Source organism: Plectropomus leopardus, chromosome 13 (assembly GCF_008729295.1).
Source record: "Plectropomus leopardus isolate mb chromosome 13, YSFRI_Pleo_2.0, whole genome shotgun sequence".
NCBI classification, from domain to species: domain Eukaryota; kingdom Metazoa; phylum Chordata; class Actinopteri; order Perciformes; family Serranidae; genus Plectropomus; species Plectropomus leopardus.
Window position 1 is genome coordinate 13,921,160 of NC_056475.1, and position 121,896 is coordinate 14,043,055.

Sequence of the window (121,896 nt, forward strand, 5' to 3'; positions counted from 1 at the left end):
GGCATGGTCTCTGCTGGAAACTCTACTCCATGCACAAGTGCTACGTCCCCAGAACTTTCTCTCAAGTTGCGAAATTCAGTTACTTTTCACTGTGATTTGGAGAAGCAAAGGTGCCAAACATGCAACTTTTTATTGTTGAAAGCACAAACCTATTACAGGTACAACGTACAAGACTTTCACACTTTAAATCAAAGTATGCCTCACCACTGCATCACAACTCTTTTTAGGGATCTAGTGATGCGTTTAAAAACAAAGAGCACTTCAGGTGACCCTCGAGGATTCTTCTGCTTCTCTCAAAGTCGTTAATCGCCCGCCGTAAATCTAAAAATTACACCTCTAGTTTGAAGTGCTAGGGCCCTGTAGTTAAAGGGTCGGTTTGGGGCTGGTGATACAGCTGAGCACAACACCTGGAACCCCTCAGCAGCGCCAATGAGCTCTGATGAAAAACAAATGTCAGCACCCCCCCTTCGTCCTCCTGCAAGCCCTGCAGCAGGACCGCGCTGTGTTTACCCTGGCTGGGATGAACTATTGGCTACTGCCAGATCCACTGCCAGCACACTGACTCTTGACCCATTTCTGAGGGTCAGGAAAGTTCACGAATACTTTCACCACTACTTTTTCTACGAGCTACTTCTATCATCAGTAATTTTAACAATGATCAATCAAATAACACATACAGTGATAACATAATCGTGATCATAATGCCACTTTTTTTCTGGTGTTTTTTTGTCTCTTAGAAGTCATTTTGTGTCTCTTTGTGTTTGTTTTTGCCTCTAGTGTTATTATTTTATGTCTCTTTGTAGTTGTTTTATGTCTCTTTGTGTGAGGGGTTTTAGGTAATTTTGTGTCTTCTCTTTGTTTTGTGACCCTCGGCATTTGTTTTGTCCACTTTGTAGTTTTTTTGTATCTCCCGAAATCTAATTGGCCACCCCAGGTGCCATCCCATTATGACTGGCTACTGTCCAGCCAGTTTGAACTGCTTGACCAGAAAACTGAATTTTCAATTATAGGTGCAATTCAGTCTTAAACCTGAGAGGCAGTAATGTCCCAGGATAGTGTCACAAATAAACTGATACAACTGTTAAAACATATGTTCATGAAGGCTTATCTATTTTTTTTTTTTGGCACTTTATATTTGCTATTATACAATTTCTTTGAAATATATATGGATGCTTTATTTTTCAACTGTGTGGTATCACTCTGTTGTGTCGTGATTGGCAGGTATATTTTATCTTTTAAGCTAAACTATAAACAGGAATGTAAGACACCATGATGTTAGTAAATTTAAGTAGGTATGGGTAGTGGAGATAAAAATGTTAAATTAAAGCTATTAAAGCTATAGCAGCAGTGCCCCTACATCATGGTGTCTTACATTCCTGTTTATAGTTTAGAGTTGGGCCACCCAGTAAAAAAAAAAAAAAAAAAAAAAAAAAAGTCTGGACATGCCACAGTAAGGGTGAAAGTTTAATTGCAATTGCAGCCAATTGCAATGACTCACTAAATTGTACTAGCAACTTTAGCTACCAGGAATTAGACGGCACCGCCTGTCAGCTTTTAGAGTACAGCTCCTGTTCATACACACAGCTCTGGTTTTAGGGATAACAGTGCTTGGCCACCTCTTTAATTAATGAATTAATTGATTCTGTGTTGCTCAAACTTTCCCGACATCCAGCGAACAGTCATCAGTATTCACGTCCATCACGGTTTCTAATAGAGATACTGCACTTTGCACACGGCTCCTGAATGGACACACACCGAAACAGCTAAGTCTGTACCTACCCTGGAGATGGTGAGCGGTGTGCTGAAGTCCCGTCCTCCCACCAGCCGAAAACCCCAAGGAGAGGGTCCCTTTAGTGTCACAGTCTGGGTCATGTTTGGCAGTTGGACAGCGAGATGAAACAGAATGATGACAGGCGGACAGAGGGGGAAATATCCGCTCTTCCTCGATATACGGGTCACTTAAAAAAAAGGCAAGTAGCAACAGTCCTCTGCCTAGCTGCTAGGCAACGCTGTCCCGTCTGTGAAAACTGTCCTCCTCTTTTGATTCAAGTTTAAATAACGAAGCCGCCTCTGACGTGGGATGACGGCTGTCCCGCCCGCCTCCCCTCAGCCGGTCTGTCCTCAGTGGGAGGGGACCAGTCCGCAGGCTGCTGGGACATGTCAACTGAGAGTCCCAAAACTCAGCTTGTTGTTTCAAGTTTAAATTAGGGTACCGATGTTCAGCAGTGTAAGCCATCGTCAGATGATTAGCTGGGTGGTCCATGTTTCTGACTTGTCATTCATTTAAGTTTCTTTCAGTTACTTTTCTTGCTGAAACACCAGTCAATACACAGGTAAGTTTCATACATCAATGACTTCCTTTGCAAAATCTATATTTCTACGGATTATTTTTACTATAGTCTACATTTAAAGAGATTAGAAAAATATGTTACTATAAATATTAAAATGTCTATCATTTAAAAATTATTAAAGAAGAGTAATATTATGCTTGTTTTCGCAAAAATATGTTTATTTAAATTCAGTTTAAAAAATATAGCCTATTTAAAAAGTATATAAATCAGCATTATTATTTTTCAGATATTAATTTGAAGGCAAGGCAGCTTCTTTCGATATAGCACATTTTATACAACAGGGTGACTGAAAGAGGAATGAAATGTTAAACATATTAAAGGATAAATTTACAGAAAATGAGTAAAGAGAGAAGATATAAAAGGTAAAATAAATTGCTAAATGACTTAAAATCACCATTCAAAGTATAGCAAAAGTGCAGATGAGAGGTGCAAAAGATAATTTAAAATGATTTTAAAATCAAATTTAAAAATTAGTTTGCCAATCAATAACCAATGCAATGAGCTGAAGTTGCCAAACAGCTTGGACAGGTCATAGTCTTGTATTTTTGTATCATTATATTTAGTATCTACATATCTGAAGTTTTTGTATATGTACATATATTTTTTTTCAATAAAGATTGAAAAAGAAAAAATACTATAGGCCTACATTTTAGTCAGCCATCCTGCATATATATTTAATTGAAAAACTATCATTTTAAAGAAAGTTAGCAAGAATAAAGTCTATTTTATAGCCTATGTTAACAGAAGTTATAAGCTGTTGCTGTCCAACCATTAAGCAGCACTAGAAAACTTTGATACACTGTTGTTTGTGTGTTGAAAAGGTCAATCTCATGACTTTGAAACCCTGATGACTAAAGTACACACTGGTCAGTATTTTAACCCTTCAATAAATAAACTACATACCCACGCCTTCATTATTGCATTATGTCTCAACTTTCATAGGGGCAGCCAGATGGGGCCCCTGAAAATCTTGGGGTGGCACACCAACACACAAAAACAATTGTATCAAGAGGGCTGTGGCTCTCCTGGCCACAAACTGATGGTGCTAGCTAGCACCTCTTTGAAGCTGTAACAATATACAAAGTTGTTAGCATGCTAACATTTGTTAGCAATATTGATTAGTACTAATCACAACGTGCAGCTGAGGCTATTTGGATTGTCATTAATTTTTCAGATGCTCGTTAATAAACCAAAGTCCACCCATCCATTTTCATCCACTTATCTGGGGCAGGGTCACAGGGATAGCAGGGTGGGAAAGGTAATCGAGACATCCCTCTCCACAGCAAAGCTTTCCAGCTCCTCGTGTGGGATCCCAAGGCATTCCCAGGCCAGATGAGATATAATCCCTCCAGCGTTTTCTGGTTCTACCCAGGAGCCTCCTAACAGTTGGACGCGCCTGAAAAACCTCTAACACCCAGAGGGCATCCTGATCAGATGCCAGAACAACCTCAACTGGCCCTGTTTCTCTCTCTCAATAACAAAACAAAAACCATAAACTAAATTAAAATTCGACCTCATGATGGAACTAGTTGAAAGGTTGGTATCACCAAAGTTGTTACAATTCATCCTGTGGAGGGCATTAATAATTGTACCAAATTTGGTGGCAATCCATTCTACAGTTGTCGAAACATTTCACTAAAAATCCAATGGACTGACACGGCAACTTTGCCCTCCATAAAGCCACGCTGCTAGCGTGACTAAAGATAAATGAAAACAGAAAAGTTATGGCCTTTAGGGCTTGTATGCTAATCTGGACATTCCCTTTAAACTAAGGCCAGTAACTAACTCACTGATCAGGGGCTTAAGCAAAAAGCTGAAACACCTGAGTATCATCCTGAACAATGAAGATGTTGTGCTGTAATTTGGACGCCTCACTGGCAGAAAAGACCTCTCCCATTTGTCAATGGATATCCTCGTATCCTCTCTGCCCCACTTCTTGATTCTTTCATTTCCCCTGCCAATTACAGAGTGAGTCACTGAGCTTGAGTGTGATTTCTCTTCTGCAGAGGGAATGATCTCATCATAGACATTCCTGGGAATCTGCCGTTCAGACGACTGCAGGCATGTGGAGCTCTGTCTGAAGGTCTGAGTCAGTGTGAGTCAGACACTAACCCATCCCAGTTACCGTGTAAAAACAGTGGCACAGATGTCAAAGTCAACATCAGGTATCATCATCAGCGCATAATGAATGACGCCGTTTTTGAAGTCTTGTATAAACTTAAGCAATGAGCTGCTGGGGTACAACAGAGCACGTAAAGACAGTAATGACGCAAGCTGTATGATCACTTTAATGGTATATGACAGTGGTCAACTAATTAAGAAATAACCCAAGAATTTGCAAGAATTTAGTAAAAAGTACAAGAAAATTAACTGAAAATTTGCCAAAAAAACAACTCCAAAACAAATAAACACAAAAGTAAAAAAAAAAAAAAAAAGAAAGAAAAGAAAAGGAAATGACCTGGAAAAAAAATTACTTAAAAAGTATAATAATTCAGTAAAATAATTTAAAATATATAATTCTTATTTTGGCAAGTTGCTTATTACTTTTTTTCTTCTGTTTCTGAAAAAAATCGAACCAATTCGCTCAGAGTTTAAAAGTTTAAAGACATGTGAAAGGTGTCTGAACGCAGTACAAGAAAAGTGATGTCATTCCAGGTGTCAGAGGGTTACTAGTAAAAAAAAAACACCATGCAAAAAAAACAATAATCATGTTTCAAAAGATGTCACCAAACATTATTTAGAGACTGCTCCTTTACTTGTTTTCCCTGGCACATCAAAGGGTGACTAACCAACAAACAAGAAAGGATGAGAGGGCTGCAGACTGCTCTGGAGATTTATTGAGCAGATGAACAGGATGACATTTCGGATATGCATCTTCTTCAAAGCCTGTTCCCAATAAATCTAAACCTAACTACAGAGAGCTCCCAACCCTCTGTTCTTTTTCCCTGGATGGTCATCATTCGACATACCCTCGGCAGCGCCAAAGAGGCCCTTTTAAATCCCAACAAATCTATTGACTCTCTGATTTTGCCTCTGTATTACGTAGCCAAGAAAAACCTGAGGGGAAGCAGGTAAGACGAGCGGCGTTGTAATCATGAGCTGTCTGCCTCCGTCTGGATTTTCTCTGCTGTCTGGGAAAGTGATGTCATTCGAACTGTTGAGCAATCATCGCTTCCTCACCTTTGTCATTGGGTGTGAACAGAATCTAATAATTGTTAATGTCATCACAGAATACAAAGTAATCAGTACTTCAAAGTCTGAAACTTTGAAGTACAAGTCCTAAATCATAAATGCTTTTTTAAAAATTTGGCACTTGTTTCAACATGTTTGTTGAAGTCCTTATGTCTCCATAATATTAACTCTGAGTCCACGCCTCTGCTAGTAAAGGCCTTGACACACCAAGTCAACAGTTAGCCATCAATTTTGGTCTTCTGGAAAGCCCTAGTCGCTATGGTGTGTCCTTTACATCATTGGCCCTTGTCAGCTTTTCTTCCGCTTATTCAGTATGTTGAATCGTACACGTCTGTGAATGAAACTACTCTGATTGGCAGTCCCTCTCTTACAGAGAAAAGAAACCAGTTAGAAAAGTGAATAAAGGGCGAAAGTCAAGAGGGTCAAAACAAACTTGCTATATAAGGTAAGATTATTTTTCTTTAGCCATTGAGCTCTTTTGCAGAAAAGTTGGTTCCTTATGGTTTGTATTATTGTTCACTAACATACACTAAATATGCTTTGTTTTTTCAAAATTGGATTGTGTTGTTAATGGGCAAACTGGCTAACTTGTGTACTGACGGTCTTCCGATGTCCCTTTTTTGGATGATGATCACAGACTACCGCTGTCTGCTGGTACAGAGTACTTTACTTTCACGCAGAACATACATGTTGGTTGGCTGTCGGTTGTAGTCTTTACAAAGTGTGTATGTGCAACTTTTTGATCAAGACACAGGCGACGTGAGGCAATGTAACAGTCGGCTTTCATTGCTGCTACTTCTTTGATGTCGGTCTGGAGTTTCTAGGCCTTAATATTGGACTTAAATTTTGTCAGCTGGCCAGAAACATGACTCATCATGAATTCTAATGTTGCTAAATGTTTGACAGATACATGTCAATAAAGAAACAACACTTTCACCACAACAAGCTGATAATATGTCAATGTTTTATTTTCAGAATCCCATTAGGAGCAGAGCTCAGAATCACTACCATCATTTTGAGTGGGGTCCAAAAGTCTGCTGCGGCCTAATCTAGAGGCAGATGTAACTCCTGATTAGTAACATCTTTGACGCATTAACAACAAAACAAAACTTCTTTAACGCATTTTTTTCAGCTAACAATACATTTGGTAGCTTTATGTCCCCTGCATTGAAAGTGGTTGGCTGAATGTACTGGCACAGACTGGAAACAATGGTGCCACTTTAAGTGCTGTGCCTGGAGCAACCCACGGGGAAGCAAATAGTTGTAGGGAAGTCATGAAGCTTAATTTATGTGGTTTCAATATTGCTGAGTCAGAGATGAAAAACAGATGATTTCATAGCATAAGACCACCGCAGGCCCTAAGCTATCTCCTAAGAATTCTGCAGACTTACAGACTAACCATCTGCAAGTTGATGTATTATAAATAATTAATAGAGAAGAACAATTGATACCAGGGGAAATACTTATCTTTATCTGAACAGTATGTGTTCGCATCTTTCACAGTTATCTCTGAATCAAAACTTTAGGCCCTAAATGTGCCTGTGAAGCTGCTAAATAGCAACTAGTTTATGGTAATTGTACTGAGCAGCTCCTACAGTAGTGTATGAGTATCCATACAAGCATTGCGTCTCTCTTTCTATATGCTCAGTAAATGTCAGGGTGGAAGCATGATTAATTGCACACAAATGTATACGTTTCAATAACTCCTTAAAAATCAACCTTGACATCTATCAGCAGCCTTGTAATTGAATGGCTACGTTTCCTGGCCACACACAGAGACACACATGCACACTGACCAGATGCTGGCGATGAATATTTAATATAGTGCTGAAGCGTTACTGTTGTTGGAATAACAAACAGATGTGAATTGATCTCCAAGTACTATCCATAAATATAAGATATAATCTAATAAGAATAATGTATTCACTAACTGTTGAGCCAGTGTGCTGACATGCAAGTAGGAGAGACTAAGTGTGTAGCTGGAGAAAATAACCTTGAGCTTTATGTTAAAATACTTTTATTTCATCGTGTTTAATGAAATATTACTATTATTTGATGCCTGAATTTGATTGATTCTTGTATTATTGACTTTGCACAGGCATGCACCCATAGCTTAAAGGGACAATTCACCCCAAACTCAAATATACACATTTTTCTCTTTTTTGTTGTGCTTTTTATTAATCTAGATTTTTCTGGTGTGAGTTGCTGAGTGTTGGAGATGTAAAGATGTCTGCCTTCTCTCCAATATAATCAAACTGGATCAGTGGTTCCCAACTTGTGGGTTATAATCCAAAAGTGGGTCGCGGGTCCATTCTGAGTAGACTGCAAGTGACTTTTAGATTAAGTTTATATAAAACACACTTTATTTTGAAGTACAGTGAATTTCTGGCACAGTGCTGTTTCTGTTTATTCTTGCAACATGTCTTATTTTATTGTGTTCTAAGCCAACAGGTTGTTTACATTTTGTCAAATAAAATTGAATATGCAGTAATTTATCTAATGAGTGGACCTTGATCTAATAACTAAGGAGACACATGGACCTGGTGGCTGAACCAGTTGGGAGGAACTGAACTAGATGGCACTCGGCTTGTGGTTCCCCAAGTGCCAAAAAAACAACAACATTGTCTCTTTCCAGAAATCATGACCTGGTTACTTGAGGTAATCCACAGACCTTGTTGAAAGCAGTTTTATGTAGGAACTGTTTTCCTTCTACTGAACCACACCCCCTAACAGTATCACTGCGCAGAAGAAAGCGTACACCTACTGCCTTATGTTACACCTCTGCAAAAGAGGACACCATCAGTTTACATTTCGCGCCACAAGCACAAGCCTCTCATCCATAAGCAGATGTACACTTCCTTCTGCAAGGTGCAGCTGACAGGTGTAGTTCTGTAGAAAGTACATCGTTCCTACATAAAACAACAAGGTCACAACAAGGTCTGTGGATTATCTTGGGTAAACGGGTCATGATTTCTGGAAAGAGACATTGCTGTTAAGTTTTTCAAATATATTTTTTGGCACCACAAGCCAATCGCCATCTAGTTCCGTTACATAAGGGAGAAGGCAGACATCTCTACAGCCAATATCTTCAACACTCTGCAACTCACACCAAAACAAACTAGACTGCAAATAGCACTACAGGCAAAAGGAAAAAATGTTATTTTGGATTTTGGGGTGAACTGTCCTTTTAACTGTAACAGTGACAGGACTCAGTATCTTACCACTGGCTGAAACACTATGATAATTGCAGCTGGATATCACCTTGGCAAACTGAACACAGCAAAGTCATATTTGAAACTGCAAAACAATCACAGACATTGACTGATCCCTCTCAGGTTTTAGCTGGAAGAACAGGAACCAGATCTGCTCATTAAGTTTGGATAACAGATTTTTCCTATAAAACTGCTTAAGAATAACATTTCCCAGGCATGTGCTTGTCATAAAGAAGCATGAATAGGTACAGAGCTGTAGGTGGTATGTGAGGACATGTGTTCTCAGCATGTTTGCATGTGTCTCAAACGTGCTATTATGTAGTTTTTCCTATGTGTCTCATAGGCTGATGTGAGTAAGAACCTCACAAGGCAGAGTTTACCATTTTTTTGAAAAACTAATGTAATAATCTATTCATACAAACTGTTTTGTTGAATCAGTCTGAGCCAGATACATCACAGTCCATACATAAATGAACATCTACTCAATTTCTTTCTGCATTTGAATTGGCTCTGTATTCGCCCAAATTGTTTTTACAGTGAAACAGTAACTGAGGTTTTGAGTGCTGACTTTCGACCTTAAATGTTTTTGAGATTCTTTGCATCCATATTGGGTGAGCCGTGTTGGCCTATTTGCCCTTTTTGAGACTGTCCTCCAGATTAACAACAAACAGTAAATGCCCCAAAGCAGCTTGTTCACATTCAAGTAATATTTGGCCTTTATTGGCCAAAGGAATTGTAAATCTTGTGAAGGAAGTGGTGTGACATTTCTTACCATAAAAAACAAAAGTTGGACTAAAGCTACTTTCTAACTTGTTTACAACTCATTTCCCTACCTCAACCAAGCGGTTATTACTCATGAGAACGACTGTCCCCCAAAGTAAAAGGGAAAGTTTGCTATTTTTTGTGTGGATGACCAATTTGTGTTGATGGTAAATGTAGTCAGTTAAAGCAATACGTTCCTCAGTGCATGCCATATTGACCGAAAAAGCTGAGTTCACTGCATCAAAGCTTTCCTGCATTCAGCGTCATCATTTGATGTGACAGTGACGTAGTTGAAGACAAGGAGGAACTACAGGCTATTTCCATGTGGGTTTCTAGCTTCTGGGTAGCCAGGGGACATGCTCTAGATGACACTCAAAAACACAACTGCCTTGCTCTCTTAGATTTAGTTGCAAACAAGTCATGTTTCCAACAGTGAAAATGGCATCCTAAAATATGAGCGCAGAGGATGATATGGACGAGGATACATTTTAGCATTTTGGCTGACTCGGATATTCAGCTGTATTTATTCAAGCTATAGCGTATACAGCCACAAAAATGCAGCACAGAGAGGCAAGGCTGCTGCATTAAAGAGGACCCTTAAGAAGGTTAGAAAGCAAAACAAATTTTATCAACTGACCAGCAGGTTAAAGGGGGCAAATCACCACTGAATGTTTCATCACTTGTTTTTTGTAAAGTGGGAATTTTGTGCGCAATGCATCCTGGTACACATAGGCACTGCTGGTACAGCTCTGCAACAGATTGGACATACACTTGAAAGGTGGCGAATTTTCCGTTGAACAAATTATTAATTTTAACCCAAAACATGACTTTTCCCTAAACCTTACCAAGTCACATTTGTGTCCAACCTTAACCGTAATGTTGTCATAAATGGAAATGTATTTTTTTAGCAGTGATTGTGGACTTGTTGCTTTTTAAATAAATGCCTTAACCCTAACCCAACACTTGATTGATGCGCAGTGAGACAGTTTGGTGGTCACATTATGCAACCTAATCCACTTAAAATTCTTGAATGTCACTTGTGATCATATATTACAACTATTTCAATTTGATATTATCTGGGAAAGTGTGACTTTTTCCTTCTTTTCTCACGCTTTTCGTCCCTCCTCTCTATGGCCCTTACACCCACTCTCTCTTTCTAATTCCTTCTCTCACACAGGGTATATAATTAAGCTTACCAGGATGAATCATCAAACTATTTCCACCAAACCATCCATTTAAACCTAAACGAGCTATAGAGAGCTCCTCTCTAGAGTAACAAACAAAAAACCCTAATTGACTTCAAGCCCCCTTATTATGCTAAAAATGAGACAATCTGATGCCGTGACGAAGACTTTAAACTGACTTTCTTGTAAACAATCCAGGTAAAAAGAGCAACAAGAGCATTGGGCAGGCCCACGGCAACAGGAGTGGCACAAGGAATGTATGTGGGCACTACTTTAATTAAATTAAAATAAATATCCAGGGGCTGATTGAACAACTGTAGGTTAGGCTTACGTCATTTTTTGTCTGTGTGGGTGATGTCAGGGCTCGGAACAACACAACCACTACAATTATAGTCACGACTGCAGTTATGATAACATCAAGTTTGCACGAGAACATGGAACGTTTTGGGTTGGACTCCAAATCAGAAGAATGTCTCTTTGCACAAAATGCAAGTTATACTTAAATGAATCCAGAAATGACAGAAACATCCAACTTCTTTTACCAAACCTGCTTTTTGAGCTACATCAGCTCTAACACAGTGAATAAATATTTATTTAGACCAGAGAAAACCATAATAACCTTAAACAGATTCACAACTATGACTCCATCACCACTGTGCCATTTTGGTGAAGACAGATAATTGAAATAAAGACAAACTTCTGCTCCAGGCCTCAAGTTCTGGCTTTGGAATCATCTTGATTCAGCTCTGATTTAATTATTTCTGATTAACCTAATACCCCATGCAGACATTATACCACATCAACACTCTAACAATGCATTCTTTGTCCTGATGTGCTGGATGCTTCTGACCTGGGAAAGACAAACAAATGTTTCCCATGTGTTGACAACTGAGTTCAGCACATTCACTGCTTCGTTTGTGTTTACAGTCGATGTACAACACCACAGAGTGGAGGGCCACCGCTATTCAAGCCAGATGGAGGGCTTACGTCTGTGATTGCCTGCCTGTCTATATTTGGTAAGCTATTGTTGATACATACAGTATACATGAATACGTAACATAAATACAACACGCATAACATTATTTTCTTTTTTTTCTCAAATCAATGCTGCAACTGTGTTTTGCAGTGGTATACCCATATACTAAAGTACTCTTTGTCATGATCTTAGCTTTTTGTGGATTTTGTTTTGGGGGTTTTCTGTTTGTGTGTTTCTTGTTAATTATGTTCTGTTTCCTGTTTTATTTTGCATAGCCACTCCTCATGTGTCAATGTACTCCCTGTCTTTGTGTGTTTTCCCACCCTAGTGTTTTCCTGATTAGTTTCACCTGTCTTCTATTAGTCTGGTTTGTCCTTCCTCGTTAGTCTTCCCTGCACACCTGTTCTGTTTTAGTCTTGTTTGCTGCACCCTTGTGTTTCCTGACACACCGTCAGTATTAGGCAGTCCCTGTGCTTCCCCTCTGTTACCTGTGTTCATCTGTCCCAGCTATGTGTCGTCCCCCTGATCCATGTCCTGTGCATATATACCTGTGTCAGTTTGTCTGTTATCCCTGCTGTGATTCCTGTATTATCCTCCTTGTGTTCTCCTGCGTTTTTCTGCTGCCTTCACCTGAGTTCCTGAGTTTCAGTTTAGCTTTTGATTCGTATTTTATTCGTACATTGTGTTTTGGTCACTTGCTTGTATTTTGGACATTGTAATCAGTATTAAAGCTGTCCTGCTTTTTTTCATTCTACATTTGGATCCTCTTTTAACCTCACCCATGACACTCTACTTTGGGGCCTTGAGATAGAGTAACTGGTTTAACTATCGAATATTGTTTAATTTACATAACTATACGGCACAGTGTTATATACGAATGATTGTTATTGTCATACTGTGCCCTCATACTATTGGAAGTTGATTGAGATTTGATGACGCAAAATTGCAAAATTGAGGAAGAGAGAGAAAATAGCGAGATGCAAAGAGAAGAGACAGGCCAGAGAGTTTCCAAAGTTTACGATCATTTCACGAGAGGTCTGTACAGTGTGTCTATTGTAAAACCAAACTAGACTACCACAGTAGAGCAACGTCAGTGCTTCAGCTTCTCAACAGAAAACATCCAGACGGTGTCCTGTCCATAAAGCAAACCCAACACAAGGAAACATTTATGTTAGCATTGAACATAATATAATTTGTGGATGCCAGGATCTGGCATCCTGTTTCCTCCATGTGAAATATTCTTAAAGCACTGGGGAGTGAAAAAACACTGTTTTATTATGAGACCTGTCTTTTTTTTCCTTTTGTGTATTTGCTATTGTTCTTTAATAGAGCACAAGTACTTTGTATCCAAGTACTCAATTAATTGATGGAATAATCAGTATGATACTTGTTACTGGAATAATTGATAGGCTTGATACTCTCCTAATTACAAAATTTAGGTACCTATATTTTACTTTCAAAGGGAAATATTGCCCTTTGAATTGTTGAACATTTACAATCCGAATTTGTAAGACTGCCAAATACTACATCGATGCCTCCAAATCAGTGCTGCAAATATTCTTACTTTACAGAATTGTTCACACACAAAAAACATTCAAAATGCATTTTTTCCCACAGTTACCTCTTGTGGTATCCAGCCATAGTAATTAACAGGGTAGTTAAGGTTTTATTTCTGCAGTTTTCAGGATGTCAGTTTCTGATTCTTGTGCCTCCACACGAATAAAACGGATAATCTGTTGAGAACAGTTTTTTGTACAGAGATGATTTATTTTACAAAAATAGTTCCAACAAAAAGTATCCACATCTTGGCAATGCTGCGAGCACAAGTGCAGTTCCTTAACCTGCACTGCATTGAGGTGTAGGCGGAAATGCTGAGACATATCTCAAGACCTGGATCTACAGCTAAACCTTGTGACTATAGATATCACAAGAGGTAAGTGAGAAAATGTCTTATTAATTTCTTTTTGATAAGCTGAAGCTTTAAGGATACAGCACTTTTTCTTCCATGTGTTTTGCTCTTTTCACTCGAGCACTTCTTCCACAGCTGCGTACTGTAGCGGTGTCATTGCGTGAGGTATTTAACAGTAGCTGTGTGCTTGTAATCCATGGTAGTAAATGGGCTTTAGGGGATTTAACAAGCGCAATGCTCTGTGTTCCCTCTGTCTGTTAATTGTGGTAAGTAATTGGAAACTTCTTTGTTGGTTATGGGAAAGTTACAAAGCACAATCTGTAGCTTTGTACTGTATACTGGGGATTGTCTGCCTGTAAAGTGGCTGAATTCTAAGTAAGTATACAGTGTTGTGCAGTGTTTACCTCAAAATAAAGAAAAGGAGAAGGGTTTGTTTCTACCGTGAAAAGTGTATTCCCTGCAGTGGTCTTGTTTAAAACCACATCGGTGTTTTCACTTTGACTCACTTCAAAGGGCAATCACAAACCACCAAAAATCACTATCTCTGACTCGGAGGCCTCCCACAAGGAACAGGTGTTGTGAAGCAGAGCTGAGAGTTTACACACATCATAAAGCAAAGGGGAAGTCCCTGATAGCTGAGTCCTTTTCAGTCATACCAGGCAATCACGAACACACAACTGAAGACAGTGCTGAGACAGAGAGTGATTTGAGTAGAAGGAACACAATCTGTGCTGACCAAGGAGCGAGGATTAATATTTTATTGTATGTTTCAATGATCTGGGCCAACACTTTTATTGTATGCCATTGGAGACTAATTGGTTGTTTTTCTTTTCCTTTTCCAAACTACCCTGATGGCAAATGTATCCAAATGCCTTATTGTATGCCATCATGTGTTAGCCTAATCTAATAAATAAAATGAAATAAAAAGAAGAGAATAAGTATATTGTGGATTTATATGCATTAAAACACAGTATAGGTGACCACAATGAGTAGAGGGAGACTGAAGTAGGTTTTTCTCAGTGTTTTAGAAAGACATTGCACGCATAAGCTCAAATTTTAAAGGTGCAAATACACGTGAAAGGCATCTGAAAGTAGCACAAGAAAAGGGATTTTGTTCCAGGTTTAAAAGGGTTAAATAGAAATATTTTATGAGAATGTCATGTTTTAGTAGATTCAAAGTGTGAATCTTCGCTCTAGGTTTCAAAGGGTTAATGCTGACAGCCAAATAAGGGGATAGCTTTGACTTTAACTGTCCAGCCCCTCAACCAGTTCTCCAATCACATCAGACCCCATGTAAAAAAAAAACAACAACAACTTGGGACTCCTGTTCAACATCACCCTGGAATTCGATAGACATGTTATCACATTTGTCAAATCTAAATCAAGATCAAGACTCAGAGGAAGTCATCCATGAATAGATTATTGCAACTCCCTATTTTTGATATCAGCTATGCTTCCTTTCACTGCTTGCAACTGGTATAGAGCATTGCTGCCAGATGAACCTGCTAACAATTCTTGACATGATTTGCATTCTTCATTTATACATCTAAATGTCTGTATGCACGTATGTGTGTACATTTTTCATGTATGGGTGCACTATGTATTTAAGTCCTTTCCCTTCAGTTTGTGATTGTTATAGAACACTTGAGCACCAAATCACTTTTTTTTGTTAAAATGCTCTATGAATAAAGTTGACTTTGACCTTGGCCCTGACCGTATTATTGATCGATTGATTAGCTGCGGGCTGAGCGTGCTAATCTGAGCCAAAGTCTTGGAAATCTGAGAGCGTGACATGAGTCAAACTACCTAAAACCTAAGAGACCTAAAACAAATCATGCATCTTTTCAAGTTATTTGAGCCAAGCTTCCTCTTTTCTTCATACTTCAAAAGCATGAAGTCTGTTGCTAATGTTTTTGATGTTTATAGTTTGGCTGCCCACACAGAAAACTGAGTACTTTCTCCCAATTTAACTGCCAGAAGAGTCTGATTTCAACACCTTACTGGTGCATCTCAACCACTTGTAGACACATGGTCTTCCACAACACACAGGCAATGCACACACATATTTACATGCCTGTACTTCAAATACACATAATACAATGCAACAGCATTGAATAAAATTCATTCCTATGCAGATCCTTTTTTGTCGTCGGTGGTGGTACGTGTGTCCGTGTCGTGGCTTAACCTTTTTTAGGGCTGTAGTAGAAACCAGAATGAAGTACAAGCGTTTCCCTTCAAGACTCGTAAATAACTGAGATTTTAACGTGTGGAGTCACTGGTGCGTTTAGCAGGCAAGTGTCCACATTTTAAGATCCCAGTCTTCCTGCACAGGATCATGGGATGAAATACAGCTACTGGTCAGCAGCTGCTGTTTAACACCAACCTCCCGACACACACACGTACACACACTAACAACAAGACACGCAACAAGCAGACCAATTAAAACGCTGTGGGAGTCCTTGTTTATAAAGAGTGTACTGACGCAGTTAAGATGTCCTCTTAAAACCATCCCGACAGCAACATGTAAAAAGAAAAAAAAAGCATTTGTGAGGATTTTGGAAGACACAAGTTAAAACTAAAAAGGTTAATATAAATATGAATGCATAAACAATTCTATTTTTTTCCTCTGTGTATCCCAGATCCCTCTGTTGCCCTCCCCAGTTTCTCCCTTCATCCTCTCTAACTACTTTGGTCTAGCCCTCTATAGGAATGTCAAACAGCACTTGTGAGAAACAAACATAAAAGGGACTACCAAAGAGTGTACACACACACACAGACATACACAGACACACACAGACACACACAGACACACACACACACACACACACACACACACACAGCTCCACCTACACACAAACCTCTACAGCCACCCACTCACACACTCTCAGGAAATTACCCCGTGTCTGGCTTTTGTTTCATTTCATTTCTTGAAAGCTTGTGTATCTGTTTTCTTCTCTTTGCACCAAAAGCATCAGCTGAACTTAACCAGGCCGCAATGTGCAAAATTAACCCCTCCCATGGTTTCACAAACGATGTGAAAAATGTCATGCATACCTTGTGGTGGAATCATTGGCGTAATATGAGAAAAATACTACTATCACATCATCACATCATCTTAGAGGAGCATGGTGGCACCATGTCATCACTGAAAGTGCCTTAAACAAACAAAAATCTTAAAAACTGCTATTTTAAGGACAGATTTCTCAACTAATGGGCCTTAAAGACAAACCCGTGGCTTAGCTCCATTCCATATATTCAAATGCAAATACACATCCTGCTTCACCTCACTGGGTTCCACTTATAGCACAGCCTCTGGTTGTTTTTTTGTTTTGTTTTGTTGTTTTCCTTTTGTTAAGTCCTATCCTCCCTAAACTCTACACTTGTTTTCTTTGTATTTTTACATGTATACATTTTGTTCTGTAGTAAATGTCGAAAATATTAATTTTTTTGTATTATTATATCTGCAAAATTCAATAAAAAGTTAATCACAAAAAAATAGTGTTCTTTAAAAAGTACCTCATCAAACTATTGTTTCTCTGCTCCATATTGTGTTTGGATAAAATCCATTTTGGAAAATTCACTATCTTGAACCTCCCTTTCATCATGCAGAAAAATCTGTTTTTATGCTGCAGTTATTGTATGATGAGTACAATTAAAGCCATCAGATATAACGAGAAACAGATTGACTTCTTCCCCTTATCTTTTCACTATTTCCAGCTGTCTGTTCACTGATGCACTAAGTGTGTTTGTGTGTGTTGTTTTGGGGCGAGGGGGGGAGCTGAACATTTCTGAGACATCCATGAAGAATGCTTTCAGAGCCTGTTTACAGCCTTCTGGGGGCTTCAGGGACTTCAGTGGCTTTAGGGGGACTAAAGAGGGAGAGTTTAACCTTCTTTGCATGATGACTTCCAGACTATCGCGTGTTGCTTCTCTTTTATGCCCTGTATCCCTGTCAGGGTCCATAATCAAGTTTATCCCTCTGTGAAACTAACTTTTTATGGCATGAATTAAGGGTTTCACTGATTTATATCTCAGACAAAAACAGCATTGGGCCAAAATGAGACATTCATAGAACTTTTATTGGTGATATTTGCATCCATAGCGGAGCAAGAAAACAAAGACGTCGATGAAAATGTGAGGGAGTTTGGGGTTATGTAAGTAAAAACTTAGGACTTATGAGCAAGTGAATACATTGTTGTGAACCCTAACTGACACTCAAATAAAACTGACTGTGACAGAATTTACCAGCTCTGTAGCCCAGAAATTACGTTTAAACACAACTAATTTGAAACCGCATATGTTTGAGGGAAATTTGACGCCGAGCGAATTACGTTTTCTATTAACATAAAGAGGAAATGTTGCTAATTAACTGACAATTTGCAAAATGTTTATACTGAGCATATCAGAAAATTGTTCACTAACAGCTTATTGGTTTTCGTCGAAATATGCAATCTTGCGATTGTCTGTCCACTTGTGACTACAGCATTATTTTATTACCTTTTTTTCATTAAAATGTATCCAAAATCCTGGTCTTTCCCTTAACTCAACTAAAGTGCATTTGTTGTGTAAACCAAAGACATGAGTCTGGACATGAAACCAAAGCATTGGTATCACAGTCCTGCACTTTATGTACCTGCCGTCATCCCCTAAAATCTAACAAACTGATCTGTCTTAAAATAGTCTTGAAATCTTGAAATTCTATTTGAGCTACAGAACTGATCAGACATTGTGCTACCAAATTCTGGATGGATTGTTTCATATTGAAATATATCAGTGGTATGACTCAGGGGTATTTAAATTTCAATATCAAGTATAATGTGCAGGATTTCTTTCCTTTCCACTGAAAAGGTCAGCGTTTTGTCGGGAGCTAAAATGGGTCAGCTGATTTTGGCTTTTGCGGTGGATCCCCACCTGCCAAGAGTAACAATATGTTTTCATTACACCAGCTCCCAGTAGAGACAACATTTCTTAAATTTAGGTCAACTCCACATGAGATTTTTTTTTTTTTTTTTTTACAAACAAGAGTTTTATCACAAACGCTCTTCACCGCAAGAACAAGAACAGAAATAGACCTATTAAAAAAGAAAGCCCACACAGAGTGAAAATATTCAGGAAACCTCTCAGTAGCTGAACTCCAACAATCGGGCCACTGTGGGCCCATTACAGTCACTAACCAGGCTTCTGCTGAGACCTAATCATGTAATTGAATCTCCACTCCCTCTACCTTGAAGACCTAACTCGATTACAGGTGCACTAATGTTTGCCATTTGGGGGAGTTATTTTTTTCGGCTACTTTGGATAGCCCAGCCGAAGTCACTGACATCATGTCTGGTCTGGATATGTTTTAAATATTTTCCTGATAGATGATGGATGTTTTATTTTTACTTTTGTTTTGGAACAGTGCAGATGAACAGAATTAGATTAATAGAAAGTACCTAGAATATAATTACTGCATGCACAACGTCATATCTGATTGGCACAGATCAGAGTTTTTGTTTTTCTTTCTCTTTCCTTATCCGTGTCACTCTCTCGGGAATCGGTCTCACTTCCTTCAACAGGCTGTGGTTTTGAGGTGCATGCGGTTTTTGGCCTGAAGTGAACAAGTGTGATTCAGTATGAAACGGGAAGAAGACAAGGGGGCCTGCACTCTCTCTCTTTCTCTGTCTAAGCTCCCATTTGAAATGTTACCATCCTCCCTCGGCTCCTTGATTGCTTCAGCACATGTCTGAGGGAGTGTTTTTCTATGCCTCCCTGTGCTGTTACCAGTCAACCACCCTCTCCAAATGAGAACAAAGTGCTCTGGATGTCAATGTAATTTGACAGCCAGCAGCAGCACTACAAACCTAAGGTCACGCAAGACTCTCACTGTTTTGTGGATTTGGTGGGCTCATAATTTACACAGCGAAGATGATTTGACCTCCTTCCTGACTGGGAGCCTTCTTATTGCCAAGCTGTGAGTCAGGTTTAGCCCTCAATCACAGTGGTGGTCTCGTAGGACTTTTTAGTTCTCACATTAAGAAAAGATATCCAAAAAATTGAAAGTGAATCAAATATAAACCAAATGCACACATAAATAATGCATGGCAACAAATCCAACTTGGAGCACCATCCATCCCTCACTACCAGGAGAGGGAGGAAGCCAGCTAGCGTCTGCTAATCTGCCTTTCTCATTTGCATCCTTTATTGCTGTGGGAACCACTGAAACAGCAGACAGGACGGACGTTTCCAGTCCTTGTGTGGTATGAAGTTCACCACTGGACCAAGAGTAGCTCTCTCTCTGGAGACGCAGCCTCCAGAGTCCTGTTTGTAAAGGTTTTTGTACTCGCTTGGTCTTTCCACCCGAGTGACAGCTAGTTTGTTTGTGTTACAAACCAACTTGGGGCCAGTTCTTGGAAAAGAGTGTGCGTGTTGGTTTCAGTCTTTGGTTGATTTCAGTGACTTTCAGATCATAAGAGATGATGTATAGGTTGGAGGTGACCTTGTCAGTGATCCTGGACTAAGAACTTTGACTCAAGTACTTCAGATGAAAATACACTCTAAAACCTGAAGTGACAGCCTCATCCATTTTGCTCTTTTCTATTTATGTACTACGAGCTTGGTATTTCAGATTTGATTAATTATTAATTATGAAGGTTGTATAAATTGTTTGGTTTCTAAAAACGTCAGAAAATAGTAAAAAAAAAAAAAAAAAAATGCCCACAATTTCTGATTAGCGTTAAATCCTCCAAAATAAGGCGCTGAAACCAGTGAAATTAATGTTCCTGAGAAAATCGATGACTGTTTCCTTGTTTATTTGTTAGGACCCTCAATAGCTGTGTCCTTGAGCAAAATATCCAAGATATTGCCACTGCTGTCATACATTGGTGCCATCGTCTAGAGCCATCTGCACAGCACCTATCTCCACAGTATCAAGTTCCCGCTGTTCAACCAATACTAGCAGCTCCATTGATTCTGAGTGCTGGGTTGGCCCACACAGCTGTCAATCATCACGTTAAACAACTGATTGGTTATCAAGATAATTATGAATAATTTTAGCTCTATTCTACAGAGCAATATAATATTTATTGTAACCTGCTAAAAAAATAAATCCGTCAAACAATACACCAATTTAAAATTAAAGCTATCATAATTTTTGCTTTTATGCATCTCTAAATCCTATTAGTTTTTACTGTAATAATGGCAGAAAATACATAAATAAAGAGGCCAAAGTAATCTGCTTACATGCAGTAAAAACAAGTCTGTTCTCTCCTGTAAAAAACATAATTTGGCCCAAGTTTCGATTAGTTTAACATTGCGTTCGAAACATTCAGTTCCAATTTTAGGTTAAATTTTAGGTTTCCTTACTGTGTATGCAAAACCTTTGTATAGCATCGCATGCATCGCTAGAGGAGGATATGTTTCTTTCAGACAAATGACCAGCTTGGGCCTGGCAGGTCAGGGACGAGCCTCGTCCTTCCTTCTGTATTTCACAACCATAATAGGCTGCAACCTGTTTGTGCATCTACTCGAGCTGCTCGCTCTTTGACTAGAAAGAGCTGAGTCAATATTGGTGAAGCCGTAACTCACTGATATGCTGAATGCTTAATGCTTCGGTGACAGGAGCCTTTAGTCAAATGAGGGGTGAGCAAACAGATACACTTCCGCACAATCACTCACAAACACATGCTTGTTCGCACTATAAAAGAAGGGAAATGCTGAAATGAAAAAAAGATACAGAAAAAGGAGAAATTCAAGCTTTTTATTATTTAATTACATCAAACTGAAGAAGTTATGGATAAACCTAAAAAGTTGGGAATGACCCCGGAAATGTAAGAATACGTTTTTTCTTGTTATCTATGACTTGTCAAGATTATTCCTAAATCTTAAGCGTTAGCCCTGACTTTTACAGGTGGTTTCGAGGGTTTGCATTATTCACAACATTTTACAGCGGTTCCCAACTTTTGTTGGTTAAGTGCTTTTCTAAATCCATCCAAGGTAGTAAAAAATGACGTTGCCTAACATTCAAACCCCAAACTCGTCATGTCGGAAGAAACAAGTCAGGTCACGTTCAGACTAAGGATACATGACCCCCAGAATTGGCCAAATAAAGTGGCCCAATTCCAGCTGCCATCACACTATTTTACACTTTAAGTTATTTCCAGTTTTTCATTGTCATTACAAAATTTTAGTGATATTTTCCAGACTATACATTTTACTTTACATGTTTGGCTAACATTTCAGCTTTTTCATAGGCCTTTCAGCTTCATGAATTCAACCTGAAAAGCATGGAGGAATTTCTTTTCATTCCTCTGCAATCATTATCATTCTTTAATACATTATTGCAAACATTTAAGGCTGAATTTCGATTATTCTCAGACTGGAAGGCATGGTGACTCAATGGTTAGCACAAATATGCAAACTCCACACAGAAAGGTGAAGTTTAGATGAATTGGGGACTCTAAATTGCCCATGGTGTGAGTGTGAAAGGCTGTCTGTTTATATGTGTCAGCCCTGTGACAGACTGTGATCTGTCCAAGGTGTAACTCTCATCTTAGCGAGGCTCCTGCGACCCTGAACATAATAAGTGGGTAGAGAAAATGGATGGATTAACATGCTGTCAGTAAAGTTGTCAATAACACACCAATCAAGCTGACTTCACAACACATTCCTGTAATTTCTGTAGGTATCGGGTGTTAAACACCACCCATTTGGGAGTCCAACCTCCCTAAAACAAATGTAAAGGATTACTTCTAAATGGTATTTGACATCAGTGCAGTGTGAACAACACTTTGTCTCTTCAGTCCCGAGGGGGCTCATTTCGTCTGTGCTGACAGACAGCTCATGTAACCCAATCCTCCAGTACTGCAGCCAGCCCTGAGACTTTACTACAAAGCTGGAGTCACACAAACACACCCACAGACCACAAGAAAACATGCCATGTGTGCTGCACAAAAATGTTAATGCTTTATTTGAATCCGCAAACGGTTTTAAGGACATGTTAGGTCAGAACAAAAAGCTGCGTCTTTATCTGATTGAACAGAAACATGGGAGTGCTCCCTCTCACACAGCAGACTACAGGATCCCTCCTTTGTGCTTTTAGTGGCTTTTTTTCTGCCTCATTACCTGGTTGGAGTCACTGGACCAGACATACACACACTGAATTGTTTTCTCTGTGTCTTACTGTTTTGTTTAAACTCCCACTAGGGTGGAATAAATGCCACTCAGGCTGGAGTCACAGTAACATCCCGGAGCTCAGTCGATGAGGTTTGATTAAAGCGTCTGAAACCTCAAACCTGCTCCGTGTGTGTTCGCTTTCAATCACACCGGCTCACACACAAGCAAAAGTTCAGATACCCTCTCACACACACATGTACTACACCGTCTCTCCTGTGTGCGTCCTCTCTAAATCTTCTCTGCAAAACAAGGAGAGCATCTTTGACCTTTTGACCCTTTTGACTTACCAGCCTGAGCCGAGCACAGGAAGAGGCTTAACGTGACGACGTACTTTAAACATCTGGAAAACCTTAACCTCCACTAAATGAATGGGTGGAAGTCGATGCTTGGTTTTCTGTCATCATGTGACACTCCACAACCTGATGGCGCTTATTCCAGACGGAGCCAGAAAACATATTTGGTGCACTGACGTCACCTTTACGAGACAATGTCTCCAACACTATACAATAAAGATGGACGACACATTCCTCAACCTTACTTTACTATTTGTTGTTTTCTTGTCTCAGATCGGTTTCTGTGCGTCAGGAAGTGTGGGCACGCCACACCGTTCTCTACAGGTAATTACTAATTCACAGTTTCAGTTTTAGCACAAAGCCTCTGCTCAGGTGTGAAAATTACCTGATGGTTGGCATGTTATTCCTCAACCTTGACAGCATGAAAACAAAATACCTTTGTGTTTATCTAAGAACAGAGACGCCCAGTTGTGTCAACAAAGCCAGATTTATGATAGGATTCATTATTCTGCCTAACTGTGGTATTTGTGGGAAAGGTCGCTTGTTACAACTGCAGATATGCTACAAACAAACAGATGAGCTGTTTCACCTGGATTTTACTGGATTTAATGTATTAAATGTCACAGATAATGTGAGACAATGATTACATTCAAAGCGCTATAAATTATCACAGTTTGAAATGTGCAGTAGGCAAAGAGTGACACCTGGTGAGCAAAGCATAAACTGCTGTAAACCAGGGGTTTTTCAAACTTTTTGGTTCATGACAATACGAATAAGAGCAATAGAACAATTAAGCAATAAAACAATTATCACGTAATTCACAAGAATATGAAAAAAAATAAATAGAGTTTGAAAAAGTAAACTCAAGTTTCTACAACAGAAAAATATTCTGGCTGCTCCAATATTCTGCTTATTATCCTGTGACCCCTTTGACCTCCAGGTTGGAAACTACCATTGTAAGCTGTTAAGCATTAGTGGAGTGTATTAAAAGAGCAGTTTGTGGGTTTTAGTGGCATCTAGTGGGGAGGTTGCAGACTGCAACTGACTGAAAACCCCTGCCATCCTGCCTGTCTTTCCAAGCATGTCAGAGAAACAACAATGGCATTGAGGCAACATAAAAACTTTAAAGGGTCCATCTGGAACCAGTATTTGGTGTGTCCGCTCTTGCCTCCTAAAGAATCATGGCAGTGCTTCATGACATGTTACCTTGAAGAATACATGCTTCCTATATAGATACATAGGGCTCATTTTAAAGAAAACACGATGATTCTTAGGTTTTTGGGATAATACACCAACAGCTAACATAATTAGAAATGTTATATTCCATTTCTGCTAATAGATGCCCCTAAATCTTACACACTGGTACTTTATATAGCACTTGTAATGCTGATATCCATTGTTAGCACACATCAGTCAAGTCAACCTGTCAGTCAGTCAATTCCCATTATAAAAAAAAGCAGGTATACCTGGGAAATATCCCTTGAAGAATGGAGTATTACATGTATCCACGAGCAACACCTGCCTTTTTTTGTTTGAAAAAAAAAAAGGCAGAACAAGGGATTTCTGGGTGACATTGAACATCACAAATCACTGCTTAACTGGTAAATGTAATACCCAGTGAACGCATGGGATTTGTATTTGTCCCCTCTGAATGCTGCTGACACTCAGTGGACATTAGTGAACAGTGCAGCTACAGTGTTTCTCAGCAGCAGTTTAGAAAAGCAGGGTAAAACAATATGTATATGTGAATGTGTGTGTGTGTGTGTGTGTGTGTGTGTGTGTGTGTGTGTACAATGTCATCTTTGCAAAGGAGCACGAGCCGTTAACTACTTTCAAACACTTACATATAGACATGAAAAATCTCCGTTAATTATCTTACCAATCAAACAAGATCAAGTTTGAACTATTTTTTCTCTATCTTTGTTGTTCGTTTGATTAAATGAGTAGCCTATGAGAAAACTATTTCAGTATGTACAGTAGTTTGTTTGTTTAAGACATGACTGGCGCGTTTAGCTGCCGTTGCTCTCCGGTTATCTCTTTTTATCACTGTGTTTCACTGTTTTAAATAATTATCAAATGCCGACCTCCGCTGTGAAATAATCAATTCTTGTCTAACCACACGTAATCTCGAGCATGATTATCTGGACTGTGTGTATGTTTGGATTACCTGTAGGCCTACCTGTGGACACACCTGGCTGCTTCTGCCCTCCTGGATCAATCTCCCACAAAATGTGGATGAATCTCCTGGACTGCCGTACCCCTCATATTGCATCGACCGACGGTAGTAATCCATTACACAGCCGCTGAACTCCAGCAACGTCGTTTTCACCTGTCCGAGCCGCCGCCAGCATTACATCTCTTCCCGGACATCGCTCGGTCGAGGAATAATATCCGCCGTGGATTCCGCGGGAACTTTAACTTCGATGACACCACAACAACTCGATCCTTTTCGTCTTCATCGCGGCCTCCCCGGAAAGTTGACCACAGCGTCTTAGCCAGCTAGGTCGGCTAACACTGACATCAATCCCCGCGACACCAAAGTCAATTTTGGATTATTCAACGTCCGCTCACGTACGAGCAAGGGTCTTCACCTCCAGGATCTCCTGAACGATCGTAAGTTTGACTTTTTGTGTTTTAATGAAACGTGGCAACAACTGAATGACTTTTCACAGCTGAATGAGTCCACTCCACCATGTTTACTTGCATATTTTAACCCCGCGCTTTCGGTCTGGGTGGAGGTATCGCGATAATTTACCGCGAGAAGTGGAAAGTTTCGCCCGTGACTGTACCTGCGCATCTTTCATTCTAATCCACTGTAATGCAGCTGCATGGCCGATTCCCACTATCGTGGCCACTGTTTATTTTAATATCATTCAATATTAGCATTACACTCTCCAACTCAAATCTACCACATCTCATTCCGTAACATTAAGGACAATGATTTAAATACTCTCTCAAATGAAAGAGATAGTACTATCCAAAAAGTTATCCTTTATAAGACCGTTACTTCATTTTAGACCTTATGGAGAAACTGTTATAAATTTAAGTTTTGGGAGGAGTAGTGCTGCTAAACACAGCTACTGTCATTAAAATTCATTAGGCTAACCAACTGTATAAAAAAATGTTTTACATCAACTTTAAAACAGTGTCTTACAGTTTTCCAAATACAAGAAATGCTTTCTTCTTTCTGTAGCTGAAAATCATTCAGAAATAGTCATCAAACAAGGAATATGAGTATCAGTCAGTCAGAGTTAAACATGACTTAGGGTCCCCAGTACCCAGACAGAACATCAGGGTTGGGTTAGCTAAATTCACCATATTTGCACATGTTCAGCATATTAGCACTGTCTGCGCTTTCTCATTAACCACACTTTGCCTCCTCTCCTGATGAGTCATGATGTGGAAGAGAAGCAAGGACATTCAAGCCCTTAAGCAAATAGGGCATGAATTGTAAGAAATGGATTATAATTTAATATATTGACAGCCAAATGTAAGTGTAGAGATATTAAGAACGGGCATTGAAGAGAGATTAAGTTAATGCTTCTCCATATTAGTGATAACTGAGTTAAAATTTGTCATTATCTTGTATTGACCAACAGTGATCCCTGCTGGTCAAACTCCATTACAAGTATTAACAAGAGAAATACAAATCGTTGGATTACATTGCTCATCAGAAATTACACAAACCTCATAGGCCTACAATATATAATGGTATGCTATATGTTTTGTTTTATTTTTGAATGTCAAAATACAATGTAGCCTACAGTGTGTCAAGTTGTGCACTCATCGGTTTATAGTGAAAAAATCTAAAAATAAAAATCTCTTTTAAGAGAGGTATTCAACTGAAATGTTCTTTTCCCCATTATTATCAGCTAAAGTATACTAGTCGTTATAGAGATAATGAAAGTGTATATTGCAATCACATATTGCAATCACGGGGAGTATTTCATCAGAAGTGCCACATGTGTAACAGTATGCTGCTCTAGCAAAGCGAGGCCTTGGATCCCATTACAATGCGTCTAGCTTTAATTGTACTGTGTTCAGTCTTACTAGATGTTAATACAGTCCCATTTCTCCCATTGATCCCAGTTGCACATAAAGCAGGCCTACGAACATCACAGGTAGGCAGAGCACGGGAACAGAAACTTCAAGAACAGGATATAATCAAAAAGCCATGTCCAAATGTTTCTGTTTCCCAGATGGTGCTCAGTAAATCCAAAGAACAAGGCCTGGAAACCCAGGTCCAAACTGTAAACGTGACGGACTGCATGGATTACATTACCGTAAATATCCTAAAGATTGAGTCGTAGAGGCAAACATGCTTTTGAACGTTTTCCATCGATTACCAGTTTTATGCAAGAGGTTGTTATTGATAGTACTATGTAATATTTAGAGACTCGGAATAAAACGCAGGTCTATAAAGTCTTTCATCACTTTCGTTGTGTCAGACCGTTATTGATAGGCTATATACAAATTAATTGGAGCCTGTATGAAGGTAAAACAAACAACAACAACAACAAAAATATACACAAAATATCTTACTTATGCAATTTTAAGTAGTACCCTATATTTCAGGGGGAAATATTTTTCTTTTTAATTTTAACAACTAGCTATTTTGCAGGTTCAGAGTTTACATTAAAAAAATAATAATGTAAAATTTGCATATTTACCAAACAGTCGGTCTTTATGAAACAGGTAAAATTAGCACCGTATAAACCAGGTGAGACATTAAGAAATTCCAATAAAATGAAAAAGACCTATGACCCAGCACTCTAAAAGGGGCAAGTCTGTATAACATACTTTAATTCTAATTTTTTTTACTCAGTTTTTTTGCTTTTAGCTTTATTTTTTATTAATATTATCTCAATGGGTTTTATTTTCCATCTTAAAAATGCGAGTTTATGAAACGCACTTGGGGGCACTAAAATACAACTTGAAGTAGGATGTCGCTGCGCGTCTACTCGCAGTATTAAGGTCAGCCCTCCCGGAGGTTCTGTACGTGGCAGCGTCGAGAACCCCTCGCTGTCCTATTCATAACCCCCGGGGTGCCAAGTGAAATTGCGTCCGCATACCAGAGTGTAACGTTACGCTTAAGGACGTAAGAGAATAAAGGTAAGAAAACACTGAATATTGTATCTAACAAGCCACAAAGCTCGTCTTCACATCACTGGAAGGGGGCTGAATCGTTGAGCTCGCGTGCCTGCCGAACATGTTGGGATGGTTGTCAATAACTGGGTCCAACAGGTTTCTTTGGACGGGAAGCGTTAAACCAGACACTCAAACCTAGTGGCACTGAGAAGGTAAACTAACAACGGCTTGCTTTTTGTGAGGTCTGTCCGACATGTTTGTTACATTATAACAGCCCGCGAGACGGACGGGTTACATTGTTTCGCAGGGGAGAAAGAGGAGAAAGTTTTGAAAGTTTGCGCGAACTTTGTGGCAGAGCATCTCAGAATGTGTTGCATACATGACATTGTTTTAACGCACAGTCTTTAAAGTACATGGTGACAAGAGTTTTTTTGATTTTTGGCCCAGTAAAGATAAATCTGTGGACATACAAAACAGCGCAGGCTGCAAGGACATTAGCTGAACCAGAAAAAGCTGAAGTGTTGGGAATTTCTAGAAACAACTGTGTGACGTCACCGGGACGGCTACTATCCAGCTGGAGATGATGAGCAGACTCTGTCAGGCAAAGCGCAGTGCAAAGTTATTTTTTGACCGGTTTTTGGTGCTGTGGGTTCCCTTATTTGTGGGTTTATTCATATTATCATAAAGAACAATCTGTTTTTATTGGAACGACTTTCCACCAAAGAAATAGTCCTAATAAAAAGTGTGTCAACAGTGATGTCTGGATTATTTAGAGTAATGGGAACTCTGTCTTTGAACAGACATGTTTTTGATAACTTTTATATTTAGTATAGGCTGCTAAGCGTGTAGATAAAGGAAAAACATTGGTTTCATCCACCCTTGGCAAATACCACAAAATATCAGTGCACACATAGTCCCAGATTAAAGGCGTGTGTTGTTTGCACACCACTTGAATGATGCCCTGCAGTGATTTATTTGTAAAACTGAATAATTAGATGTGGCAGCCATTGTCCATAACTTAAAGGCAACGAATGGAGGGATGTCATACATCTGTCAACTTTAATGGGTCTGTAAGGCAAGTGACATGCACTCTCAAGAGGATGATGTCTAGCTAGATAAAGCTGAAACAAGAGATCTGCTTCATTAGGCTACATGAGTCTCTGTCTGATGGTATCCCTGTCAGTGTCTTTCTTTTACTTAATTAACTTGCAGCCAGTGTCCTAGTCTGGTTGTGTCTTTTAATTATTGAAGCAACGCTTATCTAGACGTCTGGGTGATTTGTATTTATTTCAACATTAGTGTATTGAGCCCTCAGTGTTTACATACCAGAAAAAGCTTTTACATGTGGAGAGCGTGATTGTTTACACTAGCAAATGGGGGAAAAAATGTGTATGTGGTGATTATGTAAACTATTGCATGCAATGTTATGCCTGTATGCCTCTAAATGTGAATACACAGCTTAAAATAAGTCACACTCTGTAAATGGTGAGCCAGTGCTCCTCTACCAGGTGGAGATGAACGTGTTTGTATCACAGCAAGATGGTTATAGATTACTACTGCTACCACAGTCTAGTTGCCATGTTGAGTAGTTTAGTCATGTTTAGTCCTTTAGAGATGGTTGTTCCTCAAGGTAAAATAGGTCTAGCCTATTTTTAGTTGCAATGCAGCTGCAGATTATTTTTTTTTTTTTTTTTTACCAGCGCTTAATGCATCTGAAACAAATCTCCTTTAATGTCTACCACATATGGCCAACAGAAATCTTGGTCCTGCACTTGGAAGACTTTTTAACCCTTTGCTACATTACATTCAGAGATTTTTTTAGTGTCCTACCTGTGTTACATTCATTTGGCAATAGCTATCAATTTCTTCACTTGTCCAAAGCAAAGCTAAATGTTGTCTGGTTCACAGGTCAGCGGAACTATGCTGGCAATGCTCACTTCCTTTGTCTCAGAGCAGGGGGTGACTAAAATGCTACTGTAAAAAGTCTCTCTATTGCTCTGCTGGCTGTATGAAGTTGTGAAATTTCTACAAAACTAAAAATGGTGTTCTTTTACCCGTTGTTTAGCAGAAGTGAAAGTCAGAGCAAATTTTTTTTGACTTACTTTGACTTTTCCTTAACAGCGAATGGATTGTACTGACAGGACAACTGCTGAAGGACCCTAAGAAATTCATTTTAATCTCCTCCAGATTCAGTTATATTTTTTTCCTCCATTCCATGTTTTTTCTTTTCATTTTTTCATGAATTTTGTGTATTAAGATTTAAGTACGTTTTGTCATCAGAAAGAGTGTCCAATCACGTAGTGGCTGTATAAAATTTCAGCAATAAAAATATGCAAATTTATAAGGGAAGCAGGTAACATCTTAATTCCTGGGGTTTTCCCACATTTTCATTTATTTGTGGCAGCCCACCATGATAACAACATTTGCTACCTCATATTGATTATATGTTTGTAGAGCTGAAGAGTTTATTAGCATTGTTGGAATAAATCAACCGTTTGGTTGTTCATTGTACTATACTCTCAGAACGCAGAATGCACTGTGGGCACAGACAGAGCAGCAGAAAGTCAGGTGCTGTGAAAGTGAAACTTAATCATTAATTGCTCTGGGCATAAGTTTGTTTTTACTCGCCTCTGTAGCAGCTGCTCCTTTCATCCATCGATCTGATCTGATCAGCTGTGATTGGTTTGACTGATCACTCATCCACCCTGTGACTCAGAGCTGTGCCTGCGCTGATCACTGTTCACAGACAGAAGTAAGGAAAATGGATGCACTCTCTTGGTGCTCTCCAACTTTAGCTGCAGCTTGTTTGATCACGGAGATGAAAGTTTTCGCTACATTGATGCAGAAACATCAGACACTTCCTCTGGACAACCCATAAAGTATGAAGACAGGATTTGATCCAGCCTGACTGACCAAGAAAAATATAGCTGTCAAGCTAGCTGTCATTTGCACAGGCAGAGCAGAGTCCTGGTGACAGCTTACCTGGTGTTCCCCTTGGTGTCTGCGGCCCACACAATGCAGAGGAGGAGCTGAGCCTCTGCCTCTGTGAAACACATATACATACACATATATGTACAACTTGTGTAAATTGAAATGCACACAGCGACAGCAATGACAAGTTTCAAGTTTGAATCTGAAATTGTTTTCTTTGCTAGTGAAGCAAGTGAAATCTCCCTGAGTCTGACAGGCTGGGATTGTCTGAGCATGTCCACAGCCTATGGATACTGTGTGTGTATGCATAAATGTGGAATATGATGCAACATGCATGTGTCACTCTGTACACATACGTTATTGTACCAAGACAATGTGTGCCTGTATTTTGTCTATGCCTGTGCACGAGGCGTACATAGCTGTCTTGCTTACTGATTAACATCAGGCAGAAAAATACCTGTTGAGCATCAGACATTCATCATTTATCACAGCGTGCAACTCCTATTCTTTAGTATATTAAATGACTGCTTTCTTACTAGTCTCCTCAGAATACTAGAATTTGGTCTTTGCTGCTGAAATGTAATGTAGAAAAAAATGTGAACTGCAGTGACACCTCAAGCAAGAAAAAACACCACACAGGGTGTTTCCACACTTGAGTTAGGCCTCACTCCTACTGCACGAAAAACACTGCTAACACCCACTAACGTTCTGCTTTTTAAAGCTGTGGGAATGCATACAGTCAACATTCACACCTGGGTCAAATGAATCTGCAGTAGACTTGGGTATTTATCGCCTCCAGCTCCGAATCGGCATTGATGGGAACACAACAATGAACAGTGAACACCATAATTTCAGCTCCTTAACCAGCAAGATGCAATGATGTGCCGTCACTAATTACCAACTATCTCCTCCTAAGCAGCGCTAAAACATTATTCCAAGTTAGCACCAAGTTTGAAAGAGACACTGAGTTAGTAAGAAAAAAACAAAGAGAAGAAACCATTGTAAAGTCTCCACAGACTGCTGTTACTGCTGTTCCTGTTGTTTGGCCTGTCTATGACATCGCATGGACACACCAGCAAAACAACCCCCCTCCCCACATACATGCACACAAACTGACAGACAGGCAGACTGTTTTGCTGCAGCGCTGTGTTCACAGGTCTGCTACTGGCAATGGGAATGCAGTGTATTGCATATATTTAGCAGGTTTATTCATGTTTGAAAAACTTACGTGCATACAATAATTTTGGTGGGAAAGCAGTATTGGACATCTTTGTTACAACTTCTGCAAAGAGATGCAGGGGTCAGTTTGAAAGTCTACCTTTGTCAGCTTTGTGAGTTCCATATTCTGCTTTGGGAACCACTTTTAGATGCATACGTCAGCATGTCAGCTGTTTTAAAATGAACATTTCACCAAAGTTTGTAGCTCCCTCAACAGCAGACTGCAGTTAGATCTTTCCTGATTCTCTTTGTCCAAATCTTTTTTAATTTATCCATCTTATCCATCCACTTATTACAAATAAATACCCTGTGTAGATATGAATCTGAAAGTTTAGTTTGTAGGACACATTTCACATGATTGTTGACGGATTTGAAAAGTCTGAAATACATCTTTTGCAACAATATTGAACTGTTCACCTCTGTTGTCTTGACAACGTCCTTACTCACATCAGCGTCAGCAATTCTTGGCGCTGCTCTTGTTTGAATTGTTAGGAAATCGAATTTTTAAAAGTTTCCAGGAAAAAAAGAAGAGAAAAGCCAGTTTTGTATTCAATCACTTTTCAGACCTCTTGTTTCAATGTGCTTTCCCACAAAACTGAAAAGGGTTTTTTAATAACTTCCCCCATTGGCACTTGTATGACCCAAGACAGCTGTTGCTTGTACCCGTCATGATTTTCCTTTTTGATTTGTTGTCAAGAGAAAAAAAGAACTATAAAAGAAGAACAGACCAACTAAAGATGTTGAAAATGTCACTGTGTGAGAAACGGTTTGTTCCTAAAACACCCCGGCCCACTGCCAGAGTGTGTGTGTGTTACTGTGGTTTCTTATCTCTCGTCTGGAGCCACACCTCCATGTAGAACAGCAAAATTCTGGAGAAACTCGAACCCACTGACTAGAAAGAAGCTCCTTTGGGTGGTTGTTATTATTATGCACCAAGATTAGAGAGTGGATGAGCAAAATTACCATTCATTTTTGTCCAGCAAGGTTGTGTTATATTATATTTTGAAGATTTTTGCTGAGTTGTTTTATTTCAAGAAAAGACTGGATGGATTATTGTTAAAATACAGATCTGCGTGGAGCACTCATTGGCCTGTGTTCAAAATACAGTTGTCTGGTCCTGTCCTCTTATGACCTGTCATATCATACCCTGCCCTGCCTTCTGTATTATTCCCTTCATTTGCCAGAAATGCCAGGCAAGGGTCAGGAGAAGGCAACGTGGGGTAGTAAATGTAACAGGCCTCTTTCCAGGAATGTGACATGGGTGTTACAGCCTGCAACAACAGGCAAGACTGTTTTGGGCTGAGCAGTTGCTTAGGCTGTGAAATTACAAGGAGAGAGATTGGGGCCTTTCATTTGTAGTTTAGGACTGTGGTAATAGATTTCTGGACTGGCACTTAGTATGTAAACCAAAAGCATTAATTTGTAACTCACTGAAAACTAAATTAGTAACAGTAAGAATAATTTCCCTAAGATTTGAGAGTTGTTAATGAAACTTTACCGTCACTGTCAAGGAGGGGTATAAGTTTTCCTTAAAGAGTGGTTGATACCACTGTTTTACACAACTTAATACACTGAATTCAAATCTTGTTTATCATATCATATTTGCAGCCCATAATTTAGGCAATGCTTTGGCACTGATTTTGGTCTGCTTTCATGGTCCAGCACCATCCATTCGCCATGTGCACCCAAGCCAAATGACCACAAGGATCATGCATGCATAACCAATATGTGTTTAGTCCTTTCAATAATCATGTTAGGTGGTGGGAAGTTATTCAGCATGCATGGCAAAGGAGCAAGTTCAGTTTTGTAGCTGTATTTTTTGAGTTAAATTCAGTGTAATTTGCAAACATTTTGATAAGCAGGCATAGTTTTGTATATAAAACGATTATGTTTGACTGTTAAAAGAAGCTTAAATCCATTCAGTATCTTCAAGGAGGATTGGCATTATTTAAATTGTAGCATTCTTTATTTCTACATCTATGGCATATGTAAGCGTGTTTTTCTTATCGCTCCCCACCTGCTAGCAACTCTCAACAAGTTAGGACAGCTCTGCAGTTCTCCTACATCATGTAGAAGATAGAGTGGCTTTGCTTATTTTGAGAAAAGTGATAAGATACTTCTGCTCCAACCAAGCCAAAAAGTAAGGCCAAATATGTGTTGCTCTGACAGTTTTGGTCCAGTCCTATTCTAAAATGATTTGATATACAGACACTGACCTATATACTTACACCCAATGTGGTACATTCCAGCAAAATTACTATAATTGTAAATGCTAAAATTGGGTGAAAGAAAGTGTAAGAGTCTTGGTAACTTCAAACCCTTTCTTCTCACCAACATTATTTTTTACCAAAGTTTCTTGATCAAAATGTTGTTGAAGTTCTCTTTTTCTATTTCCTCTTAGGATTTATCAGGCAATAATTATCAGCAAAATCTTAGCTCAGGGCTCTCTTATAAGGTCATTTTAGGCATACAGGGCTGAAACATATGTGAAAGCCAAATTAGAATTTACAGTGACTTGTTAAATGTTTTTAAAGCCCTTTCACAGTCCTTCGCTAATAACAACTACTGTTGTTACCACATGCCATGGTTGTCTCGATGTTTGCCTCATTAAGAGGATCTGTTTGTCACAAATAGGCCAAATTCTACTTATCACCATGTTTGTTTCACAAAGGACTTTACAATGGATCCATTGAACACAGATTGTGCCAGCAGCAGGTCTTTTTTTCTTTTTTGAAGTGTGTAAAGTGACATCTTGTCCTGGCTCACTCCTTTGTGAACATGAATCTGGTAACTTATCTCTTGGCGCAAGGCTTAAGCTCTGTTTCTGCTTAATGCATTAACATTGTCATGACTTATTTTTGGCAACAGTAGAAAGTTGACTTGTATTTTGTCAGCAGGTGTCATGAAAGTGAAATGATTTTCTTTTTCACTTGGAGCAGAATTTCCTCTCCAAGTTATAAGGTGCCACTTTGTCTTCTTCAGATGCTCTGACTCTCTAAGCCTTTGATTAGATAGTGGTGAAGACAGAAGTCTGTGTGTGTGTGTGTGTGTGTGTGTGTGTGTGTGTGTGACAGTAAACAGTCATCACTGATAAGTGATGCGGTAAAGTAGACTTAGACAAAATCCAAGATGAGAAAGTGGGGCAGTTTCACTTTTCACCTAAGATCCCCAACAAAGCTGGTGTCAGTGCTGGGCTGTGAACAGAGACTTTGTGCCATTGTTTAGTCCTGCTTTTTCAACTTCAGCTCTGTTGTTGGATCTAAAGTAGCAGAAAGTATACACAGCTCATATTGCTTTTGGCTCTTAGATAAGACTTCTATGTATTTTCAAATGTTACTGAAGGAAATGTGGCAACTTCTGACACAAAAAACATAATAAACCTTGAAACAATGGGCTTTATACAGCTGTTTGAGGTAGAACTGTTCGCTTAGTAACAATCTAACTTAATGTTTAGTGCATGTTTGCCTGGTTACACTACCTGCCAACACCAAACACCAGATGGACGCAGTTTGTGACTGGCTGGTGACCATAGTGGAGCATTTATTAGCTAAATAACTAATTATTTTCATCAGGAGTTGACAGGGACTAAAAACAGAGCTGAAAGATAAGTGAATATTTGACCAGAAATATGACTTCAATTAAATGATGATGTATGTAACTGCTAGATGTGTAAATGAGTAACTGTTTACTTAAGGTTCACCATATCTTTAAAAGTGATAGAGTATTGGTGGGGGTGTTTAATCATTTTAGCACCAAGCAAATCAATCTTTGAATGTCTGTCTAGCATGTGAATGTTATAACCTGTTGTACTAGATCTGAGGATACCACTTTGAACATGAGTTACTTGTGAGTTTATGCAATGCAAGTTCTGACTTATAACCGTATCAAAAAGGATGCTGAGCTTTATTTAATCACGGCCTTAGTCATGAACTTTTTTCAATGGACATCTGGTGGTCATGTTGAACTACAGATGAGAAAATAAAGGCAAATTAATTTACAGACCTTACATGAACCGGATGTTTTGACATTATGCTTTGTGATTTTATAATAAACATTTTGTCTGTGAGGTAAAAATTATATGTTGTGAACTCTGTGTATTTTAGTAGAGATAGAATATTTTATTAGAAAGAAACTCTATCTTTTTCCATGTTGTCCTTCCTTAATGAGAACTGGGCACAGAGGCTATTATGACAGCATGCCTACCACAGAAAAAGTGACTCATTTATAGAAAACATTCTGGAAACTTTGAATATTGTTAGACCATTGTCTAATCTAGCTCGGAAACACATCATCATTGCAAAGCTGTAACAGGGCAATGCTAACTGCACACTTATTTCAATGGGTGGTTCAAGAACAAGAGGGTAATTGTCGGTTTTAGTGGCCAATATGAAAGGAAAGTGGCAGTGGCAATTATGGATGTACGGAATATTAAAAAAGGGACCACTACACAGTTTGTGTTGAATGGTGGTAGAGAATTATAGGACCATGTGCAAAACTTATTCCATATATTTAAACAGAAAGCCAGGATTAAAGTATGCGGTGTGACTCGCAGTTAAAGTGGGAATTGTAATATTTGCGTTTCATTTTTACTGAAAAAAAAAACTATATAAAAATGATTATAATGTGGCGTTTGCTGGGGTCTGTACCAAACAAGCATGTTCCCTTACATGTGGAAAATTATTTGTAGGCGGAAGCATCTTTGTGGCACCACAATGATTCATTTATACTGGTATGTTGTGACACATTTTACCTTTATCAAGAAATTGCAGCTCTTGGGATATGGATTTTGCACTTATAATGATTTTGATTGTATTTTGATTAATTGTGCAGCCATATTTGCTACGCTTGCTATAAAAATGAAAATTAGATTAGACTGTATAAGTGTATTGTGACACGATGTGATTATGTTTGTTTTTGCAGGTTATTGGAAGCGACAGAATGAGGATGTTCCTGTCTTTCGTCCTCTGGGCTCTGCTCTGCTGCTGGACAACACAGGCAGAGATCTTCACCTCCATAAGTAGGTTTGAAGAGCTATGTGAACTTTTTTTCCCTTGCTTTTTTGTTCTATTAAAATTTTATATTAGTCTCCTGCTAGATTTCATTTAGTTCATTGTGATAATTCCCTGACTCACTGTGGGTTCACACTCAATCCAGAAAACTGGCGAATCACCCCGATTTAATGCGAAGAGCTGCCTGTTTATCGCCCATGTTGACCAGTTGACCAGTTGGCCTGTTCACACTATACTCATAATACAAACCTTGCACCTTTGGCGACAATTACTTTAAAAAAATCTTAAGAATGGCAGTATCGCTCTTACTTAAAGGTGCCCCGTGGAATTTTTTTAAGCAAACGGATTTTAGATCCAATCATATTTATAGCCATGTTAAGTAGCTTGCAGTCTTCTCCTTCTCTGCCTCTTTTGGCACATTGCTGAATTCTTGATGCATTACCGCCACCTCTAGGTCAGTAATGTGGAACGAAACCATTGGCAGGACTGTGTATCCGATCAACCACATGATCATTCATCCACCTGCCTGTGCACAGGACAATACTCACATATAAAACTACTCCATAACACTACCACCAGTTACCTAAACTAGGCTTTCTTATATTAATAATGAGGACATTTAAGCTAGTTTGGCTCTCACCCTGTTGAAATTGACATTAATAGAAGGTCAAGGTCAAATTTATTTATATAGCGCATTTAAAAACAACCAAGGTTGACCAAAGTGCTGTACAAAAGTACTGGACAAAATAAATAGTCATTAAAAATGACATAAAATGCTGTATAATATGCACACGTAAAAACAAATACACCAAAACAATTAATCTAATACAAATATGAGGGATGAACGGCTCAATATAAGTCAAAGGCCAGCGAGAAGAAGTGGATATTGAGCAATGACCTAAAAATCTCCAGAGTCTGGGCTGATCTATTATGAAGTGGTAAATTATTCCACAGTTTTGGAGCTGCCACCGTAAAAGCTTGGTCACCTTTAATTTTTAGACGAGATTTTGGCACAATGAGAGGCAGCTCATTTGATGACCTCAGTGATCTAGCTGGTGTATAGACACTGATGAGCTCAACAAGATACTGAGGGGCCAGACCATCAGAAGCATCAGCAGTGTGCAACATGTGGAAGAAAACAGAGTTTTGAGCTCAGGAATGTCTTTTCTTTGCCAAAAAAAAAAGTTTTTTATTGAGGAAGTGGCGAAGAGGCCTGTTAAGTTTATTTTGGAGGCACCCCGAATAACATGTGAAATAATTGTGGTCCACTGATTCCTTAAATAGAATTTGTAAACAAAACTTTTTAAAAAGATTTTGTTTTGAGTGCTCAAACACAGTGAGCATTATTTATGCATGAGAAAATTAGATCAGTTGACCCCCACTTTAAAAAAATACGACAAAAATACCCTGCAAAAACAAACAAAAAACATAAACTTTGCCTTTGTAACTTTTACCTTTCTTTATCTAATATGTGAGAAGAGGATAACTGATTAACCGAAACTGCTTTTAGGACACAGTATGCATCACATCACCCAGCAGGAGTTTTAACAGTCACAGTAAATCACTTTGATTTACTGCACTTGGATGGTTGCTTACGCTGTTTGCATGCAGAAACAATGAAAGTGTTTCAGTTGTTCCTCTTTCCCGGCAACCCCTGTGAATTAATCATGGCGGAGCGTTTCCATGGAGTTGTTGAAGATGCACGCTACACTCCAACTATCCACTCAAAAGCTCATGGATGAATGCCCCGCTGTAGTTTGCTAAGTAAAAGTAATTATATACAATCAATATAATTACTTCACTGATAGTAGCTGAGGATGTATTTGTACCTCAGTCTAAATCCAAGGGGAACTGTGTTACCAGAAATAAATTTTATTGGTCTTTAAGGCAAATGACAACAGCTGTAAATGTTCTGTGTGGGATTGTTAGTACAATAGTAGCAACTCTCTCACAGTACAGGAAATTTTATCAATAAATGAAGAAAATAATGCTTGATGGAGTTTTAAATTAGAATTAGAAAACGGCTGACTAGGAAATACGAAATAAATACATCTTCAGTGACGCCTCACCTTTAGTATCTGTCTCTCTCTGCAGGCCAAATGACAGACCTGATCTACACAGAAAAAGAGTTGGTCCAGTCTCTGAGGGAATACATAAAGGCAGAGGAGTCCAAGCTTGCTGCTGTCAAAAGGTACATTTGAACCCAGTGACTTAATAACATCCAAACTGTGAACTAAACACCTTTACTCAAGTGCTGTACTGGAGTGCAATTTTTCCATTTGTGCTGCTTAATCCTTTAACTACATTCCAGAGATAAATGTTACACTTATTGCTTTGACCGTTACAATAACAAGTCACTTTTCAGATTAATATTTTTTTAACATATTATATATATATAACTAACATATGATAGATATATAACTATTCGCCAATGCAAGGCTTTTTCTTAGAATGCAGTATTTTTTAAATAATATACAGTACTTAAACTTAAGTAAGGGACTGAGAACTTCTTCCACCACTGACCATGATGATGACTTTATTGTCCTTGTTTGTATCTGTCTCTTAGCTGGGCAAACAAACTCGATGCTCTGACCAGAGTGTCCACCTCTGACCCAGAGGGCTACCTGGCCCACCCAGTAAACGCCTACAAACTGATGAAGAGACTCAACACAGAGTGGTCTGAACTGGAGACACTGGTGCTTCAGAACCCCTCTGATGGTAAGAACAGGAAGAAAGAGAGGGAAGGAGGAGTGGAACTGAATGAGATTGGTGTGATTTTGCTTTGCTTGGAGCATTGACGTTGTCTGTGTGAATGCAGTATTACTTCTTCTCATGAGCAAGCTGTTTTCTGATAGGGAAAGAGGAAAAGTTGGTCTTTGTATACTTGTTTTAAATTGACTCCTGGAGTATCCTGGGGTCCGTGTTTCTTGGCCACATGCAGCTTTGTGCCCATTGCCTGGCTGAGAGTAAACAGACACAGGCTGCGAAGAGGCGAACAAGCACAGGCTCTGTATGTGTGTCCAGGCGAGTTTCTGTTACTTCTTTCTCTCTGCATTAATTAGTTAATATATCTGGAACTGGCTGTAAATTTGCTCAAGCTGAAAGAATTTAAACCAGATCTCATATATTTCCAGTTTAGGTTGCCTTGGCTTATTCTGCATCTGTTCATTCTTACCTTTCCTTTGACATTGCATGCATTTCATACCATGTCTAAATATCTCTCACGTTGTATAATGCATCTGAAGGCAGCATTCACCCCTTTTTTTTATGGGTCTTATTTTCAGCACAAGCAGAGAGCAAGCAGCAAATATAAAATCTAGCGTGGATGTGAGCAGAGTGATTTCAGCTACAACTGCAGTGTGGAAATTGTAGCTGAACAGCTTTGCTCATCACTCTGCTTTCCAAATGAACAGAGCCTGTCATGTTTTAGCTCCAGCTGTTCCTCATCCCCTCATGTTTTGGCCATGTTTTCTCTCTCTCTCTGTCTGTTTGTGTGTCTGTGTGTGCGTGCGTGTGTGTGTAGATCTGAAAGTCTGTGCGCGTGTTAGCTAAATGGCAAGAGCAGAGTTGTGTGTCATACAAATAAATCTGTATACGTGGCCATTAGACAAAGAGAGACAGAGTGAGTAGAGAGACTGGGTGTAAACCTTATAAACGTAAGAGGAAGCATTGATTTAGTTTAGTGTTTGAACTTTTCTTCATCTTCACACTAGCACTAGGTGTAGCTTTTTATTTTTTTTGTTATCCAAATGTCTTTACCTCTTTATGCATTGATGACACTCTTGTATTCACATGTTTTAATGTTAATAAAAAACGGATGGAATTTGGATCTTTGCCAACCACACATGAAACACAGTTTAGCCTCATTTATGTAGATTGTAGGTGCCTCTGCTGAATACCACAGAGCATGTGCAAATCTTAAAAAAATATTTAATTAAAATATTCCTTCAGCCCTTGGGACTTTCTTATATGATTTATCAGAGCATGCCAAGCAGCAGATGGTGATATCTGATATGTAGTAATGAAATATGGAAGTCCACATATAATAATATATTTTTAATGCTTAGTACTTGTTTGTGGTCATCATTAGCCACACACAAGACATTGAATTAAATATAACTGATTTGTTAAGGCAGTACGAGAAGCATAATATTGGTCACTCAGAGGCATCTGACAAGGCTCTGATTATTTGCAAAAACTTTTACTGACTTTGGGTTACAAGCCTGAATACATTAATGATACTGGCAATAGCCCCTGTAACCCTTGTTTTATCACTCATTTTTACTTCAAATATATATTTAGAATGGGTGTGAGAGGAAGAAAAAGAGAACTACAAAGACAAAAGTCCTTTGGAAACAGGGGGTTGGTTTGCAGTTTTATTGTTTAATGCACTTAATTTAGATGAATCAATATCAATACTATTTATGTTTCAGTTTGATTATCATTAGTCATCATTATCATTAGTATCATTAACTTGATTTTCAGTAAATAGTTTAAAATAAAACAAACCCAAGGAACTTGATGGTGATGTGCATGTTCTACCTTCATGTTAGTTTCCATGAAGCACAATCAAACCTTCAAAGACACTTTTTTGTGCAAGTATTATATTTAAACATGACAAAACAGAACATTTAACTGGATTTCAAATGACTGTCCTGGGTGATACAAAGTAGCAAAACTGGCTTTTGATCATTTAAGAAGCATGAACATTTGAGGAGAATTTGTATTTAGCTAAAACAGTTGACTTTCCCAGCCTAACTTTTTCTTACTTTCTTTCCAGGGTTCATTTCCAACATGTCCATACACAGACAGTACTTCCCAGATGCAGAGGATGAGACGGGTGCAGCCAAGGCGTTGATGCGTCTTCAGGACACGTATCAACTGGATTCTGAGGCTTTCTCCAAAGGAAAGCTGCCAGGTAACCACATAGTTGACATGAATATATTAGCACAGGTGGAGGAGTGTTTTATTTTTCTTTTTATTAAAAAAGAAAGAGAGGAAGGAAAACTGAAACCACCCATGATGATTTTTAACTGATATGTTTTAGGGTGTTTATATTACTGTTTTTGTAAAAAACAGTTGGAGTTTTGGGCCTCCTGACAGGGTACATTTTTGTGAAATTAGGTCATGTAGACCAGTTCTCACTTCTTCAAGGGTTAGGGCTTGAGCTTAAAGTTAAAGTTACTGTTAGTTTAAGGTTAGAGTAACGTGTGAGGTTATTTTACAGTTAATACTCTGGTTCTGGGTCATGATTGGACTAAGGGTAAATTTTTATATTATTAGAAAGCAAATGACACAATTCTAGTTGCATCATACACAGACAGATGTTGTAAAGTTTAACTTTATTTGTTAATACAGCCCTTCATCACAGTAAAGGCTCAAAGGACTTTACAGATCTGAGGACCCCGATCTAGCAACATGCTGTCTGCACCATAACTGATCATAAATGGCCACCTAGCTGCACTTGGTGCCTAGTTGCTAGGTTTGAACAGCACTCCCATTTTAGTGACATTCCTGACACAATTTGGACACAACACAGGTATGAGAAGGTGTGTATTTGTGCATACTTCTACAGGTATGTGTCTGTGCTTTGTTAATAAGGCACAAGCCTGTTTTTGTATGTGTATGTGCTAGTTGGCTCTGCTTTTCATGCCGAGCAACGGTCCAGTAACTGTAGTTGACAGACTTGGCATATCTCAACCTGCCTCCAAACAATTTACAACCGCCGATATGGTAAATGTTCAAAAAAGACCAAAGTGGATGCCTTCAAAGGTAGAAATAGCTTTACATTTTCACATTTTGAATAATGTTCAGTTCTACAGAAACGTATAAACCTGATGTGAGGGGACACTAATGACACTAGGGAAGCATAATTAGCCACACTACTTTATTTTTACATAAGTTGTGCATAAAAAAACAAAACAAGAACAAGAAGGCTTAAGCTAAGAACAACTTCTAAAAAAACCTATGCAGAGAAAATCAGTTGTCAGCATATGCATAGTATAGTATAGGCAACTCCTGCACACTGTCTTACTTTCAAAAGAAATACATTTATTGTGATGTCTTGTTCACGAGACCGTCATCAGTCAATTAATTTTTTTTATTTTTTTGTGCAAAATAGTGTATGGGAGTTTGTTAGCAAACTGTGCTCTACTCATCCCTCCCCAATGCACCTGTTTCGAAAGAAATGTGCCAATTATTTTTTTGTTTTAAGTATCAGACTAAAATACTCAATATATTATGACCAACCAAATTGTAGCCAGAAACATCTTTTAAAAAATGAGAATATGACGGTACATCGTTAAAAATAAACAAAAAATGGCGTAGGTCTACAAAGTGAATTGAGAACCAAGATATCATCAAAATAAAACAAAGAAAAATTTTGGTCTTCAAACAAAGTCCTTCAGTGATGAATAAATGGTAATAACTGTAAGGAAAGGAATGCAATTTTTGGCTGTTGAACTCAATAAAAGCAGTATTTAAATTGACTGAATTCTGCTCCAGGTATGCACTCGAATGCCATACTAACAGTGGAGGACTGCTTTGACATGGGAAAGACGGCTTACAACGATGCAGACTATTACCATGCTGTGCTGTGGCTGCAGCAGTCCTTGAAGCAGCTGGATGGCGGCGAGGAAACTGAGGTTTCTAAGGCGGACATTTTGGACTACCTCAGCTACTCTGTTTACCAAATGGGGGACCTACCTCGAGCCATTGAGCTGACACGCCGGCTGGTGGCCATCGGTAAGATGCAACACATTGTGTGAAATGATTAAGCACAGAAACACACATTACACAAACTGTCATTCATTTATGTCAGCTGCTCAGTCAGTCTTTCTTACAGCTATAAACGAGGGGTGAATGGGTTCATGGTCTCAATTTTTAGAGCTCTAAAATAGCACTCGTATTTAAGGAGCACGGTTGAATTTTTCAGTAGCCTCCCATAACACATACAGACACCAGTTAGCAGACCAATGCAGCCGCAGTCCTCTGCTGCGGGGTAATTGATGGGTAGTCTTCTTGCTGTTTCACCTATCACTACAGTGCTCACTCACTCTCACTGCAGTGGTGCTGTGTGCTTGCCAGAGCAGCAGGGTGTTGTCCACGCAAAGTAAGAGCCTGTGGTTTGTAACTGTTATTTTAGTCTCTGCATCAAGGGCCTCGATGACAGCTGCAGGCCATCTTTTAAGGTGTTTGGTATGCTTGTTTAGATGTCAAGTGAAATGGATTGAGATAGAGCAGATGTAGGAGGCTTAGACACACTTAATGCCAACAAGTGCTACAAAAGTAACAATGAACATTTAAAATGCACATGTAACAACTCATACACACGTTTTGAAGAAAACTGAAGCATTAAAGGATATAGAAAGGAATGTGTAGTCCAGAATAAGCAAACATCTAAAATTAGGAAAAGAAAGAGCAGAGAGCTAAGCAAGTGATCACTTTAATTCTGTTTTCACGGGGATATGATATACAGTATATTGCATTTGTTTAAAATAGCTACAAAAATAACAATCCAAAAAATAGAAACCAAAAATATACAAAGTCAGAACAAACACATTAATGTAACAGTGTGTTACATAGCAAGTAAGATCATTTATGAATGCAAGAAAAAATAAGAAAAGGAAGAAAACAAGATATTGCTGCTATCTCATCACCCACATGAATATTGTTCCATCAAGTACCAGTTAAATCTTTCAATCAAAGTTCTCAATTGTTTTCTCCAGCAGGTGGACTTTAGTAGGGACGTTTTTACACCGGCTGTCTGACAGGACTGCATTAAATTCAGTGCACTGCAGCATGCATACTCCTTGATGCTGTTTATTGAATCCTAGTCTGAACAGTCGGACTCCCTGTTTAAGTTTGAACTGCCTCCAGCAAACTAATTCTCTTGCATGAAGGAAAAACTTCAGTCAATACTAAGAGTACCAGTTGTTTACTTGTCTGTAATTTTGGTGATTGGTTGCTAATTTTAATTCATCTGCTCAGTAAGTGTTCAATGTTTTACCTTTAAAAATTCACAAGAGGGCGTGCTCCGTCTGCTATCTCTCGCTTCAGTATTTCAAACTCTTACCAAAGGACAAGAGAGACACTTGAAGTAGAGAATAACCCCAAGTAAAAGTACTAAAGTACAAGCAACAAAATGTACTTAAAATAAGCCATTCTGTGTAATGAGTACTTTTACTGTTGATATATTTTAACTGCTTCATATACTGTTGGTTAAATCTATATCAATATGTCATGTAACTAGTAACTATAGCCACTGAATTAATGTTATGGAGTTTAAGCTTCAATATATCCCTCTGGGTCGTAGTTAAGTAGAAGTATTAAGCAGCTTAAAATGGAAATAGTCATGTCCAGGTTTTTCAAAATTGTGCTTATAGTGCATTTCTCAAGTAAATTTATATAGTTACTTTTCACAACCTTGGAGTTTGCTGAAGATTTGTTTTGTCTTGAATTAAACCATACAGTACTCCGTTAAAGTAAATAAATATTCAAAGCTTTTCAAAACTGAAGCTTGAGAGGTACAAGACATCAAGAATCACTGCAAATTTTATTTATTTATTTATTTTCTTAAATTATGCTGAATGGGCTTGTTATTTGCACAGGTGATGTCATCAGCCATTAAAAAGGACAACACTTCTCAAAATGTCAAAGTTTGCTGAACATTTAATGCAGTTTCTCCTTCGTTCTACAGGTTATTAAACTTGTCAGTTGATACTTGATCCATAAACAAACCAATGCTTCTTGTACCGACAGACCCCAGTCACCAGAGGGCAGGAGGAAACCTGCGCTATTTTGAGCGGTTACTGTTCAAGCAGCTCAATGAACTGAAGCAGGAGTATGAGCCTGCCTCTGAGGAGCCCATCCAGCTGGGAACCTACGATAGACCCAAAGACCATCTCCCAGAGAGGGATGTCTATGAGGCTCTCTGCAGAGGAGAGGGGGTCAAAATGGTGAGACATGAGGAGAAAAATAAAGGCATTAAGAAGGCAGTCCTGTCACATAGAGGCAGCCAGAATATTCTTTCTTTGCATACATATCTGAAGTGTTAAGTTTTATTCAGATTAATTTGTTTATTACCTTATAGTCTGATTTTTGCTGTAAATGTCTGTTTACTTAAATATTAAAACACTTTTTGCCTAAATCCATTAAAATTGGGCAGAAAGATCATTTTGAAAATAGATTAGAGACTCAACAGTTAATACAGACGTGTATTTAATACTGATGCCAACACAATAACTACAGCCCCGCGACCCTTACGAGGACAAACGGTTACGGAAAATGAATGAATGAATAACTACAGCCATAAAACACACTTTTATAAAACTGGAATTGTTTTACTTTGGTAAAAGAATAGTCTTACAAACGTATATTTACAGCTATCCTGTATTTTTCTTGTCTATTAAAGCTCTGCAGATCAACTGAGGCGGATTTTTTTTCAGTTATCCCAGCTGATTAGAGCTGTGTTTAGTTTAAAGTCAGAGTTATTTAGGGGAGTTATGCGAGGTTACCCAACTGTATTTAGAAACTTCATAGGTTCAAACTGTCTTAACAGGTACTAGAAAACTATAAAGGACGGATAAATGTCTATACATGCTACTTGATGTAACAACCTGCTTGGGTGCACCATTAGTTTGAAAAAGTTTCCATAGCAACACATCATCTTGTAAAAATAGATAGTAGCAGTGGGGAGCAGTTGAAGCGCTTTATATTCCAGTCCCTCTAATTCAAGACCCTCCAAATATGACAGTAATATCTTGAGATTATCCTGTTTGTTTTATCAGAACGAGGCAAGGCGTAGCCGTTTGTTCTGTCGCTACCAGGATGGTGAGAAGAACCCTCGTCTCCTGCTGAAGCCTATGAAAGAGGAGGATGAGTGGGACAGCCCCCACATCGTACGCTATCTGAACGTCCTGTCAGACATGGAGATAGAGAAGATTAAGGAGTTGGCGAAACCCAGGGTGAGACAAGATGCAATAAGTGAATGATACGATTCTGCTCTTAACACAAGAGAAAGGGACATTTTTTCTAGAAAGAGCCAGTCAATACTGACATACTTTCCCTTCAGTAGGCATTGTCTTTAATCTGTGGTACTGCAACACAGATAGCCTACATACAATAAGTTAAAGTAGTACTTTCTTCTTCCCTTTTCACTGTAAATTGTATTACTGTATTAATTGTATTACTATACTTTTGTATTACTGAGAGATGCATTCTCATCTTGTATATAGGCCAGAAAATTTTAATTTCATTTTGAACCAGGCATGTTTGAACAAATACACGACAGTCCATCATACATAAAACTCTGCCAGCTCTACTGTAGTATTAAGCTGGGCTTTATCATTCCAAACAGTGCTCTAAATATTGAATTTGTCAGTAGATGTACTTGTATCTATGTAAATGTATCTTTTGTAGTTCATTCTCTGAAAAAAGTGTTACTAAAACTTGAAAATATCTACTGGGATTAACACTCAGATTTGCAGCATTGTGCCTGATAATAACCTTATCAAGGGCTGACAGTAAACACACCATAACTCTTTAAAAGACAAAATATTTGTTTTTTCAGTGCCTAAATTAGACCTATACCGAGAAGATTGTTCTCGGTAGCAGTGCTATCTATGAACTTATCATGCCAGGCAGTGGTACAGATAAAGTGCTTCTTTTTTATTATAGACACATTCAAATTTAGTTGTACAGAACAGTAATTCTTACACTCTTACATACTGACTGTTTAAAAGTCGTTCTCTTAGAGAAAAGCCTCTCAATCTGCAAATAAATGATAAAAAGATATTCAGTATGTACATTTCTAGTAAAAGTTCCCTCGGTGTGAGTAATCAAAAATACCTTTTTGGCTCAGTATAGATATGTCTACATATTTGAAGACTGGAAAAAGTGGAAAAACTCAGATGTATATTGTTTATGATGAAAAACACTTATTTCTTTGGGGTTCTTTTGTTTTGGCTTTCTTTTAGCTTGCCAGAGCTACTGTCCGTGACCCCAAAACAGGAGTCCTGACCACAGCCAACTACAGAGTATCAAAAAGGTAACTTGTGCAGAAAAAAGATCTTTGGGTGCCTTCACTTGGATTTCAATCATTAATACATGGTTAAAGCTAATTATTTTCAGGTTTGATTATTATTGATTATTGTCACCATTTGTAGTGTAAACCAAGGCGCTCCAATCACTACTGTATTGCTGTTTTAGATCTTTTCAGTTCTCATTTGGTCCACCTCCACATGTGTCTCCTTGTCCTTGGTATCATCTGCTGATGAATTCACTGGCTTTCACTGCACATCAACTTATGAATTAAACCGTAAATGCTGACATCAGTGGCTTCGATCCTTACTTCCCTGTGACAGTGTGCTGTGTGTGACATCTTTGTATTGTCCCTTAATACATGCAGTTCACGACAGTGACCAGCTCAGCAGCAGAATTTGATACTGGCCACATTTTAAAGAGTAAGCAAGTGAGCAATAAATCAGAATTGAGCACAAAGGCTTGCAGTGTGGACGTAGCCTAAAGTCAAGCAATATAAACAATCTGGCACAAACTTAGCACATAGTCGTTATAACTAGGACTGATTACTGATGAGAAACAGGGGAAGAATGACAGAAACTAAAACATTTAATCCCCAGTGAGCACTTTCAGACTTCAATTAACATAACTTATCCATCCTGTGTTTGCGTCTGCATGCATGTTAGCATTGTACTATGTGTGTATACTGTCATGTGTACACATTTTCTTTATTTTTCAGTGCATGGTTGGAGGGAGAGGATGACCCTGTCATTGCCGGAGTCAATCAGAGAATAGAAGACATCACAGGCCTTACAGTAGACACTGCAGAGTTACTACAGGTAATCTACTGTAGTACATACGACTAAATTACACATATTAATATTTATGGTCATTATAATGACAGTTAGATATACGGCATGTATCTAAAACAATCTGTGTCAAAAACAGTAGTACAGAATAATTAAAAAGAGACAAATACAAATGACAGTGGACAAAACACCACAAACATCTCAGAATAAGAAAAAGGTTTACGTGGTCTCTTGTAAAGCCTTTTAAAGGCTAAAAATGCTTTAGAGAACTACACTCAGTCACGCTCACTCAGGTTGATGGTTTTTTTTGTGTTAAGACCTTCTAGTGGGATCTTCGGTGAGAACATGAGAAAAAACATAAACATATTTTCTCAATCTGCCCCTTAGATTTCACCCCTAAACCAACATAGTGGAGGTTAACCGATTTTTGTGCAATTCATTAGATTTGAAAACTCGCTAGTGTGAAGTATATCATATTTTACAAACCTCACTGGAACTACTTTCTACCAGTGTATTCCCTATTTGAGTCCATATCTGATGCCTATTAAAAACACACTGTAAATTACAGGTTAGATTACAATATATAAATTAACTAATGTGGAGATAACAGCATTTACAGTATCAAAGATGCCATACATGTACATGCATTCTAGTTTGCTGATGAATTTTTGAATTTAATTTCTTTTTAGAAAAAAAAAGAAATCATCTTTCTTATTTTCTGACCAGGTTGCTAACTATGGAGTTGGAGGACAGTATGAGCCACATTATGACTTCTCAAGGGTGAGTTTGTATTGCATGAAAGTGAGCGTGTGTGTGTGGAAATTTATGTGACATGACTTGACATGCTTCAACTGCCTGAAAGACTGAAAATGTTTTGAGAAGTTTATTGTTAAATATGTGGGCCAAACATTGCTGGGAACCTGAATTACGTAAAGGTTTCTACTTTTTTTTCTTAATATCTAATGCCTTTCTTAATTTGATAGGGACAACTGGGTGAAAATAAAGTTAACATAATGATTTGTTTTCAAATGTCCTGTACACATTTTGCACATGTTTGTGCTCTTTGGGCTGTTGCAGCTGTAAAAAACATAAGAAATATAGACAGCTGTGCTGCAGCAATGCTGTCTGCGTGGCCACCACACCCGTGCAACCAGCAGCAGCAGTACACTGAGGTAGCTGTCCTGCACAGTGTAGCCCGAGCATGAGAGACTGAGGATAATGTTGAAGAGGACCCTGATTTTGAGGCATCCTCCTTTAAAAAGAAAGAAACCCCTGAGGGTTGACCCTCTTGTTGTGTCACCACAGGCATGTTACCTCCCAAAAATGCAATGCTATTGTGGTCCCTTTCGCGACTTGTACAACGGAGTAAACTTAGTGCTGCTTATGTGATTAAAACGGTTCCAGGTTCCACTGGATACACTGTCTGCCATGTCCAAGACATTTAAACAACATTTGAGCACCTTACATCACCATCATTTGAAAGGGATATATTTAAGATAACAAAATGGAAAGTGGAGTTGTGTGTTGCGGACTTAGGCATGGATGTGGCAAAGTCTGTTCCTCTAGCTTCATATCTTTGTTAATGAGTCATGTTTAAACTTTCTAAAGTTCTTGTCAGCAAAAGTCACACCTTTCTGTGTTGTGTTTTCCTATTTTAAGTTTAATCCTGTATGACCAAATCCTAACATTAATATTACTGCCACCTCTCTCCTGCTGCCTCTCACTCTTTGCTGCTTATATTCTGTGCTTGATTATATTCCTCATTTTTGTGTTACTGTTACAAAAGAGTGGTTCTTTTTTATTGTGGCTTCTTTTGCAAGTGTATCTTCTCATGTGTTTCCTTTGATTTCAGTATGTGCTGGTATCCATAGAAATGGCACAATTTGTTCCATTATTTAATCTAAATATCTGTTTTACTTGTCGAGCAGCTGTTTTCTCTTGCTTGCATTTCTCCTCTGTAAACTGAAAAATGCCATCCATCCCTGATGTTTACACTTCAGAGGTCTGAGCTGTGTTATTTCTGTGTTTATCTGGCAGCCAAGTATGAATTTTATATGATCTATAGCTGTGTGTACTAAGTGCAGCTGGCTTAAGTTTTGCCATAAAATAAAACATCTTTTCTGACTGCATAACTGACCCGAGGTTAAGAATGTACAAAATGTACACATTATGTAAGTTTATTAATGGTCATTGTGTTCTGTTTATGCTTAAGGAAATAATTGGCTTGATGATTAATATATGCAGGGATTAAGTTCTCTTTGTTATTTCTATATTCTTATGTACATTATCTTATTTGAAGAATATAATTTAAAGCTGTTGAACTCAGGTGAAAAATGTAATTCAGTTGTAAATCAATGTTTCTGACAGATAATGAGGTTTATTTTATTTGATGTGAAGTGTACTTATTTGCTTTAGTGGCGGGTTCATACTGGGAGTGTTTTTGGTGAAGAGTTAAATGTTCTAACCATCTGTTGCAGCGTCCTTTTGACAGCAACTTCAAGGGCAACGGAAATAGACTTGCTACCTTCCTAAACTACGTAAGTACACGTGCGTGAGAGCGAGCAGTGTTTTCATTGATTTCACTCTTGAATTTTATCTTTGTAGAAAGATGAACCTGATGCTTTCAAAAGATTAGGCACTGGAAATCGTGTGGCAACTTTTTTGAACTACGTAAGTACGTGCATCATGTCGCCGTTGATTGAAGGCAGTCCCTGAAATCTACACGCCGTTCTTATGTTTTAGCTTCATGAGCATATGCATAAGCTCTGGTTCAATCTTGGACTTGGATTGATTGACTTTTTCATTTGGGCTGTAGTGTGTCGTACGGTCATACCAGTTAAAAATTTAGAGTTAATTGATCTAATTAGGCAAGAGGCTGTAATATTTCTACAGATTTGGGGGGATATAATACTTGGTGCTGGATAAATGTCTCATCACCTGGATGACTGAAACTTTTATAAGCAAATATCCTAAATATAATTTTTATGTCAATCAGTTCCAGTACATATTGTGGAGAGTTTTGTTGGCCATCCCCCATTAACATGCTGATGTAGCAGCCACTCTTTTTTTTACCCTTGCTAACACGGGGCAGTACAGAATGCAGTTATTCTTTAAGGGAGATAAAAATATGTCTTTGAATGATGAATGCACTTGAATTGCTTTTTTTTATATCCAGGGATTGATTTAAGTTGAGTGTTTGAGTGACTTGGTTGATGTTGAAGTGCTTTAGTACATTATTGCTCTACTGTAAATGAAACTTCTCTTAATAAACAAATTAATCATAAGATGTGGACAAGATAAGACAGTATAGCAGGACCTTTCTGCAGGGTAATTATATCCAGGTACTGTAGCAAATACTACAGAAATAAAAATAAATTGGCTCAAGGTGCTGCACATAACTCTGAAGAGATAGCTAGTCAGTTGTTGGGTCTCATTCTCTGGTCATCAAATACCAATGCTTTTGGTCCGACTACAAACCCAAAGCGATTTTGAAATTTGAAGAACTAGGAATAAGACGCAACAATCAGCTACGTCTCCCCAGAGTTACATAAAGCACCTTTAAATTCTTGTATCAAAACATTGCAAAAAGAATTAGAAACCAGTTTGATTGTAATAACTGTCCAAGAATGATCCCAAGAATATTTTGCATGACACTGAAACGTGTGTATTTATTTTTTATTTAAACAAGGCAGCCATTGAGAGCAAGCTCTCTTTTACAAGGTGGCCCTGATTACATTACACATAAAAACAACAGACACACAACGCGGTATAAACTGACGAAACATGAGGAATATAGCTGATACCAAAGTGCACATCAAAAGCAAAAACACACTGCATACATCAACAAATAGCCCCCAAAACATCAACTCATGGGACAACATCACTTAAAGAAAACACATGTATTCACTGTGCACTACGTTAGTCAAGAAATATTTCAATAGATATAGTAAACTGGGAAAAAACCTCAAAAAAGCACATATTTTAGATAACACACCGTCAAGATCAACAAATATGTTTGACTTGTGGAAAAATATATGTATTATGGAAAACTGCTGATAATCACAGTTATGCAACATGATTTGGAATTTCTTATCAAACAATGTGATAAATTGTGTGTGGAATTTATCACAGTTTGTGTGTGTCAGTTTAAAAGAAGATGGTATCCCCTTTCCCTTTGCTCTGAAAGAAGTATTTCTGTAGTCTTCCTAGTTTTCCCTCACTGTAGTGCACAACTTTCTCATATCTCACTGCTGTGTAACTATTACTTGTCATTTTGTGCACTTTATTTCTTGCAGCTCCCTTACAGGACCTTGTATTTTTTTAATTATATACTACTCATTGGGCAATCATTTTTAAATATTTCTTTCTAATGAAATTACATTTTAACTTTTAATTTGTAAGTTAATCAGCATCCACTTGTATTTCTGGATGTATAAACAGATGCTTTAAGGCTAATATCTGCATTAATATCACATTTGTGTTACTTTGAAGCAAAATATATATTTTCTAGCAACAGTTTATGTTGACATGTTATATGTTGTTTTGAAAAGTAAAACAAATGTATGCAAGATTTTGCAATGCCATAAACGCAGATGTGTTTTTCAAAAAAAAAAAACATCCTTTGAGGATTGTTGAATAGCAGAGTGTGTTTTTTTTTTTTAAGTGATTGTTTGAGTCCGTAGTCCGTGTATTACCTTCAGTAGGTGGCAGTTGATGCACCCCAGCTTGGAGAAGCAGACAGGAGAACAGACGGAGAAGCTAAGTAATGTACGGCTGTGGATGGAGGCAGAAGCAAAACATATTTTAGTGCCACCTAAAAGAAATAAACATCTGTGTAAGTGTACACTTTATTAAGAATATTTTTACCACTTCATGTTGCTGTCAGACCGCGACGTTTGATGGTAAACTGAAGCTGTTATATTGTTCTCATCAAAGCCAGACTCCATTGAGAAAAATAGTAATTTAACATTGCTGAATGCAGGAGCTGCTGGACTTTGTTGCCCTGATCATTTAGTTTGTGTTAATGTGTGACTTTGGCATTTAAAAGGGTTAGCTTGAATTCACCAAAAGCAAACGACAACAAAAGCAAACTAACTGATTGAGACAGCGGTAGACCAGCAGCTCCCATGCTCAGAGGGCTAAAAATATTGTTTATCTCAGTGGATTCTGGTGGTTTTGATGAGAGCATAGATGGGGAACTGGAGCTGAGAATGGCTTGCCCGTCAAAAAGGGCTTTCTGTGGCAAGGTAAAGCGGTGAAAATATTCTGAATATTGCTTACTTTTAAACAGATGTTGACTCTTTTAGATGGACATTTTTTAGGTGGCAAAATACATTTTACTGCTGCCCTCATCCACTGTAGTGCATTGCTACATTGGTACTCCTATCTACTGCTCCAAACTGGAACTGTGCCCACCGTCTTCTACTGTAATTTATACACCAGTTATGGATAAGACCGTCATACAGCCCCACTTCCAAAGATCCGATCCTTCCCTTCAAGGAAAATAGAGACTATTGCCAACAAGTTTGTTGTCTTTTCTCAGATGAGTGACGTGGAGGCAGGAGGTGCCACCGTCTTCCCTGACTTTGGAGCAGCAATCTGGCCTAGAAAGGTGATGACAAAAGAATGTGTTTTTCTGTGTGCACTTGTGTATGAAGAAATACTAAGATGGGTGCCAGCTGATGCTGTGTCGAGTGTGTTCACTCTGCTAATTTAGGCAGTGGGAAACAAATCTAATGTCTAATGTTTGATAATTGATGTGGCAAGAGTTGCTACTTTTGTATTATTGTAAATCCTGTAAGCATGTGTTTCATGGGAATTTGGCAAAGACATTATTTGTACATGAAAACTGATAATGGTATGTCATCAATTATCTAGACATTTCACCTGTCTATGAATTGTCTGCTATATCAGAAGTTTTTTCCCCAGGTATATATTACTGATTTTATTTTCATTGGTCAATTAACAAAGCTTTGGCAATATAGGCAAGCAATAGCTTACTGTAAACAGTTGTGTTTTAGTGTCTCTTTAATGCGGTGCCTATATATATCTAATATTGTTTTTTATAGTTATATTTTTCAGTCAGTTAAGTGTACACTTTAAACACACAACAAGATAATACATATTCTGTAATCGAAAAGGAAGAGGTCTCCTTATAATAATAATAATAATAATACTAAAAATATTATTAATATAGCACATTTAAACACGGTTGTTTACAAAGTGCCTTGACAGACAAAGCAAAGTCAGGAACTCAGCGAACAATAAAGTAAACATCAACAAGTATGCCAGACAGAGGAAGTGCTCAAACAGTCAAACTAAGAGGCAAGAACAAAATGTGTATTCAAGAGGTCAACAAGATTACAGAACTAAAAGGAACAGAAGTTACAGGGCCGGCAGATCTCGAATGGCAGTTTAAGAACTGAATTAATCCATTTAAGAAAATCAAAGAATAAAAGCAATAGAAGACAATAAAAAAATTATAAGTAGTGTAGGAAGACGACATCACATTGGAGTGGTTAAAACAAAGATAAGATGTTAAAAACTGATAAATAAATAATTATGGTCTGCCAATGCTTTGTTAACCTGAACAACATTAAGCTTTTTTGCTCCCTCATCTTTCCTTCACTGGACATTGAACTCCATCCATCTTCAGCGGCTTGTGTTCGTCAAACATATTAGTATTCCCATCCCTCCCAAATATGTCAAGAAGATGTGTCTTTATTTCCTTGTACCTGCATATTCCTTGAACACTTGGGTCATGAAATCTCAAATAAGTCCTTCAGCCATTCACCTCAATGTCTTTCACTATGAAGGTGGTGTGAAGCACTCTTTGTTTTGTGTATCTTTGAAAAAAAAACAAACTATAATTGGCCTTGGATGTTGGTTTTGTCCCACCTCCAGCCCAAACACGCCAGCTCAGCGTTAATTTCACTGCTTATTTTCAATGAAGAGTCTCTCCATAAATTTAATTATATTATTTTCTGTGCAGTTTTAAGGCACAGAGTATATCCCCAGATATCTTCCTACGGACTTTCAGTATCTTCAAATTTTACTTCGAATTTACTCTGCTGTTTTGCTGCAACACTATCTCCTTGCTTTGCCACAATGACAGTCAATAGCATACTTTTTCAACAAATTAAAGTCTGATGGAGAACATTTGGGTCTGCGTTGCTCAGCATGTCCCAGGTCTTTTCTTTAACGCAGCATCTGTGTTTCCATGTTCTTTCCCTCTTGAATGTAACCAAAAATCTTTGTTCCATTTCTCCACAGGGGACGGCAGTTTTCTGGTACAATCTGTTCAAGAGCGGGGAGGGAGACTATAGGACCAGGCACGCAGCCTGTCCTGTCTTAGTAGGAAGTAAATGGGGTGAGTCAAAGTTGAGATCAACCCAATCAAGTATTGATAAATTGAATGGGATTATCCATTAGACAAGACAACATCCTCAGTAACAAATGTTGTTGTGACAATTTTCTTTGAACCATTCATGTAAAATACGTTTTATAATTCATATGGTGATATCATCACCATATGATTCATATAAAGTCAATATTATGTAATGTTGAATTATTGTACAGCCCCACCACAGACTGATATTTACTCATGTGCTCGTCAGTATATGAATAATTTATTATATTTAAAATATTATTCTGTATATGGCGGGCAGCATGGTGACTTCAAGTATTGTGCAATAGTGTTGCACTTTGCAGCTTGCCCCTTGCCTTCATGTCAATTTCCAAGGTTGAATTCTGCTGTTTTTCCAAAATAAATCTCATTTTACTGCTGGCTCATGACACCCAACTTAATCTCTCTTTAAACACCTTATGACCGTAGTGGATTAGCAGATCCTACAAACTGCCTCAAGCAGAGTAAAATGTTGAAATGGTTGAATTCAGTACCAAATGTATATATGCATATATTTATTATTATTATTATTATTATTATTCATTGGTTTAAATGCACAATTGATGGAACCAACAAATTACATGTAACTGAAATTGTATTTTTATGATTTCATGTGACAAGTAAATTGATTTATTGATTGACTAATAACGAAAGCAATTGTAGAGCTTTATTCTTGTCAAGTAACAACGAAATCTGCCAAAAACTGCAGCTTAATCATGAGAACAGTGTTAATATATATACATATACAGTATATTAAATGCATATACCATTTCCTAGCATGGAAAATTGTAGTAGTGAAGACTTAAAGTGTCTTTCTTTCTACACAGGTTTATTAACTTGCTTTGTTATTTTTTTGTCCTCACATTTTGTTTTTTCTGTTTTGTTTGGTCAGTGTCAAACAAGTGGATTCACGAGCGAGGACAGGAGTTCAGGAGACCCTGTGGCATGACGGAAGTAGACTGAAGTTTGACCCAAACCTAAGGAACGTGCAAAAACACTCCTGCATAAACACACACACACATGCACACACGCGCACACACACGCAGACACACACACTCTCAGCAGTGCCTAAATTATGGCAATGACGCAACTCAGAGACATGTTATTCAGCACCTCTCTCCTTTAATTTTTTTACACGATAAGGAATGTTTTATGAGGAAATTATGACACTGTTGGATAATATAACTTTTATTTTACCAGAAGAAACAGAACTCAGTTCTCCCCTCATGCAATTAAATATATGGTTTAAGATTTAAAAATAATAGTAATAAAAATGTGTACTGAAAATAGAATTTACCATCCATTTTATCAATGAAGTCGAAGGCAGAATTGAACTACTGGTTTATCCAAATACATGAGTCCTTTGCCAAAACTTTTTTTTTCCCCCACTGATACCAAAAACTAATGTGTGTGACTAAACCTGTGTGTTTTTTCACTCAGCGACTGTTACGCTAAGCTTTTTCTTTGCACAATTAACTTTTCGACTTAACTTGTCAAAGTAAAAGCTTTAGTGGTGATATGGAGAATCCCTTATTTTTTAGCAAGTATCTTAGCTGTAACACAGGTGATTTCACAAAACTCTGACCAAATTATGTTCACAAGGAACTATTTCTGATTTGTTTTTAAGGTTAAGTGACTAAGACAGACTATACACATTTAACATATGTCTAAATAAAAGGCAGCAACTAGGTAAAGAAAAACTCATTTTAGCTTTTGATAAATAATGAAAAAAGTAGTGCTTTTGGTGATGGACTTTGAACCACACTCTGATAATAAAAAAGCTGACAATTACCTAATGCTACTATGTGAGCACATTTTCAGGTTGTTTGCCAAGGTTTTTGAAAGCAATGAACAAAATGTTACTATTTTAAAAAATTCAGTTTACAAAACCACCTTTGATGCAAAGTAAAGCCATGAGCTGGTACTGTCCATGTGCTGTCGTTTATCGTCTTTTGGACACAAATTGGCTTGACTCTATTGCCATTGCTAAAAGATTTACTTTGTGGTTCAACTATAAATATATCTTGTGTCTCCATTCTTCATCATTTGCACCCAAAGTGTTTTATTTTCCTTCAAACACAACAGAGAAATGTATTTCTTCCAAATTATGTCCATAATGGTTTTATTTATATAGTGTTTAAATTATTACACTGTTACATTTTGTGCTTTCTCTACAAGATGGCAAACCAACACGTCAATAAACAGTGTCTTTTATTCAAATGTTTCGTGTGTTCATTCACTACTTGCAATGGTTTCTCACCGTATGGCAGGGGCATTTCATGAAGCATGGATATAGAAATTCCAGTGTTATTTTCTGGAAGCCATTGCACTGTAATTATGAGCCAGCTGGGGAGCTCACCGGGGACTGACCGTCCCGATCTGTTATTTTAAACTTTGTCTGACAAAACTAACTGCACAGGAGCTGTACAAACTGCCTGACTGTACAACTGAGTTCAAGCAGCCTGACAAATTCCCCCCATGCTTGGATACACACATAACCCACCCTATTAAATGTTTTGTATAATGTATGTATATGTATGTGAAATAGTATAGCTGATGACAGATCTGTTACTCACAGAAATGCATTCATAAATAAGGGCATTTAAGGTAACTACACTCAAGCCAGTATTTTGGAGTTCTTGCTTCCCAAGTATTTTTGGATTCACCCCCTGAAAGCTGGGGTTGTATTTTTAACAGGGGCATACAGGGGTAAATATTTTAAATGTTCACTGAAATATAAATACAGCAAGGCTATAAAATGACAAGGGTGACTTTGTTTTCTTTGTTTGTGGCAGAGAACATCACAGCAGGCACATGTAAAGCCATATGCTCATTGAACTGCACTTACTTGGGCTCCTCACTTTCAGCTAAATTGAACATTTGCTCAATTTGAAAATGATGCTATTTCTTATGCTTCTTTGTCACAGTTTTTTTTCAGTATTAACATCTCACGCATGTCTTCACGCCCGCTGGGTGCAGTTTTGGTTTTGGAACATCGCATTTGGCTGTGAATACTGTTGTGACTGCTTTGCTCAGGCGCAAGGAGACTGTGGGCGTAACATTTATAATGTACATTGAATTAATGGCGCTGGAATGTGCTTGGGGGGCTGAAATAGGGACATGACTGCGGAAACAGCTATACATGGATTCATGAACTTAGTGGAGTGCTTGCAGCAAGGGAGGGGATAGGTGGAGTATGAGAATATGGAAGAGTGGGAGGAGAAGAAAGGGGACAAGGTTTAAGGTCCAAGTACACAAGACACATTTCTTCAAAAACTTACACAATAATCATAACATGGCAGTTAATGGTTCCCATCATGCATGCATTGAAAATGTTGTAGGTGTGAGCATCAAATCAGTATGTGCATAAACAGAATTCACAGACATATATAGAGAAACCAGGAGATGACGCACAACAGAAGTCCCCAACTGGATTTGAACCACAGACTTTGTGGTTGCATAAACGTAACAGCAGGCAAGCAGTTTCTCATTCATTGACCATGCCACTCTGAGACATTTATTTTAACTGCAGCCTCAAATTTGGATATTTTTCAAAACTTTTTACAGTTACATAATTTCATCTCCCAAATCTAAACAATCTGCAAGTCAGTTTTGGAAGCATTTGAAGTTTTCGACCTAGTGATGGATTTTGTAGTTGAACATAGGTTACTGTGAGGCAATGCTTCTTCACATATTGCAAGCCTGCATTTGTGATGTGTACATTTCTCGTTTTGCACAGCCTTTTACTGGCTTTGCATGCCTTTTTTTCAGCCGAGAATTCCCTTTTTTCCCTCATATTATGCACATCAAATATTTTGAACAATGTAGCTTCCTTACAGTGCTGTAAGACTCTTTAATTTCAGTTATCAAGACACTTTTTACACACTTTCTCTCTGATTACTAATAACAGTGTGTTTTATTCAACATGTAGGCCTAATTAACGATGCATCATGTTTCAGAGGTCCATCCTGTATATCTTAAGTCTTAGCAGCTGTCAGTGCTTAGTCTGTACAGTGCCTTCTCCACAAATTCAGAGAGCACGTGCAAAAAGACACAACACAACCAAATCATGAAACATCTTTACTAATTTGAGAACGCATGCGCAGTGTTATGCAAAGGCGCTGCAAAAAGGCCGCAGACAGCACAACGGAAACGCTTTAGAGGGGACATTAAAAACTGATGCACCGGGCTGGGCCGCGGTTGTTGCCGGTTTGTGGCTGTTGACATTAACTGAAGTCGGTTATCCGTCAATCGTGTAGTTTAATCGAAGTGTAAGTTTTTTTGTGTGTGTAGTCTTATGAATGATTAATCACGCGACCATAATTTAGAAATGCTGCGCACCTGTTGTCAATTGGTGCAGGTGTTTTTTAATCAGCGTGTTTGTTTTTCTTAATTTACAGTGCCTTGGGCTCTCAGGGCCACCACGGTGATATTCTTCCACAGCACTGGAAGGTAAGGGACTGTACTTCACTTTTCTGAGGATGGGGGGGGGGGGGGGGGCTGGGATTTTCATTTGTCTACCTTGACCCTACCTGGAGCTACAGGTATTTTTCCATGAGATTTCCTGAGTGACTGCGTTAGAATTTTTGACTCTCCCTCTGAAACAAATACCCATATTACGTGTATATTCAATAGGGATTGAAATATTACCAAAAACAAACAAATGTATTCTGCAAAATGCAAATCCTCCTTAAAAACTGTATCAGTGCCCTTCAGTAGAATATTGATGACAGCTACACACAAAACCAACAAAATGTAATAAACCAACTTAATACTAGGATTCGACCAATATTGTTTTTCCAGAGCCAATACAGATTATTAGTGTTTAAGGAGATCAATAACCAATATTAGGAATCAATATGCATTTACAATAAAAATTAAAATCTTTCTGTCAATATTTTGAATTTGGAATATAACAAACTTTTGCATGTAACTTTGTTTTATATGCCTTTAGCAAATCTGTAATCCAAACTGAAAGTCAAGTGAGAGTTTTAAGAAAAAAAAAAAATAAATAAAAATAGCTCCATGAGGTTTTATAGAGTAAAAGTTCCTCCCATGCTGACACTTTCTTAGCACTTTTTAATTAATTAATTTTATTTTATCATTAATTGGGTATCAACCAGGCTGTAGACCCCGACACAATACACATGAACACGCATCACAGTGCACACAGCCTCCTTTAGCAACATGTACATGTGATAACTAATTTACCCAAATAAACTGTTACATACAAAGCAGTGGCCAAAATATCAGTTACTTAGCTTGGAAGCAATGAGCTTTTAAAAACATAACTTTTGGTCATTGAAACTCAAGAGTTCAAAATGAAACCTTGTGGGTGAAAAAAACCTTTGTCATGCATGCTTGGTTTGTTTAAAGGAGACATGTCAAATATAGCCATTTTAAGCTTAGTTTTGATTCATTCTTGATGGAAGTGTATTTCCTGTATTTCGTTCTTGATGTGTTCAAGGACAGTCAGAAATGTGAAAATCAAATGATATTTTTAGTTTTAACAGTTTGTGACTATGATAAATGATGCCATGAACCCTCATTCCTTCTGAGGGTATTTAAGTGAAATACAAAACAAGACAATTTAAAGTTGAATGTCCCACTCCTAAGCCAAATAGAAAACACAAATGCTGTCCCAGTGCTTAAAAACATTTGAAATGCCTCTTTTGCACCTTTCCGCCCTCTCATAAATAACAAATAGTCTCAATCTCCATCTGCTTGCACTGCTCTTGCATCTAATTTTTAACTTTTTTTTTCTTTTTTGAGTAGCATTCTAAATCTCAAGTGGCCGAAAAATAGTCAACCGCCACAGCATGAACCTATGTTGCATGTTTTGTTAAAGTCACAATTTTAAAATGTCCCCCTGGGATAGAAGAAAAACGGCAGCTACTTTAGGTGTCAAAATAATCAAAGGACTAAGTGTGTTTTTTGAATGGCTTTTGTAGTTGTCACGCTCACCCTTTTCCCAGGATGTAATTTCACACGCTTTCATGCCCCCTTGGAGCTATGCCAGATCCTTCCAGGCTATTGCACTGATTTGGAAATGAAAACTCAGTCCAAAAATTTGGATTTGATCTATTGATGATCTTTTGTCACACAACTGTACGCAGCCTTTTATGGCTGGTAAAATCGCAGTATGTCACACATGAAGACATCTGTCATGTGAAAGGACCTAGACATAGTTTCACTAAATGTTTATTAGTATTATAGTAAATTTGTTGGAATAATTTAGGAGATTTTAAAGGGTACCTGGTAGGTGTGACATGCTGTAAGTCCATTGATTGCAATAATACGAGGATCATTATCCATGCTGGGTCTTTTCACATTCTTTGAAGGAAAACTGGCTCAGAGATCCTGAAAAAAAGACTTTTCCCTACTCCTAGAGAAGCTCAGTGACACAAAATATATTCATTTCAGGCCCCATTCCAACCTTGGGGAAAGGAATAGAGAGTTTACTCTAAGACTCCTTGCCCTGAATAAATGGCTGACATCAGTGTGTCTTCCCAAAAAATAAAGTTTATTCACAATTTCAACATCTGTTGGAACTGTAAGGACCGCTTCAAACCTGATGGGATTCATCTAAACATCATTCGACCCAGACTACTTGGCGGCAACCTAGATCATGCTCTTGGGATGCCAAGCCCAAACAAGAATGCACAGATAAGCAAGAAGGACAAGGACAGAAAACACAGGAGGCGGGGGGACTGCTGCCTTTTTTTTTCTACAAAGTTTGCTTGTAATGACATTGACCGAGGTAAATTTACATAATATGAATATCTTGCTCTGGAGCTCGAATCAGAATTATCAGTGCATTGACCACGATAAGGGCTGCACCTAACAATTATTTTTTTTATCGATTAATCAATTAATCTATTGATTATTTTTTTATTGCTCTAACTAAAAAAATTTTATTACTCAATTAATATAACAACAAATTTACAGAAAATAACATTTTAAAACTTGTCATACACTGCAGGGCATTATTCCCCAACAAAAAATAGCCCAGTCTTAACCAGTAATGTGTGTTTTACAGTCTGATATAAAGTCTCTCCAAAATAAAATTAATGCAAGAGCTTGTTCCACTCAAGTAAAATGAATGTAGAGCAATCTACATTTATCAATCAAACAGCAAAATAAATAATACAATATAAAATTCAAGTCACTTTCAGGAGGAGTAACAAAACACTTACTCTTTGTAACAGTTACAAACCTCAAATCTAGCAGTCCAACAAAACATCTTTCAGTAAAATTAGTGCGTTTGAATAACACGATAACTTTTCTCTAACAGAACTAATTATCACTAACTTATAACCTATACATGCTTTCAGCATCAAAATAGACCAGCCATAACTGGGCCTTAAGGCATATTGCTGCCTGCTAATATAAGTGCTGTTTTTACAGATTTATAAGCACATGTTTGACTCATTTATGAAGCTGACAACCCCATCCTGTAAATGTTTCAAAATAAAATGCAACTGATGGCATTCTGTCCACAGAAGCAGTCAGAAAGCTTTTGTTTTGAAAGGGAAGCAAGGAAGTTGAGGTAAAACAAACATCTTTGTATTTCCTCATCGCTGTGACAGGGAGAATTTAAACTGCAGTATAAATTGGTATAGAGTCAACAAACGCGAGCGTCACGCTTAAAAAAATTGGCGAGCCACCATTTGGATGTGTTTAGATATGCTGCAGCTGACACGCAGCTCAGACGCGCCGGACAAGCGCAAGCAGTGTGCACGCTCTAACCAAAACAAAAACAACACGATCGGCGCTGCTCTCGCTTTCATGGCACGTGCTGTGTAAAACGGTGTGATGCGCCGTTACGTGAATCAACGTATTTACATAATTTATTACGTCCATGCATCGCCCCAGCTCTAACCATGATATCTTAATCAATAATCATGAAAAGGTGATTGTTCTTTTTGAATGTGTGTTAAACTGGTTCATAACATACATTCAACGGAGACAGTTTTACGTCAGTCTTGGAGATCATGTTTTTGTGAAACATGACATCCATCCAGGGAGCTGCCTCGGTCCACTACTGTTCTCACTATACATGCTGCCACTTGGTGACGTTTTTAGAGAGCACAATGTTTGTTTTCATAGTTATGCAGATGATACACAATTGTACATCTCTGCTGAACCAAATGATGCTGCAGCTATAAACGATGTCACCTTTGGCTGCTGGCAATGAATAAACGGATGAGTAATAACTGTTCAAAGTTAAACGAGGACAAAATTGAGATCCTAGTTGGCCCTAAAACAAAAAGAGAAATGCTTTTGATTAATTTGGGGAACCTGACCCCCTGGATTAAATCTGAGGTAACAAGTGTTGGTGTAATCCTCGATTCAGATTTGAGCTTTCAGTCCCACATTAATAAGGTGACGAAAACATCTTTCTTCCATTTAGGAAACATAGCTAAAGTACAGCCTTTTATCAATCAAAAAGATGCAGAAAAACTGATCCGTGCCTTTATTTCAAGCCGACTCGATACTGTAATGCACTTTTTTACTGAGTTACCAAAAAAATCCACTGAAAGACTTGAGGTCATCCAAAACTCTGCAGCTTGGACGTTAACCAGAACAAAGAGGAGAGAACACAGCAGTCCAGCTTTAGCTGCTCTGCACTGGCTTCCTGTAACAGTTAGAGTTGATTTTAAGGTCCTCCTCCTTTCATACATGGCCCTTAATGTGCTAGGACCAAGTAACATTGCTAACTCTCTTCTTCCTTACTTGCCTTCACAAACACTGCGATCATCTGCAGCTGGTTTATTGGAGGTTCCCAAAAACAGCCAAAAGAAAACTGGGGATGCAGCATTTGTCAGTTCTGCCCCAGAGCTCTGCCTATAGATATCAGAGAAGCCATGTATGTTTAAAGTATGTTTAAAAGAAGACTAACAACATATCTTTTCAATTTATCCTTTAACTACCTGCTTAGCTGCTTTGCATTCTGCTTTGCACTTGCGTACTGCTGCACATCTTTAAGATGTTGTATTTTCATTAATTTTATGCATTTTTTACACTCTCTTTTATTAATGACGACAGTGGGTTTTATTTTATTTATTCTATTTTCCATCTTATGTTATGCATTCTGTACATTAAATTTTTATCCTTTTTTTTATCTAACTTCTACAAGTATTAAGTGGGTTTTATCCATTTGAAGATGCATTGTATGGATTCTATTCTGATCTTATTTTATTTTTACATGCAGGTTTTATTATGTCCTTTTGTCTTCTATGTCTTTTGATGTGAAGCACTTGGTGCATGTAATTTCTTTCTTGTAAAGCATGTTCCGCTGCATTTCTTGTATGAAAGGTGCTACACAAATAAAGTTTATTATTATTGTTATAATTATTTACAACAATTCACTGAAAAGCTAAGCAGGCATGACTTACTGTATGCCTTCCAAAATAGTCAGCCAAAGGCAGGTTTACAGCCACAGACTATCACTTCAATAACGTGTTCAACAATTATAAATGTCTCACTGCCACTCATATTAACACATTTAATGAATCTTGGCTTCTCCTCAAGGCTCCACAAGGGCTTGTGAATTTCGCTCAGCACCCGTTGCAAGACCACGTGTCACTGACAAAAATTGACTGTTACATTGAGATTGGATCTGAACAATCGCATACTTTATTTTACGGTAAACTTTGATGTACATTTGAATCTCTCTGCAATCAATGTAATCTGATTTGTATTTCAGAAAAGCAAATTATGTTGTGCAATTCACAGACTTATTAGTGTTTTAACATATTGCCCCTGAGCAACATCAAGAGCCTTTCTCATGAATCATAATGTGTTCAATTAACTAATTTTGAGCTCAGCTCTGTCTCATCTGTATAATGCAAAGGGCTTATCTTTAATCTGTAAACCATAGTAAGCACCAAACTGTATAAATGCTGAAATTGATTTTACGATCGCAAACTCTCACGCTCCTAGCATGCGACTCTTCAACTTCAGTCTCACCCTCTCACACTGTCAAACATTTCTCACGCGATGAAACAGCAACATGTCCAGGCATCGCCTAAACTGCTTATTCAGCTGTAATTCTCCCCTTTGAGCTGTTATATTCGAATTCTTTTATTTCTTTCCGCCATCAGACTTTTAAATGCTGCTGACAGCAGTAGGCCTAACTAGTGGTCACAAGGGTCAGTGCGGTAAATCTGGGGAGCAGCATGTTTTATGAATTTATTTTATCCTTGTCGCTGTATCTGTAGGGTCGCTTTATGGCTGAGTATTTTTGCCCATGTAGTGATCTGTGTGTTGTTGCTGCTGTGCTCGGGTTGTCCATCTGTTGATCTGTCGCGCCGACATGACTATGTTTGAATGCTGCTGTTGACTGTGTGTGTTTTATACTGTCTTTACTGTTTTGTGCGATTTGTCGACTGTAAACTGAATTACCCTTTTGGGATAAATAAAGTTGTCTTGATCTTGATAATTGTATAGTAAGCTAGTGTGTATGTAGTGCTATCTTGTGAAACTAGATAACCTAAGTTATTGGTACCAACCATGTCAGCATAGCTTGTCAGGAGGGGGGCTAAATAATGGTCCAAAGTTTGGCTACATTTTGGCGAAAGTGACATGACTGTTTTTTCAGAGGGGTCCTTAGAGCTCTCATCTTAAGTTATCTGAACAAAAATGGGTACCAGTGAGTCTCACCTAAAATTAAAAAGCAGTCCTGTCAGGAGGTATGCTCAGGTGGTGGTTAGGTCACAAAATAACAGATTTTTCCCACAGGACTTTCCTGGGAGAAGCATGTTCGTCAACTGTGTGAACTTTGAGTGAGGAAACTATGTGAAACATGTGCTAGAGATTAAATGTTTGAGTACAGTGGTGGCTCTCCAGTCCATTCCTTCTCTCTTATAAACACATTATATATCACAGGGTGGTAGTTTGACCTTCATTTCCCCCTGTCCACATGTTGAAGCATCGACAGTAACAAAACGTGAAAGAAAGAAATTAATTACATGCCAGTTAATAAAAGACTGAACCCTTACAAAACAGATGAAACAGCCATTGTTGCGGTTACGGAAAAGGGAAAAAAAATGTAAAATATGTAAGACCAATTCTGGGTCTGGGACTTATATCCTAGTGGTTGGTACTTTAAATCACCCCGTTACTTAAGTAGTCGTTAATAAAAACTGAAATTAGACATCATAACCGTTTGATATATTTACTTGCTTTCTTTTCATCATCCAACTTTGAAGGGCGTACTCATTTGTCCCTGTCAATCTGTCATTTTCACATTGTTGCTAACAGTGTACCTTGGCAGAGAGATGACTGGTTTTCATGTATTACCAATTAAGATGTCAAATAAGATATAATGTACTAAAGGACTACAGGAAATTGGGCACCTATTCTTGTGAGACTCTGACTTGCAGTCAAACATTAGAGAGTGCAATAAGTTAAGCTAATGATTATTTAGTTATGGATTTCCCAGCAACTCTTATTTAATTTCTTTCAAGTTGATTTCCCTGTGACCTCTGATTTTGAAACACAAGTCTTACTATATAGCCTCATTCCCACTGCATAACAAACACGACAACACTTGCTAACATTTTCCTTTTTAATGCAATGGAAATGGGTACGTTCAGCATTTACACTTGAGTGAAGTGACTCTGCAGTAGTCAAGTGTAGTAATCACTGATCGGCACTGATGGAAACAACCCTGTGAATGCGCTAATTTCAGCTCCTTGACGGGCGAGATGCAATGACGCGTCACTTTCTCCTATTTACCTTTTTGCTGGCCTGTCCAACACACACACACTTAACTGCTACAGAGCTGTGTACACTCTGCTCTACTGGCAATGTGAAAGCAGTCTATAGCCTATTTTTAGCATGTTTACCCATGTTTGACAAACACACGTGCATTCACTTATTTTGGTGGAAAAGAGGTATAAATGTCAGCTAGGTGTGTGATGGATTTTTATGCTACTAGAGCAATGGCAAAAGCAATGGCCGCATGCATTATGTTTTTGAGTCTTACATACGTATGATTAGATCTTTGGTGGTCAAAGATCACTGTGACTTTACAAAACATGTTTTTGGCCATAACTCAGGAATTTATATGCTAATTATGACAAAATTTCACACGTCTTATGGGGAAAAAAATGATGAAGTGACAACGTTTTTATATCTACAAGGTCAAAGGTCAACTTCACTGTAACTATATAATGTTCTGTAAAAACACATATGGACACTTCATAACTCAAAAACAAAAGGGGAGACATTTGGTCAAATACTGAACTGGTGACGCCCCAATCATTAAACTTATCAAGTAAGATATTAATGCTATCCTATGTCAATAGAAGTTACTTCTTCCATAATAAAACGATTTTTGTAGTGTTGCATACATTGCATTTCACGGAGCCAAGGCTGAATTAGCTTCACAGACAACTTGAAATATAAATTGATGCCACCCATACTGGACCAGGCCCAGGGTTTATAGCCAACACTATTCGGCTTATAAAAGAGTGAACTAAGCAATAAAACATAAAATGCAAACTCACTATCACATCTTACAATTTAATACAGCAAAGCCCTTGTTGATGCACAGTGACACATCTTATCTTGCTATGACAAGTTACTACTGTCTGCTGGAAAAGGCTAATGCACTCTGAACATAAAGTAATAACATCAGCATACACATGATAATTTTCACCATCTGCCTTTTTATTTGTTCATCCATAATTTGCATACATGGAGTAGAAAAAATACATCTGATAACACTTTAAAAACATGACAAAGTACCAGGGGCCAGATGAATAAAACTATGTGTAGATTCACGACTATATGCACAGACAGAAATATGCATGCACGCTATTTTCGTCGGAAGGATGATCAATGATAGTGCTCATGTTGAAACTGCCATAAAAAAGTGCTTCACAATTCAGAATAAAATTCTAACAATTGTGAACAGGGCAATGATGGCTCAAATGCTAAAGACATGCATCTGCAGTATGCATTAAGTATGCACACTCTAACCGCATATTCATCTTGGATAAATACTAGTTTATGGGTTGGGAAAAGCATACACATTGTTCATACATCTGACCCCTAGGTCAATGATGATGAAAATTAAGCATTCTTGACCATTATGAATGGCTAAACCTGGGTTGAACCCATGCTCAATATCCCATTCTGTAGGTGCACAAACCTACAGCTACAGTATGTCAAGTTGAAATAACCTGTATGTGTTGTTATAAGGCACTCCCAACAGTTTTAAGAGTAAAAAAGAGATTATATAAAGACAGACATTGCACACATGATATTTATGGAGATACAGATATTTTGCAGCACTACACAGAGAAAGGTTGAAACAGCCAGTGGCATGGTCAAACACATGGTAGCATTCACAGACCATCTGGTACCTTTCTCAGTAATTTTTGTCAATGTTGTGCCACAACCAGTCTCCTCTCCTGTCACAGAGTCCCTACAGTTGAAATTAGCTCTTTTTAATGTCAGAAAGTCAAATCCTTTTTTGTTAATGATCTGATCATCAAAAAGAATCTGCATTTTATGTTTTTGGTTGAGACCCAGCTAAACAGTACTTCTGGTGTAGCAGCACTGATAGAGGCTTGTCTTCCAAATTACAAGTTACGTTTATTAGTCAGTCAGACAAAACAGGAGAGCAGGAGGGATTGCATAATGACATTGACCTACGTGAATCTACATCATTTGAATATCAATCTGAATTCTCAGAACTGACCTCTCTTGGTGTCACTTGATATGATAGAGTAATCCTGAATGGAGACATAAATATTCATATCAACAACAGATTGACTCCAGAGCAGTGGAGCTCATGAATTTGCTGGACAGCTTTAAACTGTAAATGTGATTACTTTATTGTAAAGCATGTTGGGCTGCATTCGTTTGTATGAGAGGTGCAACATAAATAAAGTTTATCATTATTTTTATTATAATGATTAAGACATGTTGGTTAATTTTTAAAATACAAATTTGGTTAATGTATCATGCACAATAAAACAGCGTAATGCTGTATCTTTGTAAATAGTTTGAAACCCCCCACCACCACCACCCACCCTCAAAAAAAAACAGGATTAAAAATCCTGAAAAAAAACACTCAAATGCAATGCATCAGTCATCAACAGACTGGCTTTTGTGATGTTAGTGTGTGTGTCAAGGCTGTTCAAAAGAGTATGGGACATGGTTTGACCCCATGAAAGGTTGCAGTATGACACGTGCACAATGTAACTGAAGCTGTGATGTTGAAAGGTTACAGCAGACGGTGCAATAAATAGAGGGACAGTGTCCACTCAGATGCTTTTTGCGTGAGTCTCCTTAGGTGCACTCGGCCTGACAGAACTTTTAGTTAAACTCAAATTGATGGCACCTGATATACAGTAGAGCGTTTGCACATAGAAAGTGTTTGTTCATGGTCTTTTATTGTTCTATGATAGTGTGCCAGCTTTTGAGCCTTTTGGCACCTGCAGACCAGGCTTCACTGTGCTGAACCTTAATGGTGGGACGTAATTTAAAACCATAACTTGTCCTCTTTTGAACTTCCTTGGCATGTGTGCATGTGAGCTTTAAATGGTAGAATCTCAGAAGACATTCATAGTTTAGTTTTAGTTTATAGAAAAATAAAACAAATCCATCTTTGCCAAAAGACACAGTGATATATATATATTATATCATATATGATTATATATATATATATATATATATATATATATATATTATATATATATATATATATATATATATATATATATATATATATATATATATATATATATATATATATAGATAGATAGATAGATAGATAGATAGATAGATAGATAGATAGATAGATAGATAGATAGATAGATATATTGATATGCGTTACATTTTTTTTTAAAAAAGCTGCAGTTGAAGTTAAGGGCCTGTATCTGTCATCTTAAAGTGAAATTTTGGATTAAAAGGAAAGATAATCAAAATTCCTTAACTTCACACCCAATCTTAAACTTAAGGTTTAAAGCTATTTTCCAAATGTCTTTTGACAAAGTAAGTTGTGAGTAGTCTGTCAGGGTTTTAGATTGCTTCGGTGCACAAACAGAAGCACAGAAGCACCCTCCGAGACATGTTTTGGAATTACTTCATAATATAGATTTATTAATGATTACCTCCTGTTTGTGTTCACTACTTAATGAGTTTCCCCATTTTCGGACAAAGGTTTGAGCTCCGTGTGTGCAGCAGTTACATTGGTTCCCAGGTTAGAAAGATATTTTTCATCCAAGGGAAGGTCGTCCACAGGCTGGCAGAGCAACAAGAATCGCTGAGGAAAAAAGATAAAAGAGTGATGGCAAATTCACTGAATAGCTGATAATGGCACATATTGCATTCTTTATTACTTTGTGTGCATCAGAAGTGATTTTTTCTCTCTATAAATTTGGCACAAGTGTCCACTTGGACTCAAGTAAGAAGCAGTTAGATTTAGATGATCATAGGTCAAGGTCACTGTGCCCTTGCATCTACCTTATTCTTCTAAATCTCATGAAGACCGTGGGAATTTGGCACAAACATTCGAGTACATTTGAGGACAAACTGATTAGATCTTGTTGGTCAAGGTTCAAGGCCTTGGTGATTGCATTTGTCTCAATCTTGTGAAAGCAGTATCTCAAAAAAAAAACCCTCAAATTTGGCACAAGCGTTTGAGTACACTCAAGGCTGAGCTGATTTCTCTTTGGATGCACACATGATATTTCTTTGTAGGATCAAATCATCATTGGTGTTGATCTTTTGTTAATGGTATTAGTTGACAATAAGTGTAATCTAAAATATCAGCAGACTTCAGCAGTGGAAGACGTACTCAGCTCTTATAGAAGTAGCAATACCACAGTGTAAAAAAACTGATAAAGACTCAAGATATACTTTAAATACCAAAAGTTAAAGTACCCATTATGCAAAATAGATTCTAATTATTCAAACATTAATGTAAACATAAATCATTTTGGTAAAGACAAGGCTAATGTAAGTACTTAAACTTTACCTGAAGCATGGGGATTTCCCCCTGGGCATCAAGAAAGTGTTACCTTAATCTTTAATATTATGTCATCATTTATTTGTTTAGATATATTACATTTTGTGTTATTAATCTGAATCAGCGAAGAACAAGTAACTTGTAGCAATATAGCAAGTATATAGATCAAGTAGCAGACAATAGAAAAACTAAAGTAAGTTAACTGAGTTACTTTCTGCCAAAGCCAGAAATGGTGTCCTGCATTAAGAAAGTAAAAGCTGACAACGTTGTGTTTGTTCATATAGAGGAGGTTCTTAGATATCCTGTTTAGAAATGCTGGAGAAAGGCCAGGAATCTGTTTTATACACTAGATGTACAGCCAACATTAGAGTGTGGCCAACACAAACACATTCAACTGTGCCAGTAACCCAGATCATAGAGCTCTTTATTAATAACTGCACGCACACCCAGACAACCCTTAAGCAAATCAAAACATATTTTTTACATTTTTTTAAACATTGTTTACTTAAATAAATGCCAGCACAATTGGATTTCAACTCTTAGCAAACATAAAATGAGCATAATCTGTATCAGAGGTTAAAAGTTTGATCAAAATCAGTTGGTCAGTGGTTATTTGAGCTTTCCAATGTAACTTTCTGCTTATTGGCAGAAGCACAATGTACCAAACATTACTTTTATGATTCAAAGAGAAACAAAATGCTCATGCTCACCTGTCGGAGAGTTCCTTTTCCATGCATTATTTTATATAACACAAAGAGTGGAATGAGGGAGAGGGAGACAGTGGCAATAAACCAGCCCAAGATGTTGGCCCAGAGTGGATAAACATATGTGTTGCTGAACTTCAGTGGGGAGTACTTGACAATAGAGAAGATGAACGTGCCCTGTGATCAGAGGAGACAAATGGATTCATATTACATTACAGTCTGTATTTACATAACTGTGTGCAACGAAAGACACAATATGAACTGTAACCTTACAAATCATATAAAAACACTTGGGAAAGGAATATAAATAGAACATAAATGTAAGTTCTTTAATGAATCTGATGCACATTTATATTGTCACATGCACAATTTAACATGTGACTGTGGTAGCTGAAGAGGGGATTTAGGGGTCTGTATAGCTTAAAGGGTCAAGGGGGAGGAGGTTAAAAAAAAAAGTGTTATAGGGGAGAGCGGGGCTGGTTGGGACAGAAGGATAGTGCCTTTTTAGCCAGTTAGATCAACTGGTCAACTATGTCTATGTCTATGTCATTTAACTGTGCTCGTTCTCAGCCACACCCTCTTCACGTTGAGCCTCACAAATTAACATAATGTAAGCAAAAACAAGACTTTTCCTAATTAAATAAGACCCACTGTGAAGCGACAGAGTAAATATTTACTGCGTGAACTTCATAATGTTGTTTTTGTTTTGTTTTGGGGTTGTTTTTTTTGTTGTTGTTTGTTTGTTTGCAAAATGCAACAAACTCAATAGCCAACAAAAACCTAAAGGCTATATGTAGCCTATGGTAATCACATTGAGCTGATAGGTGCCACTGAAAGCAGCCAAATTTAATATCTCAGTAATAAGTTTAGTTATCAAGTTTTAGTATATTTAGTATATAGCACCTTTCATGTTTGGCTGAAGCTCTAAAGACTTTATAAATTGTTAGCAGACACTTGTATCTGTACAAAGATATTTTTTTTCATTGTCATTCAGGTAGTCTGTGTGAAGTGGACCCCGCTCTCTCCTACATATCATAATACAATAAATCCACCATTGATGTGTGTGTATTCAAAGCTGTGTGCATTGCCTGCAATTATCCTGCTCATAATTCTAACTGCGGTTGTCCCTCCTTTTCTCTCATGAATATACACATGTATCATATATCAAATGGAAACCAGCATGAGAAAGATAGCAACACACGGAAGAAGCAACCATCAGTGAATGAAAGAACTTATCCCTTACAAAACAGAAGAGGGGAGTGATGTAGCGCCAACAGTATTTCATCAATGGATATGGACGATAACCAATCATGTCTGTGATGTTGCCATAGAAACGGTCAGCACCTTTCAGGAAAAAAGATATATCAGAAATTACAATCTTATCTGAGCTTATACGCTTACCATGCGTGCATACAGAGGGTTTTGCCTCATTGAAAAAAAAGCTACAACAAAAGTTTATCTTAACCTGAAGAAGAGTTGTGTCTGTTTGGTTAAGAAGATTTAGTCTTTGCATGGTTGGTTGTATTATCTATGACTTACCGTACACCCAGGCGATGCTGACAGACTGGCAGAGTGAGAGGAGGAGCAGGGTGGTGCCGCTGCAGACATGATGGTCCAGCAGCTGGAGCAGGTACATTCCTCCCTACAAAAAAGGATAAATGTAACAAAAATGATCAATATAAGCATGGTGATGGTAATAACAGAGGTTAACCATTAAACTGGGCTCCTAAACTGATCCAACAACAAAATCAGCTTCTTCATATCAGCCAGCAAAGCAAGTTAGAAACATAGGAATGAGCCTAAAAATGGTACTTTTAATAATTGGATTTACACCTGAATATTTCTCTTTTTCTTTTCTTTTTACCTCATTCTTGTATCTTATTTAAGAGAATAAGATCTGTCACAACCCCACACAAATCCACAAACAATGATAAACTTTGACAGGACTTTGACCCAGGAGGCCGCTGTTTGTGTCCCGCATGAAACCAAATCACCATTAAGTTATTTTCAGTTAAGTACGTTACATCTTTTCATGCCATGCCCAACAATGATTCTCTTCCTTACCCTAACCTAACCAGTAGGGCTGCTAAAATTGTAAGATATCACATGTTCATTTTCATAAGTGTGAATCATTTAATGAGGATATGTTGAATGAATTGTGCAGTTTTAGTACTGTTTAAAAGTGCTTTCTGTAACTCTGAGGAAGGATCATTGATTGTTGAGTTTAATTTCCAGGCAGTGTATGGCTCATTATGCAAAAAATATGACATAATACTCATTAGTTTTTTCACAAGTAATATTATTACTTTACTTTTTACTCCCTGCCATCAATAATTTATGCTCCGTACTGAGGTGATAATAAAAGGAACGTAAAAAGTTATTTAGTTTTGGGTCAACTGCAATATTCTAACTGTCATTTTATTAGTAATGAGTTACACTATTCATTGGTGGAAAAGTAATATTTTTACTCTAAAGTGTTACTGACAAACACTGTTCCCATGTTGTCAAATACCAACGCTTTGGGTTGGTGGTCCAACAACCCACCCAAAGCATTGGTTTTTGATGCCTTGTGAATGAGACATATCAATCAACTATCTTTCTCAAGAGTTTCATTCAGCACATTTAATTTGAGTGGATAACAGCATTGCTTCACTGTTTTGTGAGATGAAGCTCCCTGACAGCTCTGCCACTCCTGTTGGCTTTAGTTCTAAAGACTAAGATTTCTTAAGTGTGAAAGACCCATTAGCATAACAGTAAGTTACGAAAATTGGTGTGAAAGACTGCTGGTGCACTTGGCAAACTTACCTAAAAGCCCTCTAGCAGAGACAGAGAGACAGGTTGGGGTACATATGAGGCCAATTTTTTTTCTGTGAGCTAGAGTGCAATACCTAGAGTGCGTTTGCTTTTGACAGAAACATGATAGTACAAAAGGCTTGCCAATACTAAAAAGTAGAGTATTCATTGGTTTTGGACTTTCAAGTCCTTGTTAAATGAATTTACGAAATATTGGAAGCATATGAAATTGAGTGAACTATGAGGTATTTTAAGGTACGCCTAACCAACATATCTTTACTTTGCGTACTTTACGACATGCATGGGGCGCTAAATGATTAGATATCATATGAACTGCTGTGTGCATTTTTGTAACATATACAAACCACTGTATGAGTATACATTGCTGTTTAACATGAGGCTCAACTTAAAGGTCGAGATGGAAACCACTAGTTTGGCATTCAAGGAGCCACTACTCCTGACAAGACATGGTCCAACACTTAACGCACACCCCAAAAGAAAAACACAATGTTTTTATACTTTTTTTTTTTTTTTTGCAGATTAAACAAATGAAATACAATACTTTGGAGATGCTGTTGGGTAAATTTGGTTAATGTCAGGCAGGATTTTCTTGTTTTTGCAACATCTTTTGGATCATATCATGTGTTATTTGGATCGACTTTGTTAATTTTTAATTCGCTTTCATACACTGCTTTCTCTGCTTTGCTTTCTGTAATATTATGCTGTTTTCTAAAGGCAAATGAAGTGCAACATAGTAGAAAACATTGAGGAAGGGTTTTGCTAAATGTACAGCTTGGAGTGCACTGTACTGACCTCAGTGACCAGCAAGAGTCCCAGCAAACAGCAGGTACTGCAGATAGCCAGCAGAACCAGCTCACGTCTAACGCCTCGGCGTAGGTAAGCTGGGAATAGATCAGTCAGTGACGTCATCAGACACTCTAGACCAACAAACTGGAGGGAACCAGTGAGAGGAAAGAGTGTCAGGGCTCCATTCATTCACTCATTTAGTCCTTTATCTTTTAGAGAGGGTTGTCTCGTACCTGACTGTCCAATCCAAGCAGAATGATCATAATGAAGAAACACACTGACCACACCTGAGGCACTGGCATCATGGCGACAGCACGAGGGTAGACAATGAATGCCAACCCTGGACCTACAGTACATACACACATATGTTGTTGTTAAAGATCCAACACAAACATAAATGAGAGGCAACAGATGAACATTTCAATTGAGTGTATGTGATTCTCACTTTTCTATGTTGAGGACTTTTGCTATTTTATTGTTTAAATCCCATATTTGTTTTAGTTTAAATCTTATTTTAAAGAATGTGTGAAGTGACAGAGTTCAAAGCACAGAACTGCATCACCATGAGTTAAAATGGTTTAAATTTTGAGTCCTGGCTCTGTTTTACACTTTAAATTCTCACCTTGTGGCATAAAAACTTTAAAAAAGCAAAATATTAGATTTTTTTCCGCTGCTTTGAACTAATGCTAACATCAGCATGCTAACATGCTTATTTTGACAATGCCAACATGCTAATGGTAAGCAGGTATAATGTTTAGCTGAATAAGAAATTCAAAATTAAATTGGAATTAAATTTTTGACCTGATGATAGCATGAGATAAAATTCAGAGCATCACTGAAGCGATTACAATTCCTCAAAGGTGAGCATGAATGTTTGTACCAAAAGTCATAGCAGCAGGAAAAACATCTCTCCATGCAGCTGCAAGTCTACAAGTTGGGTGAGAAATTTTGAGTAGAGTGTCTGAGACCTGTCAATGTTGATATATTTCTTGGTACATGCCAAAATGTAATTTCACCGGTCACTATGCCAATCACATGTCAAAACTAAATCATAAATCTTTTTTTTTTTCTTTCTGCATTCCTTCTGCTTTCTTGTTACCACAAATTACACTCAGCTGAAGTGAGCTGGATACTTCCAGGTACATATAAGACAAGGGGAAAAAAGGACAGAAGGTGTATTAAGTCTGCCAGTAAGCTTCTTAGGTTGGAAAGATAGGGTATATGGATGAAGAAATATGGCATGATTTGACACAATTTCATCACAGGGTGAAAAGTTAGTGCTAAGCAGAGTGCAGCGTCAGGCGGTTGATTCTACAAGCTCCACCAGTAAGCCAAACAGGAAATGTATTAATACTGTTTTTTTTTACTCTACTGCTGACTATAAAGTTTCACTTAGCTAAGTCTGTACTTGCCTGATTCGGCTACTTCAGAAATATCCACTCCTTGTTCTTTGGTCATGAAACCCAAAACAGAGAAAATGGCGAAACCTGACACAATGCTGGTGGCACTGTTCAGCAGACACAAGTAGAAACAGTCCCTGAAAGAGAAATGAATACAGTTCTAGAAATGTGTTTGAGGAGTGGGTGGAAGAATGCAAAATGTTGCAGACATGGATGCTTGTTTTACTATTTTTTTAATGCATTTATGTATGTATTGATCAATTGTGTTAATTACTGGTCCATGAGCTGATTACACTTGATCACATTTTTTTTCTTGGCTTCACAGCATCAGAGTTTTGACAGAGTACGCCTATAGTTACCTGTAACAATCATTCTTGTACGTGTTGTAACTCCCAAGAGAGGTTAGGAACCCAAGGCCGATGGCATAGGAAAAGAAGATCTGAGTGCCAGCATCCATCCACACCTTAAAGGTCAAACACATGTAACCCCATTGCCAGAATAAATGTTGGCACATTTTTATATTATAATGTAACAGATATGTTAAAACTTAACTTAAACTTTCTATGTTTCATGCTGTGTCACTAAAAAATGTCTAGTTTTTGTGCCATATTTGCCACTTGAAATGCTGGTGCTGTCTCATTTGAAAAAAGGAAGAAAATTTGAAGGCAAAATTACTGTTTGAAATGCTGCTGATGTCACACTAAAAAAGAAAAAAAAAACATACCATTTGATGACAATCGCAGCTGGAATGCCAACAATGTCTCACTAAAAGCATTCAGTGTTGGTGGTAATGTCACGGCTGTAAATGCCATAGATGTTTAACAAAAAATGTGGCAAATTGTGGCACAATCGCTGCAGGAGATGCGCAGATGTCCCAGAAAAAAACTCTTCGTTTTGGTGGCACAGTGGTTGGAAATGCCACTGACATCTCTCAAAAAACACCTAGATTTTGTGGTGCAATATGGCTGGAAATGCTGCTGATGATGACAATGTCAGCTTATATACCTGTAATCAGAACTATGTCACTTTAGAAACACTAATATGTACAACTTACAAATGAAACATAACCATGGATTACAAGAACATACAATGATAACATTTTCCACACATGACTAGGCTGATAATTCATGTGTGTGTATGTGCAGCCTTTTCTCATTCCAAAATCGTCAAGTCCGCCGCTTTTGTAGTGCTTTCAGGATAAGTTTCCAACATCAAAAGCCACATTTTGCGCCTGCATGATATGCCGCTGGGCAGCCTCAGCTGAGAATGCAGCCAGACAGAACCGGTCACATTGTTATGGTACACCACTGGACAGCCAGACAGCAGGTGGAACCTGTAGCGTAAGCATGCTACGCTGCAGACAGCATCATGTTAAAACACTGCCGTTAACAAGGTAATAAAAGGAGCATGAAATTCACAATAGGATGTGTTAATGGGTGGTAGATAGATCAAACCAACCATAGACTTTCATGCCGGATTCTGGTGTTCGCTTCCTGTCTGAATGTGATGTATTTTCTACACCTAAATGTGACCTTTTGCCTAAACCTAACCGTCCTAGCAGTGGTTGCCATGTTCTTGTTTTGTCTAAACCTAATATGGGCAGTGACATCCCACCATGTGCATTTGTTGACATCACAGAACGTCAGCAGCAGATGCAGAAGGATACCTGGAGTGTAATATGTAGACGTGGAAATCCACTGCAACATGTGGCAACTTAAGATGTGTTGCTATGTGCATGACTGTGTGTAGGAGGAGCATTGTTCTACTCTAAAGAGCTCATCTTTGTTCTTACCTGGGGATCTGAGAGGCGGGAGATATCAGGGTATAGGTAGTAAATGATCCCATCCAGTGCCCCTGGTAGGGTAACACCACGTATGAGCAAAATCAACAGCATAACATAAGGGAAGGTGGCTGTGAAGAAGGCTGCCTGAGAGGGACGAAGAAACAAAGAAAGTTACAGTCAGCTTGCATCATACATCATCAACATCAGGAAACAACTAATGTTAGGCATCTTTGGTTAGTACATGAACGACTTCAGTAATTATTTAATTTTCAGTTGCTGATCAATTTTCATTCAATGGACTTATCAGTGAATCCACTAATGGTGTGATACCTCAAACAACACTGAACAAAATGAATACAAATTGGGGTCTAGGTTTATTGCCTCTTTCGTTAATTTAAATAAGACCAAAGACCCACCAAAGCCATGCTACCTGTTAATACATGACAACTTATCAGGACTCTTAAAGACCTGGAACAGCCCTGACTCTTAACCCCTCAATCAACTGTTCACTTTCACCTCTCCCTCTGGGAGCCAGACATAAACTTGTCTCACTATCCTCGACTATGTTCCTTCTATAGGCCTAACCCTTAAAACTACAAAACCTTAACCTTTATACTTCCACAACCCAAACATCGCTAACCCCTACAAATCTTGTGACCCTTAAATAAACTTGTGAGCAAAACCTAGCCAGCTAAATACCTCAGACTGTTTTCATTTCACAAGTAGGTGCAAAACAACAGTGACTACTGCCAACAACAACTATACTGAACATAAACACAGCCTGAGTCTTAAACTCTCCGCCGTGATGAAAACAGCAAACAAGAGCGGCTAAGTGGCTGTTTTACAACTCACATGGAGGATTTAAACATTTGTAGCCTCTGTCCCACACCTACAGTACTGTGCAAAAGTCTTAGGCCACCTTAAACTTTGGAGTTTTTTTTAGAAAGGTTATAATGATCATACACATTTATTTCTCATTAGTGTCTTTACTGACATACAACCACAACATAAAGGAAATATGTATACAGTATTAAAAATGCAAATATTCCAGGAAAAAAACGTTGAAAGTATTTAGTGTGACCTCCCTTTCCTCTTGTCTTGAACAATTTTGAGCAGACAATGTGATATTTACAATACTTATCTTCTGAAGTCCCCAGAAGGAGCACTCTCCAGCACCCCCTCTAAGGACTCCAAAAAGGGTGGATACTCTGAACTGCTGTTTGGACCATAGGCACAAACAACAGTCAGGATCCGTCCCCCAACCCGAAGGCAGAGCGAGGCTACCCTCTCATTCACCGGGGTAAACTCCAACTGTGACTCCCTCGTTCTGCTGGGGGACTTCAACGCTCACGTTGGCAACGACAGTGAGACCTGGAGGGGCGTGATCGGGAGGAATGGCCCCCCCGATCTGAACCCGAGTGGTGTTTTGTTATTGGACTTCTGTGCTCGCCACAGATTGTCCATAATGAACACAATGTTCAAGCATAAGGGTGTCCATATGCGCACTTGGCATCAGGACACCCTAGGCCGCAGTTCCAAGATCGACTTTGTAGTCGTATCGTTGGACTTGTGGCCGTATGTCTTGGACACTCAGGTGAAGAGAGGGGGGCGGAGCTGTCAACCGATCACCACCTGGTGGTGAGTTGGCTCCGATGGTGGGGGAGGACGCCGGTCAGACCTGGCAGACCCAAACGCATTGTGAGGGTCTGCTGGGAACGTCTGGCAGAGTCTCCCGTCAGAAGGAGCTTCAACTCCCACCTCCGGGAGAGCTTCGACCATGTCCCGGGGGAGGCCGGGGACATTGAGTCCGAGTGGGCCGTGTTCCGTGAGGCGGCCGACCGGTGCTGTGGCCGTAAGGTGGTCGGTGCCTGTCGGGGCAGCAACACCTGAACCCGCTGGTGGACACCGGCGGTAAGGGGTGCCGTCAAGCTGAAGGAGTCCTATCGGGCCTTTTTGGCCTGTGGGACTCCGGAGGCAGCAGACAGGTACTGACAGGCCAAGCAAAGTGCGGCGGCGGCGGTCGCCGAGGCGAAAACCCGGGCATGGGAGGAGTTCGGCGAGGCCATGGAAAACGACTTCCGGACGGCTTCGAAGAGGTTCTGAACCACCATCCGGCGTCTCAGGAGGGGGAAGCGGTGCTCCGTCAACACTGTGTATGGTGGCGACGGGGCGCTGCTGACCTCGACTCGGGACGTTGTGGATCGGTGGAAGGAATACTTCGAAGACCTCCTCAATCCCACCAACACGCCTTCCGTTGGGGAAGCAGGGCCTAGGGACTCGGGGGTGGGCTCCTCTATCTCTGGGGCTGAGGTTACCGAGGTGGTCAAAAAGCTCCTCGGTGGCAGGGCCCCGGGGGTGGACGAGGTCCGCCAGGAGTTCCTCAAGGCCCTGGATGTTGTGGGGCTGTCATGGCTGACGCGACTCTGCAACATTGCGTGGACATCGGGGGCAGTGCCCTTGGACTGGCAGACTGGGGTGGTGGTCCCTCTTTTTAAGAAGGGGGACCGGAGGGTATGTTCCAACTACAGGGGGATCACACTCCTCAGCCTCCCTGGTAAGGTCTATTTGGGGGTACTAGAGAGGAGGGTCCGCCGGATAGTCGAACCCCGGATTCAGGAGGAGCAATGCGGTTTTTGTCCCGGTCGTGGAACTGTGGACCAGCTCTGGACCCTTGGCAGGATCCTTGAGGGTGCGTGGGAGTTTGCCCAACCAGTCCACATGTGCTTTGTGGACTTGGAGAAGGCATTCGACCGTGTCCCTCGGGGAGTCCTGTGGGGGGTTCTCCGGGAATATGGGGTTTCGGACTCCCTGATACGGGCTGTCCGTTCCCTGTATGACCGGTGCCAGAGCTTGGTCCGCATTGCCGGCAGTAAGTCGAACTCGTTTCTGGTGAGGGTTGGACTCCGCCAGGGCTGCCCTTTGTCACCGATTCTGTTCATAACTTTTATGGACAGAATTTCTAGGCGCAGTCAGGGTGTTGAGGGGGTCCGGTTTGGTGACCTCAGGATTGGGTCTCTGCTCTTTGCAGATGATGTGGTCCTGTTGGCTTCATCGGGCCGTGACCTTCAGCTCTCACTGGATCGGTTCGCAGCCGAGTGTGAAGCGGATGGGATGAGAATCAGCACCTCCAAATCTGAGACCATGGTTCTCAGCCGGAAAAGGGTGGCGTGCCCCCTCCGGATCGGGGACGAAGTCCTGCCCCAAGTGGAGGAGTGTAAGTACCTCGGGGTCTTGTTCATGAGTGAGGGAAGGATGGAACGGGAGATCGACAGGCGGATCGGTGCAGTGTCTGCAGTAATGCGGACTCTGCACCGGTCTGTCGAGGTGAAGAGGGAGCTGAGCCAAAATGCAAAGCTCTCGATTTACCGGTCGATCTTCGTTCCTACCCTCACCTATGGTCACGAGCTTTGGGTAGTGACTGAAAGAGCAAGATCATGGGTACAAGCGGCCGAAATGAGTTTCCTCCGTAGGGTGGCTGGGCTCTCCCTTAGAGATAGGGTGAGAAGCTCGGTCATCCGGGAGGAGCTCGAAGTAGAGCCACTACTCCTCCGCGTTGAGAAGAGCCAGATGAGGTGGCTCGGGCATCTAATTAGGATGCCTCCAGGACGCCTCCCTGGTGAGGTGTTCAGGGCACGTCCCACCGGTAGGAGGCCCCGGGGAAGACCCAGGACACGCTGGAGAGACTACGTCTCACAGCTGGCCTAGGAACGCCTCGGGGTCCCCCGGGAAGAGCTGGACCAAGTGGCCGGGGAGAGGGAAGTCTGGGTTTCCCTGCTTAGGCTGCTGCCCCCGCGACCCGACCCCGGATAAGCGGAAGAAAATGGTTGGATGGATGGATCTTCTGAAGTTTTTACACCAGGTTGCATTCAAGACATGTCCAAAGCTAAACATTGATTGTTTGAGCATCATTTTGATGTGGTTGTAAAATTCCATGTTTCACACTTATGTTAATTTCCAATATTGACCTCATTCTGAAGAAGCCATTTTGTTCTGACTTTGCATTGTACATGTTTGCTGTATTCTTAGTTTGTATATGTAGTCTATATTTATTACAACTTAACTTATAATTCACAAAATTAAGCTGCTGAACATTTAAAAAGCTTCATTTTGACCAGTCTTTTAGGCAGATTTTTACAGAAATGTGTGAAAGATTTATTAATGTTGTTCAGTCTTTCAGCAGCTAACCTTTCCTGTTGACTTGATGCCCTTCCAGACGCAAAAGTAGCAAATGACCCAAGTCAGGATGAGGCACAAGACCAGTTCCCACCTCAAGCTGCCCATCTCCTCAATGCCACTGGAAATTTTCAAAACCCGGTGCCTGGTGAGAGGAGGGGAGCAATGATGGGGGTGAGAGAAGGGGAACAATGGTGGGGGTGAGAGGAGGGGAACAATGGTGGGGGTGAGAGGGGGAGCAAAACTGAATGACTGGTGACAGAAAGGAAACAAACTGAGTGTCAGGATGTGTGACAGAGTTAGGCAGGAGAAAATCAGAGATGGGAGGGCTGAGGAGAGAGAGAGTGGGAGGTAGAGAGAGCAATTCGCATTCAATTATTGTGTGAGTTGACCCCTTGCTTACTGCCAGAACTCCACAACAGGAAGAGTGGTATTCACTCCGGATTTCATGCTGAGGCTCAGATTTGGATGGCTGAAGTCCATACATGCATCTAATATTAAAAGAATAGATTAAAAAAAAGAATATAAAAAAGGGAAAAAATAATGTAAAACATACTTTTTTTCATCTCACATAAATAACATGCAAATGATATATACTGCAAGATTTACACAGAAAATCCACAGCTTGTTTTTCCCAGCAATGTTGCAGTAAAATGATCAAATCTGTAGTCTGCATGTCACCTGAAGTGTCTTCATACTAAATGTTCATTTTATGAACAATATTTTAAACCCACTCTACTACTTCACTGTTCGTTCTGTGTACTTTTAGATTATTTGATGCACTGTTTGTTTTAAATCTTTAATTTTTAATGGGGTCTTTAAACTTTGTTTTTCTTTTTTTACCTTCATTTTTCTATGATTCTTTTATCTGCTCACTTGTTAATTCGAATTACCACAGTGCGTAAATTATTTTACCAAACACGCTCTTCCCTACACCCACAGGCTTCCACAGCTCAGTCTTAAAGGAGGACAGCCTACCTGTATTCCAGTCGTGTCCACATGTGGCCCAAGGCAATTCCGCACTGAAGGATGAAAACAGGTAAAAAAAAGCCCATGCCATGATGATAACATAGGAGGTGGCACTGAATGAGATGATTAAGTGGCTGGCATAGCCCATGCCTGAAAAAACAGAAAAGAAAAAGAATACTTTATGTTGTGATTAGACTAGCTCCAAAGCCAATCGGGTGACAAACTGTGATATGGCCAAAAGCTTAACTTAGCTTAACTTGATTTAAATTGACTCAGTGTCGTTTTAAAATTTCCTTTTTTGCGTAATTACGCGCGCCGTTCATACCCACGTGTCCGGGAATTTTCAAAGGAAGATATAGAAAAAATAATAAATTATTTACCCTGAAAAAGCGGGCAAATCTTTCTCCAGCACGTAATACCCCCCTGGCTGGTGTACTGTCCTAAGGCAGTCTCAAGAAAGAATAAGGGGATCCCGCATGTAAGCATGAAGAGAATATATGGAATGAAAAACACACCTGCCGAAAAAAATAAAAAAGGAAGGATCTTTTTAATGCAACAATAGAAAAAATAATAGAGAATTAATCAAGTGATATTATAATGGTCCCACGTGACAAACAGAGTGTTTTCAGTGTAAAATCACTCACCTCCTCCGTTTCTGTAGCACAAGTAGGGGAACCTCCATACATTTCCAGGTCCGATGATCGCACCCATCACAGTCAGGATGTACTCGGCTTTGTGTCCCCAGTGCCCCCGACCCTCCAACTCTAGAGGCATCTTTGAGTGTCCGTTTGGCACAGAAAGTGTGGATGTGCCTTTCATGGCCATCTTCCCCGCCTCACCGTTAGTTCCCTAAAACAAATCTGAAAACTTAATTTTGTGCCCACGTGAGACTTTGAGCCTCCTTGTCAAAACCTTCCCCACTGTGTACTGACACACGGACCGCAGAGGGAGTGTGGAGACTTGTCGGTGATTGTTGTGTGCAGAGTGTCAGCAGCTGCTCTGTCAGTCCGGTGACTGAGGATGGTTTTGCCTCAGACACTACGTTGGAGATACGTAGATGTGCATTGGGGGTGTATGTAGTGAGTGCAAGAGGCGGTATACATCATCAGCAGTCTGGAGCAGACGAGGTCACGTCTGATGTGTTTCAGTTCAGCGTAATGAAAATGCAATGAGAATCAATTTGCAAGAGCGTAGCCTATCATCCCAATATTATATAGAAGTGTATTATTATTTCATAAAATTTTTTCTTTCTTTTTCTTTTTTTAAGCCACTGAAAAATCCGATGATCAACTGACCGTTAGGTGGCACTACCTCTCACTCAGTTTGTCCTGCATCATTCACACAGATCACTGTAACACATGAAGGACACATCAAAAATTAATTTTTTCCATAATGACTTTTTAAACAAGTTTTACAGCCCTTGTAGTTATGTTGCAATACCAGTCCTCTGCCCAGTGTTAACACATTTGCTTTAACTTAAGTTGAATAATGGCAAAGCATTTTGAGCTAGGTTTTGAGTTTAAGTCTAATAATTCAAAGAGTAAACGCAACAAATGGTCTGCACCATATAGTATGCACATACACCCATAGACTTTATAACATACATTAACAATGTTCCCTGTCCATTTGGACGGAAACAATATAGACAGTGGGGCGTTAATTGCCAATATATTTCAAACGCCCCTTGCCCCTGTTGTTGATGAGTTTAATACTCAAGTTATAAAAATAGCAGCATTTGAAAGTTTTAAGATGGTATTATAATTATCATATTACAAGGCAAAAATGAGAATCATTCTTTTAATGGGCCCTGGTAATGGAACCAATCGGATCCACTCTTGAAGAGTCCACGTCAGTTAATAATTTATTGATAAATCTTCACTGGGATATAGCGATAGACATAATGTATAAAGATAGGCTTTTATTTTGGACAGGCAATCCCATACAAACATGAAGAACTTCCTGCCACAAAAGCTTGTTTGTGCACATTCTGGCGGCTGATGAGACTACTCTTCATTTTTAATGGCTTTTCATGCTTTGGGGTTGTAAAATGTCCTCTTTGCAAATGTTATTTTGGATGTTCACAAGAGAAACTTGTATCAAATTGTGTGCAGATTTAAACAGAAACAGGTTTCTGTTTTAGTGTCAAGGGAACAATAATACGCTGGAATTAACTGTCTGAATTATATTGTGGGGTTTTTGGAAAGGAAAAAAAAAATCGATATAACAGGTGATTCCAAACTTTACTTAAGTAAAAGTACTAACACCACACGATGAAAATACTCTGTTACAAGTAAAAGTCCTGCATTCAAAATTTTATTTACGTGAAAGCAAGAATCAGAGAAGTCAGAAAAGTATAATTAAAGTATTAAAAGTAATGTAACCAATGCAGAAAAATCTTAATCACAAATAAACAAACAAAACACGCCAAAAATTAAGATTATTAGGGGAAGAAACACCTAATAAAGGATCGTTTTGAAAAATAATATGAAAAAAAGTCAACAACATTACAACGTTGCAAGGCCACTTTCTTGAATGTATTCGACACGTTTCGATTTTAACATTCACGGAAACGTTATATGAACAGTTGCAGGAGCGTTATGGACAAGGATGGTTATGGACGCTGTGCTGGTGGTACTGCGGCGGCTTTGGATCCGGCCGAGCTGGAAACCAGTGAGCTCATTCTGGCTGCATGGAGAGGAGGGCGGGGCTCCCAGCATCATCACCACCGGCCATCACTGCTTCATTGTACGAGCTGCTGCTGATGCTGAGAACCGTAGTGATCGGAGCGATTTTCTTTTCTCCAGAAAAATGTCATGGACACGGCTTCACGCAGATTAGGACTCCGCACACGATGACAATCGATTACGAGGTATGGTAAGAGAAGCGTTTTCTAAACAGCACCGTTGTTTGTTTTAACATCGTCTGAACTGGGAGTTACTGGGACTAGCGGGCCTGTTGGTTTGAGTCAGGATGATCATCTCAGTAGCGGCGATTAGACCGGACTCGCTTTCATTTAACTGGAACAAAAATGCAAAAGTGCAGCATTTAGATAAAACCATTGTGCAAAATTGCGTGAAAAGGGCAAACGTATCTTTTGATTTGAGCGTGTAGCTTCGGCTCAGCCTGCATGTCGGAAGTGGGAGAGCTCGGCCTACACTAGCAGGCACTTGGAAGATGACGAGGAGCTTGTGTGGGGATTTTCATCGGGCCATTTTACACACGACGGATGCTCACGCTGCATCGAGCATCATCTGTGTGTATTTCCGCGGTGTATTTCTGCAGGTTGGCTTTTGGTGGCCGTACTTCTTGTGCATCAAAGCTCCCAGCTGTTGTGATTGTGCCTCAGGTACACGGACAGATGCGCATTAGCTTCTATATATAATTACGCACGTATGGTTTGCAGAATGTGCATTTTTCTGCTTGACAGGTCATCACACATTGATGGCCATGTCTTAAAAGGATGCTGCAGTGATGCTGTAACAGGATGTTAGTCCACAGTGGGGCTGGTAGGGCCTCCAGACTGAGGCAGTGGGTCTGCAGCCTGCAGCTGCCTCAGGGTGTCACACTGGCCTGATTTTAATACACATCACCCCTGCTGGGGAGGCGTTTGTCACACTATTGTTTTAGGGTCAGCAGCACAGATGCAGGCTGGTGACTGGCCACAAGTTAATAGTTTATAGATTGACTTGCAAGAGAGAGGCCGTTCAATGCCACATATCGATAGAGCAAAATGAAGGAAAAGGTTAAAAATAAAATGACCAGAATAAAGTTAGGTAAGTCACATTAAAGGGATCAGAATGTGAGCTCAAATGTCGCAACAGTGGACCAGATACAGGCAGGTATATGCATAGATTTCAGGCAGGACGCATGGGACATGTCCTTGTCAATATTTAGGACCCCCCCTCCCCAGAGAACTTTTAACACATTTACACCATGAATTGATTCAGAAAAGACACAAATTGCTGCATTAAAATTCACCTGAATGCAGGAATTGCGTAACATATACACCCCAATACCATCTGTTTCTTTTGTGTCTTCCCCAATGTCGAAAAATTGCTACAGCACAGTATCACAATATTTTGGCATTATTATAAAAAAGAGCATTTTTGCAAATACAAATTTTGGTAGCTTACTGGAAAAATAAAATCAATTGCTTTTCAAATTTTGATGCAATAAAAATGACTGAAGTGAGATGAACAGATAGAAGAATTAATCTTACAAGATAAACACAGATGTTGACAAAGTTTTTACTTAATTTGTTGTTGACAAAAAGTAATAAATCACAGTATATAGCATTAGATGTTATCACAATACCTAGCATATCACAAAACATATAAAATCATGATAATATTATATCGAGGGGTCTCTGGTAATTCACACCCCTATCAGAAAGTACTGTATGTGTCAATGTTGTTTCTCCGCATTTGGTTGGAGCTGTCATATTAATTTCACTCTATACGTATTTGTCACAATTTAACCAGATTTTGCAATATGACATTTATCTCAGTAATCCTCAGAGCCGGATAAGCAGAGGTGACTGTAAAACTAATTTATGTATTGACCTGCCATCAAGTCTTGTTGCATTACTGTATATTTTCGTATAATTTTACATGCATATTCCCATCCATGTGTTACTTCTCAGCTGCCATCAATGGACTTTTTATTTTTCAGCATTAGTTCAGCAGAGCTCTGTTTATGCACTTGGTTGGTATTTTGACCTCAGGCAGATGGGTTAGAAATCTTTTTTTTTTTTTTTAAATTTTTTCTTATTTGTTGAAGCAGTCAGATGTAATCCAAAGACGGGCCGGACTGTGCTGTTTGACTCGCTGATGTGATGACACTTTGAACTTATGTCTCAACCACCAGACCCCAGACTCATTAAACCAGAGTTGCTCATTGACATTGCTGCCATCAGTGTACCTTTTGCTAACTCAACTGCTTAAACACAAACAATCTCAACCAGAACATCTCAGCAGATCTGTTCAGTCACAGTGATAAAATGTTTGGTTACAACTATCACATTGAATTTTCATTCTATTTAATATTTGAGAACTTTGTTGCACTTAACAGCTGCTGTGTGAAATTAAATTACGAGCAAACCATGTACCAGATGTGAATTTAGTTTTTCCTGCATCTCTCCCAGCATTAGTAGAGCTCTTTTCATACACTGTGTTGTTATTTTGACTTTAGTCAGATGGATTAGAAGTCATTTTTGGCTCAAACTAAGAAGCAGACAAACATAATCCAAAAACGAGCAGGAAAGGGCTGCTTGACTCCAGCCGACGCGATGACACTGTGACCCAACTTACATCACAACCACCAGACCCCAGACTGATTAAACTTAAGTTGCTCATCAACGTTTGGGCAGTGCTGGCATCAGATTGACTAATTTTTGCCGACTTGACTTGCATAACTAGGATTAGTGCAAAGCAAAATAGCCCAGAAATGTAAGATTTATTTACTGGAAGAAGACAACCACAGCCAAATGAAAGATGAAATGCCTGTTGATTGACTGACAAATGCAAATGAAATCACCAGAGAGATCTGTCTGGTAGGGAAATTTTGGATTTCTGCTCCACATGTGAGGTGACATTTGCAGACAGAGCACACTCTGTATTAATATGATCATCTGTAAAAGAAAGTCAAAGGACGGTGTTTTTATAGAGGTTATTGAGTATTAACTCTGAGATTGTAACAGTAATTTAATAAAGGCCTCTATATTTATGTAAATCTTTTTACATGTAAATTTATACAATGTGATTCAACTGTAAAAAAAAAAAAAAAAAGGCATCAGATATGATATAAATGCATCATGTGGAGTCCTCTGCAAATATAGTAGGATTTATGATCTTTACGTAATTTCTCAGTTTTTATGTAATAAATCAAATGCATCAATCATAACCAGATTACATATTAAGAGATGCTTTGGCGTTAGTAATATCCAGCTTTTTACTAAAAGTATTCTCCAGTCATTTTTGTTGATGTCCAAATTACTTTAAATGTATGATATATGCTCTTTAGTAAATATTATCTCATGATTGAGCATTCTTGATCTTGTCAACTATAAAAATGGAGGACGCACATTGGCTCAAGGTTTACCAGCAAGCTGTTTATTTTCATCCTGCTGATCAATACTGCTTCCCTACAGAGCTACTTACGTCTTGTCAGGCTGGTATCCTCACCACAGTACTAGAGGGCTTAATGAAACACCAGATATGATCCCCAAAAGCAACCAAAGCTTATCTTATTCATTAATACTACCTTTAACCCAAGGCAAAGTATGGCTGGCTTTTACAGTAGTGTGACTGGGTAGTGGATGACAGATGGTAGGTCCTGATATAGAAAAAAAAAGTTGGCTCTAGGTTGAAAGATTTATTTTGGAGAAAAACAACAGAATAGCCTGTTGTGTATGAGCGGAAACGAAGATGCCCTCACATGTCTGATCTTATGCGCTCCCAAATTAATATGAAATGGTCATTTCTGAATGTCAGTAGCTTATATCGACGTTGACTGCAGCAGAACATAGTATGTGGCTCTTTGATTTATCGTATGATATATGACACTGAATGGGAGTGAATAAACCAGATTGGGCATCACTGATATGATATTACTAAATGCAGCATTTGCATGCAGCTCAAATTGTGATGAAAAAAGTTAAGCCAAGTTTGTTTATAGAACACAAATTAAAAAACAGCAATCACTGATAAAAATGCTTTACAAAGAAACTGAATAAAACACTGAAATATCAGAGAAAACACAGACATGGCCAATAAAGGAGGGAGAGGTTAGACTTGTTATTTCTTTTGTCAATAAGTCAAAGTAAAAGTAAAAATTCCATGGAGCACTGTTTTGCAAAAGTTAATTAACCTTGAATAAATAGGCTTGACACCTACATGTTTTAACTTACAGTCAGGAGATATTAAAACAAGTTGCAGCTCACACATATACCAAAATAGTTTTCAAGTTATTTGGTTTTGACTTATTGACAAAAGAAATAACATGCCCAACCTCTACCTCCTTTTTTTGGTCTTTTTTCTCCTTGAATGCAAAGAGCGCCTCTTTCTTGAAGCCTACACATGTGAAGTAGCACTCAAAAAAAAAAAAAAAAATGCCACAGGTATGATCAAAATGAAAACACAGTCAAAGATATGAGTAAATGAATAAAAGCATAGAATTTCTTGATAAAATCATAACACAAACAGCACTGCAGAAACAAAAAAAGAATATACTAACAAATAAATCCATAATGAGATCATGCTTGTCTATAACGTCATAATTAAGAGGATAAGGTCTCACTGTACATGGCTTTTACAGTGAGACCTTCGAGGCCCGTCAGACTAAAGCCGACAGGCTGCAGTAAGGCATGCATTTCTATGAGTATTGCTCTGATACGCTCTGTCTGGAAAATCCAGCGCCAACACCCAGAACTGATGGAGTCAAAAGTGGGTCATGGTGCCAGTGTGCTTCATGTGAAAGAGAATTACCATCCAACTCTGCAGCCTCTTGTGCTTTTTTAGCATATTTTAATTAATTGTTTGGATTAGATCAAATTCGCTGTATGGTTCAGTCTCACTGCTCTAATCACCCTCCTTTCCAGCAGCAGTAGGAACTGTAGCTGTTGTGATGATCAGTTAGCCTGTCAGCCTCTCTTGGAGCTCTTCTGTCCTGGTTTGCCGCGGCAGTTGTTTCCAGTGATAAAGAAGCCACCTGCCCAGCACCAAGTGGCAGACAGCCAAAGTTAGCGACTAGTTAGTGAACATTTAGTGTAGAAAAGCCAGATATTTACTCCAGGAGTTGGTTAAGACCAAAACAGGACTGAAAGGCGAGTGATTATTGGACTTGAACTGCATCGGTTTGGTGTACAGCAGTAAAACAACTCCAAATGAACGCTTATGTTGCTACAGGTCTGATGGATGTGCGAGTAGGCAACGGTTTGCAAACACATTTGCGTAGTTTTATAATATGTCTAACAGAGATTTCATATGTAAACGTTGTGTAAAGAATGTTTTCCCAGTGACCAAAGAAAAACAGAACAATGAATGCTGCTTTAAATAATCACCATACACACTAGAGCTGTGCGATATGACGAAATATATCGTCTGATGATACAAAAACGTCTGTCGTTTCATATTATGCTACATCGTTTCGTTTACATCATCTGATAATGCCTCTTGCTTTGATTTATTTAATTATAACAATACTTTGTTTAACTTTATATTTTTCTTTATTTAACATTATAACAGTATTTTATTAAACTGTATTTAACAGTAGTTTATGTAATTTTATTTCATGTCAGTAGGTACTTTATTTGTAACTGTAGTCCATTTAATAATTTTGTATTTTAGTCATTTAAAGGAGTTTAGAAGAGATTTCAAAATATAGAGATATGTATCATGTATTGCGGTGTAGCTTTAAAATATTCTGATCAGCTATTTTGGAAGGTAAAGAGGAGCAAATATTCAAATAAAGTGTACACTTAAACTGATAGTGATTATTTAGATGGTTAAAATATGATTTGCTGCAGCCGCATCCACAGCAGTACATGGCCAAGCTTCTGTGCTGATGCTGTCAGACTGTACTTTGTTTATCAGAGGAGGGGGGGTGGCTAGGGTGTGACTTTTTTATTTAAAATAAATAGAAAAAACTACCTTTTGGAGTTGATTGTCCCTTTACGTAAACCAAAATTTAAAAAAAAAGTCCGTCTTCAGTCCTATTTAAAAAAAAAAAAAAAAGTCTTACCCGTTTTGCAGCACTCCTTCCCTACTCTTAAGTGATGAACAGTCCCTATCCGTAAACACCGAGGGAGGACGGCACAGCAACGAGGAACACGTGCAGAACACGTAGTCCAGTTACAGTCCGACTAAGGTTATCACATGACGAAATAGCTCGACTTCCAATCACATTATCAGGGAGTGTTTGACAGATTTCGAGAATTTCGGTTTAGTCTGATTTCAGTCAGACTAACATGTTTACGTGCGTTTTAAAAGTCCAGTTTTAGTCAGACTGACACAGTAATTCAACTTTTTTTAACAGCATGTAAACGCACTGACTGTGACCTTTTCACTAGTTCCTAGAAGAGTACTTTAACCAGCTTTCCCAAGATCCACTTCTTTAAACCCTTCCTGGCATGAAGGTTGCAATTTCATCAGCTCGTGTTTGTCCCTAAGATTTCCTCAGAGTCTGTATAAATCGGTCTTCGGTTTGGTCAAATGATGCCATTTCTTGTCGGAGAGGTTACCTCACATTGTAGCTGTTTGGTGTCCTTGTGTGTTCTGACATCTGCCAGGAGTGTTGTGAGTAATTTCACTGTTATTGTCTCTTATTTATTAATTTATGTATTTTTACAGTTTAAGATGAAGGGGACGGTGCACATTAAAAAAATGTGCTTGGCTAATTTTTAACTGTTGTCCATGGGCAGGTGTGAAGACAGCGAAAAAGACATAGAGTACATGAAAACAGGAACAACAGTACTGTACAAAGGACATAGCACACCTCATGAGAACAACAAATATGCACATATGCACACTTCAGATTTTAAATAAGTTACAGAGTTTGGTCACACATTAATTGTCTTTTTGCTGCAATTTTAGCATATTTTTTGAAGGAATGATTTGTGACACAGTCCAGATATTGTTGTTATGCTTGCTGTAGGCTCATTTGCTAAATGGCTTGCAATCATTAGGCTGTTTCTTAACTTTGGAGAAAGATCAGGTCTACTAACAAACTGTTGTCAGTTTGCAAGTCTTATGTAAACCATTGTATCTGTGAGATGAAGATCACAGAGTACTCTCTTGAAGTGTGACTCAAACTGCTGAGGTGGATGAGGCTCAGTTTGAAGGCTGTTAAATATTACCTGAATGTAACAAACAAGTTACTTTAAATCCTTTCTTTAAACAAGAGATATCAAGGTCAAGGTAAGGGAGCAGGTCTCAGTATGAATATTGCTTGCATGTACCTGAGAGGCAAAGAAAATAACCTTTATTCTAACCCTAAAACCCATTAAATATCCACAGAGCAGGGTGATAAACAATGAAGATAATACATTTAAAAATAGAAATGAAAGTCAAAAGGTGAGACAGTTGAGGCAAAATCCGGTGCATGGCCCAGTGTTGGCTATGATGCCTGTCTGAGGCTGTTATGTTCATTTGACTAGCCAGCGGATTATTTCTCAGCACAGTCTGAAAATGGAATATGACAGTAATCAGATTGACATGGGCTCACAGCAAATTCATATCCAGTGTACCCCTTCAGAGCAGTACCTGGCTGCTGTGGATGGTTTGTAGGTTAATACAGTATTAGCGGCGATGGCGAGCTGTGGTTGGCTTCGCATGATGGTGCTGCTGTGTTCAGCTGGACCAAGATGGTTGTAAACGAATCATCAGTGAATCATCACTTAAAAAAAAACGCTATGGGAACTAGTTTTTGTACATATTGATGTCAAGCTTGACCAGCCAAAATGAACATGAAAATACAACCTTAACAACAAAATATGATACACCTTAAACAATTATTATTAACAATTAGTTTCTATTATTGACTAATCTGCTGATTATTTTCTAAACTGATTAAATGTTTACAAAATCTAGTAAAACAGTGAATTATTTTGTTTGACCAACAGTCCAAAATGCAAAGATTTTCATTTTAAAATTATATATAACTGCAAGGATCGGTTCATTTTTTATGGTTAATTGATGATACAAACTTTTAAAAAAATTAGGATTACTTTTTTATTTATTTTTTTTCTCTGTAGCTCTAAAATATATTGTACCACTTTTAATAAGTTACCTTTTACAAGTGTTTGCTTTATCATAGTAAATAAACAGTTATGTAAAGTTTTTTAGAGCCTCCATTGATAAGAAGAATGTTTGGGTTGCAAGGTCCTTTCGACTGATTGCATCTAGTACATACCCCCCACCTCCACCCCAAATAGGCCTGAATCTCAACCAAATCTTTAAACAACTTGTTGAGCAGTTGCAAATTGATTTTCAACATTTATTAAAGTATTTTTACAAAATAGACAGGAGAAACACCAGCCAAAGTGATTTTTCACAGCCTGGCAATCTAAATGTTTTAACTATAAAGCTAAATAAGCCAGTAGTTACATTTTGATGCCTTACATCAGAAAGTGTTGGTATATTTTTAATTATTTGTAAAAACTAATCCTGTGTATTTTTAGAATAAAATATTGTGTAGTGCATGTATAAAGAATAGATAAAATTGGAAAATCTAGAGCAAGTTTTAAACTAGATTATACCACTACACCAGCACAAGTCAGTTGATTTGAACAGTCAGTATAATAACTATCCAGTATGAGGGAAAATCAGCAGCAGTAGTGGTATGAAATGTGTATGTCAGGTTGAAGGAGCTCAGATCTTGCCTCAGTGCATCATGTGCTATGAATAACTCACTAAAGAGGGAGCTATGGAGTAAACCTCCCCTTTACTGCAAGGACGAGGAATCTGCTGCTGTAGCTTTGTGTGTTAAAATATTAAACCAACTCTGCATGTGCAGGCTGTCAGGTTAGAAACGAGTGCTGAGTAATGATGATACATAAGTAAAGCAAAGGAAGGAATGGGCTTTAAGTACAGGACCACAGACAGCTTGGACGTAACATGGGGCTTTTTGAGCCATGGCAGTTTGATATTTATAAAAATTTACTCAAACTGATAAAAATGATTTAAAAAGTGGTTATGTCATCACAATATAAAGTCTATGAGTGGGCCGCATACCACGGAAGTAAATCAGAAAGCTAGAAAACTTTTTTGCATTTGTGCCAGGCAAGCAACCGTCTTTGGTCACTATAAAACATCTGTGCTCTCACCTCATTGAGACTTTGCCCTAATCTTGTGGGAATCTATGTGAGATGGATAGTTCCAAGATGACAGTCTCTGCAAGGAGGTTAAAAAGACAAAATGTCAGAGCGCGAGCGCCATAATGCACCATATCACCGAGGTATAAAAATCTGGTTTGCACTTTTCAAAAAGCTCAATTAATGGGGCGCTGTCATAGAACGTGGAAATGACTAATTGATTTCACTTTGGCGTCCGCAATCAAAAGCACCTATTTGGACACCATCCCTTTATTTGTAGCAGCATCTGCTGTAACCGCCCAACATCGCAGCAACAGTTACATTGTGCATGTGTCATAGGCTATAGCTCCCATGTGGTCAGAGAGAGCGTCTCAGCCTTCATTTAACAGCCGTAGAAAGCTAGGGCCGTTTAGGCACTTAGATTTGTTTTGTCTGGTTTGATAGTGTTTGGTTTGTCTTTCTTCATGCAACATGTTTTTTAGGTTAGTGATGACACATCAACCCAAAAGCTGTACATCACTAGTTTGCTGAGGTTCAGTTATCCTTAAAACATTTAAATGTGAACTTATATTGTTACTGTGTGGATCTCCCTTCTTTAAACATGAGCCAATATTGTGTTCAAACATAGAAGTAACTATGAAAAACAAAAAAAACATTTTTTTATATAGATGCACCACTATGTTGGTATCTCTTATCCTTTGATGCAATGTAAATCCACTCTTGCATTAGGAGAAGAATAAGATTGACGTGTGGGAGTCAGTTGGTCTAATGCAGAGGAACTGTGTCAGTAATGATTTTTCAGAGGGTGAGTCAAAGTAATTTATCAGCTGAGTCTTAGTACATTTTGTCCGAATATATAATCCTATATTATTTAATCATTTTATCGTATAAGATGCTCCACTGAGTTTGATCTTGAGTGGCCTTATGTTGCATATTACTGACTGGATGTAGCTTATTTAAAGTGTGAGACAGTTGTATTTGTGTCTTTAGTTTGTGTTTATATTTTGTAACAGTGCTCTCAATGAAACTTTTACCTGATTAAATAAAGGATGTATAAGTATTTGTAATGAATTAAGGGTTAATTTGAGCTCAGAGAAAAGACTCAGCCTCAGGGCATTATGGTTGAGATTACCAGGATTGACATTTCTATATAGGTACACAGATTCCATATGACAGAAGCATATTTATTTCAAATCAACATATTCTAAACCTCCAAAAATTAAAATGCAATAGGCTATGATAGTAATGTGGCATCAGAAATCAACCTGCGTATGTTACTCAGCTATCACTTAAACTATTGTCACATCACTTTAGACTGTTAGAACTCATTGTGACTTGACATTTTTTTACAATATAAGTCGATTAATTTGAAAAACAATGAATTAAATGCCAAGAAAAATATTATATGCTGCTAAAATATTGTGGGGTGTAATTACAGCCACTTACTCATGCTTATTTGAGATTTCACTCATGGGATTTTACATTCAAGGTAATAATTCCTTTCTTTATGTTTTTGTGTGAAAATTGACACTTTAAAATAACACTGCAGCATGCACCCTCAAGTTAACCTGAAGTTACTGTTTATATTCTTTAGTGCACATTCAACATTGTTACTCTGCTCTGTTTCCCACATAATGCACTGACATATTCAGTAACCTGCGTAGAGTCACTGGTCGGGTGGTTTTCATCAATGTTTCCTTGGATAGCCTCCATAAGTGATACTTAAAAAGAGCAGAAGCACTTTTAAAAAGGCCCCACAACACTGCAGCATGATGAGCCCGTGTAGACTAAATGCGATGATCACGACTGCTTCATCCCTAATCTGTATCTCAAAATCTTTTAAGCGATGTTATGTCATACCTCCTCAGATTATGACAGACACCATCCAACTCCTCTTCAATCATCATGGCTGCCCATGATGGCGTGCACGTTCACATGCATGTGCACTATTGTGAGTCATTAATCAGAAGTGTACAGTAAGGAAACACATCCGCATACTTGAGACACTGATAGAAGAACCAAACTTTAGGAAAACCATTTGTACTTTAATAGAAAATTTGCATGTGCAATAATTTCCATATACATGATGCACTTAGTAAGGAAGTACTCATTCATTTGTGAGGTTTTTTTAGAAAAAAAATCAGAAAATCTTCATATAGTATTTCCATAGCTGGGTAGAGTTTAAAAGTAGACACATTTGTTTGAAATAATCTTAATTTAAATACATCCCCTCATGAATAGCCTACTGCCAAATTCAGTTCATTCTTCTTTCATAGAAAACTTTAAAGAAACTATGGCACATAAAGCATTGCTGTAACCACAAATTTATTTTAACAAGTTGTAAGTTGTTCCAGTGTTTGTTCTGCCTGAACAGGTCCCAAACGGAGCCACAACTTGTAACTTGATATGATATGAATGCAATGCATGACAGATAATATGTGTTGATTGTTACCATGCTGTAGTGTTAAAGTAGACCTGGGCAATATATCAATATTTAACGGATGTCATAATATGAGACTAGATATCATCTCAGATTGTGTATATCCTTATGTGTTGTCTTTTCCTGGGTGTAAAGGCTGCATTACAGTCAAGTAATGCAATTCTCAGAACTTGCCAAACTATTCTAGCTGTGTTATTATTTGGCTTTACCCTGTTGGTCATTATATTTCCATTACTGATAATTATTTGTCATAAATCTCATTGTGAACATATTTTGTAAAAGCATCAACCCTACAATATCATCACAATATTGTCATGGAGGTATTTGGTCAAAAATATTGTGATATTTGATGTTCTTCATATTACCCTGCGCTATGTTAATGCATAGTTTTGAAGCTAAGTTTGAGTAGAGATTGGTTTGTCATTCTGTAATGAATCAATAGTGCAGTCATACTATGTCTAACTGCCAACCAGTGAGCACTGGATTTCTAGTTCGATCCATGATACCAATAGCAAAGTGCAGTGGTACATTTGCATTGACATCTGCCAAGTGCCCTTCAGTGAGTTTATAGGTCTGTTTGTGCTGGGCACACGCTGTTCTTTGAAATAACATTTCAAAATTAGCAGTGAGGTCTTCTCATGGCACTCTGGAGTCTGAACGTCACCAAAGAGTAGCTTCTGCTGCTGTATGTGTAGGGAAGGCTAAGCAAACAGACTCAGTTTAGTTCCCTGTGCACACTAATAGTAGAGGTCTGAACTCTTCTTCCAACCAGGATTTTTTTTATATAACGCACCAAGTCTGACACATTGTGCATGCATATGTTGCACAGTTCAAATTCACATTTGAAGTATGGAGGACACTGTTCTGGTTCCATGTCATAATGTTGCAATAGGGTTCACAGTATACATTGAGAGAGACAAACAACTTCATGTCACAACGTTTCATCAGCAAGTTTAAGTTTAACACACATTGCAGACTTAATGTGAGAGGATGACCGAGAATATGTTTGGAAACTAAAGATTCCCTAAATAAAAAGCGTCTTTCCCACGAAGACGTTAATGTTAATGGCGTCATAAAGTGATTTAGGAGGGTGCAAAGAATTCACTGTTTATCATGTGTTTTTGTCTGAGCCCTGCTGTTTTAGTATACACCCTGAGCATGTCTGTCTGTGGCACTCAGCAGGTCATTGGGTTTCAGCTGACCTCAAACAGTGCAGGAAGAAAAGGCAAATAGTAGGGCAGGAAGGATTGCCACTAACACTGTGTACCCAGACAACCATTTGTTCTAAAAATTTGTTCTGCTGGTATGTTACACATTCCAGAATAATTAAGGTCATCTCACAGCATACTTGTTAAACCAACATAAGCCCACTCTTTAAGCCAAAACATTATCACTTATCACTAATCACTCTGTTACTATTACTAGTATGACACTTATGGGATAGGGTGACAGATTTATAATGAAATTTTCAATGATATTAAATTTTCAAATCTTTATTTCTTAACTTGTTGTGATGCGTTTCTAGATTTCAGGATTGTGGTTGCTTACTTTTTTTGTATAATACATTGTGCTTCTTTGGGTCTTCTTCCAACATATAGGGTCCATGTTGGATCATGTTATCTTCATTGAATGGACTGCCTTGAAATTCGATACAGACATTCATGTTCCCCACAGATAAATTGTAATTACACTGATGATCCATTAATGTCCAGTGTGTATTTTTTTAGAGGCATCTATTGGGAAAAATGTTGTATAAAATTCGCAACTATGTTTTCATGTGTTTATAATCTCCTGAAACTAAGAATCATTGTGTTTTTTGTTACCTTAGGATGAGCCATTTGTGACTACATTCAGAGGGGGCCTTCTTCATTCATGGCGGCATCCGCCATGTTGCTCTACAGTAACCTAAAAATGGACAAACAAAACACTGGCCTCAGATAGAGCGGAATACATTTTTGCATTTTCACATTTTTGTGATGGCCACCATAGTTTCAGTTTTGCAAACCCACTGCAAGATGCCACCAATCCTTCACAGTGGAAGCGCTTCACTGATTTAGCTATGCACTTATGCTACATTGTTTGACACAAAATAAACAGTTTTAAGAAAAAAAGGTATCAAGATTGATGCAGAGGACCCACAGACTTTATATAAAGATGGACACTTAACCTGCTATGCTGAAGTGAGGTTAAAATATCCGAGTTACGGGCATTGCCATCTTGCGAGAGCTCGCATCTGCAAAATAGCAATATCAGCAATTGGGGATTTCCCGCCAAAACACCCATCCAACCAATCATGAGCTGCTCCTTTGAATGCGAGTGCACGGATTGGCTGTCACAGCTGTCATTCATGGCAGAAAAGTCCCCTTTTGTATAATTTAATAACTCATTAAAACTGAACTTATCATAAAAACAAACACTAGAACAAACATCAGGGTGATGAGAACTACCTTCAGTGACAGAAACCATCTTTGGGAAAGATTTATTTGGTGTGTACTTTGAGTTTTTAGTTTGGCCTGTGTCCCGAACACTAACATGGAGGGGCGGGCTTAATGACCTGTACTTCAGTCAGACACCAGGGGCTGATCAAGATTGAATAGCCTCACTTTAGGGGAGCTGTCATGTTGTCCATCCTTATATTCAGTCTACCAGTGGAACCAAAGACAATTTATTTTATAGTCTATGCATTCTTCTTCCTTGTTAAACCTGGCAACTTCATTACCCAAAATGCAACTCAGGTGCCAGCAGTGCAGAGACTGGGGTGTATCATGCTTTAAAGGTATGCTTGACATAGAATGCTAACAACTTTAGCATGCTAGCGTGCTCATGTCAGTATTTAGCTCCAAGCACCACTGTACCAAAGTGCAGCCCTCTAGCTCTACTTGTGGCTGCAGACTCTTTGTTTTGATGACATAAACATTTAGGATTGCAACCAGCAATCCTCTCGTCATTAGCCTGCATATTTGCAGTCTCTCACTATCACCGCTTCTCAACACACCTCACTCACACAAACATGAACATACACATGGAAGCACAAGCTAGTTTGCACATTATGTCACATCTGCAGTCCATACTATGTCTTATTCTGCTTCTCTTTGTCTCTCCTCCACACCCAAGCCCCTTTTTCTGATAGGAGAATGAGGAAGAGGAGGACCTGGAAACCCTGGGAGCGCCTTGGAAAGTTTCTGTGAAGTCTCAATGAAAGCTTTAGAAGAGCCTCTCTAGTATTTGACTCAATGGCCAAGAAAGGGCGTACGAAGAGCGAGAAGCCCGAAGCGCTCATCTCTGCCCTCCAGGCAGCCAACGAAGACCTCAGGTCCAAGCTGACTGACATTCAGATAGAACTACACCAAGAAAAATGCAAGGTACTTCACAAGATCAAAAACCATACATTTGCCCTGAATATTTTAACTATTATAGCTCATTTTAAATGCCAGCTCAGTAGATTTAACCTTAAATATGTCTACAAAGTCATAGGTCACACTGGCTTTTAGTTTTTTTTGAAGGCCAGTGAATAAATTAGGGTCCCAAAAAATTGAAAGATGGAATCTTTCCAGTAACCTTTGGACTCTACAAGTTACACATGGTTGACCAGTGACAATTACGTCTTGTGTCATGACACTATATATGGCGTGCTTATGTTACAGTTTCATGTTCTAAGTTAATGGTGCATGTACTACTTCTATTCATTGTACAGTGTGCATTCATATGGTAAACTACGGAACACCATGTTTTAGTTTGCTGTGTGACGTGTATGTGATTCACAGTAAGATGTCTCTCTTACATTTTAAAGTATGATTTTTTTCTTTAATTCATGCAAGGATGCTTGAAGTGGAATTTCCCTCCCCAAAGAAAATGATACGCTTGTGTTAGAGTGTTAACTCTTTTTTTCCAGTTCAAGAACCTCTAGCTTATTTTGCCCTGACTTCCTACCATGTCTTAAACCATTATTACACCCTTGAAAGATTACCTTTTAACCTCAGCTGAAACAATTACTGTTAAATATGAAGATTGAAATAAAGATTCTGAGTCAAGTGTTCAAAAATAATGACTGACGTGTACTTGGAGTACAATAGTGTTTATGCGTGTTATATAAAATAACTCCTATCGCCTCCACTCCTCTCAAAGGTGAGCAAACTGGAGCGCGACAAGGTTCAGGAGGTGAAGCGGGTGCGAGAGCAGGAGCAGCACCGTCACACTGCCATGTTGACAGAGCAACGGGCCAAGTGGCACGAGGAGAAGCAAAAGGAGCTCCAGGCTCTCAGGGAAAACCTGACGCGGCAGCATGAGCAGGAGCTGGCCCGCCACGCCAAAATCAAAGACCAGGAGAACCAGAGGCTCAAAGCCGCACTGAACGCCATGCGCGACGGCAGCGGAGAGAAGGTGAGGTTGCGCTAGTGTCTGATTGTGCAGTTTAAATTTCACCAAACAAAACAAAACCCCAAAGCATCAGCTGTGGAACTAAACTAGGACAGAGGGGCAGTCACCTTCAAATCTGAGAGGCGCTCTAGAAATAAATACTCATTACTCACCTTTACTTTCCCCAGGTAATCTTAAAAAAAAACTCCTGATAAGTGTGGAAATCCTGCCAAGCAACATCAACACCCTCTCCCTTTCTCGCCCCTGATTTTTCAGGTGCGCACAGCGCTGACCCTGGAAGCCAAGGAGGACGCACGGCGCTTCTTTGACCAGGAGAGAGTGAAGCTCCTGCAGGAGATTGCCGAGCTGAAGAGTCTGAAGAAGCAGACGGACGAGGCTCTCAGCACCATGATCCAGTCGGACAAGATGAAGGCTGGCGACCTGCGGGTGGAGCACCAGCAGCACCAGGAGCAGATCTCCAAAATCAAGTGGGACTGTGAGAGGGACATCCGCAGACTGGTAGGCACAATCACTGCTACGAAATACTTAACGGTTGACATGATAATGACGACTGTGACAAATATAAGTAAAGCCCACCGCTCATGCTGGATATTTGCACAGCATGGGTGGCAGGTTGGTGCACAGTGGGGTAAATTTTTCATGCTTCATCAGCTACATTTCAGTTTCATATGAGCTATTTAGAAGAGTTTGTTATAGATCTGCAGGGAAACCTTTTCAGATGAAACTTGAATGGAAGTTGTGATTTTTCTTGGCCTCTGAAGTATAATTTTCAAACTTGGTTTCCAAGAATCCGAATCCAGTTCAATCCAAACATATTTTTTAAGCACATTTAAAACAACAACAGGGGACCAAAGTGTTGTACAATCAAAAAAGCAAACACTATAAAAAAAGTACACAGAAAAACACAATGACAATTAAAAAAAAGCATGAAAAACACAGAGATCTTAAATAATATAGAAGGCAACACTAATAATTAATAATAATTAAGTGAGTTAATAGGCAGAGGGAAAAAATGTGTTTTTAGACAGGATTTTTTTTTAAACTCAATGTAAAGGTGTAATTGGTTACAAAAAATTAACAAACAGTTGTCTGTGCAGAAAGCCTAATCAAGCGTATGGAAATAAGAGTTATATATATATATTGGTTATTTTTATTCTGTGTACAGTCATGAATTCATCTAGAAAAATCATTTTTCTGGCATATTTGATTGAATCAATAAATAATCTAGTCCATAAAATAACACTTGATGTTGTTATTTTGTTTTACCAAAAGGGAAAAAAAGCAAATCCCATATAGAAAAATAATAGACACATTGTATTTAATAATACAATACACTAACAAGAAACTAAAAACAGCTGTAAGAAAAATTCCTTCCAAAAATATGAGAATTGCTAGTTCTCTGAAGAAATACATATGCGATGAGATGAATGAAAACACACAGTAGTTCGCTGTTGACAGTGCAGCTCAGACGGGCTTAAATACCTGGTCATCTTCCACTACCACCACAAGGAATAAGACAGCAAAGAACATTCCACAAAAACAATAAAACCATAAAGTGATAGAAAAGACAGCATCCCTTTAGGGGCAATCAGGTGGAAGGATATCGTGAGGACAATCGCCACACCATAAAATCTTACAGACAGGATGTCTTACAGCTGCTCCTATCACACAGGTCAAACCTGCCCAAAAAATCTCTCACACAGCAGAGCAGGAACTAGATTTTTTTCACTTTTACTCTCTTGACTCACTTGTTTTTCAATTCAATAACTGTCTTGTGTTTTTTATAAAGTTAAGCTACAGCAGAGTGACACTGGGGGAAAAAAACTCATTTTAACCAAAGCAAGAAATGACCTTTCAGCACTTCCTGAAATACACCATTATCTCCTTCACTGCAGGTGGATGAAATCAAATCTAAAGACCGCACCATCTTTGCTCTGGAGAAGGAGCTGGAGTCAACAGCGGGTTTCTTACAGAAGCTGCAGCTTCAGAAGGACGCATTGGATGAGCAGCTGTTCCTCGTCAAGGAGGCTGAGTGCGGCCTGGGGAGCCCGAAAAGAGAGATTCCAGGCAGAGCTGGAGATGGAGCTGAGCACTGTGGTAGCCCAGTAAGTGCAGAAGTTCGTATTCTGAATTTCCCCTGTGGGACTTATCTTAAAAAATGTCCTGCTCATCACAGCGCAAAATGTCAACTATTCATTTCAGAGAAACTGTGAGTCTTCCTGCCTCTTGAACCCCATTTTTACCTCTTTGCGTTAACCTTTGAATACCACTTTGTAGCGAAAATGCGAATGTGCCAGAACTGGTTTTGTAACTCTTGATTTAAGCATGCAGAAAGACTTGTGTAACTAACTTTGAGCCAGCAATAGGGATTCTCAAGCTCGTAACGATCAAAGCTGCTCCGGCTCACATTTTGCAGTCTGAATCCCCGGAGCTTGAACTCAGACTAAAAGCGCATCTCCTTAAAAGTCTCATGTTTGCCAATCGCTCCTTACAGTGGAGCAGTATTGTCAAAAGCTGACTTTTCTCCTTGTGCGGGCTTTAACTTTGAAAAAGACGTTACTATGACATCTGGATGTGGGTTTGTCTTTTTGCAAATTTCCAGTCAAAAATGGTTATGATGAAATGCTCAGAAGATGCTAAAATAGCGGGAGAGAGAGTGGACTCAGATCAGGACTGTATGCTCAAAATCTGACTCTGCTGATCAAATATTGATGTGCAGACTGAGTGACGCTCCAAATCTGTTTTGTGCACCCTCAAACTAGTCACTACCATGAGAGAAGCAAGCAGGGTGTTCCATGATCAACTCCAAGTGAAAATAAAGAAAAATGTCAATTATTGGGATTGAAGCGTGTCAACTCATGAGCTGACACACTGTTTATGTGAGGAGATTTATATTTAATGTCCACGAGAGGCAAGCATATTAAAATCAAAAGTTTACAGATATGGTGATGATGTTGGCTTCTCAATGAATGAATTGTTTTTGTTGAAGTCAGCTTCTTGCAACATGCTAATAATACTGACCTCTGAGGAGGTAATTTTGTTTCAACTAATAGAATTACTGAAGAAATATTTAATTGTTGCAGTGGCCTGTAAGGAACCAAGCTCCATCCTTGTCTCACACTAAAAAATTTAATGTTTTTTTCCCTCTGCGCTTAGCTTGTGATTAGATTAGTAAAATAGGAAATAGTTTTTGTTTGGGTATTTTTCTGGGGGGTGGTTATGCCTCTGTCCCAGCGACGGAAGCATTATGATTTGGGGTTGTCCATCTGTCCATCCATCTGTTCCATTCTCCTGAACGCAATATCTCAAGATGACCTTGAGGGAATTTCTTTGATGCAAACAGATTTGATTTTTGTGATCAAAGGTCAAGGTCACCATGACTTTGTCCATCTCCCTCTCATGAACGCAATATTTCAATAACGCTTTGTGGGAATTTCCTCAAACTTGGCACAAACCTCCACTTGGACTCAAGAACGAACTGATTAGAATTTGATGGTCGAAGGTCAAAGCTCACTGTGACCTCACAAAACATGTTTTTTTTCTGCCAGAGGTCAAGAATTCATACATTAATTAAATAATAATAATAACAAAAATAATCCTGGATTTGTTTTTTTTTGTTTGTTTGCTTCAGGACTTGAGGAGAAACCAGAGGCGCATTGCTGAACTCAACTCAACTATACGAAAATTAGAGGATCGCAACTCACTGCTAGTTGACGAGAGGAATGAACTGGTATGATAAAATCTTTTATTTAAAGATTAGGGACTCCCTCTCTCTGTCCTCTGACACTTTCTGCTTTTCCTTTAGATCTCCCAGCTTCTGTCATCTGTCACAATTTAATATATCCTCATGTCCCTTTCTTCCCAGCTGAAGCGAGTCCGAGAGTCAGAGAAGCAGTGTAAGCCCCTGCTGGACAAGAACAAGCTGCTGAGTAAAAGGAACGATGATTTGACTCAGACCATCCAGAAGCTGGATGAGAAACTCAAGAGCCTGGCCAAGGAGAACAACGAGATGGTCAGCACAAAATCACACCCGCATCATGTATACATTTTGAACTTTTTTTGGCAAATGGGACAGGCTGATTTACAGGTGGTTATTTTATGTCTGCAGAAGGAGAAGATCAGCTCCCATCCTCCGCTGAAAAAGCTGAAGTCTCTGAATGACCTGGACCAAGCACATGATGACCAGGAAATAGCTTTTCTCAAGCTTCAAGTCCTGGAGCAACAAAGCATGATTGATGAGCTAACACGAGTATGTTTTTTTTTTCATATATAACAAGGGTGTGCACCAATTAGGTTTCTACTGATCTTTTCAGTAACTTGCAGTGATAACCATAGGGGCTGATCCTGAACTCATGTGGAATCATCACGAAAATTAGATTGTGATTTTCTGAAATCAAGGCCAAACTGGAGTTGAAATGAGCAGATGAACTGTTGTAGTTGATTTATTTTCCTTTATTTAATCTTTTAAAGAGAAGACAGAAAAAATGTTCATCTTACAGTGATGTAATATTTAATTTTCTTTTCGACTTTCTTCCCAGGACCGAGAAAAACTACTACGAAAGAAAAGGCATAAAAGAAGTTCGAGGCCAATAAAGGTAGAGAGAATTACATTTGTTTCTGGTTATTTATCTAAGAATGTACTTTACGTTTCTGTACTATTATGTAAAACAAGCAAACACATTCAGTGACAGTATCTTTTGGCACTTTTTAAGAATATAAATTAGTATTCTTGAGAAGCAAAACTGCATCTTTGGCAAAGATCCTGTCCTACAATGGGTAGGTTAAAGGAGGACATCACTCACAAAATGACCATTTTTAAATCAATTACTCACACTGCTTAATCTCAGATTTGCAACAGTAAAACTATATTGCTAAAAACCTTAGTGTTGGAGTCTGGCTCTGATAAGAGTATAGATAAGTTTCACTTTCAGTGCAGTTTTAAAAAGGGAGGTTTTTCTGAAAATGCATGTGTTTTGGAAGGAATGAGCATACCACTGGATAAATGAGACTTGGATTGTAGTACAAGAGTTGTGTGTTTCAATGTAGTTGCGCTGTTTGGTCGCCAATCAGTCAATATATCAGTGAGCCTGTTTAGACCTGGTATTAACATGCGTTTCGGTGATCTGAACACCAGTCAACAGCTGAGACACACTGCTATGAGAAAAACAGTTGTCTTTGTGAACTGAAGGTAGCATGGCATGACTAAGTGATTTACAAATGGTCATTTTGTGGGTGACTGAAAACCGTCATGGTCTCCATGAGAACAAGATCTGATTATAAAGTACCATTTGACTTTTCCACATAAAGTAAAACATTAAAAGCATGTAATATCAGCAGAGCATGTGCATGTTTTTCAGTCGTCAGCAAACAATCGTGTAACATCATTGTGACCTTTTTCACACTTTTTCGGATGAGCAGAATGAATCTTTACTTTCACAAGCCATGAAACAAGTGTCTGTAGCTAGATACAATAATATAGAAAAAAAGGAAAGGAAAATACTTTTCACATCACCCAAGAGTGAGGACTTTGATCTGTGGTCATTTATTGAGCCATAATAATTGTTGGACATTTACCATCAGATTTGTGAATTGTCCAACTTCCTCTTCTGCAGAGGCACATCGTAGTAGACACCTTTTTTGGGTACGATGAAGAGTCAATGGACTCGGAGTCGTCTTCAGTGGCTTCGTTTCGGATGGACAGAACTCCTGCTACTCCTGATGAAGACCTGGAAGAGGTGAGAGCTTGCCTCATATTCGTAAAGTCACCAAAAAAGCCAAGGAGTACCACAATGACTATATTTACAATTATCTCACACCCTGAATGTATTCAATCGTAGACAATTCTATTGTAATTCATTGTCATTTCTCCTCAGTTTTATCTGACTAGGGATATTCTGTGAGGCTAATTCAGCCTTAGTCTTTGACCTCTAACAAGGAAGTGTGTGTGTGTGTGTGTGTGTGTGTGTGTGTGTGTGTGTGTGTGTGTGTCAATCAAGGGTCTTGCCAATGAGGAGTCGGAGCTGCGTTTCCGTCAGCTGACCAGGGAGTATCAGGCCTTACAGCGAGCCTACGCCCTGCTGCAGGAACAGAAAGGAGGCATTTTGGACGCTGAGATGGAAGCAAAAGTACATATACAATCCAAATATCCAAATATTCTTATCTCGTAATTTGTCTTAAAAAAGATACAATCGATCCTTCACTAAGCCCCTAACTAGAACAGCCGCTGTCCAATCCTACATTAACCACCGTAACTACACAAGGAAGGCCTTTTGAGGTTTCGCGCAAAGTGACATGTTGGATCATTGAGGATATGGAACCTACAGGTCTGACAGCAGATATCCTCAGTGTCATTTTCTTTATTGAAGCAAACATGAATAATTGAGTGAATGTTGACTGTAAGCTGATGGTGGCTGAGGCTACCATACAAGGTGCCGCCTCCTCCTCAGTCTAAACAATCACACAAACATGGATGGCAAGGACACTTCGACATGTGAACTTGAGGAGGCGGGGATCAAACCGCCAATCTTCTTGCACGGCCAACACACACAATATCAAAGAGAGCAGCCAATAAAACAGGTCCTTCAAAAACTGCTGCAACCATTAGATATCTTCGAGCCTATGGCATTAAATGTGCACTAAAAATATTAGGGTGATGGGTTCAGTAGTTTGCAAGATTAACTGCGGACAGACAGATTGACACACATAAATATCAGCAGAGATAATTATTGAATGTACCCTCTGCAATACTTGCACAGACCTCTTTGGGATTCACAGAGCTCTCAAGAAAAAATGCTCTTGTGGCTAATTATTTTTTTTCTCATATGTCAGGCTCAGGAGCAGCTCCAAGCAGACGTTCTCAGGTATAAAGCCAAAATAGAGGACTTGGAGAAGGAACTAACCCTGAAGGGACAGGTAGGACACACAAGCACGCACATGATTCAAGGCAGATGAATGTACCTGTAAAGTGACGGTGAACAATACAACAGGAACAGCTAGCAATAAATAAAGATGAGAAACACATCCTAAAAAATGTGTTACATTAAAACATGTATGTGAAGTTTGTTCACAGTTAAAATAAAAAAATCTGCGTTGTGTTCAAATGCAACTTTTTGGCGAAGACATGGGTGACATGAGGCAATGCAACAGTCGGCCATCGTCCCCACTAGTTCTTTGATGATAGTTTGGTTTGTGTGGACCTTTAGGATTTTTGCTGTCCTCTGATTAATTTAACAAGTCACCTAACTGCCGAGCTATCTCTGAATTTGGAATTTGTCTCTGTTTTTTTTTTTTATCCCTTGAAACAAAACTATCTCTGTCCTCACCGTCAGGACTCCAAATGGGTGGAGGAGAAGCAGCTCTTCTTACGGAGAAATCAGGAGCTACTGGAGAAGGTTGGACTCAACTTAGTTTATTTTCCTGAAATCAAACAGATTCACAGTTTCTTAAGATGTTTGTCACTATTTAAAAATTATTATTCAAGGAAGCTGATTTCAATTAGTTACTTTCTTCTATGACCAGCACTGGTATTATTCAAAAATATGATAATTGCCTGAAATAATTTTTTTTGTCAGTTTGATAACACCTTTTCAGAGATGGTACATTTGCTAATTAGAATCATTTAATGCCTTACAGTCTCCTGCAGTTATAACTTACCTAATATCTAATTTATCGCCACCATATTACATAACTTATTGTGGCTACAGTCTAGATTTGTGGCCCATTAGTTTAATTCTGACTCTCTACGCTGTCCAGGTGGAAAAGATGGAGTCAGAGTGCAGTCGGGCACAGCAGGAGCTGCAGGACTCCAAAGACCAGAATGAACTGCTGGAGTTTCGGATACTGGAGCTGGAGGTGAGGCACAAAGAGTTTTCTACCCTATCTTTGTTGAAGTCGCTGTTTTATGTTGTAATCCTGTCAAGTTAGCCATTCAGTCATGTAAACAGGCAGCCCAGCAGTCTATCAGTCAGCCGGATAACTATGACAGCGGTTTCTGTGTTCCCTCTGTGCTGCAGTGCAGATACTGACGGCAGCGTGTGAGGGCTCGAGCTGCCACCTAGTGAGCGGAGAGGGGAACAGATTGCTCAGCACAGTGTTGAAATAAACTGATGCAATACCACAGTAATTTCATTCTAATTTTAATTACAGGCTTTTATTATTGCTATTGATGCTTCTTCAGATGGCAGCAGCAGCAGCAGTTTGTCTGAAATATGGGTAGTCAATATTTTTATGACGGAGCAAAGTAAAGAGCACCACCTACTGAAACTTACATGTCATCACAGAAAAAATAAATAGTGAGACAAGTGGAAATAAAGATTTATGCAAAAAAATTGACTTCTGTCTGAATGTCAGTATTGATTTTAAGCTGTTTGAGAAAGACAGTCTAAAACAACGCTGTAAAAGTGGAAATGCTGATTCATCCAAATCTATTACAGAGTCAATACTGTGTGTGTTATGTGTAATGACATGCATACCTCTGCTGTTGTAGGAGCGTGAGAGGAGGTCCCCTCCATTCAACCACCTGAGGATGCATCCGTTCTCTGAGGGAGTCAGTGCGCTGCAGATCTACTGTATGAAGGAAGGGGTCAAGGTACACAATGAGAAGGATTCCTCTGCTTTAATTATAGTAATTATAAAGTCGTAAAGTTCCCACTGTGAAAGATACCACAAATCTTTTGGCTGAAACAAAGTAGGAGCTTTGAAGATGTATTTATTTTTTCCATTTATAGGCGCTTATAGCACTTTTTGTTTTTAGTAAAAAATGTCACAAGCAAGCACATCACCATGAAAATCAGGGGTGGCCTTAAAGGGATAATTCACCCAAAAATAAAAATCCAGTCATTAACCACTCACCATCATGCTGATGGAAGTCATGTTAAGTTTTGTAGTCCACAAAACGCTGCTGGAGGTTCACAGGAAATGGGCATTGCACTCATCTCCCAAACAATTAAAGTAATGGTGACCAGGATTCAAACGTTAAAAAATAAAAAATAAACCCACAAAATATCTCCCTACTGCTCGTCAGAAGAAATCCAAGTGTCCTGAAGCCAAGTTGTTAAAAAAAAAAACAGTTTTTAGCCTTGTTGTAGCCTGTAGTCTGTAGCACCAAGTTTGGGAGCCGCAATCACGTATTTTCATCTTTGGGTTGAAGCCCTTTAAGCATCTGGGGGTCCGTTTCAAAAACTAGTGTAGGGTCCTGTTAATATTCATCATCCTGTGGTGCTTGTTCATCAAGAGGGTAACACTCAAATGGACACTGTAAGGAATGGCAGATATATATTCTCATATAATATATGTTCATGCTGTTTTAAACGCAAGCAATCTCATATATCAATATTTGCTTTGATAAGCCCCCAAATTAAGATATTTTAACTCAAAAACATCTCATTATAGCTGCACATGAGTAAAGCATTGAACAAAATAGAATAAACTGTTTTATTTTCAAATCTTCAGATATTTTTAATAAGCTCATCACTTAGCCTCAAATTTGATCATAACAGTAATGTAGATGCTCATGTCTAACGTCATCTCTTGATGCATTCACTTGCAGTCGGACACTAAAGTTTCTCTCTTGTAAATCTGTGACTAGCCACAACATCTTATATATATCTACTATATCAGTTGGGGGCCTTTGGAGGGATGGGGGCCATAGCTAAGACCACCAATGGTGGAAAGAAGTCTTACTTAAATGTTTAAAAATGAAAAGTAAATGCCATTTTTTATGCTTCGGATGAGTTTTTATTCCGTTCTCTTTACAGGACGTGTGCATACCAGACCTCATCAAACTTCTTGACATCCTGGGAGACAATGGGGTAATTCATAGGGAATTTAATATAATAACATATGATGCCAAAACAGGCACATTATTAAAATATCTTTTTTTTTTCTTTTTGTATAGAACTTAAGAAATGAGGAGCAAGTGGCTATTATTCAGGCTAGCACTGTTTTGTCACTGGCAGAAAAGGTAAGTTTGGAGACCATATCATGATTCCTCTGATGGCACGAAAAAAAAATCAACACGCTGAGTAGTCTGTGCTGTTTGTTGCCCTCTAGTGGATTCAGCAGATTGAGGGGACAGAGGCAGCGCTGCACCAGAAGATGATGGACCTGGAGATAGAGATGGTCAGTCCCAAAAAACTTTTAAACAAGATTTTACATTTCTGTGGCCCACAGTGTCCTTCTGTTTACATAAAGATGTTTTCTTACTTTTATTGACTTATAGCAGCTCTAGTCCAGAGTGATATGATTGACGTTTCCAGTGGGCCTGCTATTCCACATAGCTCTTAGACCCTAGTTGTAAAATATTGGTTTTATTCAATTATAATGTGTATATTTTATTACTGGAGTATTAAATATTATAAAGTTTAGTAGTAATTACTAAAATTGAAAACTTTTTCACCTAACCACTGTCTCTGACTTGCTTATTCTGTGCAGGAGATGTTCTGTAAACAGAAAGGATATCTAGAGGAGGAGCTGGACTATAGAAAACAGGCCCTGGACCAGGCCTACATGGTACGTGTGTGTTTGTGTGTCAGTAACACAAAACTTTTTGGGGAAACAATCTGTTCACGGTCACTGTTTGGACTATTTTCCCTTATGGGGATGGATATTCAGGTCCCCACACGGTGTATATCACTTGGTTTTAGAGTTACAGTTAGAAGTTTTCCTAAAGGACGTGTAGTAGCCATGGTTCAGGTTAAGCCTGCAGGAAATGTAGGTATAGTTAATCTAAAGTTGTTACATCAAAAGTAACAGCAACTGTTTTTTTTCTCCACCCAACAGCAAATCCAGGAGTTGGAAGCAACATTATACAATGCCCTGCAGCAGGACAAGGTGCGTGATGTCACAACTTCTTACAGTCTTATTGTTATTAGAAAAAACTGCTGTCCATTTTTGATAATATACCCTTTATATAATAAAACAACCTGTTGTTTTTTGTTAAACATCGGTACAGTTTCCATTTATATAATCTTAAATACCAGAGGGGTGAGGTTTATCAAATTTACATGTCAATTTAAATGTGTAGAAGTGTGTTATTTTAAAAAATGCTATTAATTTGCTTTGACATGCATCCTTGTGACCATGCACATCCCACTAATCTGGAACATCTTTGCTATCTACATGAAGTCCACATGGCCAGTTTGCAAGGTTTACTGCAAATAAATTGACCAATGTTTGTGGTGACTTAGCAATTATGAACACACATTAAGAAAATGGAGGCTTCCGGGAAATGTAAGACTCATTTAATGCTTCTTAATCCTTAAGGAATATAGTTCACTTGAATCTTCTGCTGATGCAATAAGTGGCCACGTAGGACAAGCACGATCAGAGATACACGCATTAAAGTTGTTGTTTTTTTTAATCCATCATGGTTTGCACTGTGTCTGATGCCTATTCTCTCCCTCCAGGTGATAAAGTACGGTGAACCTCTGGACGAGCTTCAGAAGGACGAACTGCGGACCGCAGTGGAGAAGCTGAGGAGGCAGATGCTGAGGAAGAGTCGGGAGTACGACTGCCAGATCCTCCAGGAGAGGATGGAGCTGTTGCACCAGGCGCACCAGGTCTGTCTATGTGTGCACCGCTGAAAGATATGTGTGATAATAGAGTGTGAAAATAGAATTTTATGTGTGAAATCTCTCTTGGCTAGAAATATTTGATCCCCCTCACTTTTCTCCACAAAGACACATTCCTCAAAGTTTTCTCTCTGGATATTTGCAGAGAATTCGTGACCTTGAAGACAAGACAGAAATCCAGAGGAGGCAAATTAAAGACCTGGAGGAAAAGGTAGGCTGCTTTCATGACTTTATGAAAAAAAAGAAAAAATGTCAATATGTACATACATTTAGCTTGAAAATGAATTCCATAATCTTTCAGCCTTAAACCAATAGAGTGACTATTAAATTGAATTTTTACTGTATTTCTCTTTCATTTCTTTTCATGTGATGTATAGGATACCACTCATGAAAGCTCAAAAAGATACAGTAAAATGTCATATTAGATTTGTAATATTTAGGTCTATGAGTCTGGTTTCATAATTAATATTATCCAGTTTCCCTGTATAGTGATCCTGTGTCTGTCTCTGCTGTCACTAACATTTCTTGAGTGATCGTCTAATTTTCTCACTTTCTTTCTCCCTTCATCTCTTTTCTTTCTTTCTTTCTTTCTTTCTTTCTTTCTTTCTTTCTTTCTCCAGTTTTTGTTTCTGTTCTTGTTCTTTTCTCTTGCCTTTATCCTTTGGCCTTGAAGTCTTTGGCGTGTCCTGTAGCAGAGGTGAGTCCTGAGGGCTTCAAGTAAAAAGTTTAGACCACTGCCATCTCTCTTCTGGACCTCGGTCAAATACTTCTCCATTAAAGCAGAACCCGCCCAGCAGGAGTTTTTTGGTTTTGTGCAGCAGCCATTAAGAATGCAAGAGCTGGGAATACTTTAGCCACAGAGAGCCTGAACCGGCCTTGAGAAGAGCTCAGCCAAATAATTCTGTCGCATTATTTAGACTTCTTGACCTTCAGAATAAAGTCAGAAAGTTATTTTGAAAAATTGTTTAAAATAATCTTATTTAGTATTTACTCATCTTACCCATTAAGTTAGAGTTCCCACAGACCCCTAAAAAGTCTTAAAAGGCATTGAATTCATTCATCTAAAAATTCTAAAGTTCTAAAAATGGACATGGGATGTGGGATTTGTGAATCTGTTTTTCTGACATTGCATGGTAAAATATCAAAAAAATTGGTAATGTCTTTTTTGCTGTGGTTAAATTATTTAATATATTCCTTTTCTTAAACTTGTAATGATGGGAATGCAAGGAGTGGAAATCTCACATGCAGACTGAGAAACACAAATAGATGCCTTTATGATAATATAATCTCCTTTTTGTCACTGGCCAGAAGAATTAATGTCTTTGTTACAATAAAAATTTAGGCCAAAAAGTGTCCTCTTTCAGTTTTGGTTATTAGAAAATTGGTTTAAAACTTAATTCCAAGTGGCATGAAAAAAGTCTTGTGATAAAGTCTACACTTCTCTTGGCCTGTACCTAATCTTCAAATTAAGACTTAATCTTTAGTTGTTTCAGTAAGGAAACCACAGTCTAAGAACAAACTGTGCAGTGGTCGTATTTTAAGGCGGTATGTGTTGTTTCCCTGAATCTGACCACTGGGAGGCTCAGTGCTTTACAAAAACTAACATTATTTGACCCTGGTCTGCTCATTCTCTCTCCTACACATTCACTTGCTTCACCTTGCCTTCAATTAGAAATATTCAACTTTCATTCCTTCTCTGTCTTTGCACTCTCAACATCTTTCCACTCAGTCATTTCTGTTAACATTAGTTTTTTTTTCTTTCCCATATTCCATCAGGATATCATTTCTATTTATTAAACGGTGTCCAGGTAGCAGACAACTGAGAAAGCAAACATCAACATCTCTCCCTTCATTGTGTATTATTTGTTGTTTCCTCTTTGCTTTTAACCTATGTTTCTACATGTGCTTTCAAAATCATGCAAACAGTCTTTGGAGTTTGTAGATGGTCTTACAGGAAAACTCAGTTGTTGCTTTTTTCTCCAGCCACTTGGGGGAAGCACAACAGACTGTAAAAACAACACTGACATAACCTTGAACCCTATTTTCACAGGACTAGTATAACCTGGGGACCTCTGGTAATTTTTAATTGTGGAGGTCGTGTGTGATCTTTATCCTGTGCAAATCTACCGTGTTTATAATTTCCTGAGTACATATTCCTCCACAAATTACCCACTGTATTTTGCCAAACATGGAGGTTGTGTGATATTATTAGTCCGGTGTGAGTGGCGTCTTCTCTGAAAAGAAGAGACTGAGTCGAGTCCTTTTACTTTCACCTTTAACAACTACAATCAGATTCAGAACAAGCTCTCATTCAAGCTGTCGGCACAAGCTAACCGCATAATGACAATACATTCCAAACTCTATATCCCAGAATCCCCCTCTCTCAACTCTGAACTCTGCTTCTTAAAGAGGGCCAAAGTCTTTGGTGAATAACTCTATAACGTCTCTATAATGTGGGTCACCACAGGGCCGTGTTTAGGCTTTCTGTCTCCAACGCACCTCGCTTCTGCCTCTCTCACGTCAAAAATTACAGAGGCTGCATCGGCAATTATAAAAGCCAAAAAAAACATTTTGGGTGCAATAGTCATTTCTAAATCACACACGGTCCACTGGTAATACTAGTCCTGTGCAGTTAGGCTGTAAGGCAATTGTTCTGGCTACAATGTCTGCAAACAATTGCCTATCTGCACCCTGTTTCACCTTTTAGCTCTGGTTTTGTCTCTGACTATTTCCTAGAAAAAATATCTCACACTTTAGTGGCTAATCATTTCATTATGATCTAGCTGCTAACTGTGTGGGACATAATTGCTGCTCAGAGTTACACCCAAGCAAAAAGGAGAAATGACAGACCTGTTATAAGGCTTTAAAAAGCATAATTTGTGTTAAAACGAGTGGATTTGTCTGTACATTACTTTCAGTTGTTAGGAAGAGTCTGGATTGCTGATGGGTTTGCTGAAATACTCCTATATACTAAAATGATACAACAATACTGATTTCTAAACATAAAAAAATGTGCAGTGTATGTTAATTTGCTTGACACACAGTGCGTCTGCCTCCTCTAATGCTCTGTGACTCCTCTCTCTGTGTCTCTCAGGTGGTGTGTCAGCTTGGAGATCTTGTTTGTGACTGCAGTGTTATTTATTTTCTGGACAAGTGTGGGACAGTATGCGTAGCAGTGGCTGCTAGTGTTATTACATCAGTGACTGCTGTCAGTGTTGGTGGATGTGTCGTGTGTCGGCCCTGGACGTTCGTACTTCAGATTTTATTCTTTTGGGTTTTTTTTAACGGGGGTGGGGTTCTCAGGATACTGCCCAGGATGACAGATTTTTTTTAAAGCAGTGTTAAACGTCTCTCCGAACAGCTGGGAGTACTGCAACAGGCTGCAAGAACGACACACAATCAGAAAGACACCTGCAGCAGATGCAGACACACACATATATATATACACCTACACACATACAGTATGCAGACACGCATGCATTTACACACGCATGCAGATGCAAACACACATGCTTTGATACATCCAGACCAAAGCCTGGGAAATGTTCTCTCTGCCATGCAGGGTAATAATATGTCATTCACCACCATTTAGCCACAGTGGGAATATAAGCAGACAGTCATAGACAATGAGGAAAACAAACCGCCGGACCACAACTTCTCTTCTTTTTCTCTTTTTTCCTTTCTAAAACCCGAAAGGACGTTCTTCATGAATGCGACCTCTTGGTGATATAGAAGCGAGCCAACTCAGGGCCCATGAGTGCAGAGGCCAGTGCTGGTCTCAGGTCAGATCATATTGGGACATAGTGTGTCACCAGCTGGTCTGCCCTCGCTGTTCCCACGATGGTGCTTACACAGACTGCTTGGATTCTCCAGAGATTATACCTGGAAAAAGTCAGAACTACACTGCAGAGACTGGTGTGTGTACGGACACTAAAAGGGGGGATACAGGACACTCAGGTTGACGCGTCTTCACAGGACACACAGAGTGAAGAGAGGTGAAAAGAGAATGAAAAGATCACGGGGGAAACGACACTCTCTGATCTAGCAACCTGGATCACCAGAGATTGTCAAACCGCTTCTTCATTTTTTTCTCAAAAACCAGCAGACCGTAAGAGCTTTACTCTCTGGTTACCTTTTCTTTTCACCTTTCTTTTTTTACAGCTCCTCAGATACTGTGTCCCAAGATTTCCACTGAGAAAACATCCCAATTCTGTACTGTAATATATACATTTGTTGATATGTACATGCGTCTGAATTATTTCATGTAGTCTCCCCTTTTTATTTCTGTGAATAGTTGCACATTTATTTGACTCTCTTAAGCAGCTTGAGCAGTCGATGTAGTTTATAAATGACTCAAAAGGGTATAAATTGCTCTGTTTTATTGTGGTGACGGCTGCAAAGATAAACCTTATCTCCTTGGAAATTATAACTGAAAAACTGTTGGAATATGAATGTGGAATAATATTTGCCTCCCTTTTCCTTTAATCCTCCCTCTGTCACACACAGTATACTGTATTTATTATTCTGTCTAAACGTGTTGCTCTGATTGACCAGCAGGTGGTGCTGGTTTCACATGAGCAACTTTCAATTTGCCCTTTAAAGTTACATGACCTTTTAACAAACTTGTGCATATTTTCAGACTACCTTGCAGAATATCTTCAGAATATCAACTCTGGGTCGACGATTGGTCATTTTAAATTCAAATCTAACGGTTATCTCATCAGTATGTCCTTGAAGGGATAGTTCCGATTTTTTGAAGTGGGTTTGTACAAGCATACTTAGTGTATTATATACAGCAGATGTTTTCCTGCAGGCCCCCAGTTTGGAAAAACAGGCTTGAGTCTGACATGGAAGCTAAGCAAGGTACTGCTATCAAGGGGTCAGAAACAAAATGTTTTTTAGCCACCTAAAAAATAATCGATATCACTTAAAGTGTACACTATGTTGTGAGTATTTTAACTGCTTTACCTGTCTATCAGACAGTTCATTCCAATGGGGATGCCATTAATGGTTTCAGTTCCCCGTCTATGCTCTCACCAAAGAAACCAGAATCAATACAAAAAACAAACATTTTAGCTCGCTAAACAAGGGAGTTGCTCATCTAACTGCTCATTTGTTCAGCAGTTTTAAATTACTTATTTTCTTAGTGGAGTATGGCTCTAAAGAGAGCAATACAACAGCTTTTCCCACTGGAAGTCACTGTCTGACAGCAAGGTAAAGCAGGGAAAATATTCTTAATGTAGCGAACACTTGAACTGATTTTTTTAGGTAGCTGAAATATGTTTTGTTGCTGTCCCCTCTACAGCAATGCATTGCTTAGCTTCCATGTCGGACTTCAGCGTGCTTCTCCAAACTGGGGGCCTGCAGACTGTCGTCAACTATATGTAATATACTGTCAATAGATATAGAAGTATGCCATATAATGCCACTTCAAAAAATCTGAACCATCCCTTAAATGGACAAAAGCTTAATTCATCAGATGAATTTTATATGACTAAAAAGACATTAAAAAAACATAACTTAACATGTTTCTCTGTCCCAATATCACTACAGCTTCTCTCTCTTTCCCTGTTTTATACTAACAAAAACGTCTTTGATACTAACAACCCACTTTTACAAAATACTACTGGCCACTTCCTCAAACTGAAACAGGAGAAAGTAAATGCAACACTAAACCTGCGCCACTTCTCTCCTGTCAAGCTAACTCTGCCCAGTCCCTGCAATATTTACTAGCTGACCGTGCTTGTTCCCTGTGTACCTGAGCCAGTGTATCTGCCATCATACCACCCTGCTGGCTCCATTCACAGGTCTAGCGTGTCTAGGCATTGCATTACATAGCAGAAAGTAACCACTTTATTCACTATACCAAGGGGAATGACTGAGACTATTTTTGTGCAAACTCAGCTAACTAGCAGTTGCCTTAAATGCACTTTCCCCCCTTTTTTCCCGCTTGTACGTTCCTTTGTATTGATTATTTTTTCAGGCGGTTGATATAATCATGTAATGTAATGTATATTTTTTTGTCTTTATTTCACAGAGGATTTTTTTTTTATCTTTACCCCGTCCGTCTTCCAGCGAAAATTAACCCCTCCCCTAGATTATTACAGAAACAGAAAAAAGGAGTAATGCTGTAAAAATAAAAAAAAAACATGGCCTTTGACCTAAAAGAATAAATTGTCTTCTTTTCACATTATCATTACATTGTTGCAAGGTAAGACCTTTGAGTTAAAGGTGAGCTTTAGTAATTGTCCTTATATAGTCCATTCTTAATGACTTTTCTTCCAAACTTTGCATTAAGCGTTGAAGAATAATGGCAACAAAAGGACATTTTGAGACATTTCTTAATTTTTTTATATCTAAAATTTACTCTTTAGAGAATTACATTTTAAAGATGCTCCATATCAGTTTTGGGGGTAATTAAATAACATCCTGTCACAGTCTGCCCTGCCTCTCTCCTGCTGCTGTTGGATTTTTTCCACTTACTCCACCCTCACCTCTCTCTCCACCCGGCCACTGCTCTTCATCAGCCTCATCACCTCCAACTGGTGCTCCCAGCTGCTCTTCATCTCCAG

At 38.7% G+C, this 121,896-nt stretch overlaps 4 protein-coding genes across 7 annotated transcripts in view; 2 read left to right on the forward strand and 2 right to left on the reverse strand.

The window, feature by feature from the left end:
- Window positions 1-1,887, reverse strand: part of pdlim4 (PDZ and LIM domain 4) — a 54,443-nt gene extending 52,556 nt beyond the window's left edge. Inside the window, exon 1 of the mRNA XM_042498849.1 lies at window positions 1,780-1,887. Coding sequence (XP_042354783.1) covers window positions 1,780-1,872 — 93 coding nt within the window. The 5' untranslated portion in view covers window positions 1,873-1,887. The remainder of the gene's footprint in view (window positions 1-1,779) is intronic.
- Window positions 1,888-28,026: 26,139 nt separating this feature from the next.
- Window positions 28,027-58,725, forward strand: p4ha2 (procollagen-proline, 2-oxoglutarate 4-dioxygenase (proline 4-hydroxylase), alpha polypeptide 2). Of its 3 annotated transcripts, none has more exons than XM_042499141.1 (15): window positions 28,027-28,144; window positions 37,190-37,286; window positions 39,373-39,469; window positions 39,845-39,996; window positions 42,059-42,196; window positions 43,783-44,022; window positions 46,039-46,235; window positions 47,067-47,243; window positions 48,255-48,325; window positions 49,037-49,136; window positions 49,833-49,886; window positions 51,584-51,643; window positions 54,649-54,717; window positions 56,379-56,475; window positions 57,404-58,725. In XM_042499141.1, exons 2-15 carry the CDS (start codon window positions 37,208-37,210, stop codon window positions 57,472-57,474), a joined length of 1,602 nt encoding a protein of 533 aa, XP_042355075.1. In that variant the 5' UTR covers window positions 28,027-28,144; window positions 37,190-37,207; the 3' UTR covers window positions 57,475-58,725. The 3 variants fall into 3 exon arrangements, with proteins under 3 accessions (XP_042355075.1, XP_042355073.1, XP_042355074.1); XM_042499139.1 differs by lacking the exon at window positions 51,584-51,643 and adding an exon at window positions 51,711-51,776; XM_042499140.1 differs by lacking the exons at window positions 28,027-28,144; window positions 51,584-51,643 and adding exons at window positions 28,242-28,332; window positions 51,711-51,776.
- A 12,932-nt stretch (window positions 58,726-71,657) lies between these two features.
- LOC121952250 (sodium- and chloride-dependent GABA transporter 2-like) lies at window positions 71,658-85,953 on the reverse strand. Its single transcript, XM_042498807.1, has 14 exons — window positions 85,773-85,953; window positions 85,509-85,643; window positions 85,138-85,278; window positions 84,563-84,650; window positions 84,172-84,304; window positions 79,996-80,130; window positions 78,563-78,666; window positions 78,216-78,340; window positions 77,037-77,149; window positions 76,810-76,947; window positions 74,743-74,845; window positions 74,447-74,547; window positions 73,210-73,380; window positions 71,658-71,794 (listed from the first exon to the last, which is right to left on the reverse strand). Exons 1-14 carry the CDS (start codon window positions 85,951-85,953, stop codon window positions 71,663-71,665), a joined length of 1,800 nt encoding a protein of 599 aa, XP_042354741.1. The 3' UTR covers window positions 71,658-71,662.
- Window positions 85,954-87,910: 1,957 nt separating this feature from the next.
- jakmip2 (janus kinase and microtubule interacting protein 2) lies at window positions 87,911-119,343 on the forward strand. Of its 2 annotated transcripts, XM_042498926.1 has the most exons (24): window positions 87,911-87,997; window positions 102,492-102,739; window positions 103,503-103,757; window positions 104,010-104,252; window positions 105,650-105,859; window positions 107,386-107,484; window positions 107,620-107,766; window positions 107,863-108,003; window positions 108,293-108,349; window positions 109,367-109,489; window positions 109,751-109,879; window positions 110,583-110,666; window positions 111,083-111,145; window positions 111,507-111,605; window positions 112,240-112,341; window positions 113,510-113,563; window positions 113,650-113,715; window positions 113,805-113,873; window positions 114,186-114,263; window positions 114,534-114,584; window positions 115,160-115,312; window positions 115,470-115,535; window positions 115,945-116,021; window positions 118,419-118,493. In XM_042498926.1, the coding sequence occupies exons 2-23, from the start codon at window positions 102,611-102,613 to the stop codon at window positions 115,993-115,995; spliced, it is 2,469 nt and encodes an 822-aa protein (XP_042354860.1). In that variant the 5' UTR covers window positions 87,911-87,997; window positions 102,492-102,610; the 3' UTR covers window positions 115,996-116,021; window positions 118,419-118,493. The 2 variants fall into 2 exon arrangements, with proteins under 2 accessions (XP_042354860.1, XP_042354859.1); XM_042498925.1 differs by lacking the exon at window positions 115,945-116,021 and having other exon boundaries at window positions 118,419-119,343.
- The last annotated feature ends 2,553 nt before the right edge of the window (window positions 119,344-121,896 follow it).

What these genes read in the sequence shown, in the direction of transcription:
- jakmip2 (XM_042498925.1), top strand. Translation starts at nt 102,611, where the DNA reads ATGGCCAAGAAAGGGCGTACGAAGAGCGAGAAGCCCGAAGCGCTCATC. An exon ending in CTGATGAAGACCTGGAAGAG is followed by an intron (nt 109,490 to 109,750) that starts GTGAGAGCTTGC and finishes GTGTCAATCAAG; the next exon opens with GGTCTTGCCAATGAGGAGTC. An exon ending in TGGACCTGGAGATAGAGATG is followed by an intron (nt 113,874 to 114,185) that starts GTCAGTCCCAAA and finishes TATTCTGTGCAG; the next exon opens with GAGATGTTCTGTAAACAGAA.
- LOC121952250 (XM_042498807.1), bottom strand. Translation starts at nt 85,953, where the DNA reads ATGGCCATGAAAGGCACATCCACACTTTCTGTGCCAAACGGACACTCA. An exon ending in TTCTGAAGTAGCCGAATCAG is followed by an intron (nt 77,150 to 78,215) that starts GCAAGTACAGAC and finishes TATGTACTGTAG; the next exon opens with GTCCAGGGTTGGCATTCATT. An exon ending in TCACTCCCCTCTTCTGTTTT is followed by an intron (nt 73,381 to 74,446) that starts GTAAGGGATAAG and finishes CTCTGATCACAG; the next exon opens with GGCACGTTCATCTTCTCTAT.
- p4ha2 (XM_042499139.1), top strand. Translation starts at nt 37,208, where the DNA reads ATGAGGATGTTCCTGTCTTTCGTCCTCTGGGCTCTGCTCTGCTGCTGG. An exon ending in CTCCAAAGGAAAGCTGCCAG is followed by an intron (nt 42,197 to 43,782) that starts GTAACCACATAG and finishes ATTCTGCTCCAG; the next exon opens with GTATGCACTCGAATGCCATA. An exon ending in ACACTGCAGAGTTACTACAG is followed by an intron (nt 49,137 to 49,832) that starts GTAATCTACTGT and finishes TTTTCTGACCAG; the next exon opens with GTTGCTAACTATGGAGTTGG.